Below are 144,179 nucleotides of genomic sequence, written 5' to 3'. Positions count from 1 at the left end.
AACAAAATAAAAAATTTAGCACATAAGGCACATAAGGTGCCTAATCAAGCTATCGTCTATATCTAAGGGTCTAATAACCTAACGTAAATCCCTATAGCAATTGGCTTTGATATCAATCTGTCACACCCTGACCCATGAAGAATTATTAGTCGAAACGAAATGATTGTCCAAAGCTCATGACAACTATTAATGTTTAAATATTTACTCATGTACAAATTAAAAATGTCACATAAATAATAAAATTACAAATAATCCATACTTCCATCACAACATAAAACATTAAACAAAATCTTGTTTATTCAACTAAGGCATTTCCTACATGTCTTCATCCTTGTCTCGTCAAATCCGATTTTATGTATTATGCGTAAAAATAGTTTCTAGGTCAACATAAGTTGGTGAGTAAATATATATTTAAATAAAACAATTTTTGTTCAGTTATCTTACAGATTAAGATGCAAATAATGTGCTAACGAGAGAATCACAAACAATACTCAATCACAACAAAAAACCACAACAATAAATAAAACACTAACCAAATGCGATAAATGTGACACTGCGAGACTCAAGCCTCGAAGAGCGAATCTAAATGATGGTGGTGATACTAGGCTAGCCATGAGGAACCTAGTCAGCCAGTTGGTTCAAATACATGATGCTGAGACACAAAGCAAGTAAACAAACAAGTGACAAATATATGTGATACTAAGACACAAACATGTAAACAAACAAGTAACCATATATACATGTAACGCATAACCACACATTGATTTTGCATATTGAAGATCTATCTATATATGGGGCTATTTACTCCTCTTTGAAGTCTCACATAAACCCTCATAATTAATAGGATGGTTAAATTTCAAGCGAAATTACAAATGTCGTGTAAAAAAATAGACATTTGTAATGTAATGTATACCTTGATTTTGTATAAAAATTGTTAGTGTAATGTGCACCATGATTTTGTATAATTTTTTTAGAGATTTGTAGATGTAATGTGTACTTTGATTTTGTATTATTCGGTTTCACAAAATAAAATAATTCATTTATCTAAATTGGTTTACATATTATAAAATTTATATTATTTTTATCCTAAAATCCCTATAATACATGTTTCTATACACTATTAGCGTAATAAAAATTTGCTTTCATAGAAAATTGAATGAAAACGATTTGATAGTAATTCATTATAAATTGTGGCATCTTTATGTTTTTTTTAATAATCATTTTGACCTAAAGCTTTTTAGATGTCTTAACTCTTATGCGAATTGGATACTATATATTCTGATTTCAATTAAAGTTTAACTAGGTTAGAACCCCGTGTATTACACGAGTTGAATAAATGTTAATTTTATATACTAAATAATAAAATAATATATCTTAAAAAATCGCGTTTATTACACGGGCGGAATATATATAATTTTATATACTAAGTAATAAAAATTATATATGAAAAACCTCGGGTATTGTACGTGTTGAGCAAATGTAACTTTATATAATCAAATAATAAAAAAATATCTTTAAAAACCCTGTGTATTACACACTGGTTGAGTAAATGTAATTTTATATACTAAACAATAAAAAAAATATATCTCTAATATTTCTCGTGTATTGTACAGGTTGAATAAATCTAATTTTATATACAAAATAATAAACAAATTATAATTTTAAAAACTCCGTGTATTATACAGGTTGAATAAATGTAATTTTGTATAGTAATAATAAATAAGTTATATCTTTAAAAACCATGTGTATTATACGGGTTAAATAAATCTAATTTTTATAATCCAAATAATAAAAAATATTTAAAAAAACTAACTGATATACTCAATACACAACGGATATAGACGTTGCGAATATATGTTATTCAAGAAGCGAATTAGCGGTCACTTGAGTGATAAAATGTGGGTACAACTCCGACAATTTGATTTATAAGTTATGTAATAAAATCGATATAATATTTTTTTTATAATAAATATAAAAACAAATAATATATTAATATAAAGTTAGGTTTTCGTTAGATATGATTTGTTTCATTTAAAAGTATCTTAAATTAACTTTTTTAAATTTGAGGATAATATATTATTAGAGAAATATTATTTATTTATATATATTGTTTATGAGCTATATATATGTAGCTCGTTGATTTTTCCATATTCTTTTATTTTCTTTTTAATTTTCACAAATAATATGAATATATAAAAAGAATGAAAAATTAAAAAAAAATCTTTTAAATAGTGGTTTCCTAAAAGCTTTTAAAAAAATTTTTTACTCTTAAGAAAACATGAGAATGATTAATATCGACTTATCCTTTTACATTAACCATTATATAATTATATAAATTAAATACGACAACTAAAAAGAAAAATAATTATTCAAAAGAAATAAAAAGTAATTCGTGAATAAAAAGTAATTCATGTGCATGCATATCCTTCTAAAAATTTATTAACATAATTAATTTCGCAATCACATCTTATATTTGCAATTTACAATTACATGAATTTGAAACTTATCTATCTTATTTTCTTAAAGATATATATCTTTTCTGATGACATTAAAATCAAAATTTTGAATTTATTCATTTTCAATGTGTATCAGAATTTTAAACAGATATCATGCAAAAATATAAAATTAGAATAAAAAGTACAATTGTCGAGATGATCACATTATTATGGATTATGTATTAAGTCTTATAATTTATTAATATTTATTTATATATAAAAAATCTTTAATTATAAAAAATAGATAGCTCTAATGAATGACATGTGTCCTTTTATTGGTTTCTTTTATTATATAGTATAGATTTTTATTTTATCCGAATTGGAGAATGTTTAAAATTTGAAGGTTTTTAAGATATCTTCATTTTTTTAATTTTCGTTAATGACTTTTTAACATATCCGAATTTGAAGGTTTTTAAAGTTCAAATTTTTTATAGATAATCTTCATTTGCCTTTTTTTATATTTAGTTAGACAAATTAATATAAAAATAGGGATTATAAATTCTATATAAACCCCTATAACCCCATTACTAATTTAACTTTCATTTGAGATTTCTCATTACATAATATGCTTCTTTCCTTCTTCATTCTTCAAACCAATGTTAGTATTCTATTATCTTATATATGTTAGTAACTTAGTCGGTTTCAGCAATTTAGATTATTAATATTTGTTTTTAATTCTTCAAAAACATAGTAATGACAAACATGAATGCACTTTTTTAATCAAAAAACATCACCATAAAGGTGAAGATTATCAAGCTTTGGAGGAGACAGATGAAGGATAACAAAAACGAAAAAGGGTCTATCGAAATGATCCTCATGGAAGAACAGGTATATTTTATATGTGTGATTTATTAAAATGTGGCTTTATAATGATCATTTCTAATGCTAAAAATTATATGATATAGGGGACAAAAGTTACGACAGTTGTCTACAAAAGTTTTTTCTCAAATGTTCGAAAAACCTCTGATTCAAGATAATTGCCTCTTCATCCATAGGCCATCACTTGCTGAAAACAAGGTTAAATTCAATTTTGCTGAAAATGAACAAAATATAACTTTTTTCTACAACATTTTTAGTCACGAAATGCAATAGCTGGTCAGGGCCTAAACATGGCTTCGCTTTTGTCGATTTTAAGGCTATTCTTGACAAATCGGAGTAAGACAATTTAATTGTTGTGGTTTCAATTTTAGGTTTGATGTGACACTCGACAAAATATCGGTAATTCCATACAACCTGAAAAGCTATTACATTATTTATTTTCACATATTTGACTTGATTATATTTAATTTAGTCTTAAAAGTCTAGCATTATACAAAAATTATATCGTTAAAAGATAACGAGTTCGCTACATTGCGAAACAATATAAACTATTTCCTAGATAAATTAGTAGGAATGCGAACACACTATTCATGCCAGGACTAGTCGCGGTACAACTCGACATGGCAAAAACGAGAAATGAAGATATGTCTACTTCAAATATTACATAAAAACATTAGTTAGAAGTAACTTATGATTAATACTTCTAAAAATTTTATATAAACATTAAATTGTCCGATCCGCAGATTAACTCCGCGATTCTAAAGTAGTGTACGACACTTTGCAGAACAATACAACAATTGTCCGAAAATCCAAAAATAAATATTATTTATTATAAATAATATTTAGGTTATTAAAATAACACAAAAATCCATATATAAATCTTATTATTTAACGCTACACAACTAGTTCGGTAACTACCCGACAACGGAGTCGATACAGGAACCGTGTCCAAAATAACAAGTTTACTAGTCCGGAAAAACTAGTTAATAAATTTGGTCAATAAAAATATCATAAAAACATTTGTGTGAACAAATTTATATAATTAATTTTATAATACCGGTATTGGACCCGGTATGAAATCTGAACCGAACCTATCACCGGAACAACAAAATAACTAGTCTAGTGAACAAGTTAAACAAATTTTAAAATCACTTTAATGTGTTGGATTGTTGGTTTTTATAAAAAAAAAACTAACCAAGTAAAGTTACAAAGGTTATAAAATATAAGTAACTTTATAAAAAAAAATAAACCAAACCAACCCCCCCCCCCCCCTCCTCCCCCCCCTAAAGCGGTCCTAGTGGGATCTCCACTGACCCACTTTGATGTGTTGTAAGACATGAAAGAATGCTTAGTGGTTTGTGATGTCTAACTCTTTATACACTTCAATTTTGGATCACTTTGAGGTCCAAGACTACATACATACACTTCTCACGTTCATAACTTACAACACCAAAACTCAACTCTTTCACCTCTTTTTCCCTCTCTTAAAATCAGCCTAGACAACCCACTACCATCTTCACTTCTAAAAATCCAAACCACTATAATTTCATACACACATGGAGGTTGATAGATGATTCAAGGCATTTTCAAGAATTGGAAGCACACTTGAAGCATTTTTTTTCAAGCTTTGAAGCTCTTGGATCTTTATCTTTTCATCATCTTTTCTACTTGTACATCCCTAGCCAAGTGCTAGTAGTAAGCTTCAAATCTTGTATCTACATTTCTCATTTTTTTATGATTAAACACAAATGTACAAGTAATCATCTTGAAGCTTATTTAAATATCACAAAAATCACTAACAAAAGTAAACAAACTAATATGATCATGTATCATTTTTGATGATTTTTGATGATCTTGAAGTTGTTTGTGTAGTAAACATGAATCTTGCATCTTCATGTTTGAAAGTATGATCTAAACACATGCATGTTTAGATATAGCAAGATTCATTAACAAAAATAGGGTGTTGCTAAATGTACCCCCCTTTTTCAAATTTTTACTAGCTACACCTCCCCCCTGAAGTTTGTAAATAAAAACAATAAACCCTTGTGTTTTCTACTTTTTTAAAATTACATAAGAAACTATCCCTATTTTTTATAGGGGTTTATCCACTTCCCATAATTTGAATACTTACCTAAACGTGTTTTGCTTTTACATTAGAACGGCTTCATAACAAAATTCCTGCTGATTGAAAGAAGGAGATTAAGAGAGACCTTGAAAAACGATTTAGTGCAACTTTGATTTTCATCAAAAATCTAATTGATTGACCCATTAATGAAGCAACCTATTGTTAAGAAAAAACCTCGTGGACGACCAAGCTTAAAGAAACAACAACAACAACAAAAAGTTATGGCTGATCCACAATATCCTAATAAACGTAGTTGTTCAACCATGTCAAATGTAGTTGAATATAATTTTATGGACTTGAAACCATCGCCACCGAGACAAAGTTCATACGCGAACGATTCAGAGCCATTAAAGAAAGAAATCCCAGAAATCTTTCACCCATACATTTCATGTATAAAAAATGTCGATCCCGATGGTAACTGTGGGTTTCGATCTGTAGTTGTGGGCTTGGAGCTGGATGAAAACCTTTTGGGGTTTTATTCGAAGTGAACTTGTACACGAGATGGACGCTCACCAAAAAATTTGGAGGCAAATTTTTGACACGGTCGTCCCCGGAGAGTATAACCGTCTACGTCGCAACATAGATCATCAAGGAATGGGATATGCAACCGGTGATCATTCGATTATGTTTCGATGAAATTGAATTGATTTTGATTGATATTCGGTTTATTTTGAATCAAGTTTGAACATTTCAGCTGGTTATAGATCATTTACGAACTGAATCGGTTGGTGTATCATTTGTGATTTCGAATAGTTTTTGACTGATTTTGATTTGAGCATCAGTTCGAGATTATTCATTCTGAATATTAAACAACGATTTCAGTTTGTTTAGGAAATCTTGTTCAATATATCTAAAAAAATCAAACAATGTTGATCACTGTTTAGGAGATCTGGATGTTATAAGAAATGTGAGTCATGGATTTTTAAAGGGTGAAATTTGAAAAGTTTTAAAATGTTTTTTATGGAAAGGGGGTGCATTTAGTAAAAAGGGGGATGCATTTAGCCAACCCCAAAAATATTATGAACATCATTTCACACTAGAAATGGTCTTATGCATTATGTAAAGTATAGATTTTAAATAAAATACATGATCTAAGAATTTTGTGAAAAAAGTACCAATAAAGTTTCCATTTTTGAAAAGGTATAGAACATGTTATCATTTTTGTTTTGAAAGATAATGAATATGTCTTCACATTTAAAATGATTTTATAAATTGTATAAAGTATAGACTTTTATATAAAATACATAATTTAGATGTTTTGTTGAAAAGTAATAATAAAGTTTCCATTTTTGGAAGATTTAAAATTACTACAAGTTCATAACATTTCTTGTTAAAACTTTATGATTTAAAAGATTAGTCATTGCTATTTGAATGATTGTTTGGGTTGAAAAATGATTATAATCAAGTTTATAAAACATGGGAAACTCCATAGTTTAAGAGAAAATATGGCAAAATTTTTATAAAATTTAACCATGATAAAGTATGTTAACTAAAGATTATTTTGATTAAAAAGGATTAGAAACTTTAATCATGATTATACAAGTTTTTGGGTGAAAATGTTTAAGTTAAAAATCACTAGATTTTCTTAAACTAAAAATGGTTAAATATATATATTTTAGGATAAAAATATATATACTCAGAATCACCAAACTTGTGTGTGTATATTTTCTTTGTGAGTAGGGTTCCTACGGAAAGTGTGTTTTTCCTAGAAAGTCTAGAAAGCGATCTTGTCCATCCGATTGGTGTGTTTAAGGGTTGAGATTAAATCAATGGCAATCTTGTAATAATTAACTATATTTAATAGATTGTTTTAAATGAGTAGGGGCAATTTCGTCCTTATGTGTGTTTTAAACCAATCAAAAATACACGCCAATTTCCCCCTCTCTCTCTCTCTCTCTTTCTCTCTCTAAACCCAAATTCGGAAACCCCCAAAATCATACCAAAAATACCTAAAATCATGGATGAAGATAAGAGATTTACCTTGTTCCATATACGTAAGATCAAGCTTTCATTGTACTGCGTGTTTTACAAAGCGATTACGGGTGATTCTTGTTTGTAATTGACGGTATTTTGCTGGTTGCAGGGAAGAGATTCAAAAAGCAGGAAACTTTGGAAAGGATAGATAGCAGCGGAACAGTTACCGGAAGCCGATCGAAAGCTGGGCGAAATCTGCTGATGTAAAACACATTTGTATGAATCTGCTTGCTGTTAAAACACAACTGTATGAATCTGAATTGCTGTTAAAACACAGCTGTATGAATCTGAATGATAAAACACATTTGTATGAATCTGCTTGCTGTTAAAACACAGTTGTATGAATCTGAATGATAAAACACATTTGTATGAATCTGCTTGCTGTTAAAACACAGTTGTATGAATCTGAATGCTAAAACACAACTGTATGAATCTACTTGTTGTTAAAACACATTTGTATGAATCTGCTTGCTGTTAAAACACACCTGTATGATTCTGAATGCTAAAACACAACTGTATGAATCTGCTTGCTGTTAAAACACAATTGTATGAATCTGAATGCTAAAACACAACTGTATGCATCTGCTTGCTGTTAAAACACAACTGTTTGAACCTGAATGCTAAAACACAACTGTATGAATCTGCTTGCTGTTAAAACACAGCTGTATGAATCTGAATGCTAAAACACAACTGTATGAATCTGCTTGTTGTTAAACACAACTGTATGAATCTGAATAATAAAACACAGCTATATGAATCTGCTTGCTGTTAAAACACATCAACAAGGACAAACTGTTAAAACACAGTACCAAGAACATGCTGATAGATTCCAGCAAGAAAACGAAGGAATGATTGATATTACGTGAGATCAGAAATCGAAAACAAAAAATTCCGAAATTTATGTATAGTTAGTTATTGAAGATAATTTCCTAAAATAAAAATAGATTGTGAAGTACATAAATGCCCTTTTAGATAAAATCCTCCAATGCCACATGTCGCGTTCTTATTGCTTCCTAGACTTTCTAGGAAAAACACACTTTCCACCCAACTCCTACTCTTTCTTTGTATAAATTATATGTATAGTTAATGTAGGATTACATGCTAAAATACATATTCCCACAAAAATACAAAATATAAAAATACTTGAAAGTTGACAAGTATAAAATTATATATGTTCAAACTTGGACAAAACAAACAAATCAAACAAATCAGACAATTTGGACAATTCGGACAAATTGGACAAAATATACAAAACAAACATACGAATCGTCAGACGATATATATATATATAGGGGAAGGTTCTATGCAGAACACTAAATATTGCGACATGGAGAACACAACGAATCACCCATTTTTTCTATTCTAAAACCTAAAAATTAAATGAAAATGTTACAAATATGAGATTTATTGTTTCTTACATTAGAATTCAAAACAAAATATGAAAAATTTTCACTTTTTGTATAACCTACACATATGTAGGTTATGTATAGGTTAAATTAACAACATGAATGTAGGTTATGTGTAGGTTAAAATATTTGGTTTTTTATGCTCATATAATAAACATATGAATGTAAGAAACATAAATTTTAAAAAATATGTACTTTAAATCCCAAAATTTAGTGTTTTAGAGTTGTTCTTTTTGTTCTCGCAATAGTTAGTGTTCTGTAATGATCCTCATCCTATATATATATATATATATATATATATATATATATATATATATATATATATATATATATTTACTAGAGTTTATATACACTAGAACTTATAAAAATAAGTTATATAAAATATTTAATAGATTTTATAAACTTATAATATTTATATAAAAATTGTAAGTAAACTTTTATATAAAATTTGGGTTAAGCCGATCTATTCATATAAATAGACTAAGCACATTTTATAAAAATTAATTTGGGCTAGGCCCACTTTTATAAATCAATTTGGGCTAGACCCACTTTTTATAAATTAATTTAGGTTAAGCTCCATCCTTATATAACCCATTTGGGCTAGGCCCACTCTTATAAACCAAATTGGGCTAGACCTAGGCCCACTTTTATAAAACCATTTTGGGCTAGGCCCACTCTTACATAATTTAGTTGGGCTTTGTGCTAGTCCAACCATACAAAACATGAAATGATTTTCATACTTAATTTATAGGCTAGGCGCATTCAGATTAAAAGACATAAAATATATATATGAAGTAAATATATATTAAATACAAACAAAGAAAACGAAAGAATACAAGTCTAAGAACAAATTCAAGATGAACGACTTACATGAAAATCAAACATAAACCTAAGTGTCTAACGGAACTAGAACACTTGTAGGTCGAGACTCGAACACAGAACCGAACATCATACAGAGATTTGGACGGAGCGCAAATTTGTGAGTTCATGTTTTCCTCTTTTATTTAAATGTTTATAGTTTTAAACTTTCGTGGATGTATACATGTTACAATTGGTATGATTATAAAAATGAAAATATTTAGATCACATGCGGATGAGAATTAAACGAAGGGGCCATTAATGTATAAACAAGTACCGAGGAATGAAAGTGATAGATCTATTGGGTTTTGGCGAGCCCCACTCTTAACGGCAACAATAACAGATCGTTAAGAGTGCTTTTGTGTCTTAAACAAGTGTCTAAAACACAATTTATCGTCAAGGTTTAGTTGCCTCCTATTCTGCATACAGATTAGTGTCATTGCCAAACATTAATAATCTTACAAGTTTCATTTATACCAATTTAATCTATCAAATATTTTGAAGAATTATTTGACACAAACTTAATACGTGAATTCACGAGCTTTTGTTGACGTTTTTTAAAACTAATATATATTACAAGTAATTAGTGGACGGCTTTGGAAAAACATGTCTGTGTTGTTGTTGTTGAGAAGTCCAGCTTTTAGATGTCATCGTATTTTTAATTATCATGTATTGTAAACTTGTGTTAAACTTTAAACAATGTTGTTAGAGTTGTAGTTTATCTTTGAAACAAGTTGTTGGATTTTAAATTATGGTTTTTAAACAAATGCATGGATGAACATCTTATTATAGTTTAAATGTGTTGTTTACTTGATTGAATGTAACGATTAACGCTCTGGCCAAACCTCGCGACGCTTCCGCAATATTGAAAAATCAGGGTGTGACATTTGAGTTCAATAAGTTTGATATTGTTATATTTTTGTACTTTATTATTACTGATTAAAAGTGAATTTCTTAACCCGTGTATCACCTGGGTAGCTAACCTAGTTAAAATACTATAAATTAAATTTAAAATTAAATTAAAATTAAAATACTATAAATAAGCAACATATTTGTGTTTTTGGTTGTTGTACCCTTAGCTTTGGGAGTTTTAAAAAAACTTCCTTTCTAGCTCTAAAGTTTCATTCTTTGGCAATTTAAGTCTAAAGTTTCAAAATTTGGTAACGTAAACTCTTTGATTAATTTGATTTTTCACTTCTAATTCAAAAGTTCCCATCTGTTGCAATCTAACCCCTTTGATTTTTTTTATTTTTAACCCAAAGCTTTTTTATCTTTTGATTTCATCTTTTACAGTTTAACCCCAACACTTTTTTTATTTTCAACTTTATTCCTTTATACTTTTGATCTTTCACAGGTTTTCTTATTTAACGTTTCGTTCTAATTTTTTTTTGAGTTAACATGTCGCAACGTGCGTGTGGGGTTTGAATGTTTTTTCATCTATTTTTTCCGTTTGACAGGTCCGTCGCAGTGCGTCTATTTTTCCCGGTTTGATAGGTTTGTCGTAACCCGCGGGTCAAAGATCAATTTAGTTATTCTTTTCTATGTTTTACACACATGTTCGCAGTCATGTAAGAAATACATGCCTTTCGTCTAATATGATATATAACTAAGAAACTGGCCGTGCACTGTGGCAGATGATAATTCTATTCTAGTATTTATATAAAAAGCAATTATGACATTGAAGAGGTATGGTCCCAATTCCCTGCCTACATGGCAGGGACCACACCACTTTTGAGCATACAAGGCGTCCGTATCAGCGAAGCAATCCAGAAGCTTCTAGAAACTTCTGGAAGACTCGCGGCTGGCACCAAAGATGCCCTATCCGACATAAAGGACAACACGTATCACCACTCGCAGAACGCCACATAGGCCTGCGACAAATCAGGGAGCAGAGCTGACAACGTCAGTACGAGGTATCCAGCGTGGGCAAATGTAAGAACGCCACGTGTACCACTACACCTGCCGTGATAGAGCAGACCAAGAGGATATTCCCCTTGGTCGGACAGCTGGCACGCGCCCACAGCTGGCACAGCTGCTCCTTCCTTCTTCACCCTCCGGCTATAAATAGGACTCTTCATCATTCAGGTTCAGGATCTTTACTCTCCATACTCACTCTATACACACACTGTTTATTTCTCTCAGAACAGTACTTATTCTCACGCCGGAGCCTGGTTAAGAGGGAAATCCCCTTTCTCCCCCTCTTAACGAGACTAACGGTGTTTACTGTTTTGCAGATCTCAAGCCATTGATACGAGCAAGAAAAGAGGTTGAACCCCATAGACGAAGTAACCCCATCGATAAACCTTGTGTTAATCGGTGTTTCATCTTTCGCGCCATCCGCTTTTTGCAAAGGCAAACTCATCTCTTTTCTCTATTGAAAAACACTCGTCAAAATGGCCGAACAAAATCCCTCACACCCAGTCGACGGAGAAGTTTCTTCCTTCGAACTCGTTTCGGACACAGCACACGTCCAAAGGGGTCAAAGGAACGAAACCATCCAAGAGGGACAACTGAACAACGATTTTCCTCCTATCTTTGGGAGTGTATCCAGGGTTGTTAGCCAAACCACAACTGGACCCACTTTCCAAACTCCACCAACAAGGATCATCACTCAAACCACAAACGGAGCCGCATTCCAAGCTCCGACCGGGGTGTTGCAACAGACACCACCATCAATGCTGACACCAAGCCATGGAGCTGGCCCCTCAGCTCCATCGGAACAAGCACAACTCAATTACTACGCACTTTTAGGGCTACCCGAAGGAAAAACTCTCGCCTCCTGGTATGCCAAACAAATGGCGTCCATAAACCTCGTTTATACGCAACTCAGCGCACAGCAAGCTCTACTCCAGGCACAAGCTAACCAGTCAGCATTTGTAACTCCACCACCAAGGTCTCTGAGTACACATACAACTCAGCAGACTAACGCGTGGAACCTACGTCCGGAGAGAGGACCAGTGCAAAATGTGAGAAGACCAAGCGCGCACGACACACGTGATACCTATGGCGAAACAGAAAGCAACTTTGTGCAAAACCCCAACGTGCAAAAGAAATCGATCCAGGCTCGTTTAGGCGCGCGCAACATGAACACAGAATGGGACGAAGAAGGGGACGACCCAACATACAAAGGGGAAACCACGGTGTTTAGCAGACTTCACCCAGAGCATGAAGCATACAAGCCCGCAAAGCGCGCAGGGTACAACCCAAAGGCAGAGCATGACTATACCCTAAGCTATCGTCCAGACGACATGGCTGAAGATTCGAAATTCATCAGGGAGATTGCCACAGCTGCCATAGACAAAACCAAGCTGCCGCACAACGTTGGCAAATACAATTGTAACACCTCGAAAAATTTCGTCCAATAATGTCTTGACACGTGTCATAAGGTTCTGGAATGTGAAAACAAACTTTAGAGGGACTAAAAGTGACAAACAGTGAAAACTATGGAACGTAAGGGTCCAAAGTGTCAACAATGGATAAATAGACTCTATAATAACCCTACATAATGTTTATAACCTTAAACGGATGGTTCATGGATCATACGACGCGGAAATTGCACAAAAGTGAGGAATTACAAACTATAGGGGCCAAAAGTGTCAACATGTTAAATTTATACCTCTGAGTGAACTTTTGGCAGACCCGAAGCTTTTTAATGCTAAAATATACTCATTAGAATGTGTGGTAAAAATTTCGTGAAGTTTCGTTAACGTATGAGAAAGTTATGGCCAAAACCGTACTTGAAGGACTAAAAGCGTCAACGTCGAATTTCATGGCTTTTCGGTTGAGCGCAAAGTTATCCGAGGACATTACCATGTTGGTAAATGTCCCAAGGTTCTTAAAAACCAAGTTTGGGGGTTTACGAGTCAAAATAACTAGCCGAAACCTCGTATACGAAGACCAAGGACCAAAACTTCAATATTAAAGAGATTTGAGGATCAGATGGGGCTAGGTGTCACACCTAGGACCCTAGGCGTGACGCGAGGCCTGCCCAGGTCCAGAATTCGCGAAAATTGCATTTTGGGTCCGAATTTGAAGTGCATAACAGCTCATGGCACCTCCAAAAGCTCCAATAAACATCCTTGCATGCCTATGGCAACAGTAACCTATCCTCAACCTCTGATTTCCTCTTTAAATCAGATCAAAGATCATTTCTTTGGCATTTCCTTTGTGATCAAGAAGCTCTCAACTCTCAAGAACACTCTCAAGACTTTCTGGAGCAAATCTGAACGACAAGGCCACCTCCAAGCGTTAGCTAAGCTTCATTAGGACCTTGGTAATCCGTTATATCAACCTCTAATTCGTTCTAGCATAGATTAATTGCTAAAAGTCAAACTGTTGTTCTTATACTTTGACTTTTCGATTAAACGAGTTTTACTCAGTCATTTCTCAAATTGAAACCACAAATATGTTGGTATTTATGTGGGAAACAAACCCTCAAAAGGGTATTCTCTGATTCCCACTTTATGCATGCTAATTGTCGAGTCAAACTTGTTTCTAAAAAGTCAACAGAAGTTGTTTTTGCAAAAATAAGCTTAAATGGTAATGTAGATGACATGCAATCCGTTTGATCATCAAAAATAACTTATAATTGATATAAGAATGTGTTTTATCATAATCAACTCGACAATCTATAGTATAAATACGAATCGGAACCGAAAGTCTTGTAAAACGACTTTTTCGTAGACTATCGATTCGGATCCGTACATGCATGTTTGAGATCTGTATTGGAGCTTATTTTGACCATTTTTATTTTGGTTAAACTTTCTGGAATTTTTATTGATTGAGTCTATGTTTAGCCGATTCATTTGCATGTTTCCGATTTATGCTTAAAGTTGACTATTTTGCCCTTTTTGATATAAAACGTGATTTTTGGAAAAGTAAAAGAGTAGAAATCTTTATTTCTAATATATAAACTTGCACCGAAAATTTGAGATCAGTTAGTGGTCCAGATTTTGAGTTATGGCCGATATCGTAAAACTATATCTTAAAGTTACATAAACGGCGCATTTCGCGTATAACCTATTTCAGGCCACGTTTTGAACAAAACTTTTTACCCACTGATGTTATATAATATTTTGGGATTTTTGATGATTTTTATTTAATTTTTGGCTGATCGTATCTTAGATCGCTTAGTCGATTCGGTTAATGCCGGTTTTGACCGTTTAAGCCATAAAATGAGTTTTATACATTCTCTTGACCCGAAACCTTTTTCTACTGATTTTATATGTTAAATAAATTATTTTGAGCATCCTGGAAATATAAAAATCTCAGCTTTCTTTTAAAAACCCGGAAACGGCTCTAAATCGCATTTTAAGCGTTTTTAGCGCATAGTAAGCGTTATACCCGTTTTAAACATATAAGACTCATACCTACTGATGTAATTAGTATATTTTCATATAATAACAGTAAGTATAAGTATATGAACTCAGGTTTCCAGTTTTGGCATTTTTAGCCCTTGTGAAATTACTAAAATACCCCTACGGTGCATAGTTTGATTTTTAAATGTTAAGTTTGGTATATGGGTCATACCCTACTGTTATAATATGTTAAATGAAGTATATTTACTGTATAAACCAGACCCGAAACTCAGATTTCTAATTTGACTCTTTTATAATCTTTTAAATGACCAAAATGCCCTTATAAGGCATAAATTGAGTTTAAAATTATTCCGGGCAATATAGAACATAACTTACTGATGTTATATCATATTTAAAACATATTATCTCAGGGAACTTGCATTTGACTCTTTTGGCTACCCGTAACGCCCTTTTAGCGTTCGGTTCGGTTTGCGTAACTAGTTTGCGTAAATTGACCGAAACGGGTCAAGCGTTATCATTTTTATCTCAAAATCCAGAATGTATTTAGTATACCCATATGATACAAGTATTCAAACTTGTCGGGTCTAAATCACATTCTATCCGGTCTTTCGCTTAATCGTGCGCATGTACCGTATCGTCCTTAAAACTAACCGGTCAAAGCTAAGGCTTAAATAAAAGACCCGTTAGAAATCTAATAGGTTATTATAAACCTTTGTTCCAGATTAGGAGGCCCAGTAAAAGCTACCTACACTTACTGTTTGTGATTCATACTTGCTCAGGTAAATACATTTTTACTTATTTTCCCTATACGGGCTTGGGGTACGGTATTTAAAATACCGCTTGATCGAGCGCACAAATCCTGCACCCTATGGGTGTACAGTCTTGAATAGTTTGTGCGACTCGTTTAAACAGTCTTGTTCTTACTTTAGGCTTTGGGGGGTTATTGACCGTGTCCCGGATATCCTTGGCATTATCTTACGAGATGGCCACGACCAGAGCACGGGGTGTTGGCGTACACCCGGCGTGTATAACTCTTTAATGTGGTGTGTCATTTAATCTTTAGCCCGGACAGCAGATCCCGGGCCACCAAATGTACGAGTAACATGTAATTCGTTCACAAGTTTATATTGCATAATTATCCCAAGTTAATAAAAATATTTATGCCATGTGCATTTAGATCAATTTTCAATCATTTTCAAAATGAGTCAGTCGATTTGTATTTACCAGTGTAAACTGACGTATTTTCCCAAAAGGTTAAGTGCAGGTACTATACGAACTAGGCTGGCTGTTTCCTAAGAGCGTCCACTATAGTCTCGCAAGCTCGGACGACAAAATAAACTGTTGAACAATTTTATCTTATTTTTATTTGATCCGCCTGTGGATTCGTTTCAACTACTTATGATGTTATTATTACATTTAATTAAAGTTGAAATGTATCTATTCTGCTTCCGCTGTGCATTATTATATTGTGTTGTTTGTCTATGACGATGCCAACCACGTCACTGTACCCCACACCGGGCCCACCGGTGACACGTGGAGATCGGGGTGTGACAGGTTGGTATCAGAGCCAACACTGAGTGAATTAAACACTAGTCTTTTGTGTTTAATCTCAGTTACACAATTGCACATTCCTCGATTTTCGAGTCTAGACAAAGAACTTAGGAAATGATCAAATTTCGTTTGTTTTTTTTATTTATATTAGCTTTGTCTTATATATTTTGTTGTGCAACTTGTTTGGTTTTGACAGGTTCATCATGCCGCCACGTATGCGAGGACGAGGAGGATTCGCCACATCACATGACCACGAGGCAGGACCCTCACACAGACGAGCCCCATCAGCTTCGCACAACACTGCAGCCCATGATCTTTGGAGATCATTCGCCGAGCCAGCCAGGCACTCGGTATCTTTGAGCACCTCGCCATCCCTACCTCACTCCTTTGGGCCACATTCTGAAAATGGGCCCCATGACTCCCATGGATCTTTCATTCCACTACACCAGTCACCTCACCACTACCCAGCACCAGTTTATCAGGGCCTGTATAACCCTGATGCCTATTTGGATGAACCAGTGGGTCATAACCCACAAGGACCTGAAGACCACTTCTCTGGTGGTAACGAGATGGAGGTCGACGAGGACACTGACCCTTCCCTGCCACCGTCCGGCACGCATAACCATCCCATTGAGATATCGGATGGGTCACCATACAGGGGATCACCCTTCAATGGTGTTGACAGCTACGAGGAGAGATTTAAACAGCATGATTGGTTTTACACCCCCAGCCATCACAACTCTCCCATGCACCAGTCTTACCACGGTTCTCCCGTGCATTCGCAGCACCACTCTCAGCAGCAGCAGCTTCAGCAGCCGCCTTTGCAGCAGGACCCATCTGAGGCCTTTTGGCGCGACGTGATCACTCCGTCGCCACCACCACCTCCGGTTTTGCCTCCTCCGCCTCAGAGGCCAAGGAGGAGTCAGAGATGGGAGAGTCTCAGCGGCACCTCGACATTCTGGTAGCGGCCGCTACTTGCCGCTCCACGAGGAGTCAGAGATGGGAGAGTCTCAGCATCCCGTCTCAGAGGTTACTTCTGCGACTATTGCGCCACTACCGCCGCAGAACTTTGGAGAGCCCATCCCTGCGTATGCTAGCGCAGCACAGTTCAACCCTTTCGAGCCGACTTTTCCTCCCGGTTATGATTATACGGGAGATCCCTACTGGTTAGCTTCAGGCTACAACCCTCTCAATCAGGAGAGTACATTTGGAGGTCCCTGGGCTACGGGACAATCAGCTTTTGGATTCCCACCACAGGGATACCAGCAGCCGCAGCCTCCACAGCCACAGCAGTATCAGCCACCGCCGCCGGCGCCGATGATGTCGCCACCGCAAGTCCAAGAAATCCTGCAAGAGATACACGACGTGCGACGGGAATTGCAAAATGATCGCCGACACAACCGCGGTATGTTCAAGAAGATGGTTGACTTGATTAAGGGTAAGAGTAAGAAGGATTATTAAATCCTTTGTTGTTAGCTCTTTTACTCATGTCCCTGCGTGGACATTTATTCCTGTATTCTACCCCTGCGTGGGTATATTTCTCTTATTCTACCCCTGCGTGGGTATGTTATTTCTGTTTAACCCCTGCGTGGGTTTGTTTTGTTTTATTTGTTGTTGTTGTTATTGGTTTAGCCCCTGCGCGGGCATGTTATTCATGTTATTTGAATTAAAGTCCCGTTTAGGGCAAAGATGTACTAGTTACTTTATTTAAAATTTGAAATGGTTAATTTGAATTTCTCATTTTATTTATGTGCATGAAAATAATATTAAAATAAATGGAAAATATCAATTTTTATTTGATTTGCCATTTTAATAAGAATCTTATTAAGGTAGAACCTAGCTTGAATGCCTTATTTACAGGCCTAGCCAATATGGTAAAACCTGGTTGAAAAGATTCAAATCTCTGTTAACATCTGAAAACATGTTAACATTCCTGGCCAAGCGTGATCTGTAAAATCACACAAGCCACCCTTTTTAATAAATTATCTACAGATTATATCTGTATACAAGTCTGGTAATAACTTGATACCTACGGGTTATGACTATGTCATATAGTGGCAGTTGTGGTTTATGACTCCCTGCCTAGTAAAGGATCATTTGTTCAATTATACAAGCTAATCCTATAAAAATCTAAATTTATAATTTAGTAAGTTGTCCGAAGTGACTAGGCCTATTGTGCCAATATATATATTTCATTCCATAATATAGTTGCTAATAAAAGCCTTGAATGAAATTAATTAAATTAACTATTATGGTTATTAATACCATGATTAATAAATCGTCTAGAACGATAATACTGTTAGGTTTCTAAATAAGACCTTGTCCTTTTAAGTAGCTTAAAGCTACATGGCCAAATCGGAAGAAACCAACAGTCATTCTGGAGAACACCCAGATAATACCAGGATTCACGTCACTGGTGAAGAATTGCAAGCACTAATAGATAACGCTGTTGCCAAAGCTATGGATAGGCAATTCAGGGAATCTAGCGGTACTCGGAGTAGAACCCGAACCGTGTCGCATGTTAAGCCCAAGACTCATTCTGAGGCTCATAGTAAGCCACCTTCTAAAAAGAGTGAGCCGAAGAAGGATGAGGAGGATAATCACTCCTCCAATCACAGCAGTATTCCTAAGCAAGAAGTCAAGCTGAAGCATGATACGCACAGCAAGTCCTGTACGTACAAGTATTTCGTTTCTTGCAAACCCAGAGATTTTACTGGGGAAAAAGGAGCAGTTGACTGCATGACATGGCTGGATGAGATGGATACTGTTGTTGATATCAGCGGGTGTGCTGATAGGGACGTCGTGAAGTACGCGTCCCAGTCGTTCAAGGGAGATGCGTTAGCATGGTGGAAGTCACTCCTACAAGCTGCCGGTAAGGCCACACTGTACGGTATGTCATGGGAACAGTTTGTGGCCCTGATCAAAGAGAATTTCTGCCCGCAGCATGAGGTCGAAAGGATTGAATCGGATTTCGTATCTCTGGTTATGAAGAACCTCGATTGTCAAGCGTATCTTACTACGTTCAACACTTTATCTCGGTTAGTGCCTTATCTGGTGACCCCGGAGCCGCGAAGGATTGCTCGATTTATTGGGGGCCTGGCACCGGAGATAAAGGCAAGCGTCAAGGCTTCAAGGCCTACGACATTCAGATCCGTAGCTGATCTATCCCTCTCCCTCACTCAAGATGTAGTCAGATTGAGAGCTATGAAGAGCTCAGAGGAAAACAAGAGGAAACGTGAGGATGACACCTCACGAAGATCTGAGAAACGACACAGAGGGAACAATGACCATAAGAAAGGGTCGGGATCTAAGAAAGGAGATCATCAATCGGGTGAGAGACCCAGATGCAAGACCTGCAAGAGACACCATTTTGGGAAATGTCGTTTGGAAGCGAAATCCCAGTCTCAAGAAAGGCGATGTGGAATCTGCAAGTCCACAGACCATAAAGCTCTAGATTGCAAGAAGATGAAGGATGCAACTTGTTTTGGTTGCAACGAGAAAGGGCATATCCGGCCAAATTGCCCAAAGAATGCAAAGAAAGCTGACGACGGGAAGAAGACTAATGCGAGAGTCTTCAGAATGGACGCCAAGGAAGCAGTTCTTGACGACAACGTCATTACAGGTATGTTCCTTGTAAATGATGTTTTTGCTAGAGTCCTATTTGATTCAGGAGCTGATAAGTCGTTTGTAGATGATAAGTTTTGTAAATTGTTGAACCTTCCTGTTGAAACCTTAAGCGTGAAATATGAGGTGGAATTAGCCGATGGAACCATAGAAACCGCCTCGACTGTTCTAGATGGATGTGTAATATCCATTAGGAATCATTCTTTTCCGTTATCCTTGCTCCCTTTAAGCTAGCTGGATTTGATATAGTGATAGGCATGGATTGGTTATCGAGTAACCAAGCCCAGATTCTGTGCAACAGAAAACAAGTAGTAGTGAAGACTCCGTCTGGTGAGTCACTCACTATTCAAGGAGATACCCAGCATGGATTGCCTGAGCAAGTGTCCATGCTCAAGGCATCCAGATGCATGCAGAAGGGATGTGTCATTTATATGGCACAAGTTACCATTGATGAGCCAAAGCCGAAGATTGAGGATATCCCTGTTATCTCGGAATATCCTGAGGTATTCCCAGAAGAACTACCCGGTTTGCCACCAGATAGGCAAGTGGAGTTTCGGATAGACATCATTCCAGGCGCTGCGCCTGTAGCAAGAGCACCATACAGATTGGCACCAACGGAGATGAAGGAGTTGAGGACGCAGTTGGATGATTTGTTAGGTAAAGTCGTGAGGCCTTTGACATCCTTGGGTTGTATGGGTCCCCAACAGCATTTGCAGCCCAAAACTCATCCCTTGCTGCATCAGACGGGAAAGTGAACTGCTCTGTGAAGACACTGGCATCATCCATGTCTTCCCTAGTGTAAATACCGAGTCTCCTTCCCAGACGACCAACCGACCACCGGTGCCATTTACCACACAATCGGAAAGCTATCCGCTCCTTGTGGCGGAATTTGGGTCTACGAGCAGCAACTGGCTTCTCATAAGCATATGACGCAAAGAACTCTATGGTAAGCTCCAAGTACACGGGTCGGTTGCAACCGACCAGATTTATAAGTGGACGACTCATCATATTTTCTAAACGGTCGTATTGATTTAGTTCTTGCATAACTTCCCAATCAAGCCATCTAGGGACTCCGAATTGCCCCCTCCGGGCCCATAACTCGTCTCTTTTTGGAATGCACAAAGCTTCACGCTCGTTGTTAGGATCGAACTGTAGGAAGGGATGATCCATCTGTAATGGGGAACATTGTTAGAAAGACAGAAACAGGAGAAAATGGAATTGAAAACAGCCGAGCAGCAAATTATGAAGCTTCTGTCCAACTGAACTGGGCAAATGGCACGAGCGTGCTTCGATATGCACGGTCGTGCATATCCGAGAACTAACAGTCAAGCCCAGTGATTGTCGGACACACACGCCCGTTCCTTAAGCAGAACGACCGTGCAAAATCGGACAACCAGTTGCACTACCGTGCATCACCGATCAACAACAGAAATTATGAAAAAGTAGGAACTGCACGTCCGTTCCACCAGAGGAACGACCGTGCCGTTCAATTTCTGCAGTTTTCGACCCCTGTACTTAGAACAACCTGATTTCTATAAAATTTTAACAAGCATTGGGTCAACAGGGGTCTGAAAGTCAACCGGGTGTTCACGATACTTCGATTCAACAAGGGTTAGGGTTTCGATTTGTTTATAAAGAGAACCCTAAAAATTTCCTTGAAGAATCGGAATAAATCTAACCTAGAAAGTGGGAAAACAAGAAATCTAACACTAGAGACGTACCGTGCGAAGTTGGGTGCGAGATCGTGCGAAAAATCGTGCGATTTGGTGTAAAAACCGCTCTGGAACGGCTGCAGTTGCTAGGGTTCGCGAATGATAGATTTTTCTGCAGATGAGGGTATATATAATGTGCAGAATGACAAAAATGCCCTCAGCCTGCCGCACGGTCGTTCGCCCGTTGGCACGGTCGTGCGAAACCGGTGATTTCCATTTTCCTCGGTGATGCACCGATGGTGCGACCCACCGTGCCGGAACCTCGAAAACGCACGGTCGTGCGGATTCTGGCACGGGCGTGCATCAGCTGCAGATCAGATTTTTCTGCAGAACCCATTTCCAGCAACTGTTTTGGCCGTTTTTCGCCATTTTTTCGACACACCAACTGTTCTAACAATATTGCAACATAGAACCCTCGCTCGGCACGAATAGAAACTGTACAAACTATCGGAAACTACCTAACTAACCTAAATTACGCTAAAACTATAAAAACATAAAAACGGACAATTTTGCCCCTATAGCGCCAAAGACGCTCCTGCTACATTTTTGTCGGCGAGTCAGTAGCGTAGACTCATGCTAAATTTTTGTCGACGAGTCGATAGCAAGACTCCAAGATAAAACTAGAAAAATAAATTCTAAATGACTAAACTACCCCTAAAGCGCAAAATACGCTCTTGCTGCATTTTTGATCCACGAGTCAGCAGCGTAGACTCTCTCCTCCCCACACTTATGATGTGTGCGGGGTTTGGAGCTCAATGACCTCCATCACCGACTCTGTCGGCCCGGCAACGTATAACTTCAAGCGATGCCCATTTACTTTGAAAATAACGCCGTCCGCGTTCTCTATTGCAACAGTCCCATACGGAAATACCTCTTTTACTGTGTATGGTCCTGTCCAACGTGAATGAAGCTTTTTCGTAAACACGCTTCTTGTCGTTAGCCATGATGATGTGTCCTTCGTCGGCTGGGCCCTCTGTCTCAGCGGATACCACCTGCTCGTCCACAGCTGCTGCGAGTTGCAGCGCAACCGCACGGGATCTCTAATGAAGACGTCTCCTCAGATCACGCTCGGGTTCGTCTGAAGGCTCAGCAGCGTCGGGAGCAGGGGTTGAGGACACGAAAAATTGCTCGACAAGAATATTATATTATTATAATAAGGCTGTTTTCTTTTCTTTTTTTTTTTTTTTTTGCTGAATAGAAACAGAATATGTACAAATATGGGCTGAAAAATTTATAAAAATCCGAAAATGGGCCGAAATTTTTATAAAAATTAAAGCAATGAAAACAATCGAATCGGCTAGTACAAAAAATGATTTTTAAGAGCCGAAAATTCAACGAATAGATGAATAAATAAATCCCGATTTGAACAAATAAATAGAATAAAAAAAAATTTACAAGTGTACAAAAGAATCACGAAAAAGAATAAATTGAATTGAAAAGCAAGAAATATTAACAAATAAATCAACAAATAAATAATCACGAAAATATACACAAATATTAACAAGTATATACACCGATAACACAATGACTCGGGTCGTTCCTAAAACTCGCCATTTCCCCGGCAGCGGCGCCAAAAAACTTGGTACGTGCGTGATTATACATATTTTTACAATGAAATTACACACGAATTGGTTTTAAATTTATAAAAGTGATTATTACTTTTACATCAAAACACACACGAAAGAGGCAAGTGTACCCCGTCATATATGTAGTAAAGTATCGGTAAGAACCAAGTATCGATCCACGGAAATGGGCGGAGAAATAATACTAGACCTTTGTCACTAAATTACCGGTAAAAACATAAATTGTCTTGGTTTTAATTAAACTAAAGTAAGCATAAATAAAAACTTATAAAACATAGTAAAATATATATAAATAGCATTGCTTAATACACAACCACAGCATGTCAACTAAGTCAGTTTTGGCACTAGAAGCATTCGGTCAATTTTCCATTTTGAAACAGTTAGTATCCCTTTCGGGAATCCTAACATGACAATCATTCGGAAAGTTAAAACGATAGACACACTTTAACCACCTAAAATTGTTCTTTAACGTGCGATTGATTAATGTCTACAAAAATCTCCTAAAAATAAGTTAGTCATCCGTTAGGAGTTTTCTAACCTCACTTAATCAAGGAAAGCAACACCGATAAACACAATGCAACCACCGAGACAAGCATAAACTAGATTAAATCACAACCGAGTTCATTTTACAAATCTTGCACATAAATTCACCAAGATAGCAATTTTGGCCGAAACTACTAACTAAGCTAACAAATCATGGCAAGAATTCGTAACAACACCATCTAACCCGTTAGAGTCCTTCCGTGAGGGCAAGCTCTCTTGATTAATAATAATTGCATTTTATTAAACCACTAACCCGTTAGAGTATCATGGTGCCCACATTTTAACCAAGTTAAACTAGTTAACCAAATTAAAAGTTTACTAATACATGATTAAATAAGCTTCATTTTGCAACTATCTTACCTAACCAAGCACCAATCATCCAACACAATTACTTATAATCAAGAAATCAATATCAATAACAAGGTTGCAAACTAATCATCAAAGATAATCATAGAAAACACTTCCAAATTTCATTACAAACATAGATTAACATACTAATGGTTATAATCAAGCAAGGGATTGTTGTGTTTTTGCCCAAAGGCTTACATTAATACATAATAATCAGTCTAGATGCTTGAAACATAACAAAATTATGGAAAGATTTGAGAAACCAAACCATAAACAAGCATAAGAATGAGAATCTGGATAGTAAATGAGCAAAACCGGGCAATGTGGCTTGAATCCGAGTGAAAGCAGCAGCCTTCGGAGCCTCAAAATCGCCTGCAGAGCTCCCAAAATGTCCAGAGTTACTACTAAAATGGTTCCGTTCTATTTAAATGCTTTTTCGAAGTTGCACGGCCGTTCTTCCGATCGCACGACCGTGCACTTTAAGCATTATTGGTGGTGGGCCACCATACTGCATGACGTCACAGATCGTTGACTGGTCTTCGGTCACGCACGGTCGTTCTTGGTTTGGCACGACCGTTCCTTTCCGAGGTTTGAGTTGCACGCTCGGTTCTTTGGTCGTTCTTTTCCGAGTTTATGTTTGACCTCGGATCCGCACGATCGTTCTTGATCGGGAACGGTCGTTCCTTATCGGGCTTGCCTTCAGTGCCTTGCACGGTGAGTTGCACGCCTGGTTCACTGCCGGATCTTCTTGGTTTGTCGGATATGCACGGTCGTGCATATGGCCGCATGACCGTGCCAAACGCCCAGGTCAGTCTTTTTCCACAGAATCTTCGCAGCTTCATCGTTTTGTCCGGAAAGTCCTTGTTTTTGGTATCATATCGTCTGGTATGCTGTTTTAGGCCTGTAAACCAAAATGTAGATAATTAAGTATCCGAATAACGGTTTTACGGCCGAAAACGCATAAAATGGGGGTAAAACGGGGAACTAAAATATGTGTAAATTAGCGAATATCAAATCTCCCCACACTTGAACCTTGCTTGTCCTCAAGCAAGCAGAACTAAAAAGCAATAAAAGACGGAAAGAAACAAGTACGATAATTTACACACTATTTTATTGAAAACTACTATAAACGGTTGGCCGGTTTGTCGAAAGACATCATCAAAAGACTCAAACCCAACAAGCATATGCAATTAACAAGCGACAACCAAAAAGCCGTGACTTCACATTTAATTGACTCACATGCTAATCTTCACACGACTCACAATGTTCACACACTCGGTTTTATTTATGAAACATACATAAAATGTGTATGTGTAAACACTCAACGCCTAGTCAATGAAACATGCAATATCATAAGCTTGTCATAAGATCTCGCCTCCACCAACTAACGTGCAAATAAGTGTAAATCAAGAGGTCTTTACGGGTTGTAACGTTAGGCTTGGGCGAAGGGTATGGAAGTAGACATTTAAAGTGGCAAAAATGGTTAAAACTCAGTTTTGCGTTTAACTAGCAAGAACATAATACAACTATACATACAAACGCCTTAAAAAGGCGACTAAAGCGCAATCGAGCTTATCAACGAAATTTTAACATTTAAGCATTCAAAATTGCTCGATTTCTATCAACTTCACCCTATTTTAGGGTGTTTTATTTTCTGGGTTGTGCTGTTTTTTTTTTATATATAAATAACTATACAATAAACCGAAACAAATGCTAGTTAAACGATTATTTTGTCCGAGTTTCAACACTAAAAAGGGTTTAAAAACATACAAAGGCTAAATTTGGCTAAGTGGGCGATAATGTGGGTAAACAAAGGTAAACGGGAAGGCTCGACATGGTTAATCCTAAAGGGTAATATAAGGTGAACGGGAAGCACAACACAAAGAACAAGGTTTACAACAAAGGAGTAATCTAAGTGCCTCTATCACTTTTACACGAATTCACAAGTTCATGGTCTTAACAAGCATACTAGTGACAAATTCTAAATTACACATAACATCCGGCTCACTCCTATATCCGAAATGAACAAATATATAACAATAGGCTCAAATATGCTCACGTAACGGATGGAATGGGTAAAAGTGTGAAAACTATCATGTAAGTCTTTCTTTGTTTGTCACGCTTTCCGGTTTCCTTTTTCAAAAATATTTTGCTTGTCGAGTTTTTATCAAGTCCGATGCTTTCTAAAACACAATCAACCGGTTTATTTACTAAAATATATCCAAAATACAGGTATTTTTGGATGATTTTTCTGATTTTTTTTTATATAGAGGACAAACAAAGTTAACAAAGTTAACCCCCTCCCCACACTTGAACTTCGCATTGTCCCCAATGCGAAACCCGAAATATAGAGAAAAAGGATAATAGTACTCCCCTCAAGATGATATCAAATGAATCGAGACTTCCAAAGCTACGTCTGGTCATATGCTCCGATCAAAGACTTGATAGCCAGAATCTGCAAGTATGGCATATGGCATAGCAAAACAGAACAGTACTAGATAAACACAAATAAACCATAATGTACATGCATACTAATAGTTCAAATAAAGACATAACAAAAAGTAAAATGTTTTAAAATACAAAACAATCCGAGGGTGTTGGAAATAGTATGCAAAAATAACACCCGAAATAACAAATACTAATATAAAAACCACCCATGATCATCACCGCCAACTCCTACTCGTCATCATCATCATCGTGTCTCGTGAAGGACGGGCCCGCACCACCGTAACCAGGAGGGTTCCACGGTGGGAACTCTGGAGGGTTCTGGAAGTAGTTGGGATATGCATGGTGCATCTCCCCAAATAGGTACGAAAACCCGGCACTCACCCCCTGATACAAGCTCTCCTGGCTCTGCCTCAGCTGATCCTGGCTGGTCCGCAGCTGATCCTGACTGACCCGGATCTGGTCCTGGCTGGTCCTGATCTGATCGATATACGTACCATGTTGTTCCTGCGTGACCCGCATTTGCTGGAACTGCTGATAAAATTCAGGCCAGTCCTGATGCTGGTAGAACTCGTGGTGCTGCGGCTGGTGTGGCGGTGTGTGTGGCTGGTGCTGCTCGTGCATCTCTACATCTTCTTCCTCTTCCTCTGCTGGGAGCGGGGGTAACGGGTCCCAGACCTCGTTATTCAGCCTCCTCAACCTATCCCCGTGATCAGTCTCGACAATAACCCCCATTGCCTTCAGCGACCTGATGTCAACATGCACTCCCTCAGTAATCAGGGTGAGACTCTGAAGTACCTCGTCAGTCATGAGGTGTTCGTTGTATGCAAGTTCGGTCACATATTAACCGCCATGTATCTGACTGTTAGGGGTCCTTCCTGAGCTCTTCACAAAGTATTCAGCCATACGCGCCGCTAAATTAATTGGTGCCTTCTCCACCAATGCATAAAGAAAAATCAGATCAGGTGTTGGACAGTTACCAAGACTGTCCATGCGCCCGCATATGGTGTGGCTAAACACATGGTGCATCACTCGCACCAGAGGGTCTCTAAGTCGTGAGGCCTTTGACATCCTTGGGTTGTATGGGTCCCCAACAGCATTTGCAGCCCAAAACTCATCCCTTGCTGCATCAGACGGGAAAATGAACTGCTCTGTGAAGACACTGGCATCATCCATGTCTTCCCTAGTGTAAATACCGAGTCTCCTTCCCAGACGACCAACCGACCACCGGTGCCATTTACCACACAATCGGAAAGCTATCCGCTCCTTGTGGCGGAATTTGGGTCTACGAGCAGCAACTGGCTTCTCATAAGCATATCATGCAAAGAACTCTATGGTAAGCTCCAAGTACACGGGTCGGTTGCAACCGACCAGATTTATAAGTGGACGACTCATCATATTTTCTAAACGGTCGTATTGATTTAGTTCTTGCATAACTTCCCAATCAAGCCATCTAGGGACTCCGAATTGCCCCCTCCGGGCCCATAACTCGTCTCTTTTTGGAATGCACAAAGCTTCACGCTCGTTGTTAGGATCGAACTGTAGGAAGGGATGATCCATCTGTAATGGGGAACATTGTTAGAAAGACAGAAATAGGAGAAAATGGAATTGAAAACAGCCGAGCAGCAAATTATAAAGCTTCTGTCCAACTGAACTGGGCAAATGGCACGAGCGTGCTTCGATATGCACGGTCGTGCATATCCGAGAACTAACAGTCAAGCCCAGTGATTGTCGGACACACACGCCCGTTCCTTAAGCAGAACGACCGTGCAAAATCGGACAACCAGTTGCACTACCATGCATCACCGATCAACAACAGAAATTATGAAAAAGTAGGAACTGCACGTCCGTTCCACCAGAGGAACGACCGTGCCGTTCAGTTTCTGCAGTTTTCGACCCCTGTACTTAGAACAACCTGATTTCTATAAAATTTTAACAAGCATTGGGTCAACAGGGGTCTGAAAGTCAACCGGGTGTTCACGATACTTCGATTCAACAAGGGTTAGGGTTTCGATTTGTTTATGAAGAGAACCCTAAAAATTTCCTTGAAGAATCGGAATAAATCTAACCTAGAAAGTGGGAAAACAAGAAATCTAACACTAGAGACGTACCGTGCGAAGTTGGGTGCGAGATCGTGCGAAAAATCGTGCGATTTGGTGTAAAAACCGCTCTGGAACGGCTGCAGTTGCTAGGGTTCGCGAATGATAGATTTTTCTGCAGATGAGGGTATATATAATGTGCAGAATGACAAAAATGCCCTCAGCCTGCCGCACGGTCGTTCGCCCGTTGGCACGGTTGTGCGAAACCGGTGATTTCCATTTTCCTCGGTGATGCACCGATGGTGCGACCCACCGTGCCGGAACCTCGAAAACGCACGGTCGTGCGGATTCTGGCACGGGCGTGCATCAGCTGCAGATCAGATTTTTCTGTAGAACCCATTTCCAGCAACTGTTTTGGCCGTTTTTCGCCATTTTTTCGACACACCAACTGTTCTAACAATATTGCAACATAGAACCCTCGCTCGGCACGAATAGAAACTGTACAAACTATCGGAAACTACCTAACTAACCTAAATTACGCTAAAACTATAAAAACGGACAATTTTGCCCCTATAGCGCCAAAGACGCTCCTGCTACATTTTTGTCGGCGAGTCAGTAGCGTAGACTCATGCTAAATTTTTGTCGACGAGTCGATAGCAAGACTCCAAGCTAAAACTAGAAAAATAAATCCTAAATGACTAAACTACCCCTAAAGCGCAAAATACGCTCTTGCTGCATTTTTGATCCACGAGTCAGCAGCGTAGACTCTCTCCTCCCCACACTTATGATGTGTGCGGGGTTTGGAGCTCAATGACCTCCATCACCGACTCTGTCGGCCCGGTAACGTATAACTTCAAGCGATGCCCATTTACTTTGAAAATAACGTCGTCCGCGTTCTCTATTGCAACAGTCCCATACGGAAATACCTCTTTTACTGTGTATGGTCCTGTCCAACGTGAATGAAGCTTTTTCGTAAACACGCTTCTTGTCGTTAGCCATGATGATGTGTCCTTCGTCGGCTGGGCCCTCTGTCTCAGCGGATACCACCTGCTCGTCCACAGCTGCTGCGAGTTGCAGCGCAACCGCACGGGATCTCTAATGAAGACGTCTACTCAGATCACGCTCGGGTTCGTCTGAAGGCTCAGCAGCGTCGGGAGCAGGGGTTGAGGACACGAAAAATTGCTCGACAAGAATATTATATTATTATAATAAGGCTGTTTTCTTTTTTTTTTGCTGAATAAAAACAGAATATGTACAAATATGGGCTGAAAAATTTATAAAAATCCGAAAATGGGCCGAAATTTTTATAAAAGTTAAAGCAATGAAAACAATCGAATCGGCTAGTACAAAAAATGATTTTTAAGAGCCGAAAATTCAACGAATAGATGAATAAATAAATCCCGATTTGAACAAATAAATAGAACAAAAAAAATTTACAAGTGTACAAAAGAATCACGAAAAAGAATAAATTGAATTGAAAAGCAAGAAATATTAACAAATAAATCAACAAATAAATAATCACGAAAATATACACAAATATTAACAAGTATATACACCGATAACACAATGACTCGGGTCGTTCCTAAAACTCGCCATTTCCCCGGCAGCGGCGCCAAAAAACTTGGTACGTGCGTGACTATACATATTTTTACAATGAAATTACACACGAATTGGTTTTAAATTTATAAAAGTGATTATTACTTTTACATCAAAACACACACGAAAGAGGCAAGTGTACCCCGTCATATATGTAGTAAAGTATCGGTAAGAACCAAGTATCGATCCACGGAAATGGGCGGAGAAATAATACTAGACCTTTGTCACTAAATTACCGGTAAAAACATAAATTGTCTTGGTTTTAATTAAACTAAAGTAAGCATAAATAAAAACTTATAAAACATAGTAAAATATATATAAATAGCCTTGCTTAATACACAACCACAGCATGTCAACTAAGTCAGTTTTGGCACTAGAAGCATTCGGTCAATTTTCCATTTTGAAACAGTTAGTATCCCTTTCGGGAATCCTAACATGACAATCATTCGGAAAGTTAAAACGATAGACACACTTTAACCACCTAAAATTGTTCTTTAACGTGCGATTGATTAATGTCTACAAAAATCTCCTAAAAATAAGTTAGTCATCCGTTAGGAGTTTTCTAACCTCACTTAATCAAGGAAAGCAACACCGATAAACACAATGCAACCATCGAGACAAGCATAAACTAGATTAAATCACAACCGAGTTCATTTTACAAATCTTGCACATAAATTCACCAAGATAGCAATTTTGGCCGAAACTACTAACTAAGCTAACAAATCATGGCAAGAATTCGTAACAACACCATCTAACCCGTTAGAGTCCTTCCGTGAGGGCAAGCTCTCTTGATTAATAATAATTGCATTTTATTAAACCACTAACCCGTTAGAGTATCATGGTGCCCACATTTTAACCAAGTTAAACTAGTTAACCAAATTAAAAGTTTACTAATACATGATTAAATAAGCTTCATTTTGCAACTATCTTACCTAACCAAGCACCAATCATCCAACACAATTACTTATAATCAAGAAATCAATATCAATAACAAGGTTGCAAACTAATCATCAAAGATAATCATAGAAAACACTTCCAAATTTCATTACAAATATAGATTAACATACTAATGGTCACTACTAGAAAAGTGCATAATTTCCCACGGAAATTTCCTACACAATTATTTTTGTCACAGATTCAAACACATTTGTGACAAATTTCCTACGATTTTTTTTTCCAAAATTCTATGTCAAATTTTTGACGCAACAATGACAGAAAATAAAAAAACCCTAATTAATTGACGGTTGCGTCACAGATCTGTAAGAAAGAATCTACAAAAGGTTGATTATTAAATCATTTCCTACAAGTTTGTGACAAAATATTTATTCTTTAGTTTAATTAAACATTCCGTCGGAACTGCGTCACAAGTTGCGACACATTTCCGACAACTAAGTCATATTACTTAATTTTATTAAAAATAAATACAAGGATATACACTTCTATATTTACATATAATAGTAAAATTAGTATAATAATTAAAAATTATTATATTTCCTACACATTTGTGACAAAATATTTATTTTTTAGCCGATTTAATCTTTCCGTCAGAATTGTGTCACAACTTGTGACACATTTCCGACAAACAGTTTATTTTTTAGTTGATTTAATCGTTCCGTCAGAATTGTGTCACAACCTGTGACACATTTCCGACAACTAAGTCATATTACTTAATTTTATTAAAAATAAATACAAGGGTATACACTTCTATATTTATATATAATAGTAAAATTAGTATAATAATTAAAAATTATTATATTTCCTACACATATGTGACAAAATATTTATTTTTTAGCTGATTTAATCGTTCCGTCAGACTTGTGTCACAACTTGTGACACATTTCCGACAAACAGTTTATTTTTTAGTTGATTTAATCGTTCCGTCAGAATTGTGTCATAAGCTGTGACACATTTCCGACAACTAAGTCATATTACTTAATTTTATTAAAAATAAATACAAGGGTATACACTTCTATATTTATATATAATAGTAAAATTAGTATAATAATTAAAAATTATTATATTTCCTACACATTTGTGACAAAATATTTATTTTTTAGCTGATTTAATTGTTCCGTCAGAATTGTGTCACAACTTGTGACACATTTCCGACAAACAGTTTATTTTTTAGTTGATTTAATCGTTCCGTCAGAATTGTGTCACAACCTGTGACACATTTCCGACAAAAAGTTATATTCTAGTTAGTATATAAAAGGAATTAAGTTTCATATTCTAACAGCTCCTAGTAGGATGATAAACTGGTTAAGGCGTTGCGGTTCTAAACGATAGGTCAGGAGTTCGATCCTTGCCAAGGGCCGGTTCTTTAAGGAAGAACCCCCTTTTTGACAGATTTTTGAAATATTTACACTTTGGTCCCTAAAGTTTCAGTTTTTACAAAAGTAGTCCCTGTAGTTTCTAAAATTTTTCTGTCGGAAATTTGTCACGAATAATGCTTTTGTCGGAAATTTGTAACAACTATTTTTATATTTCTGTCGGAAATTTGTCACGAATAATGCTTTTGTCGGAAATTTGTAACAACTATTTTTATTTTTCTGTCAGAAATTTGTCACGAATAATGCTGAATGAAATTTTTTAATTTTTTTTGTCGGAAATGTGTAGCTAAAAAAATTCCGAAAATATAATAATTAATATTTATCATAAATAATATATTAAAAATAACTATGAATTGTTGTAGGAGATTTGTAGCAGTTTGTGACACGGCGATTTTGTAGGAAATGGGTAGGAAATTGCGTAGGAAATGCGTTGGAAACAGGTTTCCTACGAGGCATTTTCCTACATCATGTATTTGTCACAAATGTGTGGGAAAGCCTGTTTTGTAACACATTTCCTACGAAAACTGGTGTAAGAAATTTCAGATTTTCTAGTAGTGGGTTATAATCAAGCAAGGGATTGTTGTGTTTTTGCCCAAAGGCTTACATTAATACATAATAATCAGTCTAGATGCTTGAAACATAACAAAATTATGGAAAGATTTGAGAAACCAAACCATAAACAAGCATAAGAATGAGAATCTAGATAGTAAATGAGCAAAACCGGGCAATGTGGCTTGAATCCGAGTGAAAGCAGCAGCCTTCGGAGCCTCAAAATCGCCTGCAGAGCTCCCAAAATGTCCAGAGTTACTACTAAAATGGTTCTGTTCTGTTTAAATGCTTTTTCGAAGTTGCACGGCCGTTCTTCCGATCGCACGACCGTGCACTTTAAGCATTAATGGTGGTGGGCCACCATACTGCATGACGTCACAGATCGTTGACTGGTCTTCGGTCACGCACGGTCGTTCTTGGTTTGGCACGACCGTTCCTTTCCGAGGTTTGAGTTGCACGCTCGGTTCTTTGGTCGTTCTTTTCCGAGTTTATGTTTGACCTCGGATCCGCACGATCGTTCTTGATCGGGAACGGTCGTTCCTTATCGGGCTTGCCTTCAGTGCCTTGCACGGTGAGTTGCACGCCTGGTTCACTGCCGGATCTTCTTGGTTTGTCGGATATGCACGGTCGTGCATATGGCCGCATGACCGTGCCAAACGCCCAGGTCAGTCTTTTTCCACAGAATCTTCGCAGCTTCATCGTTTTGTCCGGAAAGTCCTTGTTTTTGGTATCATCTCGTCTGGTATGCTGTTTTAGGCCTGTAAACCAAAATGTAGATAATTAAGTATCCGAATGACGGTTTTACGGCCGAAAACGCATAAAATGGGGGTAAAACGGGGGACTAAAATATGTGTAAATTAGCGAATATCAGTTATGACTATGTCATATAGTGGCAGTTGTGGTTTATGACTCCCTGCCTAGTAAAGGATTATTTGTTCAATTATACAATGCTAATCCTATAAAAATCTAAATTTATAATTTAGTAAGTTGTCCGAAGTGACTAGGCCTATTGTGCCAATATATATATTTCATTCCATAATATAGTTGCTAATAAAAGCCTTGAATGAAATTAATTAAATTAACTATTATGGTTATTAATACCATGGTTAATAAATCGTCTAGAACGATAATACTGTTAGGTTTCTAAATAAGACCTTGTCCTTTTAAGTAGCTTAAAGCTACATGGCCAAATCGGAAGAAACCAACAGTCATTCTGGAGAACACCCAGATAATACCAGGATTCACGTCACTGGTGAAGAATTGCAAGAACTAATAGATAACGCTGTTGCCAAAGCTATGGATAGGCAATTCAGGGAATCTAGCGGTACTCGGAGTAGAACCCGAACCGTGTCGCATGTTAAGCCCAAGACTCATTCTGAGGCTCATAGTAAGCCACCTTCTAAAAAGAGTGAGCCGAAGAAGGATGAGGAGGATAATCACTCCTCCAATCACAGCAGTATTCCTAAGCAAGAAGTCAAGCTGAAGCATGATACGCACAGCAAGTCCTGTACGTACAAGTATTTCGTTTCTTGCAAACCCAGAGATTTTACTGGGGAAAAAGGAGCAGTTGACTGCATGACATGGCTGGATGAGATGGATATTGTTGTTGACATCAGCGGGTGTGCTGATAGGGACGTCGTGAAGTACGTGTCCCAGTCGTTCAAGGGAGATGCGTTAGCATGGTGGAAGTCACTCCTACAAGCTGCCGGTAAGGCCACACTGTACGGTATGTCATGGGAACAGTTTGTGGCCCTGATCAAAGAGAATTTCTGCCCGCAGCATGAGGTCGAAAGGATTGAATCGGATTTCGTATCTCTGGTTATGAAGAACCTCGATTGTCAAGCGTATCTTACTACGTTCAACACTTTATCTCGGTTAGTGCCTTATCTGGTGACCCCGGAGCCGCGAAGGATTGCTCGATTTATTGGGGGTCTGGCACCGGAGATAAAGGCAAGCGTCAAGGCTTCAAGGCCTACGACATTCGGATCCGTAGCTGATCTATCCCTCTCCCTCACTCAAGATGTAGTCAGATTGAGAGCTATGAAGAGCTCAGAGGAAAACAAGAGGAAACGTGAGGATGACACCTCACGAAGATCTGAGAAACGACACAGAGGGAACAACGACCATAAGAAAGGGTCGGGATCTAAGAAAGGAGATCATCAATCGGGTGAGAGACCCAGATGCAAGACCTGCAAGAGACACCATTTTGGGAAATGTCGTTTGGAAGCGAAATCCCAGTCTCAAGAAAGGCGATGTGGAATCTGCAAGTCCACAGACCATAAAGCTCTAGATTGCAAGAAGATGAAGGATGCAACTTGTTTTGGTTGCAACGAGAAAGGGCATATCCGGCCAAATTGCCCAAAGAATGCAAAGAAAGCTGACGACGGGAAGAAGACTAATGCGAGAGTCTTCAGAATGGACGCCAAGGAAGCAGTTCTTGACGACAACGTCATTACAGGTACGTTCCTTGTAAATGATGTTTTTGCTAGAGTCCTATTTGATTCAGGAGCTGATAAGTCGTTTGTAGATGATAAGTTTTGTAAATTGTTGAACCTTCCTGTTGAAACCTTAAGCGTGAAATATGAGGTGGAATTAGCCGATGGAACCATAGAAACCGCCTCGACTGTTCTAGATGGATGTGTAATATCCATTAGGAATCATTCTTTTCCGTTATCCTTGCTCCCTTTAAGCTAGCTGGATTTGATATAGTGATAGGCATGGATTGGTTATCGAGTAACCAAGCCCAGATTCTGTGCAACAGAAAGCAAGTAGTAGTGAAGACTCCGTCTGGTGAGTCACTCACTATTCAAGGAGATACCCAGCATGGATTGCCTGAGCAAGTGTCCATGCTCAAGGCATCCAGATGCATGCAGAAGGGATGTGTCATTTATATGGCACAAGTTACCATTGATGAGCCAAAGCCGAAGATTGAGGATATCCCTGTTATCTCGGAATATCCTGAGGTATTCCCAGAAGAACTACCCGGTTTGCCACCAGATAGGCAAGTGGAGTTTCGGATAGACATCATTCCAGGCGCTGCGCCTGTAGCAAGAGCACCATACAGATTGGCACCAACGGAGATGAAGGAGTTGAGGACGCAGTTGGATGATTTGTTAGCTAAAGGTTTTATTAGACCTAGCTCGTCTCCTTGGGGAGCACCAATCTTGTTCGTTAAAAAGAAGGATGGATCAATGCGTCTTTGCATCGATTACCGTGAGCTTAACAAGGTCACTATCAAGAATAGATATCCGTTACCCAGGATCGACGATCTGTTCGATCAGTTGCAAGGAGCAAGCTATTTCTCCAAGATTGACCTGAGATCAGGTTATCATCAGTTAAAGGTCAAGGATGAAGATGTGCACAAGACAGCGTTTAGGACTCGTTATGGACATTACGAGTTCCTAGTGATGCCGTTTGGGCTCACCAACGCACCAGCCGCATTCATGGATCTCATGAATCGTGTTTGCAAGCCTTATCTAGATAAATTCGTTATCGTCTTTATTGACGACATCCTTATCTACTCGAAGAACCAAGCTGACCATGAGAAACACCTTCGTTGTATTCTCAAACTTCTGCATCAAGAGAAGCTTTATGCCAAATTTTCGAAGTGTGAATTTTGGCTTCGAGAAGTCCAGTTCCTTGGACATGTAGTAAGCGAGCGTGGTATCCAAGTAGATCCCGCTAAAGTAGAAGCAGTCATGAATTGGCAGGAGCCGAAGACTCCTACCGAGATTCGCAGTTTCCTCGGATTGGCAGGATATTATAGGCGATTTATCGAGAACTTTTCAAGAATTGTTGCGCCCCTAACTTCGTTGACTCGTAAGAAGATTAAGTTCGATTGGGGCCCTAAGCAGCAGGAATCCTTCGATATTTTGAAGAAGAAGTTGAGCAATGCTCCAGTGTTGACATTGCCCGATGGCGTAGAAGAATTTGTGGTGTACTGTGATGCATCACACACTGGCATGGGCTGTGTACTCATGCAGAGAGGCAAAGTCATTGCCTACGCTTCTCGACAGCTCAAGGTGCACGAGAAGAACTACACCACCCACGATTTGGAATTGGGTGCAGTTGTATTTGCTTTGAAACTATGGAGACATTACTTGTATGGAACCAAGTGTATAATATATTCAGATCACAAGAGTCTTCAGCATCTGTTCAATCAGAAGGAATTGAACATGAGTCAAAGGCGATGGATGGAAACTTTAAATGATTATGACTGTGAGATAAGATACCATCCAGGCAAGGCAAATGTGGTTGCCGACGCCTTAAGCAGAAAGGAAAGGGTGAAACCGATCAGAATCAATGCCAAGCGCATTGAAATAAGAAATAATTTGAACGAAAGGGTGTTAGCTGCACAGAAGGAAGCTGTGCTGGAAGCTAACTATCCTGCGGAAAAGTTAGGAGTAACTGAGGAGCAGTTATCCTACGACAAGGATGGAATGCTACGACTAAACGGACGAATATGGGTTCCAGTTTATGGAGGACTTCGGGATGTTATCCTCCAGGAAGCCCACAGCTTTAAATATTCCGTTCATCCTGGAGCTGATAAGATGTACCAGGATTTGAAAGCAAACTACTGGTGGATTGGTTTGAAAAAGTCAGTAGCCGAGCACGTAGCTAAATGTTTGACTTGTGCGCAAGTCAAGGCTGAGCATCAGAAGCCGTCAGGTTTGCTTCAGCAACCTGAAATTCCCAAGTGGAAATGGGAAATGGTGACAATGGATTTCATCACCAAGTTGCCGAAGACGAAAAAGGGAAATGATACCATATGGGTCATAGTAGATAGACTGACTAAGTCAGCTCATTTTCTACCCATCAAGGAGACGTATAGCTCCGATATGTTAGCTCAATTATATGTCGATAAGATTGTAGCGTTGCATGGTATACCTGTATCTATTATCTCCGATAGAGATACTAGATATACGTCACATTTTTGGAAGAGTTTCCAGCAATCGTTGGGCACTCGTTTGAATTTTAGTACGGCCTATCATCCTCAGACTGATGGTCAGAGTGAGCGTACTATTCAAACTTTGGAAGACATGCTTCGTGCATGTGCGATCGACTTGGGTGGTAGTTGGGATAAGAACCTACCACTGATTGAATTCTCCTACAACAATAGCTACCATTCCAGCATAAAGGTTGCGCCTTTTGAGGCCCTATACGGTAGAAAGTGTAGATCGCCCATTTGTTGGGCAGAAGTTGGAGAAGTCCAACTGTCAGGACCAGATATCGTCTTTGAGACGACAGACAAGATCGTTCAGATTCGCGATCGTTTGAAAGCTGCCAGGGATAGGCAGAAAAGTTATGCGGATCCTAAGCGCAAAGATTTTCACTTCGATGTAGGTAATAAGGTATTGCTTAAAGTATCGCCCTGGAAGGGTGTGATGCGATTTGGAAAGAAAGGCAAGCTAAGCCCGAGATATATAGGACCTTTCGAGGTCATAGAACGTGTCGGGTCAGTCGCTTACAAGTTAAACTTGCCTGAAGAGCTTAGCGCTATTCATAATGTGTTCCACATCTGTAATTTGAAGAAGTGTTTCGCGGACGAATCACTGGTTATACCGCATACAGATATATACATTGATGAGAGTTTGAAGTTCGTGGAAAAACCTTTGTCGATTGAGGATCGACAGGTGAAAAAGCTTCGAAGGAAGCACGTGCCTATTGTTAAGGTCAAATGGGATGCCCGTAGAGGTCCCGAATACACGTGGGAAGTGGAATCCACGATGCAAGAGAAATATCCTCATTTGTTTCAGTAAATCTCGAGGTCGAGATTTCTTTTAAGGGGGTGAGGATGTAACACCTCGAAAAATTTCGTCCAATAATGTCTTGACACGTGTCATAAGGTTCCGGAATGTGAAAACAAACTTTAGAGGGACTAAAAGTGACAAACAGTGAAAACTATGGAATGTAAGGGTCCAAAGTGTCAACAATGGATAAATAGACTCTATAATAACCCTACATAATGTTTATAACCTTAAACGGATGGTTCATGGATCATACGACGCGGAAATTGCACAAAAGTGAGGAATTACAAACTATAGGGGCCAAAAGTGTCAACATGTTAAATTTATACCTCTGAGTGAACTTTTGGCAGACCCGAAGCTTTTTAATGCTAAAATATACTCATTAGAATGTGTGGTAAAAATTTCGTGAAGTTTCGTTAACGTATGAGAAAGTTATGGCCAAAACCGTACTTGAAGGACTAAAAGCGTCAACGTCGAATTTCATGGCATTTCGGTTGAGCACAAAGTTATCCGAGGACATTACCATGTTGGTAAATGTCCCAAGGTTCTTAAAAACCAAGTTTGGGGGTTTACGAGTCAAAATAACTAGCCGAAACCTCGTATACGAAGACCAAGGACCAAAACTTCAATATTAAAGAGACTTGAGGATCAGATGGGGCTAGGTGTCACACCTAGGACCCTAGGCGTGACGCGAGGCCTGCCCAGGTCCAGAATTCGCGAAAATTGCATTTTGGGTCCGAATTTGAAGTGCATAACAGCTCATGGCACCTCCAAAAGCTCCAATAAACATCCTTGCATGCCTATGGCAACAGTAACCTATCCTCAACCTCTGATTTCCTCTTTAAATCAGATCAAAGATCATTTCTTTGGCATTTCCTTTGTGATCAAGAAGCTCTCAACTCTCAAGAACACTCTCAAGACTTTCTGGAGCAAATCTGAACGACAAGGCCACCTCCAAGCGTTAGCTAAGCTTCATTAGGACCTTGGTAATCCGTTATATCAACCTCTAATTCGTTCTAGCATAGATTAATTGCTAAAAGTCAAACTGTTGTTCTTATACTTTGACTTTTCAATTAAACGAGTTTTACTCAGTCATTTCTCAAATTGAAACCACAAATATGTTGGTATTTATGTGGGAAACAAACCCTCAAAAGGGTATTCTCTGATTCCCACTTTATGCATGCTAATTGTCGAGTCAAACTTGTTTCTAAAAAGTCAACAGAAGTTGTTTTTGCAAAAATAAGCTTAAATGGTAATGTAGATGACATGCAATCCGTTTGATCATCAAAAATAACTTATAATGGATATAAGAATGTGTTTTATCATAATCAACTCGACAATCTATAGTATAAATACGAATCGGAACCGAAAGTCTTGTAAAACGACTTTTTCGTAGACTATCGAATCGGATCCGTACATGCATGTTTGAGATCTGTATTGGAGCTTATTTTTGACCATTTTTATTTTGGTTAAACTTTCTGGAATTTTTATTGCTTGAGTCTATGTTTAGCCGATTCATTTGCATGTTTCCGATTTATGCTTAAAGTTGACTATTTTGCCCTTTTTGATATAAAACGTGATTTTTGGAAAAGTAAAAGAGTAGAAATCTTTATTTCTAATATATAAACTTGCACCGAAAATTTGAGATCAGTTAGTGGTCCAGATTTTGAGTTATGGCCGATATCGTAAAACTATATCTTAAAGTTACATAAACGGCGCATTTCGCGTATAACCTATTTCAGGCCACGTTTTGAACAAAACTTTTTACCCACTGATGTTATATAATATTTTGGGATTTTTGATGATTTTTATTTAATTTTTGGCTGATCGTATCTTAGATCGCTTAGTCGATTCGGTTAATGCCGGTTTTGACCGTTTAAGCCATAAAATGAGTTTTATACATTCTTTTGACCCGAAACCTTTTTCTACTGATTTTATATGTTAAATAAATTATTTTGAGCATCCTGGAAATATAAAAATCTCAGCTTTCTTTTAAAAACCCGGAAACGGCTCTAAATCGCATTTTAAGCGTTTTTAGCGCATAGTAAGCGTTATACCCGTTTTAAACATATAAGACTCATACCTACTGATGTAATTAGTATATTTTCATATAATAATAGTAAGTATAAGTATATGAACTCAGGTTTCCAGTTTTGGCATTTTTAGCCCTTGTGAAATTACTAAAATACCCCTACGGTGCATAGTTTGATTTTTAAATGTTAAGTTTGGTATATGGGTCATACCCTACTGTTATAATATGTTAAATGAAGTATATTTACTGTATAAACCAGACCCGAAACTCAGATTTCTAATTTGACTCTTTTATAATCTTTTAAATGACCAAAATGCCCTTATAAGGCATAAATTGAGTTTAAAATTATTCCGGGCAATATAGAACATAACTTACTATATCATATTTAAAGCATATTATCTCAGGGAACTTGCATTTGACTCTTTTGGCTACCCGTAACGCCCTTTTAGCGTTCGGTTCGGTTTGCGTAACTAGTTTGCGTAAATTGACCGAAACGGGTCAAGCGTTATCATTTTTATCTCAAAATCCAGAATGTATTTAGTATACCCATATGATACAAGTATTCAAACTTGTCGGGTGTAAATCACATTCTATCCGGTCTTTCGCTTAATCGTGCGCATGTACCGTATCGTCCTTAAAACTAACCGGTCAAAGCTAAGGCTTAAATAAAAGACCCGTTAGAAATCTAATAGGTTATTATAAACCTTTGTTCCAGATTAGGAGGCCCAGTAAAAGCTACCTACACTTACTGTTTGTGATTCATACTTGCTCAGGTAAATACATTTTCACTTATTTTCCCTATACGGGCTTGGGGTACGATATTTAAAATACCGCTTGATCGAGCGCACAAATCCTGCACCCTATGGGTGTACAGTCTTGAATAGTTTGTGCGACTCGTTTAAACAGTCTTGTTCTTACTTTAGGCTTTGGGGGGTTATTGACCGTGTCCCGGATATCCTTGGCATTATCTTACGAGATGGCCACGACCAGAGCACGGGGTGTAGGCGTACACCCGGCGTGTATAACTCTTTAATGTGGTGTGTCATTTAATCTTTAGCCCGGACAGCAGATCCCGGGCCACCAAATGTACGAGTAACATGTAATTCGTTCACAAGTTTATATTGCATAATTATCCCAAGTTAATAAAAATATTTATGCCATGTGCATTTAGATCAATTTTCAATCATTTTCAAAATGAGTCAGTCGATTTGTATTTACCAGTGTAAACTGACGTATTTTCCCAAAAGGTTAAGTGCAGGTACTATACGAACTAGGCTGGCTGTTTCCTAAGAGCGTCCACTATAGTCTCGCAAGCTCGGACGACAAAATAAACTGTTGAACAATTTTATCTTATTTTTATTTGATCCGCCTGTGGATTCGTTTCAACTACTTATGATGTTATTATTACATTTAATTAAAGTTGAAATGTATCTATTCTGCTTCCGCTGTGCATTATTATATTGTGTTGTTTGTCTATGACGATGCCAACCACGTCACTGTACCCCACACCGGGCCCACCGGTGACACGTGGAGATCGGGGTGTGACAACAATGGATTGACAGATCCAGACGATCACCTCCAGGTCTTCAAAGGCGCAGGAGCAACAGGTGGGTGGAACCTACCAACTTGGTGCCACCTGTTCGCACAAACGTTCGTGGGCGCAGCGCGCGTCTGGTTCGACAGCTTACCAGCAGGAAAAATTAAATCATGGGTTGACTTAAGAGAGAAGTTCTTGGCACACTTCTCTCAACAGCGGAGGCACGCCAGAGACCCAGCAGATTGTCTAAACATATGGCGCCGAGACCACGAAAGCTTGGAAGATTTTATCACAAGATATAACAAAGAATGCTTGGAGATTGGGGATGTGGGAGAAAAAATGATGTGCACGCACTTCATGAGGGCAGTCAAGTGTGACGACCTGATCAAGCGCGTGAAAGGTAGAGACGGAGGACCCAAAGATTGGGAAACTTTCATTGAGGCCGCCAAGACAATAGCACAGACAGACAAACAGTTGACCGGTGATGACCACCGTCAACGTGCACATAACTCTAATGACCGACATGGTAGAAAAAGCAGAGGCCAGTCATGGAGGCCTTCCAGTCATAGAGAAAGAAGCCCACCAAGAGAAGATGCGCGACACACAATCAATCAGATAGCACACAGAAAAGAAGTAAAGAGAGAAAACAGAGAGAAACAGTGGACGCCATTAACCAAGACCCCGTCGGAAGTCTTGGCCACTGAAAACCACCAATTCAAACCACCCCTACAGATGCGCAACAAAAGGGGACAAGATCCCAATCTCTACTGTGAATTCCATAAGGATACGGGTCACCTCACCGACGACTGTTTCAGCCTGAAGCAAGAAATTGAAAGAGCCCTAAGGGATGGAAAGCTCACTCACCTGGTCAAAGGCGGAAAGCGCGACTACCGCCAAATCCAAAGAAGAGACGAAGGGCCGGATAACAAAAAACTCAGGAAACTGGAGACCCACATGGTGCAGGGAGGCCTAAGAAGACCAAAGAAAAATTACAACAGGCGTACACAAGATGATTTGTGGCGCGAGAAGCAAGTCATCTTCCCAGTTGTTAGAGGAGGCCCAAGGGAAAAACGACCAATAGTCATCCCAGGAGTGATTGGTTATTACCAGACAGACTACATCTTCATCGATCCGGGGAGCACCGCGGACATCATATACGAACAATGCTTCAATCAATTTGACCAGGAGGACAAGGCGCGCTTGGAGCCAGTAGACTACCCACTAACTGGTTTCTGCAATGAGGCCGTCTTTCCCCTGGGACAGATATCATTCCCGGTGTTACTCTCGGACGGACGAAATTCAAGGACAGAAGAAGTCACTTTCATGGTGCTGCCCGCACACTCGAGACACGACATCCTCCTAGGAAGAGAATCACAGGGAGACTTCAGTATGATTTGCTCTGCACCACATTCGGCCATCGGATTCCCAACGGAAACAGGCATCGCACTAATATACGCAAGCAAAGAAGTCTTAGCAACAGATGAAATGAGGCCTACAAAAGCAAGTAAACCAGCGCCACGCGCAGAGGCAGAAAAATGGGTGTTGAACAACGCTCACCCAGAACAAACAGTCTCCCTGGGACCAGCGATGTCCGATCTAACACGCGCAGCGCTCAAGAAGTTGTTACAAGAGAATATGGACGTGTTCGCCTGGACACCAGCTGACATGGTTGATGTTCCACGGCACATTGCAGAGCACCGTCTGAACGTCTCAGAAGATGCAAAACCAGTGGTGCACGCCAAACGCCACCTGGGTGATATAAAGCATGACGCGATGAAAGAGCAAGTACTAGAACTACTAAATGCAGGCATCATCAGAGAAGTCAGATACCAAACTTGGGTAGCAAGCCCAGTGATGGTAAAGAAACCAAACGGCAGTTGTAGAATGTGCGTCGACTACAAAGACTTAAACAAGGCATGCCCGCGCGACTGCTACGCCTTACCAGACATAGACGAGAAAATCGATTCTTTGGCAACATTCAGGTGGAAATGTTTTCTTGATTGCTACAAGGGGTATCACCAAGTTCAAATGGTCGTCCAGGATGAAGATAAGATGGCATTCCGCACGCCAACAGGGCTGTATTGCTACACCAAGATGCCTTTCGGCTTGAAGAATGCGGGCGCAACCTACCAAAGATTGATGAACGAAACATTCAGTGACACCATTGGCAAGTACATAGAAGTCTACATGGATGACCTGGTGATTATGAGCAAAGAAGAAGGCACGATGCTGGTTAACATCCAAAAGACCTTCAACACGCTACGCAGCGTAAGTATCAAGCTGAACCCAGTAAAGTGCTCATTCGGAATGGAAGAAGGAAAGTTCTTAGGCTTCATCGTCACAAAAGATGGCTTTAAGGTGAATCCGGAAAAAGTCCAAGCTATTGAAAGGATGCCCTCACCATCAAACATCAAAGACATGCAAAAGTTAGCAGGACGACTAGCCACGCTCAACCGTTTCCTAGCTAATCATGCTGCAAAATCCTTTCCGTTCATCAAAACCTTGCGCAATTGTATGAAGAAAAGCCAGTTCCAGTGGACTCCGGAAGCAGAGAATGCGTTCCACGAGATGAAAGATTGCCTCATCAAACTGCCAACCCTAACCGCACCAAACAAGGGAGAACCTTTGGTACTTTACCTTTCAGCTTCCGATAGGGCAGTCGGAGCTGTGCTGCTTGTCGATCGTCAAGGTGTCCAAACACCAGTTTACTACGTGTCACGAACCTTGACCGATCCAGAAACCCGATATGCAATCATGGAAAAGTTAGTCCTTGCACTAATTCATGCTTCAAGGCGGCTGCGCAGATACTTTGCCAATCACGTCATCCACGTGCTAACAAACTACAACATCGGCAACATCCTTGCAAGACCAGAAGTATCCGGAAGACTAGCCAAATGGGCAATAGAACTGGGAGGTCACAACGTGGTTTTCAGACCCCGACCATCAATCAAAGGCCAAGTCTTGGCAGATTTTATGATAGAAGTTCCAGATGACAAAGAAAGAGAGTGCAAAGCCATGGAAAAGGCTGAGAAAAAGCAAACAGAAGAGCCATGGTTGTTATATACCGATGGAGCATCTAACGAAGATGGAGCAGGCGCAGGGCTAAGGCTGGTAAGCCTCGATAAACACGAGTTCACGTACGCCATACGCCTGGATTTTAAAAGCACAAACAACGAAGCAGAGTACGAAGCTTTCCTGGCTGGCTTACGATTGGCAATCAAAATGGGGGTCCGATACATCGAAGCGCATGTGGACTCCATGCTGGTAGCAGGGCAAATAAACGGCCAATACGAAGCCAAGGGGGATGTCATGGCACTCTACCTCAGCCAAGCAAAAACTTTGCTACAAACCTTCTACTCTTACAAAGTGCACCACATAAACAGAAGCGAGAACAAGCCGGCAGACGCGTTGAGCAAGCTTGCATCAACAAGCTTCCAGCACCTATCAAAGGATGTGCGCATAGAGGTTTTGAGCAACCCATCCGTTCCACTGAGAGAAGTAAGTATCATCCAGACAGGAACAACGTCCTGGATAACACCGATAATCATGTACTTGCAGTCAGGGATACTTCCCGAAAACAAAGCCGAGGCGCGGAAGATCCAATACAAATCAGAACACTATCAGATGGCAGATGGGATATTGTACCGAAAGTCGTATCTCGGCCCGCTGCTGAGATGGTTGACTCCGACGACGCAAATTACCTAATCCGGGAAGTGCATGAAGGAATTTGTGGTATTCATGTCGGGCCTCGAATGGTGGTGGCAAAAGTGATGAATGCCGGATACTACTGGCCCGGGATGCATCTCGATGCCGTGAAAGAATTAAGGAAGTGCAGTGGCTGTCAGAGACATGCTCCCAAGACCATGTGCCCCAAAAATGAACTAGTACCAGTCACAACCGCATGGCCTTTTCAACAATGGGGCATAGACATGGTAGGTCCTTTCCCGGAAGCACCAGGGGCGGTCAAGTTCATAATAGTCGCAGTCGACTACTTTACCAAATGGGTATAGGCGAAGGCGCTTGCATCAACCACATCGGCAGTCGTCAAGCGATTCATATGGGAGCAAATCATATGTCGCTTTGGCCTACCTCTCAGAATCATCACCGATAACGGAACTAACTTCGCAGCAGACGACCTCGAACGATGGTTCAAAGAGCTACATATCGAGCATACCTTCTCTTCGGTTGCACACCCGCAAGGGAACGGTCAAGTAGAGGCAGTCAACAAAAGTATCGTTGATGGGATCAAAGCAAGGTTAGGCGAAAAGAGAAGAGAATGGGTAGACGAACTACCCAGCATATTGTGGGCCCATAGGACAATGCCAAAGACAAGCAACGGCGAGACACCGTTCAGCCTAGTCTATGGGTCCTAGGCAGTCATTCCAGCAGAAATCGGGCTACCATCCCCACGAATGCTCTCAATGAACTTAATTAACAACGAAGAGGAAAGGAGGATTGACCTGGACCTCCTAGAAGAACGGAGAGAGATGGCCGCAATCAACGAGGCCAAGTACAAAACAAAGCTGAAAAATACTACAACTCCAGAGTCCGAGTTTGCACTTTTAACCAGGGAGACTATGTCCTAAGGGACAATGAAGCTTCCAATGCAGAAAAGCCCGGAAAACTGGCGCCCAAATGGGAAGGACCATACGTAATTGATGCAGTACTCGGTAAGGGAGCTTACAAACTGCGCACCATCAACGACAAAGAGGTTCCATGAACCTAGAACGCTCAACAACTCCGAAAGTGCTACATGTAAAACAACTATGTAATCGTAAAGGGCGTACTGCCAACACATTTACTATAATACAAGAAGTGTTTGGCTACCTTTATTTCATGCAAATTTCTTGTCACAACTGCATTTATTACTTTGGGCGTACACGAAAACATCAATGGCTCGACCATAGGAAACGTTGTAGACCTCCAAGGCTCGTCACAACCAAGTGCACAGCCGGGTCAGAAACACAACCAAAGCCTACGAAACGCCAAAATAAAACTTCGTGCCCACTTAAACACGAAAAAATCGACAGCAAGGTAACTAAACATTGTAATGCTCCCAAGGCTGAACACAGCTGAGCTCACACAATAACCTGCAACTCGATCACTTCGTAAGTCACACGTAAACGCGCGCATTCAAGCGACAGAATAAAACGTTGTAGAAACACAACATCACCTGTCAGCGCCATAATTCATTCGTGACACCTAATCAAAGTAATTAAACATGCACATATTATGACGATAACAAAATTCGCATAAACACAAGCAAGTGATAAAATACGCATCAAACAAAGAAGATCAAGTGCACATATCCACAAAAGGTAAATAAAAAGAAATTGTCTAAAACAGTCAACATTACAAACCCATCCAGGGCCATACACGGCGCACAGGCCAGAATTCATCTATCAAGTTTGACTAGTGCCAGCACCTCCTGCCGCATCGGCATCGTCTCCAAGGGCTTTCTTCAGAAGAGCAACCCCATCTGGTTTCCGAGACAACTTCTGCGCCGCCCGGACGACGGCAAAGTCAAGGGTTGAAAACGCCTTGCGCTTAGCAGCATAAGCACCGTCACAATCCTCCTTATACAACTCAAAATGGTAGTCTTTCTCTTTGTTGATAGCTGCAGCCTTGCCTTCAGCATATCCAAACTTACGACCGCTATTATAACCCGCTTGGCCCAATTCGAACATGTACGTGGCAAGTTCAGTCGAATTCAGAATACGGTCAGCAAGCTGCATAAAACAAGGCAACCAAAATAAAAAATCACAAAATAAAAGAACACGAAAGAGCAAAAGAAATTACCAAGGGTACACCACGAGAAAGCAACCATCTGGTGTCAGCAGATGTTTCCTCAGCAAGGAGTTCTGTTGCCTGGCTTTCAGCAGTCTTTTCAGCAAGAAGGCGCTGTGCAGCCTCACACTCCGCCACTTTCTGCTGGACAAGAACCTCTAACTTATCGATCCGATCAACATACTCTTTCTCTTTCTTCTCGGACGCAACACGCGCCTGCTGAGCCTCTTCAGCAAGTTCTGCTTTTTCGCCGGATAACCGCACGATCGCATCACGCTGAGATTGCATCTCAACGTTCGTGCGCTCACACGCGGCCTCCCAATCTTTTGTTTCTGAACATTCAACTGTTTTTTCTCTTCAAGCTTCTGTTCAGCATCAGATACCCTCCACTGCAAACCCTTCTTCTCCGCATTAAATCTCTCCCTCTCCTCAGCAAACAACCTCTTAGACTCTTCAAACTCGAGTGTGTCCTCCCCCATCGATCGCCATTCACGAAGAATTTCCTGAGAAGTGGCAAAGAAATTAACCCCGGCACGAACATGGTCGTCCAACAAGGCAAAACGATTGCGGTTTTTCTGGAACATCCTCTCAGCCGGGGGAAGAGACATAGCAAAAAATTCATGGCAGTTGTTCACATCATCCATCCTGGAACCCTGAGTAAGGTTCCAGCGAGGGGCGTGTGGTAAGTCGTCGCAAGCCGGATTACCCCAAGAATCAGCAGGGTTATGCTCAAATTGCGGGCTGCGCGCCACGCCAGAAGTAGCCCCACCTCCACCAGAAGGACGCTTAATGTAAATGGTTTGGTGTGGAGTAGTTTCACTAGATTCCACCTCCACTTCCACACTTTTACCTTTATCAGCTCCACCATCACCACCAACAACCCCAGCATCACCACCACCTTCGCCCACATCTTCAGCAACCCCTTCTCTACCCTTTTTGTCTGCTTCAACATCATCACGAGGAGGGGTCAGACCAACCGTCCTCGACGGAGGGGAAGTAGGCGGCGTGATCTGAGAAATATCAACCATACGAGGTTTCTTGCCAAACTTGACTGCTGTCATGAAACAAGAATTAAAAACAACTCGAAGAAAACGAAAGAAATATACAACTAAAGGTCAATTACCAGTAGGAGGGGCAGACGCAGCATATATCTCCTCCAAAAGATTTCCACGACCTCCACTAAAAACACCAAGATCAACTTCAGATTCAGAAGGTGCCGGGGGGGCCTCCTTATGAAGTTTCGCTTTTTTAGCAGCAAAAAGAGCAGCGGACTGCTCATCAAGCTTACGCTTGTGATCCTCGATGGGTTTTTTCCTCATGTGCTCAGTCAGAGTAGCACTGTCATCATGATCCGATTCTCGACTTCTCTCACCAACCCCTAGGCCAGACAACGTGTCAGAAACTACCACATAATCTAGACAAGGAAGTATAGAGGGTTGCTTACGAGAAGAACCAGCAGCTTTACCCTCGGCCTTCCCCTCTTTACTCCCAGACTTACTAGTTCTCGCCTTCCTCCTCGACTCCAACTGAGCAGACGAATCAACAGGCACCTCTACATCATCATCATCACCGACAACCTCATGCACGGGTTCAGCAGCATCACCCTGCGCGGTACCTGCACACGCGCAACGAAAGGTTAGATCTTCAAGGTTTTGGTCAGAACTTCCACTTGAAAGGACAATGACTCCCTCTCGACCCGGGTCGACAGGGTCATTCCAAACATCTTCACCTAGAACCTCGCTGGCATATCTACTCAAGCTCTCATCAGTTGGGTGCAAAAAACGACCCCGGATTTGGTCTAACCACGTCGGGTTCCCTTCCGCTTGAATAGCTTCAACCATGGCACCCGCCGCCTTAGGGTCCAAGACATTCAACAAGCTGTAACCAACTGCAAAAGGACAAGACGATAAGAACGCATAACGAACATAAGGGAGAATAACTCAGCAGTAACTCATAAAAGAAACATACATTTGCCCTGATAGCTGTATACGGGCTGACCCAATAGATTCTTGGGCACCCACAACAAACTCATCCCAGTACCAACCAAGGCCATCTCCTCCAACTGAGAAATGGCAGTCGCCTTATGGGTTATCTTCTTATACCAATCCTGAGCACCATAATCCTCCATAACATCTACCCTTGGAATCCCTTGGCCCACCTGCCAATAAGGCATATCTATCGGGATTACACCGCGGCGGATGTAGAAAAATTTCTGTTTCCAGTTGATGTGCGTGAAGTGTGTTATATTTTTGATGAGTATTTAAGCCCCTTTTTACACTTTTAGCCAAGTTTTAAATTTATAAAACACGATATTCACTAACACTAAACACACATATGGGCAAGTGCACCCATCGTGGACGTAGTATAGTGTTGGTAAGATACCGAGGTCGTCCAAGGACACAAGAGCTTTTAATACCGGTTTATCCTCAACGTCTAATCAAATCAAAAAGTGAGAAAAATGTTTTAAACTAAGAAAAATAAAAACTAACTAAATGCTGAAAATAAAAATAAAATAAAAACAGATAGACAAGATGAATCACTTGGATCCGACACGTGTATTAGTATAACCTTTGATTATTTTCGCACTTTTGCACTTGTTTAAGAGATTATCTTAGTTATTGTAGTAGGCCCCTCTTTTGAAGGCGACGTTACCCTCAACCCAGTAGTTTGAGTCAGCAAGGATATAATCCTAAAGGGTCGGATTATTGAAAGATAATGAATTAAGTTATTAATGCAAATTGTGGTAGGCCCCGCTTTTGGCGGTGACGTTACCCTCGGCTAAGTAGTCTGAGTCAGCAGGGATACAGTCCTAAATAGCCGGGTTATAGTATTAATAGTAGTTAACTTATGAGGGGGTCAAAGAGTTTGGATCCCCGCCATCCAATACCTATGGGCATTGAAGGAGATCCTACTAAATTTGACCCAGGTCCCAAGCAGGACCTCTAAACGCTGAACAAGGGCAAGACCCTTACCAAACCGTTCCCTTAACCCCCGACCAGGTAGCCAACATACCTCCATATAGACCGTGGAGATATGAATGGTGAAAATCTTTTATTTTATATAGACAGTAAAATAATGCCAAGACACCACGGACAAACGATAAGGAAAGATCACCTTCAACATAAGTAACTAGTTATTAAAGTCATTAATACAAAACCAAATAAAAAGTGCAAAAGATTAAAAATAAAAAGTATTATACTAAACACTTGTCTTCACCAAGTGATGTAAGAGACTTAGGCAAACATGGCCTTGATTGTCAAGAACTCTTACGATCAATCTTGGATCCCGAGACGACTCACACACTCTACGATGGACAATGGATGATGGTGGTGGATGATGGTGTTATGGTGGTGGTGGTGGTGGATGAAGTGTGAGAGAGGTGGTGTGCCAAGGGATGAGAGAGAATGAAGCCAAGCTCCTCTATTTATAGGCTGAACAGAAGGCTGGACACGGCCCCGTGTCCGCTGGACACGGCCCCGTGCCCGTCTGACATTCTCTCACTTCATTAATTGTAATTGCGAATTACAATTAATGCGCCTGCTGTACTTTCACCACGCCCCCGTGCTCGCTGGACACGGCCCCGTGGTGGGCAATGGAAGCTTCTACTGGTTTGTCTTTTCTGCTGCTTCCTGGGCACGCCCCCGTGTTCGCTGGACACGGGGCGTGTTCAGACTCTGTTTCTTCTCCTTTGCCTTGGGAGGTGTCGTTGAGGGTCCGGGCAGTCTACTTTTGTTCCTTTTCTTGTATTTATGGTAGAATTAGCTGTCTTTTTGCTTCTTTTGTGATTTTGAGCTCATTTCATCCTGAAAATACAAAAGGAAGACAAAAACACTCTTTTTCTAACATTAGCACTTAAAAAGGGTTAGTTTTATGCCTTAATTGATGTGATTTATATGTTGCATTTTACACACATCAAATACCCCCACACTTGAACTTTTGCTTGTCCTCAAGCAAAACTCTTTAAATGTGGCTTACACTCCCAAATGGAATAGGTAGAAGAGAAAGTTTTTGGCTTGTCATAGAGTGTCGGGAATCCAAGGTCTTTGTAAGTTTTATTTTTATTTATTTACAATCTTATTCGTTATGATTTATTTTGAAAGTTTCATAAGATAAATTACTTATTTGGGCATAGCATGCCTTATTAAAATTCCATTTATATACAAGTTCACATACCTCACGGGAGATCACTCAACACTCGGCCGAAGGTGTATATTTTAGTGAATCACTCGAGAGCGGTACGGAACTTACGCCTTCCATAGGCTTGCCAAGCAATCAATCCTCCTCCTTTTTAACTTTTTACCTTTGTAAATATCAAGAGGACTTTTGGGGTGAAGGGTTAGGCTTGGGTTAAAGGTGGGTGGTTGGTTAGTGGTTAGTAAAAAGGGCGAAAATCGTAACAAGCGTCGGTTTTCGTGAAGTACCTTGTTTTTAGTGACTTTTTATTTTGAAGTATTTCTCCAAACAAGCTTTTATAGCTTTTGTTTGTTTTTGACTTCATCATCATTTTTTTTTTTTTTGATCGTCACATAAAAAGGTGAGTTTACGAAAAAGCGAGCTTGTTACTAAAATAAAGGGTGAAAAAAATAAAAAGGTTTTTGGTGGGTAAAAAGGGTTTTGGGGTAATGAAATGAAAGGTTTAGGCTCAGAGGGGCTATCTAGGGGGATTTTGGGTAGGTAAAAAAAATGAAAAATAATGGTTTTGAAAGAAAAATGGTTAGTCCTAATGCCTCCATCATTTACTTACTTGGGTTTAAGTTGGTAAGGACCGGGAATGTATCGTCGTGGCAAGTTCTAGATTTGTAAGAACCGAGCGGCTATTCACACAAGAAACGAAAAATGAGCATTTAATCTAAATATGTGTATTTTTATGCTCAATAAAGGCTCAAAACTCACTTTTGTGGGAATGGGTTTTTAATGTGACCAAGTATATATAATCGAATTTTTAACTAGACTTGTTATACCGTTTCATAATTTTCTTATGTTGGTTCTTTTTTTTATCACGACGCTATCGGTTGTAAACTTGTAAAAATATAACCTTTTTAGAACTTGTTATTCCCAACTTAAACTAAGACAAGTAAATAAAAAAATGAAAAAGTTTTTGAAAAAAATTTGGGGTGTTTAGCGGTTCCAATAGAGTTTTGTGTAAGGCTTGTGTTTAGGATTTTGCAAAATTTCAAGGTTTTAGCATCCCCCCCCCCCACACTTAAATTACACATTGTCCTCAATGTGTCCAAAATAAAGTTTTTGGTTGATTAGAATGTATAAAAGTGGGTTAAAAAGCAAAGATTTATGTTACTGGCATCCTGGACACGGCCCCGTGTTGACCGGGCACGGCCCCGTGGTCAAGTGCCAGTAACAAAAATTACAGAATTGAAACAGAAGCCTGGACACGGGGGCGTGTCCGCTGAACACGGCCCGTGTCCAGTTACCTGAACTGGGTGATTTTCTGCGGGGGCTCAGCACGGGGCCGTGTTGGTTGGGCACGGCCCGTGTAGAGCCTTCTGTGATGGAGATTTTTGTCGGGTTGCTCTGTTCTTCGTGCATGGTTCCATTTTTCTCGTTCCCTTTTTCATCCATTACCACCATGAGTGTGTTTTATTCTCCAAAAACTAAAAGATTAAACTAAACTAAGGATAGATCCGCGGAATGCCTCCATGGTGCGCCACGTTTATAAGGGTCCTTGGCTAGACCCGATTCCAGGTTATATATCTTCTGAGTGGAGTGCCTTGCTTCCCAAGTTACACCGTCGGAGAGCGGCATCCAAGCTTGAATCAATAACCTTCATGTAATTGACTGGGTCGTCGTCCTCTATTCTCTTCCCAACTCCGAACTTCACCTCATCATCCCCATACCTCAAAGTCAGTGTCCCGTCATTCATGTCTACCACTGCTTGTGCTGTGGCAAGGAAGGGTCTCCCTAGTATAAGGGGGACCTCGGTGTCTTCCTCCATGTCGAGTATGACAAAGTCAACTGGATAAACGAATCTGCTTACCCTTACCAAGACATTCTCGATGACACCTTGTGGGAACTTGACTGATCGATCAGCGAGTTGTATGCTTATTTTTGTAGGGCTCGTGGTTCCCAAGCCAAGCCTTTTGAACATCGATGAGGGCATGAGGTTAATGCTAGCCCCTAAGTCGGCCAAGGCATTGCGAACGGGTGATTCCCCTATTGAGCATGGAATCGTGAAACTTCCGAGATCGATTTTCTTTTGGGGTAGTTTATTGAGTACGAGGGCAGAGCATTCTTCGCCTAAATTAACTAATTGCAAATTTTCAATTTTCTTTTTATGTGTAAGGAAGTCCCTCATAAATTTAGAGTATTTGGGCATTTGGGTTAGGACTTCAATAAAAGGAATATTGACATGCAATTGTTTTAACAGACTTTCGAATTTTGCGAACTGCTCATTGGTCTTTTGACGAATTAACCTACCGGGGTACGGAACTCGAGGAGCCTTGGTAGGCTCTGGTGATGGGGGAGAGTTCTTTTCCTGCAGATGTGTTGGCATTGTTTCTTCCGCAGGTGGAGGTACTTCTGCAGGCCCTACGGTGCGGTTTTGTAGTGTGATGAGGTGAACTTGCGCCTTTGGGTTTGTTTCGGTATTGCTAGGTAATGCGCCTTGCGGTCTCTCGGAAAAATTTTGTGCTAGTTGATTTATTTGTTTTTCTATGTTTTGAATGCTAGCTTGTTGATTCCTAAAATTAGATTCTAATTGTAGAAATCTTTCCGAGTTTTTCTTATCAGTGTCAGAGACGAGGCGAGATATAGTATCTTCGAGCCTTTCTCGTCCACCTTGTTGTTGAGTGAAATTTTGTGACTCATTTCTTGATTGCTGAAAGTTTGTTCGTTGGGTTTGTTGGTTACTACTATTGCCGGTTTCCCTCCAACCAAGGTTTGGGTGGTTTCGCCATCCTTGGTTGTAAGTTCCCGTTGGAGGACCCGACGGCCTAGGTCTATTATCAATGTAGTTTACCATTTCTTGTTGATCGTCCGTTTCTTTCATGCAACTCCAATTTTCATGTGACCCACCACACCCTTCACAAGCCATAACCGAGACTGTTTTTGTCATTTCTAATTTTTTTATTTTTGAAGAAAGGGCCTCGATTTGGGCTTGTAAAGAAGTGCTTTCGTCGACCTTATGGGCGCCCGGGGCGATAGACTTATTTCCCCGGGGAGTGTGCCATTGAAAATTGGTTTGAGCAATTTCCTCAATCTGATTATATATTTCGTGTGGGCGTCGATTACCTAAAAGTCCCCCGGAGCTAGAATCAAGTGTCTGCCTAGTGTGTGGCAACAATCCATTGTAGAAAGTGGATACTTGTTGCCATATTGCGAGGCCGTGATGGGGACACTTGCGTAATAGCTCCTTGAACCTTTCCCAAGTTTCATATAAGGATTCCCCGTCCTCTTGTGAGTATGTATTAATTTCAGCCATTAATTTAGCAGTTTTAGCAGGAGGGAAATACTTATATAGAAATTTTTGGGCTAGTTCATCCCAAGTGTTTACCGATCCAGCTGGGAGGGTGTTGAGCCAAGCTTTCGCTCGGTCTTTTAGTGAGAATGGAAACATACGGAGGCGGATGGCGTCGTTTGATGCTCCATTGATCCGAAAGGTATCACATATTTCTAAGAAATTAGTTATATGTAGATGAGGATCCTCGTCCGCAAGCCCGTGGAAGGTTGCGGAGTTCTGGAGCATTTGTATCAAATGCGGTCGAAGTTCGAAGTTATTGGCTTCGACATTCGGAGGATTGATAGCGGCGCCGAGATTACCTACGGTGGGCCGTAGATAATCCATAAGGGTACGTTGGTCCGCCATTGGGGGTGGATCACCCGAAACCTTCTCTTGGTTTTTGGCTTTTAACCTTTTTCTGAGAAAGCGTTCGGGTTCTTCTAGTGGTTCCTTTATGTCTTTATTGGAACTGGAGCTCATACACTACGTGAGGATGGCGTCGGGTTCCAAGTCCTGCAGTAAAAACAGAAAAGAATGTTGGTCAGAAGGTTCACCACGGCCCCGTGTTGAGCGAACACGACCCCGTGGTCGGAATTACAGTGATTGTTTTTCAGATCCCAGTTACTGGAAGTTGGACACGGCCCCGTGTTGCACGGGCACGGCCCCGTGGTCAGCCTTCTGTAACTTGAAAAACAAAAACTGCCAGTAACGATGCTGAGCACGGCCCGTGTCCGACCAGGCACGGCCCCGTGCTGAGCTCTGCAGAAGCTGAAAATCTAAGAAAAAAATCCTAAAAATTAAAGAAAAATAAAAATAAGATTAGGCCGTTGATTCCTAACTTTCTTAAAATCCTTGTGTCCCCGGCAGCGGCGCCAAAAACTTGATGTGCGTGAAGTGTGTTATATTTTTGATGAGTATTTAAGCCCCTTTTTACACTTTTAGCCAAGTTTTAAATTTATAAAACACGATATTCACTAACACTAAACACACATATGGGCAAGTGCACCCATCGTGGACGTAGTATAGTGTTGGTAAGATACCGAGGTCATCCAAGGACACAAGAGCTTTTAATACCGGTTTATCCTCAACGTCTAATCAAATCAAAAAGTGAGAAAAATGTTTTAAACTAAGAAAAATAAAAACTAACTAAATGCTGAAAATAAAAATAAAATAAAAACAGATAGACAAGATGAATCACTTGGATCCGACACGTGTATTAGTATAACCTTTGATTATTTTCGCACTTTTGCACTTGTTTAAGAGATTATCTTAGTTATTGTAGTAGGCCCCTCTTTTGAAGGCGACGTTACCCTCAACCCAGTAGTTTGAGTCAGCAAGGATACAATCCTAAAGGGTCGGATTATTGAAAGATAATGAATTAAGTTATTAATGCAAATTGTGGTAGGCCCCGCTTTTGGCGGTGACGTTACCCTCGGCTAAGTAGTCTGAGTCAGCAGGGATGCAGTCCTAAATAGCCGGGTTATAGTATTAATAGTAGTTAACTTATGAGGGGGTCAAAGAGTTTGGATCCCCGCCATCCAATACCTATGGGCATTGAAGGAGATCCTACTAAATTTGACCCAGGTCCCAAGCAGGACCTCTAAACGCTGAACAAGGGCAAGACCCTTACCAAACCGTTCCCTTAACCCCCGACCAGGTAGCCAACATACCTCCATATAGACCGTGGAGATATGAATGGTGAAAATCTTTTATTTTATATAGACAGTAAAATAATGCCAAGACACCACGGACAAACGATAAGGAAAGATCACCTTCAACATAAGTAACTAGTTATTAAAGTCATTAATACAAAACCAAATAAAAAGTGCAAAAGATTAAAAATAAAAAGTATTATACTAAACACTTGTCTTCACCAAGTGATGTAAGAGACTTAGGCAAACATGGCCTTGATTGTCAAGAACTCTTACGATCAATCTTGGATCCCGAGACGACTCACACACTCTACGATGGACAATGGATGATGGTGGTGGATGATGGTGTTATGGTGGTGGTGGGTGGTGGATGAAGTGTGAGAGAGGTGGTGTGCCAAGGGATGAGAGAGAATGAAGCCAAGCTCCTCTATTTATAGGCTGAACAGAAGGCTGGACACGGCCCCGTGTCCGCTGGACACGGTCCCGTGCCCGTCTGACATTCTCTCACTTCATTAATTGTAATTGCGAATTACAATTAATGCGCCTGCTGTACTTTCACCACGCCCCCGTGCTCGCTGGACACGGCCCCGTGGTGGGCAATGGAAGCTTCTACTGGTTTGTCTTTTCTGCTGCTTCCTGGGCACGCCCCCGTGTTCGCTGGACACGGGGCGTGTTCAGACTCTGTTTCTTCTCCTTTGCCTTGGGAGGTGCCGTTGAGGGTCCGGGCAGTCTACTTTTGTTCCTTTTCTTGTATTTATGGTAGAATTAGCTGTCTTTTTGCTTCTTTTGTGATTTTGAGCTCATTTCATCCTGAAAATACAAAAGGAAGACAAAAACACTCTTTTTCTAACATTAGCACTTAAAAAGGGTTAGTTTTATGCCTTAATTGATGTGATTTATATGTTGCATTTTACACACATCACCAGTCATGAAGACTCTTCAAAGGCACGGAGCACACCGGAGCAACACATGATCGTGCTTGAAACGAATAGAAACCGCTAGCATACATAAGACTATAAAACACATTGAACATCTGAAACGTAGGCTCAATACGGTAAGTCCTACAGACATACTCAAAATGAGTAATGCGTGGAATCCCAATAGCATTAAGTTGTGAAATATGAAGCCCATTTTGTAATAGGTAATCTGAAACTACCTTCCCGAAAAAACGCGGCATACAAAGTGATATGGCCCGGAGGGGCGTCCAAAGTAGTAGAACCGACGGGAGGATACTGGGCTCCCCACTCGGGACGGAAACCCATACCCTTCACCAGGTTCATGAACTCCTCCTCTTTCCAACAAATGACCGCCTGGTCAGGACCGGGAGGAGCCCTCCCCTTATATTTTCTCTTCCATTGGGTGGGATTCGTACCAGACATGGTGTAAATACAGAGAAAATGGAAATAAGAACTCAAAGAAAACTATCGAAACAACGAAGAATGAAGGGAGAAGATAGAAGGGAAAAACACTTGAAATTTCAAAAAGTGAAGAAGAATGAGGAACCGCCTCCTATTTATACCCATCGCATTTAATGCGATGGGTAGTGGACCGTCAGAATACAGAAAAAGGAACCAATAAAGGAGTGACACGTCAGAAGAGAGAGAAGACGTCGGCTCTTTTTTCGGGAAACATGGGCAACAGAACTGGCTGACGTGACAGAAAGTAACTGCAAAAGCAACTGTTCACCTCCGATAAGACAGGGATGTCAGACAGTCACACCAAACACTCTCCCATGCCCACCAAGCTTCCATCAGAAGGAAACAACAAAGGGCCAAAACTCATGCGCCGTGCGTCCACTTGTGTAACACCCCAAAAACTCGAATTATTCAGTTACTAGTATGTACCACGTTTAAAAGAAGGAAATGAAATAACTAGGTTATTAAACCTAGTTATATGCTTGGTTAAAACTAATAAGGATAGGAAATTAAGTTAATTATGAACAAATGACAAACTTGAGGGGTTGATTTGGAAAGATGGAAAGATGAAATATAAAGTAAAAATAAAACTCAAAAACACACACTGAGTGGTGGGGGTGCGTACGATCGCACAGGAAGAAAGGGGCACAAACCCTAATTCAAGATAAACCTTCAAATTGAAAGGGGAAACTGGCTCTAATCGGATGCATGAACCTAGATTCTTAATCATCTAGACTTTCTACACATGAGGTAAGTTGTAGAAGTTAATTTTATGATTTGGTATGAAGTGAGACTATGATCACACTACGAAATTGTATGAAATTGTGAATGTAGAGGTGTTAAAATCACCATTTAGGTTATGTTTTATGAATAAGTTCAAGTAATTTGGTGATTTAAGGTGAAACCCATAATGGTGAGTGAAGGTGGCGATTTGGGTGTTCTACCCATGTCCAAATCCTTGTTTGATGTACTTGTTCCTAGCTTGAATCTTGTTAGTTGATGTCAATTGATGATAATAATTACTAGGGTGCTTAGACTTGGTGAAAATCCTAGTGAAAACTACAAGTTTTAAAGGGTTAAGAACCATCTTGACATGTTAAAGAATCATGTGTTAAATGGTTGCACATTAAGTGTTTGATAAAATGCCTACATGAAACTTGAATTGATTCAAGTTTGTGTTAAAAAGTTGGTAAATTCGTCACTTTTGACAGCCCTAGATAGTCATCTTGTAAAGGCCGTATCTCATTCGTTATTAGGAGTTAGACAACGAGCCTTATATCGTTGAAAAGGTTGCTTCGCATATTACATTTCATATTTGGTCATAAGAGGCTGGTTATGAGATTTAGTGGATCAAAACAGCATGAAAAGTTGGTAAATTCGTCACTTTTGACAACCCTAGATAGTCATTTTGTAAAGGCCGTATCTCATTCGTTATTAGGAGTTAGACAACGAGCCTTATATCGTTGAAAAGGTTGCTTCGCATATTACATTTCATATTTGGTCATAAGAGGCTGGTTATGAGATTTAGTGGGTCAAAACAGCATGAAAAGTTGGTAAATCCGTCACTTTTGACAGCCCTAGATAGTCATCTTGTAAAGGCCGTATCTCATTCGTTATTAGGAGTTAGACAACGAGCCTTATATCGTTGAAAAGGTTGTTTCGCATATTACATTTCATATTTGGTCATAAGAGGCTGGTTATGAGAGTTAGTGGGTCAAAACAGCATGAAAAGTTAGTAAATTCGTTTTGACAGCAAGCTGTTTACACATAATTTAGTTTCTGACCTGACCTTTCAAAAATCGTATAAAATCATAGAAAAATCGTATGGAGGTGTTCTTTATATGCCTGGAAAGGTATTTAAATGAAGCACAATTCTTATTTGAAAGTCGAAGTCAGATTATGTGATTAAAAAGGGAGAAAGTGACCCCGAACAGCTGCTGCGTGAAAAATGCAGCAATGAAAATAATGTGTTTTATGAACTTAAAACATATGATTTTCTAGTTACCAATTTATTAAACACTAAATATTGCTTCGGGTGAATGTTTACAGTTGTTAAGGTGTGTTTAAAGCGTTTATATGTAATAGTTGGAAGATATACTTATCTATAAGTGGTTTGACTTCTAAAAGTCAAGCTGACCCAAAACTAGTATCTTGATAAATGTGGTAATAAAATCCATAAGGTCTAATTATTATGATATTGGATGGCTAAACTAATCATCTTATGGATATGATGTAATAGCTTGACTCTTGACAAGCTATATGGGATCTTGGAGAAGAATGGGTTAAACGGATCAAGTACGCAAAGAAGCTCTAAAGGACACAAAGTAAGTAAAGCTTACATCTTTTGTAGAATATGAATTTGTTTTTATGAACTATAAATACGATAAAATCGAAATGTGGTTTCCGACGCGATATGATACATGTCGGAGTAGATATAAACGATAAAAACCATGGTTAATAGTAAAAAGGGGCAAATTGGTAATTTAGTCATGAATGACTAAGATTTAATGAGTTTTCGTTAAGGTTACCTTATAGTGTAACTAATAAAAGAAATAGCGGGGTAAAATCCGAAGTGGGTCGGATGCATGAATTTGAAATTAAAATATCAAGTTTTATAAACATTAATATTTGGTCAGTTAGACCACACGGGTCAAATGGTAGTGATAATACCATTTGACAAATTCAACTAATTTTTGGTTGGCAAGTCACTTGTTCATAGGAGCGAATAGCAATTTGGATACTTGCATCGCCATAAAGTTTCGGTTAATAAAGCGAGGTATAAAAACGGGTCTATGCGTTGACTCGAGCCAGGTACGCGACGAAACATTTTGTTGTTGTTAATTGTTAATACGTAAATCTTATACATTGATGATATATGAAAGTTCGAGATGTAAAAATGTTTGATTTGTCTATAATAAGGATTTATGATAGACAAATCAACGAGTCGAGCAATAATAGGTGCAAACCGGGTAAATGGGTGCACAATTCCATAAGTGCTAAGCCCGGGGTTACGGGTAAAGAAACATTAAACACACAAGCCGGTAGTCGAAGCGAGAATGCGAGTACATTAAAGGATTTGGGGACGGGTTGTCAAATTGAGCATTTAGTCCCATGCATAGGAATGTGATTGAAATAGGATTTATTGCTTATTAGCGAACTAATATTGTGTATGTGTTTATACAGTTTAAATCACTTGAAGTAATAAGTTACTAAACCATTGTCCTGAGTATGAAATAAGAATGCAGGTATTCTTTTAACATCGTTATCGGGGTTAAAGAATTTGGAATGCACGAATGTACACGGAAAGCTTATTAGTGGGGATTAGTATGGGAAGAAGGAACGCAGACTGGCCATTGATTACGTATGTCTAGTTTAGGAATGATGTCATTGTATCTAACCGATGTATATGTATGTGGTGAATGCAGGTGGCGTGGACTTAGCATCATTACGAAGAAAAGAAGGTTTGAAGATCGAGTCAAGAGCGAGGGTTGTACGGGAAGGATCGGTCACATAATTTGACAAAAAAAAATATATAGGTCTTGAAGTATTAATATAACGGGACGTGGTAAATCCTTTTTAATGAGTGTATGAATTTTTTTAGTTGAACCTTCCTGTAAGTGTTATGTCTAGTAAATAACGAAATTTTTGGGCTCTTATTTTCCGCTGTGTCGTAATTTAAGTTATTACACGTTAGTCTTATAGGGAGTTGTTCTTATTACGAACGGGTCATGCCCGAATTTTGTTAAATAATAGTATGATAATAGTCCCTTTTGGAATATGAAATTTGGGCGTTAAAAACTTGGCTCATTTTTTACAAAGCGCCAAGACCCACGCGTTGTGCGTCCACTTGGCTCAATTTTTACAAAGGGCCAAAACTCATGCGCCATGCGTCCATTTGGCTCACTTTTTACAAAGAGCCAAAACCCATGCGCCATGCGTCCATTTGGCTCACTTTTTACAAAGGGCCAAAACTCATGCGCCGTGCGTCCACTTGGCTCATTTTTTACAAAGCGCCAAGACCCACGCGCCGTGCGTCCACTTGGCTCAATTTTTACAAAGGGCCAAAAATCATGCGCCATGCGTCCATTTGGCTCATTTTTTACAAAGTGCCAAGACCCACGCGTCGTGCGTCCACTTGGCTCATTTTTTACAAAGTGCCAAGACCCACGCGCCGTGCGTCCACTTGGCTCAATTTGTACAAAGTGCCAAGACCCATGCGCCGTGCGTCCACTTGGCCCATTTTTTTCAAAATGCCAAGACCCACGCGCCATGCGTCCACTAGGCTCATTTTTTATAGAGGGCCAAAAAACTCCACGCGCCGCAAAAACCCACTACTCTCACAATTCTAGAATCCCTCTTAGACGATCAACTCAACTAGAAGGCACACTGGACTGGGGGGACTTGAAGAGGTATGGTCCCAATTCCCTGCCTACATGGCAGGGACCACACCACTTTTGAGCATACAAGGCGTCCGTATCAGCGAAGCAATCCAGAAGCTTCTAGAAACTTCTGGAAGACTCGCAGCTGGCACCAAAGATGCCCTATCCGACATAAAGGACAACACGTGTCACCAATCGCAGAACGCCACATAGGCCTGCGACAAATCAGGGAGCAGAGCTGAGAACGCCAGTACGAGGTATCCAGCGTGGGCAAATGTAAGAACGCCACGTGTACCACTACACCTGTCGTGACAGAGCAGACCAAGAGGATATTCCCCTTGGTCGGACAGCTGGCACGCGCCCACAGCTGGCACAGCTGCTCCTTCCTTCTTCACCCTCCGGCTATAAATAGGACTCTTCATCATTCAGGTTCAGGATCTTTACTTTCCATACTCACTCTATACACACACTGTTTATTTCTCTCAGAACAGTACTTATTCTCACGCCGGAGCCTGGTTAAGAGGGAAATCCCCTTTCTCCCCCTCTTAACGAGACTGACGGTGTTTACTATTTTGCAGATCTCAAGCCATTGATACGAGCAAGAAAAGAGGTTGAACCCCATAGAATAAGTAACCCCATCGATAAACCTTGTGTTAATCGGAGTTTCATCAGACATAAATGCAGCGTTTGTTTGGTTATACAATGGTGGTCCTTATTTTAGTAAATAACCAAATATGATACTTGGGCTAAGCGTCAAGTTGGTGATTTTTCTTACATCTCCTCCTCCCGGAGCCCAAGTATCATATACGCCCCCAAAATAAAGAGCCTTGAATACTAGAAGAAAAGCACCTAGACCTAACAAGATTAAATGAATACCTAAAATTGTGGTCATTTTATTTCTATCTTTCCATACATAACCGAAGAATGGAAAAGATTCTTCAAGCGTCTCAGGTCCTAAAAGTGCATGATAAATACCGCCAAAGCCCAATACTGCAGAGGAAATTAAATGAAGTACTCCAGATACAAAGTATGGAAAAGTATCTATAACTTCCCCACCAGGACCTACCCCCCAACCTAGAGTAGCTAGGTGAGGAAGTAAAATTAATCCTTGTTCATACATAGGCTTTTCTGGTACGAAATGAGCCACTTCAAATAGATTCATTGCTCCGGCCCAGAATACGATTAATCCGGCATGGGCTACATGAGCCCCTAGTAGTTTACCGGATAAATTGATAAGCCGGGCATTCCCGGCCCACCAAGCGAAACCGGTGGTTTCTTGGTCACGACCAGCTAAAGCTAAAGTTACATATAACAAATAACTAACTTTTAATTTTGAGTTGATATCTCTGGTAATAACAAAAAAAAAGCCAACTTATTGAAAATTTTATTTAGAACTAGTTATAAAAACTGTTGTCGCGTTGCGGCGAACTTATTTTGTTATTTAGTCTGTGTTTATATGTGTTTAAAATCATTACGAGTGCGTTGCACACGGAACCGCTTACAAGAATAAAAAGAAAATGTAGAAAAAAACACTAAAAAATAACCGAAAGAAAATCAACTAAAAACTTGTATGGTAATGATGTTGTTCGGTAGAAAACCGTAGTCAGAGATGTGACAACTCGTAACTTCGAGATATAAATCGTTCGTTTCGCTCTTGCGAATAAACGGTTTTGCTTATCTATTTTCGACAAATTTAATTTATACTCGTTACTCGTTAGTTGTTGTGTGCAAACTTGTAATCGAAACCAAATCCATATCGTATTAAACTAACTTAAACCGTTTGAACCGAAGTATGTGACTCGTCCGTTGAACCAAATCTATTCCATATAATTTGTACGATTTTAAATCGCATATACATACATTTACGTTAAAATCATTTGCTAAAACATGAAACATATGAACTACAATTTATAGATTATTTTATTAAATAGTCTAATTCTATTTGTTAGTTGTGTTACCCTAACAAACCACACCCCAACCGTCAACTGCATGTTTCTTTCTCTTGGTGATGTGCACTCCCAAGTAAACAGCCCAACCCATTAGCCTTTTTATCAATTGTCATCGGCCCTACCCCAAAATCCAGTAACCGCCCCCACCCCACATAAATACATATGCATGTATGTATGATGGTATTAAAAAAAATAAAGAAAAACCCTAAAACATACATCAGCCGCAGACACCCTCCCTCATCTTCCCGGTCACCGGAGTAGAGGTCCGACCAACACTTCTGGCGACGCACCTATACCCACGAAACCCCTTGTGTACCCTCCTCCACACACACATGTATCCCGAACTGTTAAGAGTGAAAGAGAACATAGAGAGAGAGATCAGATGAGAGTGAAGGGAAGCAATAGCGAGAGAGTGTGAGGGCAGAAAGGCGAAGAGGTGCGACGGAAGTTGACGGCAAAGCCGTTTTCCCATTCACCGGTGGCGACGGCAGACCCGAGAGCCGATCCCCGACCAGTTTCATGACGGCAGAGGGAGTGGTGGTCATTGGTGGTGTACGGAACGACGGATGTGACGTCGACAACCAAGAATTTTAACCTCGGTGACGTAGCAGCTACGGTGAGAACGATGCCGATGTCAGACAGCGGTAACAGTCGCCAAAGCTCCGACTCAGGCCTACGACAGTGGCAGCAGACACCTTATTTTTTCATCTTAATGGTCTTGCGGTCAGTATATGTAAATTAGTGTTGACTTGTAACTTTGTAGTTCTTGGTTTGTGCACATTTGTTTATTATTGAATTGAAGGTAGCTGGTAATTCTTGGTTAAATGTATATATATAAACGGTCTGTTGAAAGTGGGGTTAGAAGTATGTGTTGATGCATATGTTGATGATAGGGGTTTATATGAAATGTTGGCAACGAACAGACTAATTTTTGGGAATCATATTATAGATATTTTGTTGTTGATTTAAGATTTATACAAATAACTATTAGTATGAATCTAGGAGAGATGGATCATGATAAACGAAAACTGAATTTTTCATAATATTTTGGTGGATGACTTATGTTCAATTATTTGTTTATCATGATAGTAATAATCAAATAAACTAGGATGTATATGCCTAATAATGATGGTAGTCAGTTTCATTTGAATCAGGAAAAGTGTTTGTTTTTTTTTGGTATGATGTACATGTGATAAATGATGCACATTATGAATGCACCTTGTATGTCCAAACCCGTATAAGAGTACCGCACATTGGGTAATGGGCCACACAATTGATATGTTGGGCTTAGTTAAGTGGGCCGCACACTGATTGCGCCAGGCCCATAGATTGACCGCACACTCCAAGTCTGGACCGCACACTTATTTAGAAACACACACCATGAGTCGCACACTTGCACTGTTTACCAAAACTTATAATCAACTAATGACTGATACGATACCTTGATGATTGTGAATACGTGTATGCTGGTGAAAACTGTTACCTGGTTAAATACGTGTACACTACTTGACAAATATGTGTTAGATACGTGTAACGTATATGTGATTACTTATTTACCGTCCTAACAAATGGTAATCATAATAGGATGGGGTTGACCAAATTAGGACAAATGCATTATCTACCGAGCAACCAAAGGTGAGTTCACACTCTTTACCAAGGCATGGGATTCCCAGGGTGGGAATGGGATTGGATGATTTATTCGTGCAAACTTAGTTAATGGAACCTAATGATATGGTCCTCAGGGTGAGGATGGTAAATGATAAGATACGGCTAGACTAGTATACCAATTGAACTGATCTTCGCATACACGCCAGGGGTTGGCCGCGATATTATGACTGGTCTTCGCACACATGCCTGGGAAAGGCCGCGAACTATACATACTAAAACTTCGCACACATGCCAGGGTGGCCGCGATACAAATATACATAGTCTAGAATACTTGGGAAAATTTCCCCTAATCTTCGCACACATGCCCAGAGGGCCGCGATGGAAACTAATACGATACCTGACATAACGAACGAATATAAGGCTTACTTTCCTATTACTATTACTGAACTGTTTACTGTGAACTCGCTCAACTAGTTGTTGACTCTCTGCTGCATGCCTTGCAGGACCTTAGGTACATATGGAGCTTGCACAGGGAGGAGCAGGTCGTTGTGGGACATGGATCGTGGATGCCATGTTAACATTTAAACCTTGAACTTATGATTTACATTGGATTTACATACTTATGCTTCCGCTACTCAAATTATGTTATGTTTGGTTTGAACATCATTTGTATTGAAATGGGTTTTAGAACTACTTTAATTATTATACACTATGTTCAATATGATTGATGGCTTGATCCTGGTCATGTCACGCCTCCAAGCGGTGGTACTCCGCGGGTGGATTTTGGGGGTGTGACAAGAGATGACCAAATAGTAATGCATACCGAATTTCCTGAACCGAAAGATCCTAAGTACCAGTTCGGTACTGACGTTTGGCGTTCCCAGTACCGGTTTGCTACCGGTATTTACCTTCATATACTGATACTGTAACCGGGGTATCAGTTGGCACCGAGCTCATCCCTACCCCTGAAACTAAAAAAAAAAGTTATACGATACCGTTGTTGTTTGTACGGTACCCGTGATCATGGATGAGCAAATGGTACTAGGTAGCAGTACCAAATTTCTCGAACTAAAAGACTATCAAACTCAATCCGGTACCGACTTTTGGCGTTTTATGTACCAGTCGCTGGTTTTTACCTACATGTACCAATAACAAACCGGTATTTTTGATACAAGTACCGGTTGACACCAAATTAATCAAACATAAAAATAAAGAAAATAACAATTATTATAATATTAGAATAATAAAACTTAAAAAAAAACTATATCTAATATTTTATGATATAATAATATACTAGCTTACGACCCCGTGTATTACACGGGTTAAATGACGAAAAAATGTAAATTATAAATTTGTATATAATCCTTATTAATGAAATGACTTATTTAATTAAAATAGTAAAACAAAATAACAGTTATATTTTCGCTATTCAAAATAATTTTCTAACTTTTCACTTCTCTTTTAGATACTACAATCCATTTTATTATATGTCTTAAAAAGAAGTAACACTAAAAAAAATAATGATCATAAAATTATAAGTATTTTTAAAAATAATTATAAGTTATGAGGTTATAGTAAATGAATTGTAATTAAATTCTACTATGTATATTAATGATATAATAAATACTTTGATATAAATACTATTTTTAGATATATGGATCATGAGATAAGATACGAATATTATCATTGTATAGAAACTATTACATATTAAAAAAACATAGAGCATTTTTAAGATAAAAACATATTGATATTAGCATAATTTTAAAATTGGAAGAAAATATTGAACACGTGTATTACACGGATTAAGTAAATATAATGTTATATACTTAATAGCAAAAAAAAAATGTCTTTTGAAAACCATTTAGTGTTCGCTTTAAAGATAATTTGATACTTTATTTAGATAATCCGCTTGTAATTTTAGTCTTCTAAGTTATATACTAAAAGTACTTGTACATGTGATTTGATACTTTATTAGTAATTATTGTTTATATTCAAATAATATATTTTATCTTAACAAATATATATGGTTAGGGTAAAATGAAAATTTCTACAAGTTGTGAGAACTTAGAAAACTCGGCCTTACAAAAGGTTTTTTGAATTTTTTACAGGGGGTGTGAATGAGTGGTTAGAGACTCAGGGCGTTAAACTTTTTGATTTTGGATTCAAGTGGTTAAAACCACTAAAACATAGGGACTCAAAAAGTAATTTACTATTAAGTAAATTCGAAATTATACGTTTGATCTCTAACTATATTAAATAATATTATACTTATTATATTATTTGATATATTTATATTTATTATAGATAATTATTAATTAAATTTGAATTTATACGTTTATCTCTAACTATATTAATTAATATTATATTATATTATATTTTGTGTATAAAAATTAATATGTAATACTATTATTAAAAGGGATGAGCTACCAGAGAGTGACACGTGTACAAAAAGATTTTCGTTTATTAGGATATGAAGATTAAAAATACTATTCAATGCATTGTGTTTTTAATATGTAGATAATTATGGTTGAAAATATGTATATATTCAAAACTAGGGATGGCAATGGGTCGGGTTTGGGACGGGTTTAGGTAATCCCAAACCCTAACCCGGTTAGATAAGCTTGTCCCAAACCCGTCCCAAAACCCGTCGGGTTTCTAGCGGGTAAATACCCATCGGGTATCGGGTATACCCGCGGGTTTCGGGTAAACCCATTAATTTAAAAAGATTACTCGTTGGGTATACCCATCTCAAAACCCATTGGGTATCAATCGGGTAACTACTAATCGGTTACATTTTGTATTGTCATTATAAAAATATATATCAAATAACTACAATGTATACAGAATATAATACATATATGTGTAAAAAATGGATGTATCATATGTATATGTATTTAATAATATAAAAGAAATTATATCGGGTATACAATCGGGTAAACGGGTACACTTTATCGGGTAATTGGGTCGGGTAAACGGGTATATCACTAAATCCCAAACCCGCGAAAAAAATAAAAACTATTCCCAAACCTGTCCCAAACCTGATTAACCGACCCCAAACTCGTCCCAAATGTGTCGGGTTTCGGGTTTACCCAGCGGGTTCGGGTCTGATTGCCATCCCTATTCAAAACTATATAGCAAATACTAAAGTCTATACTATTTTAGTAATTGAAGATTTTTAACGATTATCAAATATTTTAACAAATATTCAATAGAAAAATGACCATATTGAAGAATTTTTAAGAGATTATTATTGATCAAAGAAAACATAATGATCCAAGCGTCTAACCACGAAAAATATTCAAACAAATATTGATTGCTTTATGCATAGAAGAGCACAATTGCACTTGCAAAGCACATGGAAAGAGGACAAAAGAAGAGCATCTATTTGGACATTTTTTCAACAACAATAATTATAACAAAGCCCATCAAGTCACATTTTAATTGCTTTAAATCCACATAAAAATCTAATTTTATGCAACAATGAAACTCATAACATATAATCTCACAACGAAATTCTATGAGTTCATGTCTTAAATCCCTAATATAACAATGATAGAAGAGGTAGGGAGAACGTAAGGCTCTGGTTTTTATATACAAAGTAATTTGCCCTGATGGTTGGAATGAAACATGAGATATGATCGAGTGTCACGGAAAAGGGTGTTGATAAAACTCAGTGGTCAATCCACCCTGATCCACCACAAAGTCATCAAAAGACGACATACCAAATTCACCATCCAGCATCAACAATGGTGAAGTAGCGGAACAAGAAGCATAAGATGTTCTGGTGGAGCATCGAGCTAGTCGGGCTTTAGCCACGGCCAGGTCATGTTGTAGTTGGAACATCTTATCTTGCAAAGACGTTATTGCGCCAATGCACCCATATACGGGGTCTTTGAGCCGCTCCTCGGCCTCAAACACCAAGGAATCAACCGCATCTTGTCTTTGTGATTTCGGGACCTCGTTTAGGATCTTGGTGACATTGCTTGCACCGAAGACCTTGTGGACCTTGGCGAACCTTTTGGGTTCGTCGGCTTGAAAATAAGGTGCCAGGAGGCAGTCGGAGGTGCACCTCCTTTTCATGAGCTTGCAAGCTGCACAAGAGGAACCTGATCGTGGCTCTTGACTTCTCATGGATAGTTTTGTTTACCTCCTACTTTCTATGACAAATATATATAGCGTTTGATAGGGGCTGAGCTTTGTTTAGTAAACCCTCAACCCTCCCTACCCAAAGAAATATTTTGTGTTGCCTTTATATTATACGTGACTATCAAATTTTTAGTAGTTTTTCTTTTTTCTTAATATAAATTATAACTTCAAATACGTATAAAAATGTATGAAAGATTAAAATGGGATAAATTATAAATGATTTTTGTTATTTATTTATCAACACAAAAAAAAAGTCCATCTTAATATAAACTTGTGGTAAATGCCCATGCTCCGTGACGAGTTGAAACGCAAATACTGTGTGGATATTAAAATTGTAACGCTCAGTTTTGATATTTTTGTATTAGCAATAACCTCATGAACAGTGAAAAGATACTAAAATTATGTATGTTTCAACGTTACATTTGTAACGTAAGTTATAAAGTTCACTATAAAGAACTAAATTATTAAGAAAAAAATGATAAAAGGAAAAAATAAACAAATAAAAGTTACATGACTGATTTTGCAATTTAATGAACTAAAGGGGTTGATCTTGTGTTACAAAAAAGGCCAGATGCCCCGGTCTTGGCCCGAACCTAGCTGGTGGGCAATAAAACCATGGAGCGCGCAGACCACTGGAGCTCAAACGTTTTTGTGTACACAGTGGTTTATGCGTTCCATGGTTTTGTTGCCCACCAGCCAGGTTCCAGCCGAGACCGGAGCATCTGGCCTTTTTTTGTAACCCAAGATCAACTCCTTTAGTTAACTTGTATTGCAAAATCAGTCCCCCACTTTAAATTCATCTGAATTGCAAAATCCGTCATGTAATTTTTTTTGTTTATTTTTTCCTTTTATGTTTTTCTTTCTTAATAATTTAGTTCTTTATAGTTAACTTTGGGTTATAAATTTTTAATTTTTTTAATTTTGTTATGTTACAAATGTAACGTTGAAACATACATAATTTCAGTATTCTTTCGTTGTTCATGAGGTAATTGCTATTAAAAAAATATCAAAACTGCGCGTTACAATTTTAATATCCACACGATATCTGTGTTTCCACTCGTCACCAAGCACAGGCATTTACCACTAGTTTATATTAACATGGACCATTTTTGTGTTAATAAATAAATATGTCATGAAGTTATTTATTTTTGCTTACATGTGACTTGTTTCGTTTTAATTAATTTCATAATTTTTATATAAATCTACTCGTGTGCATGCATAATATACTATATGTTGTTACTATACATATATGTAACCATTTCTGAATATAATGTACAGACGTATAAAAGTTTGTACACATGTGTATAAACTAACAATTTTGTATCTTATATAAACTGATAGTTAGTGAGACTTTACACATGGGTATAAAATAACAGTTGTGTATCTCGTATAGACTGATAGTTTTCGAGACTGTACACATGTGTATAAACTAACATCTGTGTATCTTGTATAAACTGGTACTAGCGAGATTGTACACATATGTATACACTAACAGCTGTGTATCTTGTATATATGGAAACTGACGAGATTTTAGAAATTTTGATTATATTGTTTAATAAATGCAATTTACAAAAGACCCAAATACCCTTATGTCATTTATTTTAAAGGGAAGTTACAACATCATAATTACAATCTTGCCATTGTTTAAAAATCTCTAGATGATGTAATCTAATGGCCCAGATTAGTTTACACAATTCACTCTCAACCTAGTGCTCACTCTAAAACCCTACACTATATATATATATATATATATATATATATATATATATATATATATATATAGGGTAGGGTTCCAGCGTGAACAACCTCCCAAGCGTGAACTGCGTGAACTGATCTGGACCATTCATTTCCTTTTTAGTTGTTAAGGGTATGATTGTAATTATATTAAAAATTAGATTTAAATCATTATTTTAATAAGTGAATTAAGTTACATCTTTCCTATTTTAAATTCATTATCCACAAAATATCATTTATTTCATTTTTATTTTTCACATTTCACCACCAGAATTCGAATTATGATTTTTAAGATCCACGTAACCTTCATATACTTGGGATTTTGAACAGTACACATGTGTACTCAGCATGGTACATATGTGTAATTAGCTACATAATACATACATATAAACAAACAAAACCTGTAAAACTAGTTTATATTAAGCAAATAACAAGTTACATAATGTTTGCCAAACCAAAAAAAACATACAATTACAAGTTCCAGTTTCGTGAAAACAATAAACGCAACATAATCGGAAAAATAAAAAAGACATAGTCTTTTACAACTATTCGCCACGTTGTATGCTGAATCATCCTTATCGACCAAGCAAACAAACATACGTGAATCATCCTTATCGACCTCATACGTGAATCATCCTTATCGACCTTCCATCTCCACTTTTCTCGTTTACGACGTCTCCTATAATAACACCAAAAACGCAGCAATTAATACTTTGCATAATTCACAAGTGTACATCAACAACCTTACACATTCAATACACAAAAAATTCTGAGATATCACAAAAACAGACGCTATACACATGTGTACATCACGTTAAAATCAGAATACACATGTGTACAACGCATTAAAAACAGAGCAAAATCATAATATGTACACATGTGTACATCACGTTAAAATCAGAATACACATGTGTAAATGCCTAAACTAACAGTTTGTTATCAACATGTGCACACTTTCCTTTCACAATCAAAATCACAATGGATTAAAGGCAAACAATCGGCTTCCAGATCAAGCATACTCCAATAACAACCATTTTACTCTATCCCCAATTTTATATTTAAAACAGCTTCTTACTATCACACAAATTATCTGCAAATATGATTTTAACTACGAGCCACAAGATTTCCAAGATATATACTACACAACAATTTAACAATTCTCTATATCTTAACCAAGACTTACAAGCGTAGGCAATTTATACACATTGACCAAGATAGTTAACTACTGTATGTACCCAAACTTTAAGAATGCAAGAAACATCTTATTTCTCTTTTAAAATCATATACATAACAGACACCTTAACAAATATTCACCGATGACAAATACCTCACTAACCGAGGGACTTCGAGACAAGGGGGAAGGTGCCCTGTTGCCACCGTTCATCGCCGCCACGTCCGAAACCCTAACCGCAGCCGCCGTCACTGACGGCTCCACCGCCGTTGTACGCCGTTGAACCACAGTCGATTACTCCTCTAATCTTCGTCTAATCTTCGATCTAATCTTCTTCGTCGCCGGCAGTCCTCTGCTTTCTTCTTTTTTGATAATGAAAACGAATGGAAGAGAGAAGAATGATTTTGAAATAAAGTTGAATATAGGAACCGAAAGTGCGTATATTGAGGTAATTTGATATATTCGAGAGATAATGGAAACTACTCAGTTTCCTTTCTTCCCTCTTTTTATGATGTATATGTACAAAATTACCCTTTTCAGTATAATTAAATATATAAAATTAACCCCATAATTACGATCATGCCATTCACTTAAAATCTCAAAATCATAAAAATCAAGGGCCCAGATTAGTTCACGCAGTTCACGCTGGAGAAATTGTTCACGTTTGAACCTAATCCTATATATATATATATATAGAGAGAGAGAGAGAGGTAAAGGTTAAAATTAGAACAAGATGAGTTGTGAGAATGACGAGAATCAATACTAGCTATTTATCTACAATAATTGAATGGCAGAGATTAAAAGTTGGGGTAATTTGGATTTTAGTTGATTTTTTTGAATTAAAAAATGAGTAAGGGTTGTTTGTTTACCTCTTAATGAGATTTTTAATGGTTTAGACCTCTTACTGGTTCAGCACTTAATGGTTAAGATTTATACAGAGTCTGAATGGTTAAAACCTCTAATCTGAATTGGTCAGACATTTGCCTCTAAAGGGTTAAGCATTATACAGGCTCTTAATTGTTCAGACATCTTACTGGTTCAACACTTAATGGTTCAGATCTTTTACTGGTTTAACACTTAACCATTCAGATGTTGCCAAACAGCCCGTAAGAGTTGCAAGGGGGGGTGGAATTGTAACTTGTCCCTTTTGACATCAAAAGTAAGAGCATTCACATCCTGGGAATCAAAATCTGTGTGTGAGGTTTTTAAAATATAAAGAGTATTAAAAGTGGTTGTGAGTGGAAGAGAGAGACAATGTTACTGTTCATCTGTATATTTAGGGGGACACTGTTCACCCACTATAATTTTTTAATATATTGTGAAAGTGGTTGTGAGTGAAGAAGAAAGAAAAATGTAATGATAAAGGTATAAAAATAATATTTAATTGAGAAGGAGAGGGAAAAATTATTTGTTTTTAATGGAAATATATTGATATAGGAGTTGTTTTTTAGTGGAATATATGTATATTTTTAAAGAGCTGGATGTGAATGCTAAGTATACCCTTATTCTTTCACCTCATCAATAATTTTAATTAAAAATTTTCACATACCATCAACAAAATCCATAAGAAAATCTCATATTTACACAACCGTAAAAGATTTTTACATACCTTTTTGGTAAAAAAAAAAAAAAAAAAAAAAATTACATTACATATATAAAATAAAAAATGTTAAATCCTCTATTTTGATTTTCATCATCATCGTCCAGAAAAAAAAGCCCTGTCAACTTCCAAACTAAAAACCCAATGTAAACTTAAAAAAAAAAAACATATGTAAACCTGACAAAACATTATGGATTTTGTCAGGGGTGGACCTACATAGAGTGGGTCGGGGTCTCCGGACCTCAATGTTTTAAAAAATTTAGTAGATTCGGTATATTAAATTGTATAAGGATCCCATAAATACAATTAGGTGGACATCAAAGAAAAAATGGAAACTTGGTGTAGTGGTAAATCTATATCTTTACCAACAAGAGGTCATGGGTTCAATCCTTGTAGAGCTTGTTTTTCCTGTTTTTATTTTTACATCTAGTTCAAACCTCACCATGACCCGACCCGAACGAGGACCGACCTAAAAATTTTAATATTTTGTTATGAAAATTTTAAACGCCGAAAAAAATGGACCTCAATTAAAAAGAATTCTGGGTCCGCCACTTAATTTTTTTCTCTTAAAACTTTCATCCCTACAACCCATACAAATTACAAGCATCAACGGACCGCAGCCCTTAATAAAAAGTTTATCCCTTCAATTTCAATTTTGTTTAACCCTCTGATGTTTTATGTATAAAAGTAATATTAAAGTTTTTGTATTACTTTGTAGGGTTCAAATGAAAAGAGTATTTTTGTAATAAGAAAAAAAAGTTTCAACCAACAAGAATACTTTATTTTATTTAAGAGTAAACTGTCATTTTAGTCCCTGTGGTTTGGGCACTTTTGTCATTTTAGTCCAAATCTCAAACTTTTTACATTCGGGTTCCTGTGGTTTGCATTTTGTTGCCATTTTAGTCCAAATTTCAAATTTGACTAGATTCCTTAACTTAAACCCCCCCTATTTTGTCTTTATCCTCAGGGGTATTCTGGTCATTTAGATTTATTATAACTCAAATTTATATATATATTCACACACAAACAGACATACAACTCTCTCTCTCTCTCTCTCTCTCTCTCTCTCTCTCTCTCTCTCTCTCTCTCTCTTCTATCTCTGTAATCAAACCCAGATCTCTGTAATCCAAAATCGCTGCCTCCAATCTGAACTAGCACCACCGTGCACCACCACCACCCCGACTACGATTCCCCATATTTACACCCAAACATACAACTCTCTCTCTCTTCTATCTCCGATTCGCGTTTGATGCAGATTTATTGGGGGGTTTCATTTTGATGGAGGTGTTAAATATGGGCTGGAGCAAGAGGAATCGGAACAAAATGGCAGTTTAAATATGGGTTGGAGCAAGAGCAAGCGATGGTTGTCAGGGTGTACGGTGGTGGAGGGTGGTGGTGGGGAGACGGTGGTGGTGGGTGTACGGTGGTGGAGGGTGTACGGTGGTGGAGAGAAGACGTGACGTAGTTGATATCATCATAGTCAAACAACACAATTTAAATGCACAGCGGAAGCAAAAGATAAATATATTACAATCCGATTCAAAAATAATATCAAATATTACAACGGAATGTAAGTTGGATCCACAGGCGGATTTTAAAACAGAAACATAATATTGTTCAACAGACTTTAAGCATCTAGAACTTGCGAGATTCCCTATTGATGCCCTAAGCTCCCAGCCAATTACATGTAGTACCTGTCACTTAATCTTTTTGGGAAAATACGTCAGCTTACATTGGTAAATACAACTTAACTGACTCATTTTGAAAATGTTTAAGAAAATTGATTTGAATGCACATGGCACAAAACTTTTATAACTTGAGACAATTATATAAATATAATCTTGTATACAGATTTACATGTTCGTTATACATTTAGGGCCCGATGTAGAAACCGAGTCAAGATTAACAAACACACCACAAGTATAGACCCACAAGAGAGTGAGATACCGTTTCCCTTAAGCAACTGTCAGGTGTACGCCTACACCTCGTGCTTAAGACGTGGCCATTTTTATTTTATAATGATGTCAAGGATATCCAGGACATGGTCATTAACCCCCAAAGGCTTTTATTTCAAACAATACAGATTAAAGCGGGTTACCATAATAATTTAATCACAATACGATTAAACATTCAATACCCGACCAAGCGGTTTTAGTATAATACCGTATCCCAAGCCCGTATAGGGAAAATAAGTTAAGAGTATTTACCTGAGCTTAAAAATGCAATTTATACTCAGCCGTATATCCTAATCAGCAAGTGCAAGTATCTTTACCGGGGCTCTTAATCCGGAATGGAGGTTTTTAATAACCTATTAGATTCCTAACGGGTCTTAATTAAGCCTATGCTTAGACCGGTTAGTTTTAAAGGAAGATACGGTTCAAAACGCGTGATTAATCGAGAACCGGATTAGAATGTGGTTTAGACCCAACAAGCTTGTACACTTGTGTAATAAGGGTAAACTAAAGACATTCTGGATTTTGAGATAAAGAATGATAATGTTTGACCCGTTTCGGCTAATTTATGCAAACTAGTTACATAAGCTGATCCGAACGCAAAAAGGGCGTAACAGGTAACCACAAGAGTCATGAACAGGTTTCCTAAGTTAATATGCCTTAAATATGTTGTGATATCAGTAGGATACCTTCCATTACGCCCAAAACGGATTTAAAACCAATTTATGCCATGTAGGGGTATTTTGGTCATTTTAAAGGTTATAAAAGAGATTAAATATTATTCTGAGTTACAGGTCTGATTTAATCAGTAAATATACTTAATTTAATAAGTTATAACAGTAGGGTATTACACATATGTGAATTTTATCATTTATAACCAAACTATGCACAGAAGGGGCATTTTGGTAATTTCGTTTAAAGGTCAAATTTAGAAATCTGAGTTTAGAACTTTTGCTTACTGTTAAATTATAAAACTTTACTTAAAATATCAGTAGGTATCAAGTCATATATATATAAAGTAGTTTTAATACATACTACGCGCTTAAAATGCGTAAAAAGGCGGTTTTAAGCGATTTCCGGGTTTTTAAGGAAAAGTTGATATTTTTATCATTCCAGAAAGCTTAAAATGTTTTATGTATTTTATAAAATTAGTAGCAAAACGTTTGGAGTCAAAATGTTTTGTAAAACTCAATTTATAAGCCAAAAGGGCAAAACCGACAATTACCGAATTAATGCTACAACCCTAAGTTATGCTCAGCCTAAAAATTAATAAAAATCTTCAAAAATCCCAAAATATTATTTTATATCAGTGGATGAAAAGTTTGGTATTAAAAACTTGGGTTTAGATAGGCTATACGCTAATTATGTCGTTTAATTAGTAAAAAGTTTTTCATTTACGCTAATGAGCATAACTCCTAATCTAGAGTTCAAACTGATGTCAAATTTTAGGGACAAGTGTATAATTCAGTAGTGAAGGTTTCTATCCTCTCACATTTTCAAAAATATCGTTTTAAGGTCCGAAGGGCATAACGGTCAACATTTAGGCATTTAACGGAAACATGCATGAACTAGGATTTCTATGGAACCAAGTAGTATAACCTCGGAGGATTATACTAACCTATAATATGGTCCTAATGGAATCCTAAGGCATATCTAAACTAAGTCAAATCGGGTCAGAACTGAAAGTCAAAGCAAAAGTTGACTTTTGCGACTTTCGGTTCCGAACCGAACGCATACTTAGAATTGACGGGTGGAACATGCTTAGACATGTTCTTAACTTAATTACAAAGTTATTTTAGTGTTAAAACAGGTTCTATAGCTTCTAAATTGCAATTTATGGGTTTATTTATAAAATAACTTCCTGTTGACTTTTTAATATCAAGTTTGACCCGACATTAGACCAAGTTAGGTTGCTAATCAGTAGGTGCCCTTTAAGGGGGTTTATTACCTACATAATTACCAACTTATATCTACTTCTAATTAGACTAACTACTGGACCATTAGTGATTAATCACTAAGTCAATCCTTAATTACGATAAGGTTGACTTTAGGTCATTAAACTAATCAAAACTAAGATTAGGAGGTTAAGGACACTTACAAATGGTCCTTAGTACTGAAAAGAACTCCAAGGAAGTTCCAAAAGCTCAGGATCCTCCAGAATTGAGAAGATAGCAAGATGGGAATGAAATGGTGAGTTTGAATAAAGAAACCCACCACCTATTTATAGTTTTTGGAGGTTCATAGGATTATGACAAGTGTTATGGAGGGATAACAAGATCATAACAGGTGTATACCATTTTTAGAAACCATCAAATGATCCATAGGATTGCATATGTGAGACAAAAGGCAAAACCAAGGCTGGTTTTCTGCTTTTTGGAGCTGGCACCTGTATACGGACCGTAAGGGTCAGGGTATACGGTCCGTAAGGACCAGTACAGCTCACACATACTTTCATTTGTTGACAGTTTTGGCCCCTGCACTTCCAAATGTCATTTCCGACAAATCTAAGGCTTGTTAAACCATTTTTTAAGGCTCTACAATGATGCCTAAGCATAGGGAACCTGAAACATGCTCAAAATATGCCGGATGTCGGTTCGTTTGGTCGTACGGTCCCGTTGTTCGGCTAATTACGACGAAACACGGACGGACGCTAAAAACGATCCAAATTATGCGACGAATGGAATTTTATCAATCCAAACACTAAAATAAAATATTTTAGTGCTTACACAAATTTTTGGGTGTCCGGGGATATTCAGAATGTAAGATATGCACGAAAATGCAAACTTGTGCACTTTTGACACTTTTAGTCCCTGCATGACTTAAAAGTTTATTTTTGCGCACCAAACACCTCTAAGCCTATATCTAAGCTATATAAAGGATAAATAGCGTATGTTAACTTATGGTCATATTCCGGAAGGTCCGATTCTATACGAATCGACATACTTTTGCAGTTTGACGCAATTAGTACCTTAATTGCGCAAAGTAGCGCGAAATGCCGTTTAATGATATTTAAGCCTTCCATGGCCCATATTAATCATTCCCAAGCATATACTTAAATATTACTATGCTCCTGTTCGCTTAAATGGTCACCGAGAGGGGTATATTCAAAAGTTGATGCTTTAGGTCCCTCTATTGCGCAAACTTGCGCATCTCATCATGTAATAGCATTGAAGCCTTATTTAATCCATATTAAACATTCTTGAAAGTATTATTGAACATCACGATGCTTCGGGCTCGCTAAAAGGTCATTCAGAGGTATAATTAAACATATTGACACTTTTAGTCCCTCTAACTTGCAAAGTTGCGCGTAACTTTACTTATAGGCATAAAAACCTTGGACGGCCATTATTTGGCATTCCTGAGAGTATAATTAAATATTATGAAGCTCCCGATTTGTTAAAAGATCACTCAGAGGTAAGAATTAACATGTTGACGCTTTTAACCCTTTATTGCGCAAACTTTCAATTAATTCCACAAACGGCTACACTCGATCGCCAAGTGGCTCATTTGTGAATATAAATATCGTGAGAGGTTATTTAGAAACTTATTTTAGGTATGCTAACACTTACAGTCTTTCATAATCAAAGTTTTCGATTTTTCGAAAAATTAGTCCCTTAAATTCAATGTTGGACTTTTAGGGTTTATTACACATATCAATATATTATTGGACGTGATTTTACGAGGTGTTACATCCTCACCCCCTTAATAGAAATCTCGACCTTGAGATTTGTTAAAATAATGGAAGTACTTTTTGTCGCATAATGGACTTAACTTCCACAGCCTATTTGGGCCTCTAGAGGCATCCTAAATGACTTTTATAATAGGTTCATGTTTTCTTTCTTAGATTCTAATCCTGACGATCCTTAATCGATACGGGTTTCTTATCATATCATAGATACGCATATCATTATGTGATAATGCTTCTCGACTTATTGATGAAATACATCTTTAAACATTAGTGTGGGTCATATTGCGAGTTCCACCACGTTCCATAAATAGGTGTTAGTTTAAAAACTATTGACCTTTAATGTATTCGATTTCCTTGAATGATCCTATATATAGTCAGAGCTTAACTAGCCTGATAGTTAACAAATTGGCACACCCTTCCAGGGTGATATCTTTTGTTGAACCTTATTCCTTATCAAGAACTTAGGAGGGTCGCTATTTTCATTAATCCTTGATTTTCTGCCAATACTGGCAACTTACAGATGATCATGGATTTGTATGATCTTATTCGTTGTTTCCAAGGCAACTTTCAGATCCTGATAATTGGACTTACCAATCATTTGTCCAACAATAATTGTTTAACGTTCCATCTATACAAGGTCACCAAAGGAGCAGCTTTGATACTTACATAACAACTATATGGAAAAACTTATTTTAAGGTGAGTTGCTTATTCCAACCAATGCTTAGAACTAATCTCAAGGAATAGCTAATCCTCACAGCTAGTCAAACAAATCGACGATCCTGGGCAGCTGATGGTGATTCTTAATTGTTGCCTAATTAGGGTTGCGGTAATCAATGCATACGCAAAATGAACCGTCTTTCTTTATAAAAAAACCGAATTCTTAGAATACTGAGTTAGGCTCGACGAATCTATATATTGAAACTTTACTTAATCAGGGTTTCGATTGTTCCCTAATTGGTGGTACTAATCAACATGGGGATTTCTTAACACTGCAGCCCTAAGCGGGATGTTTAGTCTTAACTCTACTCGCCTCTCAGGAGGTAAACAGGGTACTCTTCGGAGAAGATAATCAAGATACAAGGAGGTTATAGAGATTTTTTTTCCAAATCTCAGGCTCCGGTTCATCCATCATTGCTTGTGTCAAATAAGTGACGCATTTATGTTACAAGTCCACAAATTCCTTAATCGGGAACATTTACTTGGACAATTCCATTCTGGATATCTTCTTTGAATACCATTAGTTGACTTTAGTACCATATGACTATCGGGATATCTTTGTGGTCCCATGCATTAAACCTCCATACTGATCAGGCATGGAAGCAATCTATGGAACTTATTAAGATACACCAATCCCCATATGGCGCTTTTTATCATACCGTCCGGTATTCGCAATCGATAGAGATCAAGGAGATATCAACTATATATGCTGACGCACTTCCTCTAGAGAGGGGATACTTCTAGGATTTTATGATTTGGAAGTTTCTGATAGGAACAGAAGGAATGGTTCTTATGATTTTCGCATGTAAGTTTTACCTTACACTTAATATCTAGGGTTCTCATGGAAGACTTTAAGAGTTTGCTATACTTACCATCTATGAAGGATTGATTGGTATCCAAATCAAAGCAGAACTCTTAGTGTTTATTCTACTTCATATCTTATGCTTAGGGTTCTAACAGGCAGATTTAATAACTTACAAAATCTATTCCACGAACGACTTATCTGCAACTGAATCCAACATTACCTTTGCACATACATCATGGATAAGGACATACCGGTTATAACATTGTCATCCCGTATGGCCTCTTTTGCATCCATCTGAGAGACCTTAGCGTTGGTCTTCTTATCTCCTTCAAGATTCTTAACATACCTTGGGCAATTTGATTTGATATGCCCTTTCTCGTTACAGTTGTAACAAGTCGCATCTCCTATCTTCTAGCATTCCAATGTTTTATGCTCGCTAGATTTGCAGATCCCACAAGCCCTAGGCTGTGATTGGGATTTTGGTTCGTACCTGCATTTCCCATAGTGGCGCTTCTTGCAGGTCTTGCATTTAGGTTTCTGGTTGGACTTTTGTTTGTTCTTCTTTTTTTAGAGCTCTGGGAGTTATCTTCCTCTCTTTTCCTTTTTAGTTCACCCTTTACATTAGAGGCATGAACGAGATCTTCTCGTGAGTAATGAAGGGTGGTCTTGGTTGAGATTTGGAGCAAGTAGCATTGGGCTCCTTGAGCTTTTTCACAGCCTTCTTCAGAGCTTTTCCAACAGCTGCGTCTATCATAGTCTGAAGAACAACTTTGGAAATTCTAAGGTTCACAATTGTAGCATCATTAACATGTGTCGCATCATCCATAACACGATCAACAACTGTTTTATCCGAGTTTGTCATACTCGATATTTGGTTCCTAACACCAAATAAAACAATTATTTAGTTGCAATCCAATAGCTGCTATTCATCATCCTCATGACCCTATATATACTAACCATGGTATCGCTAAACCATTCAGGCTAATATAATACGAGCATTATCAATGAACGTCATTTAGATATATATGTGTATACATATATATATCAATTTTACTTAGTATAGGCCATAAAAGACCATTAATGGCAATTAAGGTTTTGGACCTAGTCCATCACCTTTTTGACAGGGGATCAATTGTCACGTCTGTCTTGATCATATTGATGATTTTAGATAGCTTAAAAGCTTGACATTAGGATATTGGATAAGAGTGTTTCCTAATGGATATAAAGCATCCATCTAAGGTTGCTGAAGCAGTCTTTAAATGTTATCGGCCAATTATACCTCGCGCTATAAGCCTAAGATCCTAATAGGCGGATACAACAGCTTACAATATTTATTGTCCTCAATAGACTTTTCTGCGCCGGAATCAAATAATCCTTATATAAGCATCATTGATAAGGAAAGGTACCTTTTACGATGTCACCTTCCTGTATTGCCTCTTGGTGTTCATCTGGGAGATTCACGAGTTTACTTTCTTGGCCTCTTCAGACTTCTTCTGATTCCTTGGGCAGTTAGTCTTGATGTGCCCCTTCTCGTTGTAACCATAACAGGTCGCATCTTTCAACTTTTTGCAATCCAGGGTCTTATGCTCCTTGGACTTGCAGATTCCACAAGGTAGGGGCTGAGATTCCAATCTGCATTTCCCCAGGTGGTATTTCCTACATGTTTTGCACCAGGTCTTTTCACCCGTCTGCTGGTTACCCTTTTTATTCCCGGAACTCTTCCTATGATCAGAGTTCCCCTTTTTCTTCTTATCGGAGCGATGAGAACCCTCATCCTCCTTTTACGCTTCCCTTCTTCAGAAGCTTTGGTAGCCTTGTTTCTGACTACGTCAAGTGTGAGAGATAGCGACAGATCTGCCGCTGACCTGAATGTAGTAGGTCTCGATGCTTTCATGCTTGCCTTGATTTCTGGGGCTAGGCCTCCAATAAAGCGAGCTATACGCTTTGGTTCTGGTGTGATCAAGTAAGGAACCAATCGAGACATAGTATTGAAATTTGTAAGATATGCCTGGCAATCTAAGTCCTTCATGACCAATGCCAAGAAATCAGTTTCAATTTTCTCAACTTCATGTTGAGGATAGTAATTTTCCTTGATAAGGGCAACAAACTGATCCCATGTTAGATTATACAACGGGATTTTCCCAGTAGCCTGGATTAGTGACCTCTACCAAGCTAGAGCTTCTCCTTTAAAGGATTGTGAAACAAACTTCACAATGTCTTGCTCTGCACATCCGCTAATATCAACAACAGTGTCCATCTCCTCGAGCCACGTCATGCAGTCGATGGCTCCCTTTTCTCCTGTGAAGTCTTTGGGCTTGCAGGAGACAAAATATTTATACGAACAGGTTTTAACATGTGGCTCTTGATTAAGCACAACCTGTCTAGGCGGAACACTCCTCTGATTTGACGAGTTATGAACATCGTCCTCCATTGAATCATGAGATTTAGAAGGGGGGTTACTACGAGCCATAGATAGAGTCTTAGAGTGTGTATCACTTGATTCATTATATTGTCTGTCAAGAGCTCGAGTAACAGCATTATCTATTAATGCCTGCAATTCCGCACCAGTTATATTAACTCTGGTATCATTATTCTCCCTCGGGTGGCTGTTAACCTCCTCTGATCCAGCCATGTAGCTTGATTGCTACATAAATATTAACAATAATTTATTCAGAGGTTATAATGGAATCCTCATTTCTGACGATTCATCAACCATGGTAATATAAACCATATTGGTTAATTTGTTAGTTATATTTAATTAGTATTTTCATTATAATTTATTCTAGTTATAAAACATTAAGGATATTAAAGTGCCGCAAAAGGCCTAGTCACAAAGACAGTTTTTTTAAATTTATAAGCCATGATTTCGGAGAATCGAGGCATTCAGGTTTGAACATATTTCATTACCTTTTCTTGACAGAGTGTCAAAGACTACAACTGTCTTTTGTCCCTTAGGACAATAGGTATGGCCCGTAGGCATTTCATCATTTTAGGGATGATTATATAAATAAGGGAATTTAAAATAACCCATTTAAGAATGACTTATGTGATTTTATCGAATCACATTTTGTCAAGCATGTTAATATGCTTTCAGATGTTATCAAGGTTTTGAATCTTTTGGATAGGTTATACCATCTTGGCCATGTCTGCAATGACATTTAGGCTAGGTTTTACCTTTAAGATTCTTTTTAATATTTAAACGCAGAACAATCCTAATTGAAATGTTAACAAGGATCTGAATCTAATTGAGGAACAACCATCTTGGCCCTGTCTTAGAACGACACTTGAGCTAGGTCTTGTCCTTTTTAGATTTTGCCATTTTATTATAATGGTAGATCTTATAATGGGAATGTTATTTTAAATCCAACTGTTCCCTTAAATTTAAACAAGTACACGGTTGCCCTAAACGGGACTTCTAATAGAAATGACTTGCCCATGCAAGGGCTAATCTGAAAATAACAAAAGAACAAATGAATGACAAAAACGAATCAGGAGTAGTCCTAAGTTCTTTGTCTAGACTCAAGAATGTGCAACTGTGTAACTGAGATTAAACACAAAAGGCTAGTGTTTAATTCACTCAGTGTTGGCTCTGATACCAACTTATCACACCCCGATATTTCCACGTATCACCGGTGGGCCCGGTGGGGAGTATCGTGACGTAGTTGATATCATCATAGTCAAACAACACAATTTAAATGCACAGCGGAAGCAAAAGATAAATATATTACAATCCGATTCAAAAGTAATATCAAATATTACAACGGAATGTTAGTTGGATCCACAGGCGGATCTTAAAACAGAAAGATAATATTGTTCAACAGACTTTAAGCATCTAGAACTTGCGAGATTCCCTATTGACGCCCTGAGCTCCCAGCCAATTACGTTTAGTACCTGTCACTTAATCTTTTTGGGAAAATACGTCAGCTTACACTGGTAAATACAACTTAACTGACTCATTTTGAAAATGTTTTAGAAAATTGATTTGAATGCACATGGCACAAAACTTTTATAACTTGGGACAATTATATAAATATAATCTTGTATACAGATTTACATGTTCGTTATACATTTAGGGACCGATGTAGAAACCGAGTCAAGATTAACAGACACACCACAAGTATAGACCCACAAGAGAGTGAGATACCGTTTCCCTTAAGCAACTGTCAGGTGTACGCCTACACCCCGTGCTTAAGACGTGGCCATTTTTATTTTATAATGATGTCAAGGATATCCGGGACATGGTTATTAACCCCCAATGGCTTTTATTTCAAACAATACAAATTAAAGTGGGTTACCTCAATAATTTAATCACAATACGATTAAACATTCAATACCCGACCAAGCGGTATTATTATAATACCGTATCCCAAGCCTGTATAGGGAAAATAAGTTAAGAGTATTTACCTGAGCTTAAAAATGCAATTTATACTCAGCCGTATATCCTAATCAGCAAGTGCAAGTATCTTTACTGGGGCTCTTAATCTGGAACAGAGGTTTTTAATAACCTATTAGATTCCTAACGGGTCTTAATTAAGCCTATGCTTTGACCGGTTAGTTTTAAAGGAAGATACGGTTCAAAACGCATGATTAAGCGAGAACCGGATTAGAATGTGGCTTAGACCCAATAATCTTGTACACTTGTGTAATAAGGGTAAACTAGACACATTCTGGATTTTGAGATAAAGAATGATAAGGTTTGACCCATTTCGGCTAATTTATGCAAACTAGTTACATAAGCCGATCTGAATGCAAAAAGGGCGTAACGGGTAACCACAAGAGTCATGAACAGGTTTCCTAAGTTAATTTGCCTTAAATATGTTGTGATATCAGTAGGATACCTTCCATTACGCTCAAAACGGATTTAAAACCAATTTATGCACCGTAGGGGTATTTTTGTCATTTTAAAGGTTATAAAAGAGATTAAATATTAATTTAATAAGTTATAACAGTAGGGTATTACACATATATGAATTTTATCATTTATAACCAAACTATGCACTGAAGGGGCATTTTGGTAATTTCACATAAGGTTTAAAGGTCAAATTTGGAAATCTGAGTTTAGAACTTTTGCTTACTATTAAAGTATAAAACTTTACTTAAAATATCAGTAGGTATCAAGTCATGTATATATAAAGTAGTTTTAATACATACTATGCGCTTAAAACGCGTAAAAATGCGGTTTTAAGCGATTTCCGGGTTTTTATGGAAAATCTGATATTTTTATCATTCCAGAAAGCTTAAAATGTTTTATGTATTTTATAAAATCAGTAGCAAAAGGTTTGGAGTCAAAATGTTTTGTAAAACTCATTTATAAGCCAAAAGGGCAAAACCGGCAATTACCGAATTAATGCTATAACCCTAAGTTATGCTCAGCCTAAAAATAAATAAAAATCTCCAAAAATCCCAAAATAATATTTTATATCAGTGGGTGAAAAGTTTGGTAATAAAAATTGGGTTTAGATAGGCTATACGCTAATTATGTCGTTTAATTAGTAAAAGGCTTTTCATTTACGCTAATGAGCATAACTCCTAATCTAGACTTCAAACTGATGTCAAATTTTAGGGAAAAGTTTATAATTCAGTAGTGAAGGTTTCTATCCTCTCACATTTTCATAAATATTGTTTTAAGGTCCAAAGGGCATAACGGTCAACATTTAGGCATTTAACGAAACATGCATGAACTAGGATTTCTATGGAACCAAGTAGTATAACCTCGGAGGATTATACTAACCTATAATATGGTCCTAATGGAATCCTAAGGCATATCTAAACTAAGTCAAATTGGGTCAGAACTTAAAGTCAAAGCAAAAGTCAACTTTTGCGACTTTCGGTTCCAAACCGAGCCCATACTTAGAATTGTCGGGTGGAACATGCTTAGACATGTTATTAACTTAATTACAAAGCTATTTTAGTGTTAAAACAGGTTCTATAGCTTCTAAATTGCAATTTATGGATTTATTTATAAAATAACTTCCTGTTGACTTTTTAATATCAAGTTTGACCCGACATTAGACCAAGTTAGGTTGCTAATCAGTAGGTGCCCTTTAAGGGGGTTTATTACCTACATAATTACCAACTTATATCTACTTCTAATTAGACTAACTACTGGATCATTAGTGATTAATCACTAAGTCAATCCTTAATTACGATAAGGTTGACTTTAGGTCATTAAACTAATCAAAACAAAGATTAGGAGGTTAAGGACATTTACAAATGGTCCTTAGTAAACTAACTGGGGTGTCCCAGTTGGCCAGTCCCACCTCTACTCTTCACAGAGACCCGGGTTCGAGTCCAGGCAGGGGGTATTCTGCCACCTTCTTCCCAGAGGGAAACGGACTCAGCTCGGGATGGGGTATTCACCGCCAGGCAGCATTGGGACGTTGCTAGCTTGTGGAGTGGGATCACTCCAGCGGCCGGGAGGTCCGTGCAATAACCCCCCCCCCCCAAATGGTCCTTAGTACTGAAAAGAACTCCAAGGAAGTTCCAAAAGCTCAGGATCCTCCAGAATTGAGAAGATAGCAAGATGGGAATGAAATGGTGAGTTTGAACAAAGAAACCCACCACCTATTTATAGTTTTTGGAGGTTCATAGGATTATGACAAGTGTTATGGAGGGATAACAAGATCATAACAGGTGTATACCATTTTTAGAAACCATCAAATGATCCATAGGATTGCATATGTGAGAGAAAAGGCAAAACCAATGCTGGTTTTCTGATTTCTGGAGCTGGCACCTGTATACGGACCGTAAGGGTCAGGGTATACGGTCCGTAAGGACCAGTACAGCTCACACATACTTTCATTTGTTGACAGTTTTGGCCCCTGCACTTCCAAATGTCATTTCCGACACATCTAAGGCCTGTTAAACCATTTTTTAAGGCTCTACAATGATGCCTAAGCATAGGGAACATGAAACATGCTCAAAAATATGCCGGATGTCGGTTTGTTTGGTCGTACGGTCCCGTTGTTCGGCTAATTACGACGAAACACGGACGGACGTTAAAAACGATCCAAATTACACGACGAATGGAATTTTATCAAGCCAAACACTAAAATAAAATATTTTAGTGCTTACACAAATTTTTGGGTGTCCGGGGATATTCAGAATGTAAGATATGCGCGAAAATGCAAACTTGTGCACTTTTGACACTTTTAGTCCCTGCATGACTTAAAAGTTTATTTTTGCGCACCAAACACCTCTAAGCCTATATCTAAGATATATAAAGGATAAATAGGGTATGTTAACTTATGGTCATATTCCGGAAGCTCCGATTCTAGACGAATCGACATACTTTTGCAGTTTGACGCAATTAGTCCCTTAATTGCGCAAAGTAGCGCGAAATGCCGTTTAATGATATCTAAGCCTTCCATTACCCATATTAATCATTCCCAAGCATATACTTAAATATTACTACGCTCCTGTTCGCTTAAATGGTCACCGAGAGGGGTATATTCAAAAGTTGACGCTTTAGGTCCCTCTGTTGCATAAACTTGCGCATCTCATCATTTCATAGCATTGAAGCCTTACTAATCCACATTTAACATTCTTGAAAGTATTATTGAATATCAAGATGCTTCGGGCTCACTAAAAGGTCATTCAGAGGTATAATTAAACATATTGACACTTTTAGTCCCTCTAACTTGCAAAGTTGCGCGTAACTTTACTTATAGGCATAAAAACCTTAGACGGCCATTATTTGGCATTCCCGAGAGTATAATTAAATATTATGAAGCTCCCGGTTTGTTAAAAGGTCACTCAGAGGTAAGAATTAACATGTTGACGCTTTTAACCCTTTATTGCGCAAACTTCAATTAATTCCACAAACGGCTACACTCGATCGCCAAGTGGCTCATTTGTGAATATAAATATCATGAGAGGTTATTTAGAAACTTATTTTAGGTATGCTAACACTTATAGTCCTTTCATAATCAAAGTTTTCGATTTTTCGAAAAATTAGTCCCTTAAATTCAATGTTGGACTTTATTAGGGTTTATTACACGTGTCAATATATTATTGGACGTGATTTTACGAGGTGTTTTAGAATCGGTGGAGGGCAAGTGCGCTTGCAACCTCTGTTTGCGGCCATGGATGTTATTCCTCCTTGCTCCCATTGTAAAACAGATCTGAGCCTCGTTTCTTTTTACAAATCGGTTTTTGTTTTGATTTGTTGTTGGAGCCTCGTTTCTTTTTACAGATCTGAGCTTCGTTTCTTTTTACAAATCTTTTTACAGAGAGAGAGAAGGGAGAGATGGGTGTTTGGAGAGAGAAAGAGAGTGTGTGTGTGTGCATGTTTTAGAGTGAGATGGTGGTGTTGGCGGCAGTGGGATGGTGGTGGTGGGGATGATGCGGTGGTGGGGGTGGTGGTGGTGGTGTGGTGGTAGTTCAGAGAACACACAGAGAGAGAGAGCTGAAGTTGTCGATGATGATGATGAAGATGAACTGCTATGTATGTGTGTGTATATATATATATATATTAATTTTTGAATTAAGAAAATGTTAAATGAAAAGCAAAATGACCAAAATGCCCCTGAACTAAAAGACAAAATAGGAGGTTGCAACAGTCAAAAAATAGGGTTTTTAAATTTTGGACTAAAATGGCAACAAAATGCAAACCACAGAGACCCAGATGTAAAAAGTTTGAGATTTGGACTAAAATGGCAAAAGTGCCCAAACCACAGGGACCAAAATGGCAGTTTCTTTATTTAATTTATTATTTTCATTTAATTTTAATATAAGAGTATTTGATAAACTTACATAGATCATTAATTTGTATTATTCCTTTTTAATAACTAAGTAAATTAAATCTGTAACTCCATTTCAAAATATATACCTTTTTAAATTAAAAAACAAATTAATTTAAAATGTAGAATAAATTACTAGGTGTGTAGGATAAAAACGAGTTGTGTAGGTGTATTTCGATGTGTGTAGGGTAAATTTCGACGTGCATAAGATAAAATTCTATAATGTGTAGGGTATATGTAAGAAAATTTTGATATATGTAGGTTTGTAGATTATAAAAAACAAAGTCGGTGGAAACCCACCGACTTTGCCTTCCCTCCCTCATACTTTCATGATGTTGTAATTTTAGCCTTTGACTTTGGTACCTTCAAAATTTTATAAATGGCAAATTTAGTCCTTAAATTACTACTCCATTTTACAAATAGTTTGCTTTTAACACTCCAACTTTGTGGAAGTTTTCTTTTCAGCCCCAACTTTGTTATAGTTTCCTTCTTACCCTAAAACTTTATCAAATTTTATCTTACCCTTTCTTAGCCCTTCAGTTTAGATTTTTAACCACTTAACTTTTTTATGAACTTTGTGAATGTCACTTTGACCCCCTCGAGAGTTTTTGGCTTGACGATATAAATTCGAGTTAGTCGGGTCGTGTATAATACGTTATGATTGTACGATATAAATTCGATTTACGTTACGTTTTGATTCAATCGCAATGCAACTAGGATACATTGAGTTCAATCGGATACGTCAATACGTGTGTTTTCATATGGTTAACACATCACATAGCGGTTGGACTAATCCACTCGATATTTGCGAAGTACCCACCCCGCAACGCGCGCAGATCTTATTACTGGTTTTTCTATAGTGTTGACTTTTCCTAATTTTTCCAAACCACCAACTCCAGTGCCACATTCTTTTTATTTGGCAGTTCAATAGTTTGTTTACATTTGACACTTTCATGCATACTTATCTCTTCCAGGGGGCACAACCTCTCTTGTGGGCTTCATTGCTATCATGACTAACTATTACAGCAATGGAAAGATTTCAACTTGTTTGTTGATCAACGCCATTGAATACTTGCATTTTTCCATTGTCTTTTAAAACTCATATACATCAAGAGCTAAGACAACCCACGTTATTGTGCTTTACATTAATTGATGAATTGTGGTTGTTGGTTCATTATGCCTAATTCATTACGTCTTTGAATTGTGTTTTATAACACAATGAAAAAACATATTTCTTTTTGTTTTACTCCATTATATTTTATAACACAATTAAAAAAACACATTTTTTGGTGTTTTTAGTACTTTGTGTTTTATAACGTATTGACCACACAATAAAAAACATATTTTTTTTTATATTTTTAGTCCATTACGTTTTATAAAAGAATGAAAAACCCATTTTTTATGTTTTTAATTATTGCGTTTACAAAAGAATGAAAAACACATTTTTTGTGTGTTTTTTTAGTCCATTGCATTATATAACGTAGTCATGTGTTGGGTATTCAAACTCACGTAATGTGTATTTAAAATCGTGTAAATGTTATTAAGAAAACTATAGTAATAAGTTACTCGAATTAAAGAAAATGAAATGCTCGTTAATATGTTATAATTTTTTTTTTAAAATATTAACTTATGAAAAAGTTATAGTCGTTTATAAATCAAGGCGGAAGGAGTTCAAATAGGAAATGACCAATATACTATTTCTCTATTTGTTTCTTCAGTTGTTTGAACCTAAAATTTACGAAAATGTCATTGACTAATTTTGAGCCATTGATCTTAAAAGATGAATGACTAAACTTGTCGCCTATGCTTCGTATGATCTTGATGCCTTGTACAAGATCCAGATTCTGTGTGTGTGTGTGTGTTTTAAACAAAACAAAGATTCTATGTGTGTGTGTTTTAAACAAAACAATTAATAATAAACTAGTTGAACTGAGTCAAACCAAACTCGAACCTTAGATGTAAAACTAAGCTCGATTGTTGAAAATAGAACTCAAAACGAAGAGCTCGAACCTATATGAGCTTGGTTCAAATGGTTGTAACATAATTTATTGGTACTGGGCATCATGATGTGCGTATTTATATTACAAATTAAAACCAAAGAATTGATTTAATTTTGTGTCTCTTATATCACTATTGGTGATAGAATAGGTAACCACATCATAAAAGTGATCTATCAAGTCATTAAATGGTTCTTATAGACTGTTGTCTTTTTTTTTCTCTAACTTTTTTATATCGTACTTTGTGATTTTAGCCTAATTCATTACGTCTTTGAATTGTGTTTTATAACACAATAAAAAACATATTTGTTTTTGTTTTACTCCATTATATTTTATAACACAATAAAAAACACATTTTTGGTGTTTTTAGTACTTTGTGTTTTATAACGCATTGACCACACAATAAAAAACATATTTTTTATATTTTTAGTCCATAACGTTTTATAAAAGAATGAAAAACCCATTTTTTATGTTTTTAAGTATTGCGTTTACAAAAGAATAAAAACACATTTTTTGTGTGTTTTTTAGTCCATTGCATTATATAACGTAGTCATGTGTTGGGTATTCAAACTCACGTAATGTGTATTTAAAATCATGTAAATGTTATTAAGAAAACTATAGTAATAAGTTACTCAAATTAAAGAAAATGAAATGCTCGTTAATATGTTATAATTTTTTATAGATATTAACTTATGAAAAAGTTATAGCCGTTTATAAATCAAGGCGGAAGGAGTTCAAACGGGAAATGACCAATATATTATTTCTCTATTTGTTTCTTCAGTTGTTTGAACCTAAAATTTACGAAAATGTCATTGACTAATTTTGAGCCATTGATCTTAAAAGATGAATGACTACACTTGTCGCCTATGCTTCGTATGATCTTGATGCCTTGTACAAGATCCAGATTCTGTGTGTGTGTGTTTTAAACAAAACAAAGATTCTATGTGTGTGTGTTTTAAACAAAACAATTAATAATAAACTAGTTGAACTGAGTCAAACCAAACTCGAACCTTAGATGTAAAACTAAGCTCGATTGTCGAAAATAGAACTCAAAACGAAGAGCTCGAACCTATATGAGCTTGGTTCAAATGGTTGTAACATAATTTATTGGTATTGGGCATCATGATGTGCGTATTTATATTACAAATTAAAACCAAAGAATTGATTTAATTTTGTGTCTCTTATATCACTGTTGGTGATAGAATAGGTAAACACATCATAAAAGTGATCTATCAAGTCATTAAATGATTCTTATAGACTGTTGTCTTTTTTTTTCTCTAACTTTTTTATATCGTACTTTGCGATTTTAGCCTAATTCATTACGTCTTTGAATTGTGTTTTATAACACAATGAAAAAACATATTTGTTTTTGTTTTACTCCATTGTATTTTATAACACAATAAAAAACACATTTTTTGGTGTTTTTAGTACTTTATGTTTTATAACGCATTGACCACACAATAAAAAACATATTTTTTATATTTTTAGTCCATTACGTTTTATAAAAGAATGAAAAATCCATTTTTTATGTTTTTAAGTATTGCGTTTACAAAAGAATGAAAAACACATTTTTTATGTGTTTTTTTAGTCCATTGCATTATATAACGTAGTCATGTGTTGGGTATTCAAACTCACGTAATGTGTATTTAAAATCAAATAAATGTTATTAAGAAAACTATAGTAATAAGTTACTCGAATTAAAGAAAATGAAATGCTCGTTAATATGTTATAATTTTTTTAAATATTAACTTATGAAAAAGTTATAGCCGTTTATAATCAAGGCGGAAGGAGTTCAAATGGGAAATGACCAAAATTTTCTATTTCTCTATTTGTTTCTTCAGTTGTTTGAACCTAAAATATACGAAAATGTTATTGACTAATTTTGAGCCATTGATCTTAAAAGATGAATGACTAAACTTGTCGCCTATGCTTCGTATGATCTTGATGCCTTGTACAAGATCCAGATTCTGTGTGTGTGTGTTTTAAACAAAACAAAGATTCTATGTGTGTGTGTTTTAAACAAAACAATTAATAATAAACTAGTTGAACTGAGTCAAACCAAACTCGAACCTTAGATGTAAAACTAAGCTCGATTGTTGAAAATAGAACTAACGAAGAGCTAAAACCTATATGAGCTTGGTTCAAATGGTTGTAACATAATTTATTGGTATTGGGCATCATGATGTGCGTATTTATATTACAAATTAAAACTAAAGAATTGATTTAATTTTGTGTCTCTTATATCACTTTTGGTGATAGAATAGGTAACCACATCATAAAAGTGATCTATCAAGTCATTAAATGGTTCTTATAGACTGTTGTCTTTTTTTTCTCTAACTTTTTTATATCGTACTTTGCGATTTTAGCCTAATTCATTACGTCTTTGAATTGTGTTTTATAACACAATGAAAAAACAAATTTTTTTTGTTTTACTCCATTATATTTTATAACACAATAAAAAAAACACATTTTTTGGTGTTTTTAGTACTTTGTGTTTTATAACGCATTGACCACACAATAAAAAACATATTTTTATATTTTTAGTCCATTACGTTTTATAAAAGAATGAAAAACCCATTTTTTATGTTTTTAAGTATTGCGTTTACAAAAGAATGAAAAACACATTTTTTGTGTGTTTTTTTAGTCTATTGCGTTATATAACGTAGTCATGTGTTGGGTATTCAAACTCACGTAATGTGTATTTAAAATCATATAAATGTTATTAAGAAAACTATAGTAATAAGTTACTCGAATTAAAGAAAATGAAATGCTCGTTAATATGTTATAATTTTTTTTTAAATATTAACTTATGAAAAAGTTATAGCCGTTTATAAATCAAGGCGGAAGGAGTTCAAATGGGAAATGACCAATATACTATTTCTCTATTTGTTTCTTCAGTAGTTGTTTGAACCTAAAATTTACGAAAATGTCATTGACTAATTTTGAGCCATTGATCTTAAAAGATGAATGACTAAACTTGTCGCCTATGCTTCGTATGATCTTGATGCCTTGTACAAGATCCAGATTCTGTGTGTGTGTGTGTTTTAAACAAAACAAAGATTCTATGTGTGTGTGTTTTAAACAAAACAATTAATAATAAACTAGTTGAACTGAGTCAAACCAAACTCGAACCTTAGATGTAAAACTATGCTCGATTGTTGAAAATAGAACTCAAAACGAAGAGCTCGAACCTATATGAGCTTGGTTCAAATGGTTGTAACATAATTTATTGGTACTGGGCATCATGATGTGCGTATTTATATTACAAATTAAAACCAAAGAATTGATTTAATTTTGTGTCTCTTATATCACTGTTGGTGATAGAATAGGTAACCACATCATAAAAGTGATCTATCAAGTCATTAAATGGTTCTTATAAACTGTTGTCTTTTTTTCTCTAACTTTTTTATATTGTACTTTGCGATTTACAAACTTAATATAATTATAAGAAATAGTAAACTGCAATTTTACCCCCTGGGGTTTAGGCCAATTGACACTCTGACCCCCTAACGAACTAATTGCAATTGTCCCCGCCCCCCCCCCCAACGTTGATATTATGACGCAATTTTACCCCCTGGCCCATGTTTCCATCACATATCAACGTTTTCTTTTAATGGTCAAAGGGCAAAAAGGTAAATTCACCCTAATCTTGACCTGCAACCTCATATAATTCCCATTTCATCACTTTGAAACCCTCAACTTAACCTACCTCTAAAATCAAGAGTTGTTCATTGGCGATCATGCATTCTTGAAGAATTACTGTCGATTGGAACACTATTACGGGCATGGATCTTCGATTATGGAAGGTTAGAGCTGAAGATCAGTATTTCGAACCGGATGAAATGTACCGTAAGTGACATGCAAGCTCACAGGGTCTGAATTAGGTAAAATTTGAACCTTTTTCTGTGTTAATTTGTTATTGATGTTTGTTTACATGTGAAACCCAAACTCAATTTACCATAAAATTTCACCATGGAGGTAATTTTGTGGAAAACCCAAATAGGAAATACTTTGGTGGGAAGATGAACTACATTGATCATGTAGATTTTCGAGTGTTGAATACGGATGTTTTAGAGGAGATGGTTAAAAAATTAGGATACAATGATGGTCTCTTTTTCAGCATTCATTACAAGGAACCCTACTGTTCTTTGGATTTTGGTCTTAGGACATTAAAATGTGATGTTGACTTAGAGCCTATCTTTGATCATGTGCGACAAGGAGTCCACATGATAGACATGTATGTTGAACACCGGAGGTCAACAATCTTGATTGAGTCAAGTGAAGGTCCTGTAGGGCCCTGTAAAGCAATTGTTCCAGCAACATTTCTAATAAATAATCAGAATCATAGTCTGAATGAAGATGAGGAAGAAATTGAAGATCATAATGAAGAGAGTGAAGAAGGTGATCCTAATTATGAGTATATTGAGGAAGATAATTTGGTTTATGAAATAGAGGTATGCAGAAGTTCAGGGCTAATGTTGAATTTACTAGGGAAGAACTGGATGGTTCAAATGATGGGGATCATGATGATGAGACAAGCGAAGAAGGTCATCTGCCTGTAGACCTGGAGGACTTTGAAAGTGGGTCTGATGACAATTCAAGCCTTAGAGATAAGGTTGCCAGGAAGAAAAGGAGGAGAAACAAGGGTGGTTTAAAAGGACCAAATGATCTGCCATTCTTTGTTGGTCAGCTTATTGATGACAAGAATAAGATGAATCAGATGGTGAAAGATTATGCTCTTAAGGCAAGGAGGGATGTGTTTATTCTAAAAAAAATGAATTGTTATAGTATAGGATAGTACGTTTTGGAAGTAATCCACCACTACTTGGTCCTGTAAAAAAAGGGAGATGAGGGGCAAAATAGTAAATGTAGCAAAGTATGGCAAAAATACAAGCACCTTAAAAGGCATACCAAGCCCACCTGCCCTTGGGCAGTTCACATCTCAAGGCATACAGCCAAGGATAAGTGGTGTGTGAAGAACATTCATAATCAACATAATTGTTTGACAACAAGGGCCGTTTCTTTGTACACAATGAGTTCGATTGCCAGAGAGATCCAACCTATGATTGAAAGCAATCCAGACATGCCCATTCATGCAATTCAAAGTCAACTGCTTCGGAAGCATCAGCTAGAAATATCACTACATAAGGTCTTTAGAGCCAAGAGGATAGCAACTACGAGGATTTATGGTGATTACCAAGAACAGTATGGTCTTCTAAGGTCACACTGTGATGAACATCTAAAAGCCAACCCAGGTAGTACAATTAAAATTGATGTGGAGCCATGTGGGAACTCAGGTAGTCCTACAAGGCAGTTTCAAAGGATTTATGTTTGTTTTGCCTCTATGATGAGAGGATTTAAGATGACTGGAAGACCATTGCTGGGTGTCGATGGTTGTTTCATGAAAGGTCCATTTCATGGACAGATCTTGAGTGATGTTGGTATAGATGGGAACAATAGCATATATCCAGTTTGTTATGCCTTTGTTGAGGCAGAAACAACACAAAGCTGGAAATGGTTTTTGCAACTGTTGAGAGATGACCTAAGGTGTACGGCTGAGTTTTGTTGTCACGACCCCCGTCCCGGTTTAACCCGGTCCAGGAGCCGCGGGACAGAAACCCGTGATATTTATTATTTGATTTGACAGCGGAAGTTTAACAGGATCTTTAAACTTGAAAATGCCCAATTATTTTATTTCATAATTTGGGACGAACCCCGTAATTTACAACAGAGGAATTTCACGAGGAAATTCCCTGTTTTACAAAACATGTTTATTTATTTATCTGAGCCACCACTTCAAGCTTTATTAGTGCTCCATAGCACTTTTCCTTGATTCACAGTAGGTCACCTGAAACATGTTTTAAAAAGATTTTTATCAGCGGGGAAATGCTGGCGAGTCACTCAATTTTGCTAAAACGACACATAGCTATAAATTACAGCATAAGAGCGATTACAATGGCTTTTATCTTATTTTTATCTGGCGTCGTGTCACACCCTGGTGACAATGGTCATACCACTATTGGGTCCTTTCACCCAAGTAGTGATGATTATCACTCTTAGGTTTATGAACCTAACCGTGAGAAATTAGTAATGTGCACAATACCCCACTAGCCAGTTATTCAAGATAACCACGACTTAATCCCTGTAATTATAACTTTGAAAATAATTGGAGTATTGTAAAACATTGTTGATAAAAAGAGAATGACTCACTTTGCAAGTTTAGTTGAGCAGAGTTTAGCCTACTGATAAGCATGATAACCTAATTTAAACAACAATGCACACGAAACTAGGTAAGTAACTTAATACAACATTTACGATAAGCTCACGAGATTAAAACCCTCTACGACGAATGACAAGGTATAGCCCAATTATGGGCAGCACTTAAACATCCATCAGATCGGTTTCAATCGATCGGACATTGTATCGTAGTAGTGATCGAGTTAATACCCTGTATCCGCGGCAGCGTTTCCCTAAGTAAAATTATGATTTTGAGCAGTAAACTTCGTTTTCGATTGAAATTTTCAAGCACAGAACAAGTCCCATGCACAAGCAATTTATAGCAGAAAAATGAGTTTTACGCGGCCCGCGTAAAACTTAACAAACACTTACGCGATCCGCGAGGACCTCCTAATCTACGTATAGGGCTTGTGTGTCACGAGTAGGGCTACCACATGTGCGACACGTGGCCCGGCACGCTTATCCGGTCAAATTTAAGTTGACGTGGCCCGCGTAAGACTAAGCTTACTCTTACGCGGCCCGCGTGAAACCCAGAAATCTTGTTTTCTTGGTTTTTCATGCACATTAGGGTTTCAAAGGTCCGGGTTTTCACTTACGGGTCTATTTGGGACATTTTTGCAAGTCCTTACATCCTCCCCACCTTATTTAAAATCTCGTCCTCGAGATTTACTGGAATAAGTGAGGATATTTTCGCTTTATTTCTGATTCCAGCTCCCAAGTGTATTCAGGTCCTCTTTTTGAATCCCACTTGACCTTGACCAGCACTAGTCTTTTGTGCTTGAGAAACTTGACCTTTCTGTTTTCTATTTGGAGTGGTTTCTCAACGACCTTTAGCTTTTCATTCACCTTTATATCCTGAGGAGGTACTACCAGAGATTCATCGGATAGAGATTTCTTGAGGTTAGATACATGAAATACGTCATGTACTCCAGCTAACTCTTCTGGTAGTTGTAGGCGATAGGCAACTGGTCCTATGCGCTGAATTACTGGGAATGGTCCTATGTACCTTGGACTTAACTTTCCTTCTTGCCAAAACGGACTACCCCTTTCCAAGGAGAAACTTTTAAGAGTACCTTGTCTCCGACTTGAAATTCCAGTGGCTTGCGTCGATTGTCTGCATAACTCTTCTGACGATCTCGAGCGATCTTTAGTCTTTCCTTGATTTGAGTTATTTTGTCGGTGGTTTCTTGTACGATTTCAGGACCTGATAATTGGCTTTCTCCTATTTCTGCCCAGCAAACTAGAGTTCTACACTTACGTCCGTACAGTGCTTCGAACGGGGCAGCTTCGATGCTTGAATGATAACTATTGTTATAGGAGAATTCAATTAAGGGTAGGTGATCATCCCAGTTTCCACCAAAATCTATTACACATGCTCTGAGCATGTCTTCCAGGGTTTGGATCGTCCTTTCACTTTGCCCATCTGTTTGGGGATGGTATGCAGTACTTAAGTTCAGTCGGGTCCCCATTGCCTCTTGAAAACTCATTCAGAAATGTGAAGTGAAACGACTATCCCTATCCGATACAATGGAGAGTGGGACTCCATGTAAGGATACTACCTCGTCTACGTATAATTTGGCTAATCTTTCCATGCTAAAGGTTTCTTTCATTGGCAGAAAGTGAGCAAATTTGGTTAATCGATCCACAATTACCCAAATCGCATCGTTACCTTTCCTAGTTTTGGGCAACTTAGTAACGAAATCCATGGTTATTAGTTCCCATTCCAAACAGGCATTTCTAATTGTTGGAGTAACCCTGAAGGTTTCTGGTGTTCTGCCTTCATTTGCGAACAAGTTAGACACTTAGATACATAGCTAACCATGTCCTTTTTCATTCCTATCCACCAGAATTTATTTCTTAAATCTTCTTACGTCTTATTGTTTCCAGGATGCATGGTATATCTAGATTTATGGGCTTCTTCTAAAACTTTATTCCTTAAGTTTCCTTGCTTAGGTACCCAAATCCTTTTCTTGTGGAATCTCCAAATTCCATCAGTGCCTTGCCCTAATTCCTTTATCCTTCCTTTCATTCCTTCGGCATCATCGTTGATTGCTGTTTCCTGAATGTTTTTCAGTTGTTCCATTAAATCTAATTGTAGATTTAACCTAAGAGCACGAACTCGCTTTTGCTTTTCATGATACTTACGACTTAGAGCATCCGCGACTACGTTTGCTTTTCCTTCGTGATATTGAATATCACAGTCGTAGTCACTTAGAATTTCCATCCATCTTCTTTGCCTCATGTTCAATTCTCTTTGCCCAAATATATACTTTAAGCTTTTATGGTCTGTATAAACGGTAAACTTACTTCCATACAGATAGTGTCTCCAAATCTTAAGGGTAAAAATTATTGATCCTAATTCTAAGTCATGTGTTGTATAGTTTTCCTCGTGCTTCTTCAATTGCCTTGAGGCATACGCAATTACCTTCTTGCGTTGCATTAGCACACATCCTAATCCTAACTTAGAAGCATCACAGTAAACTTCAAAATCTTCTGTTCCTTCTGGTAAGGCAAGAATTGGGGTATTTGTTAACTTTTGCTTTAAAACCTTAAAAGCCTCTTCTTGTCTAGGTCCCCATTCAAACTTCACTGCTTTACAGGTTAGCTTAGTCAATGGCACAGTTATCTTAGAAAAATCTTTAATGAATCACCTATAGTATCCAGCTAACCCTAGGAAACTTCTTACTTCCATAGCTGATTGTGGGACCTTCCATTTGGTGATTGCTTCTATCTTGGAGGGGTCTACGTGAATACCTTCATGATTCACCATGTGTCCTAAAAATTGCACCTCCTGGAGCCAAAATTCACACTTGGAGAATTTGGCGTAAAGCTTCTCTTTTCTTAACAAAGTTAAGAGTGCATGTAAATGTTCACAATGCTCGTCCTGGCTTTTGGAATAAATAAGTATGTAGTCGATGAAGACAATTACAAATTTATCCAAGTACGGTTTACAGATTCTGTTCATCATATCCATAAATGTTGCCGGAGCATTTGTTAATCCAAATGGCATAACTGTAAACTCGTAGTGGCCATACCTAGTTCTGAAAGCGGTTTTAGGTATGTCTTCTTCTTGTACCTTTAACTGATGGTATCCGGAGCGTAAATCTATCTTACAGAAATATCTAGCTCCCTGAAGCTGATCAAAGAGATCATCAATCCTAGGTAATGGGTATCGATTCTTAATTGTAACCTTATTCAATTCCCTATAATCGATACACATTCGCATCAAACCATCCTTCTTTTTCAGAAACAACACTGGTGCTCCCCACAGGGATGAACTAGGTTGTATAAATCCTTTGCTTAGTAATTCATCTAACTGCTTTTTCAATTCTAACATTTCGGTGGGTGCTAACCGATAAGGTGCCTTGGCGATCGGTGTAGTTCCAGGAATTAGATGAATCCTAAATTCTACTTCCCTATCGGGTGGTAAGCCTGGTAGTTCTTCTGGGAATATATCCGAGTATTCTGATACTACTGGAATGTTCTTAAGTTCTTTATTTTTGGTATTAATAACTACCGAAACCATATATGCTATTCCTTGTTTTCTTGAATAACTGGCCACTTTCACTACTGAAATGAATTTCATTGGCTTTCGTGGCTTATCTCCTGTAACCATAATTATTCCTCTTGTGGGTGTATGAATTTCTATGGAATTCTTATCACAGAGGATTCGAGCATGGTTGGATACTAACCAATCCATTCCTAACACAACATCGAATCCAGCTAAATTCATAGGTAACAGGTTTGCAGAAAATTTATGACCTGAAAGTTCTATTTTGCCTTCCTACAAGACTCGATCTATGCTAACAGAGTTACCGTCGGCTGTTTCTATTGTATAAATCTGCCTAAGTTTGTTTAAAGGTAGCTTAAGAGCTTGGCAGAACGAAGTATTTATAAAACTTTGGTTTGCACCAGAGTCAAATAATACTTTCGCATAAACGTTGTGAACTAGGAACGTACCCGCTATCACATCCGGAATCAAATCTGCTTCTTGTGTAGTCAACTGGAAGGCTCTTGCATTCTTCTTGGTAGTTCCTTCTGCAGGTTTAGCATTGTTATCAGCTGGTTTGACCAGTTTAGGACAGTCTGGTCTAAAGTGTCCAGCTTCTCCACAGTTGAAGCAGATTGTTGATTTCTTCCTCGTGCAATCTTCTTCTTGATGCCCTGGAATTGTACAGAAATTGCAATACCCTTTGCATTTTCCAAAATGCTTTCTTTTACAGGTACTGCAAAATGGAGCAGTGGAAGATTGTCCGGTTCCCTTTTTCTTGAAATTACTACTATTACCCACACGAGATCCTTGGGTAATCTTTTGGGCCACTTCCTTCTTCTGGTTTTCCTCTCTCGTGCGTACCAGTCCGTCGGTCAAAGTGTTGGCTAACTCCACCGCATCGTCAATCGTGCAGGGTCTTGCAGCTTTGACAATATCACGAATCTCGCTAATCAAACCCCAAATGTAGCGAGAAATAAGTACCGGCTCTGGCGAAGCCAGAGTTGGTACAATTCTGGCATACTCGAAAAATTTCGAAGTATACCCTCGACAGTCAACATCCACCATTCGGTGGCTCAGGAACTTGTTTACCATTTGTTCTTTTTCGTATTCGGGAAAGAATTTTCTTTCTACCAATTGTCTAAATTCTTCCCAATTCATGGCATAAGCCATGTCACTTCCCTTGGCTTGCAGTACCGTATTCCACCACTCTAATGCCTCTTCCTTGAAAAGGTGAGAAGCATACATAACTTTGTCTTCCTCTGCGCATTTACTTATTTTAATTACTGCTTCAATTTTCTCTAACCAACGCAGTGCGGCTGTCGCCCCTTCATTGCCTGCAAATTCAGCTGGTTTACAGGCAAGAAATTCCTTGTAAGTGCAACCAGGTGTTGCAGCTTTCATTCTTTTAAGTATTGGTGCCTGAATTAAGTTGTCGTTATTGCCGCCTCCGTTAACACTATTACTGAAATTATCGTCGCGCGTGCGTTTACTGGGATGAGCTTGTGAAGGCTCAACAGGGCTTTTAACAGCAGCGACGGTTGCCGGGATAACATTGGCTATTCCCTGAGCGACGATGTTTTCTATATCTTGCCGATTTAGGAAATGATCCTCATTATTGTGTTCCGATTGATTAACTTCATTAAATGGTTGGTTTCCCGCGTTTTCCATCTGAATAATAATAATGAACAATATAGTTACAATTTATTGTTACCAAATGATTAATAACCAAACCAAACAGTTAATAATCAAACATAGTAAAGCAATCACACATCTAAACACGTATAGCCAAAATTGTCGACTTTGCGAATTCGATATTTTTATATATTAGTAGGCATCCGTACACACCAATTATATTACAAAAGTTTTATTTTAAATTATTTTACCTGTTTATTTTTTTATTATTTATTGTTATTTTATTATTATTAAACACGTAACCACACAACCACACACAATCCCCGTCAGCTGGTACTTCAGAAACGACGTTCCCTCTCGTCGTACTTACAGGAGATCTGTTCTCCCACTTCCCGGATTCTATTCCCTGCGTCTACCAGCTCCTCGCCATAGTGGCGGAGTTCAGCCAAGTTCTCATTGCTCATTGGTGGGTTTGGTGCAGGCTCCGGGTCGAACTGAGGGAAAAAGGTGTTAGGATTATTCAAGAGGTTTTGAAATTGCCAGTCAGTGGTCCACCATTCTTCCAGCTCTCCTGGTAGAGGTCGGGGGTTGACAATAGGATCTGGGATAGCAGGCTCTAAATTAACTGGAAGTAGTGATTCAATTGGGTAACTGAAGAAGTTTTCATCGGCAGGTCCGATGAGGTCACTAAGTGCCAGTTTACGATCCAGCTCCTCCCATGATGACATTTCATGGGCTTGCCTGGAACTCTCTCCAATCTCTATTCCTTTGCCTTTATCCTTGGGATCCTCAGTCTTTGTAACTTTCTGTACCGCTAGTCTCTTCCTACTCACACGCCTCCAGCCTACAAACCTTCTTCTCTTTTTCGCCTTTGGTTTATCCTGGGGTTGGGCCTGGAATACCATTGGCTTTTCCATATCAGCCTGGTAGCCAGATGGGTTTCCCGTGATATCCATATCGGTGGTATGGATCATAAAGTTTTGGAGTGCTTCTGATAGTTCATTCATGCTGTTAGCATACATGGAGGAACACACAAAATTCTAAGTTAAAATTTTGCAAATTAAAATTTCATAAAATCACAGAATGGCAATCAGAAAAATTAAGTAATTCTAAATACTTAATTGGCTTAAATCAGTGGCTCTGATACCACATTTTTCTGTCACGACCCCCGTCCCGGTTTAACCCGGTCCAGGAGCCGCGGGACAGAAACCCGTGGTATTTATTATTTGATTTGATAGCGAAAGTTTAACAGGATCTTTAAACTTGAAAATGCCCAATTATTTTATTTCATAATTTGGGACGAACCCCGTAATTTACAATAGAGGAATTTCACGAGGAAATTCCCTGTTTTACAAAACATGTTTATTTATTTAACTGAGCCACCACTTCAAGCTTTATTAGTGCTCCGTAGCACTTTTCCTTAATTCACAGCAGGTCACCTGAAACATGTTCTAAAAAGATTTTTATCAGCGGGGAAATATTAGCGAGTCACTCAATTTTGCTAAAACGACACATAGCTATAAATTACAACATAAGAGCGATTACAATGGCTTTTATCTTATTTTTATCTAGCGCCGTGTCACACCCTGATGACGATGGTCATACCACTATTGGGTCCTTTCACCCAAGTAGTAATGATTATCACTGTTATGTTTATGAACCTAACCGTGAGAAATTAGTAATGTGCACAATACCCCACTAGCCAGTGATTCAAGATAACCACGACTTAATCCCTGTAATTATAACTTTGAAAATAATTGGAGTATTGTAAAACATTGTTGATAAAAAGAGAATGACTTACTTTGCAAGTTTAGTTGAGCAGAATTTAGTCTACTGATAAGCCTGATAAACTAATTTAAACAACAATTTACGCGGCCCGCGTAAAACTTAATAAACACTTACGCGGCCCGCGAGGGCCTCACAAGTAGAGCTGCCACATGTGCGACACGTGGCCCGGCATGCTTATCCGGTCAAATTTAAGTTGACGCGGCCCGCGTAAGACTAAGCTTACTCTTACGCGGCCCACATGAAACCCAGAAATCTTGTTTTCTTGGTTTTTCATGCACATTAGGGTTTCAAGGGTCCAGGTTTTCACTTACGGGTCTATTTGGGACATTTTTGCAAGTCCTTACACTTGTTTCACCTTCATCAGCGACAGACAAAAAGTATTGAGTTGTTAAGTGTTAATTCATAACTTTCAAATTCTATTAGGATTAATTGCAATTTGTATCACAGGGTCTGATTCCAGCTATGCTAGCTGTTTTTCCTAATGGTGAGCATAGATTTTGCTTGAGGCACATCCATGAGAACATGAAATCTAAGTGGCATGGATATCTTTACAAGAATTTGCTTGGGTCAGCCGGAAGGAAGACATCTATTCCATATTTTAACAAAGCTATGGAAGAAATTAAGACAACAGAACGAGCTATGTATGACTGGCTGAATGAGATCCCATACACCGCTTGGTCAAGTGCATATTTTTCTGGAAGAGCTAAATGTGATATGTTGCTGAACAACATATGTGAGGTTTTTAACAGACAAATCATAGGAGCAAGGGACAAGCCGATTATCACATGCCTAGAATTCATTAGGGAGTACATGACCAAGAGGATAGTGAATGTCAAGAAATTGCAAGCAAAGTGTATGGGGCCACTAACACCTCATGCCACTGAGGTCTACGATGAGATCAAGAAACAGGCTGCTGAAATGTCTGTTTTAATGGTTGACTCAGACAAGTATCAAGTAACAGGTCCGAGATCACAGTGTGTTGTGAATGTTAAACATAAAACTTGTGCATGCAGGAAGTGGGATTTGACAGGGATGCCTTGCAAACATGCAGTTGCAGCCATATGGGATATGTCAAGGAATAGCATTGATGCTGGCATACCAGAAGAGTGGGTTTCTGATGTGTATTGGCTGTCAACATGGAAGAAAGTTTATGAGAATGTGATAGAGCCAATCAATGGGCTGAATATGTGGACTCCTTCACAGTGTCCAACAACACTCATCCCACCAAAGCATCATACACGAGTTGGAAGGCCAAAGAAGAAACGAAAGGAGGCATTTGGTGAAAAAGAGCTTGAGCAGGAGTTCGACAAAGGAGGTAAAATGACCAGAAAGGGAAGCACCATCAAGTGTGGTAAATGTGGGAACATGGGTCACAATGTCAGGAGCTGCAAAGGACAAGGGGGTGAACAAGCCACTGCTTCACAGGAATTACACACTGCCACTCAAGGTGCACTAGTTGACAATCTTTATGAGTGATGGAAGTTTTTTATGGTTTGTAGTATCTGTAGTTGTTTGGTTGTTTGTCAAGTTTGTTAAAGACAATGTCTGTTTTCATTTCTGCACGTTTGATTATGGTTTGTAACTTTAGACTATGTTTGTAAGTTTATTATGTTGTCATGAAGATGTTTGGTTGTTTGCATATGGCTACTTTATTATGTTCACATTTGTGTTCAAACAGAATTTCGGCGGAAAGTGATTCGATTACATTGCAACATTTAGTACAAATTCCTTAATTAAGTAGTCTAAAATACAACATACAACGTACAACTAAACAAATCTAGATGCTGCTTTCTACCCTATTTCCAGTGACAATCATCCAAACAAGACCAATCCGAATCAGAACCATGCTCCCCTTCATATGGGTCAAAGTACCAATCATCATCTTCATCCCAATATGTGTAATCCCATGCATGTTCCAGCACTTTAGGGTCATAATCCTTTGTCGGGTCTCCGAATATCTTTTCATAATATGTTTCTTGCTCCAAGTAAGGTCTGAGTATCTCAGAGTCTTGATCCTCAAAATATACATAACTGTCTGGTTCTTCGGCTGCAACGACGTCTTCATCCTTAGCAATATCTTTCTCATTCTCAAAAATATCTTTCTCTTTGTCAGCAATACCTACAGAATTACAAACAGGCTACCAAAACAAACGTAAAGTAAGAACTGGAAAAGGACCATTGCATAAACTTGAAAACTCATAACTCAAATACAATTAGAGTCAAAATACACAAACTAATCCAATTTCTCCACATTTAACTACTTAAGCAAAAAAAGTAGAACAATTAAGAACCAAGTAATCCCTAAGTACATCTTCAGTTTGAACACATCTCCATTCTTGTACCGAGCCAACTGGTCTTTGCACCTAGCCAACTCATCCTTATCTTTAATGCTTTTAATTAAAGCTGTTGGATCGTCGTTGACCCTGAATGAGTCGATCAGAAGAGTCGTTTATCTAATTCAAAGGCGGAATCAGTGAATCAGACGCTCAAACTAAATATAATGCTTCTTATATTGATTCTTGACAATGTTTACAACCTGGAAGCAATTTGGCAGCACTTCGTTACACTTTCAGATCCGTGCCAAATGAACTAACCTGTGCACTATATATAGTGTTTGTGGTTCGCTTATGTGACCATGTCATATGAGCGGACCTGTGTGATGTGTGTGGTTCGCTTATATGGACAATGTCCATATAAGCGGACCTACTCGTTAAATCACCACTTTTCGTTTCTCGAACCTCGTGCACTCAATATTCTATCCTATCCTATTACATTACATGATACAAGACGAAGTCAATAGACGTATTGCACTAACAGACTCCCCCTCGGATATTGACGAAGTCTTCAGTGACCATTCTCTGTTATGCCACCTCTTCAGTCTTGATCATCTTACTATCTCGTTCAGATTGTAACAATGTAAGTATCCTTCAATCTTTCTCTTTGATCATCTTTCTCTCTTTGACCTTTTCACCAAGATCTCATCATTAGCTCTATCATCAACTTTTCCTTTGTCAGCTGGCTCCCCCTCTCGTCAAGCTTTCGGGCTTTTAGGGATCGACACCTAGCTTTCCAGCTACAAGCTCTTCCTCACTTTCAGCTTGTCATCAGACTCCCCCTCAGACTTTGCTTTTGGGATCGTAGTCTGGATCTTTCTTATCCTGCAGTCACTCAACCGCTGTATAAGTAACAACATTTTAAAACTATCAATCAAATTCTCTAATACACTTCCCCGATCAACAAACTTTATAGATATGGCAGCATTAAAGAATCCAACTCCCTCACAGTTTATCATCCAAGTCCAAATTAATAACCTTGGAGATATCACAAACTGTTTTTGAACTTTTCTAGAAATTTCCAGTTTCAAATTAATGAACTTATTTTATTTTCAGAAACACAATCAGCTTACTCAGATTTTGAAACTCAGCATTTCAGACATCGGTTTATCAAAAATAAAGCAGAAATCAAAATCTTTTTGTATTTTCTGAAAATATAATGCAGTAAAGAAATATGTACAAACATATTTACAAATAATATTTTTGTTTTGAGTATGCGTCAGAGGATCATATCAGTTTTTGACAAGTCACAAGTACCGTTGAGCTTAGATACACATTAAGAATTAAACAATTCACTTAGATTGTCGATATACTGATCCACTTAAATTTTCATACAAATTTCAACTAATTCAGGATACGATTTAGGTGTTTTTAAGAACTTAAACTCATTCATGTGTCCCACCTCTTGAATATACTCCCGTATCCAGAACCCCAGATATTCAGTCTTACAGGTGAGTATACCACAGATGATATCTGTAAGGGGTTAGATGCGAAACCGTGAGAGCTCAGGTCAGAACTTCCGTTCAACAGAGAGATGACAGCTCGACTTTTGGTGTGTCCCCTTTAGAGGATCTTTTAGTTACAACAGCAGCGACTATCAATTTTATTGTTTCATCAGCTTGCTGAGGGCGATGCTGTGTTTCAAGCATTTGCAGAAAGTATTATTCGGGGACTAGGTCAGTACTTCCATACAGCAGAAGTCCCGGAATAATACCCCAGATATCACTGAGTATAAAGACCTAGTATCTCAGAATATGGGACCTTTCAAACGAGATTTAAGGGGTTACCTATATATTCAAGTAGTGTTCCCCACAAAATAAGCAAAGTATTTGAATTTAGGTTTATATCCCGAAAAAATTTACTAAGTGTATAAAAACCTATCGACATATCATCAGTGAGACTGTTTAACGCTATTTAATCATTACATTTCTTTAGCATACTGTAACTGTCTACTGATGTACTATCATTTCCTCTTTTTACGTAAAACTCAAAATTTTTGAATTTTATCATGTTTTTGGCTTTTTCAAATTTTCTAATGTTTTTGTATTTTCTAACAATTTTTCTCCCCCTAAAATGCAAAATCATTAAAAATTTGACAACCCGATATTGATAGCTTTGTCTCGCCATCCATGTTCTGCTAATCATGCACTGAATCATACTAAAAGCAGTAATTACCCCCATGATTTACAACACATTGATGTTGACAGTTAGAAAACCGTTTCTCAATCTGTGACAGTAATCATGTTTGTTCAGCTGTGAGGGTTTCGGCGTAGTCCCATCAACACTTATTCAAACAAACTTAACAACAAACAATTTCCCCATTATGATTTCAAAACACTTAAGTTTGTTTTAATCAAAATGGTTTTTCCGGAAAATTAGTTTTGTGTGTCATTTCACAAATTCGAGGTTCTTTCATCACATTGTTTTCCTTTAATTACTTGACGGAAAGAGAAATCAAGTACAACTTAATGTCCTTGATTAGTCTTTTGTAACCCGAAATATCACAGTTACCAACCTGTGAATTTCTCAAGAAAGATGCCGATACCTATTCCACACTTACCAACCTGGGAACTCCGGCAAGTCAGAATTTTAACCAACCAATTTTGACACCCAAGCCTGACCAGTCTTAGGCGTATTTTGAGCTTTTCTCTTTTCTTCATAAAATTCTGTTACTCCTTTTTCCTTACCATCAGCCATCTTACTAAAAATATGTTTAACATTACTATTAAACATTTTTCCAGTATCAACACCTTTTGATTTTTGGTTCGCGGCTTGTAATGGTGGAAAATCCTTATCATTCATTAAAGGAATTGTTTCTTCCTTTTTTACCTCAAGTTGTGGCTCTTCTGATTTTGTGGAATCAGATTCATTGCCTGAGTGTGGCTTGTCTGACTTTGATCTGTCAGATTCATCGCCGGCACTTTTCTTTTTCTCCTTTTTCTCCTTTGTCCTCAAATTTGTATCTGATGAAACCGTCTTGCTTGACTGTGCAATCGAGGAAGTCGATTCATCAGAACTCTTATTCTTACCAACCGAAGAACCCGAGGACAAAATCTTCTCCAGATACTCTCTGGCCTTCTTCCTCTTTCTTCGCAGTATGTCTTTTTGCCCCTGAGAAAGTTTTACTTTTGCTTCCTGAACTTTAGGTTCTTGAACCTTCTGTTCTTTGGGCTTGACATTGACTGGTTTCTTCACCATTTTCTGAGATTCAACCCTCGATCTTCTCATCGAACTCCTTGGGCAATCTCTGGCAATATGTCCTCTGATATGACATTCATAGCACCGTCTTGTTTCATAATTCCAATTTTGACAATTAACAGCAATGTGTCCTCTAACACCACAGGTGTAGCACACTCTGTTATCATACCATTCACTTCTTTCAGTCCAAACCTTCATATCATAACATTGTTTGGCTTGGTTATACTCATTTCTCCTCTTCAATGCTGGATTTGTCTTTTGAGCACTGTGGTCAAACCTGCACCACTTATTACCAACATTTTGTGAGTTTTCATTTTTAAATTTTTGTGATTTTTTAAAATGATTGGATGACTTATCTGATGAGCTTTTATTTTCTTTTTTAGAACTTTTCAAATTTTTATCTTTTTGTTTCTGTTCTGCATTCTTCTTAACAGGTTTTTGCGTTGAGCATTCACCTTTCTCAGTAGAATGTAAAACAGTATTTTTAAACATTTCATTTAATTTCAAAAATGTTTTTCTTTTTTCTACCTTTTCTTTTTCATCATCAGATTTGTCATCACAATCTTCAGTTTTGACCTTGTTAAAATTTGTGACATTGTCACTTATTGGAACAGAATTGATTGGTTTTGGACATGAAAACTTCAAACTATCCGATGAAGTCACAAAACCTTTCAATTTCTTTTCAAGTTCCTCAATCTTGTTTCTTGAATTTTCAGCTTCGTTTTCAAGCTGAGATATTCTTTCAAGATGTGACTTGATTAATTTTTCATTTTCAATTTTAACATTTTCAAAAACAGACTTCTCATTTTCCAAAACTCTTATTCGATCTTGAAATTCTGTTTCTTTTTCTTTTAAAATTTTATTTTCTAATTTGATCCAAGAAACCTTTTCATTTTCACTTTTAACTTTTTCTTTCAAAATTTTGTTTTCTGATGATAAACTATTCAAATCATTTAACAGTTTATCATTTTCAGATTTCAGCTTTTCACAACTCAAGCGTGACTCCAGAATCTGTTCATTATCGGCCTTTTTGCTATCATTATCACACTCTTCGTCAGATGAGCATGAATGATCAAAAACTGGAGCTCTTTCTGAAATATCTTCTGAAACTTCTTCATCTTTTTCAGATTTAACTTTCAAACTCTTTTCAATTTTATCTGCATCAGCTTTAACCTTTCCTAAGGCTTCCTTTTTCCAATCTTCAAACATCTTTTTCACCCTTTCATCTGTTCTCTTCTTGAATTCTACCACCTTCGGTAGACTTGCTAAACAAACTTCTCTTATCTTTTTCTCCAAATTTGGCAAATACTGTTTATCAGATAACCTTCTTGTGTTGAAAGTTCCCTCACTTGGAAACAAATTGGTTACAGCATCAAAATCCACTTTTGACGGATCAAGTACTGGATTTCCCAGTGGATCCATGTAACACTCCAACTCTTCATTCCATCTCTTGGCTCTTTGTGCTTCTTGAAATGGTTCATTCAACTTTCTAATTTCCCATCTTGCACTATCTCTTCGCCACCAGGCATCATGATCATCATTAGCCATGTCTTGAAATTCTGGAAATACTTGGGCGAAATCAGATTGCACTAATGAGCGAAACCCAAACTTGGACAAATGAGCGGACCAACAACTTTGACCAAAAGAGCGAACCCTTATTGGACAGATAAGTGAACCTTGTTGAACTGTTCAAGCGGACCTCCTGTTAAGTGTTCGTTCGAGCGAACCTGCACTTGTTTGTTCAAGCGGACCTAGAATGTATGAAAAAGCGGACCTAACTTGTTCTTATGAGCGGATCTACTTGTCCAAATAAGCGAACTGTCCGTAAAAGCGAACTTAACAGGTTATTTCGAGCGAATCTTTTGAGCGAACATAGTCTAAATGTGACACAATAGGCGAACCTTTTGGAGCGAATCTATGTTAACACACGAGCGGACCTATCTACTGTCCAAAAGAGCGGACCTACAATCGAAAGGTATTTTGTCCATTTTGTCCATTTTTAGTTCGAATTTTAGTCTGAAAGTTTCAAGGATTTGTTATTATCCACTATTACACATTCTGTGAAAAATTTGTCCAAATTTAACCGTGGAAACTTGTCCAAATCTAAAAAGAAGGTGTAGAAGACAGAAAACGGATCCAATTTGAGCTAAACTCTTCCTCCTGAGCTCTGATACCACTTGTTGGATCGTCGTTGACCCTGAATGAGTCGATCAGAAGAGTCGTTTATCTAATTCAAATGCGGAATCAGTGAATCAGACGCTCAAACTAAATATAATGCTTCTTATATTGATTCTTGACAATGTTTACAACCTGGAAGCAATTTGGCAGCACTTCGTTACACTTTCAGATCCGTGCCAAATGAACTAACCTGTGCACTATATATAGTGTTTGTGGTTCGCTTATGTGACCATGTCATATGAGCGGACCTGTGTGATGTGTGTGGTTCGCTTATATGGACTATGTCCATATAAGCGGACCTACTCGTTAAATCACCACTTTTCGTTTCTCGAACCTCGTGCACTCAATATTCTATCCTATCCTATTACATTACATGATACAAGACGAAGTCAATAGACGTATTGCACTAACAAAAGCAGCCATTACCTCTCGACAAATCGGACATCACTGTTCTTCACCAACATCAGCCCATTTGAGGAATCCACATCCTCTAACCTATAATCGGACATCATAAGCAACACCACAACTCGTAATAATCACAGAAGTAGTTTCAATAAGCATAAAACAGAATTCACTTGCACATCGAAGATACCATCTTCCAGGATTAGCTTTGGATTCTGATTGTTTGAAAACTGTTTCCCCACCACAAGGACAGATAATGTATGAAGCTTGAGTTTTGCCCATTGTCTCCTTCGATCGAAGCACAAAGGAAGAAGAGGTAGACATGTTCAGCAACAACGATTAATTTAGGGCTTGCAGATTTGGGGGGCGATTGAACTATTGGGTGAGAACGGTTGAACAGCGTTTAGGGCAGAATGAATTTGGGGTATGCTTCTTAAATGAGGAAGACAAAGGGCAGTATGGACATTTCAACATACACTAATGGTAATATTAACGTTGACATGGTCCGGGGGTAAAATTGCGACATAATATCAACGTTGGGGGGGGGGGGGATTGCAATTATTTCGTTAGGGGGGTTAGGGTGCCAATTGGCCTAAACCCCAGGGGGTAAAATTGCAGTTTACTCTATAAAAAATAATTAAAAAAAACTTATTCCTTATCAAAAGAGAGGACGCATCATGAGATGTTTATATTTAAATGATAATTAATCCATATTATTTTTTTTTGAACGCTGACTTTCTTTTTGAGTGACCCAATGTCACACCGCCTAATCGGCGGCCCTAGCCAAGTCTGCCCAGACTTACGTTGTCTTAACCGGGCCCGCGCTGTCAAAGAGTAAGAAATACTAACCGATTTGCTCATTAGCTATTTCGTATTAGCTTAAAAAAAGTCGAATCAATCCGAGCTTAAACTCTTTTAGATAATTTCATAAGATACCTCATAATCTTGAGTTGTTTTGTTATTTTTCTTAGGGATTTTATCTTGTAGCTTGTTTACACAATTTAAATTTATTTACCAAAAAAAAAAATCAGATTCTTCATCAAATGCCTCTTGTGTAGCAACATATCACAAATTCATTTCTAGTCCGAGTCATATCATGTAATATTACACGTGAGTTTTTATATATTTAAATGATAGCCAATATCGTTTGAAAAAATTAAAGGGTTTAGTAGAATTAATAATAAGATGTTCCATGGAGCCAAGTTTAAAAAGCATGAGCCTACGCTTAAAACTAACTTTGACTTTATTCGATAAACAAATTCGAACCCAAGCTTCGTATACCTAATTTGCAATACTAATGAGCCCAAACATGCCTCCTATCTATATAAAGATAGCAAGAATTGTTTGCCGGAGTTTGACTTTTTGTAATGCTATGTTCTTTGCTTCTTTCTGTTTTGTAAGTTTTTTTGCCATCTAGTCGCTTGCTAGTCGGCCGGTTTCAATGATATGTTGTCTTTCAAAGAAAAAAAACAATACAATACCAAGTAAATCCCAGCTATTGGTGGGGTTTGAGGATAGTAGAATGTAGACAAATCTTACCTCTATCCATATGGATAGAGAGACTGCTTCCAAATACACCCCCGGATTGAAACCAAACTGCATGCACACAATCTAAAAGACATATAGCAATATAAATCTACCGGTCACAAAATACGTTGTGGCAGAGTAACATAGTAGAATAGAAACATATACACACATGATAAGAAATCACAATGTAAAGTCCACCTAAAAAGTAGGAAATATTAACCCCTAACCTAAAAAGCTCAGATGGGTGCACACATACACCCACCCACTTCCGTACCCTCTCCTATAAATCGTTAACCCTAATCCTACATCTCCATGAACTCCTATCTTGGACGATGTCCTCAGAAAGGTGCAACTCTAGCAAATCTTGCTTAATCTGCTCATCCCAAGTTAATTTGGGCCTTCTTCTACTCCTCCTACCCTCCACACAAAGGGCCTCCACTACTCTAACTGGTTCTGTCGTCGGCCTCCTCTTCACATGCCCAAACCATCTCAATCTCCCCTCATTAATCTTACCTGATATGCTAGCTACCCCTAGCATTTCCCTAAGAGCCTAATTTCTTATATGGTCTAACTTTGTGTGCCCACACATCCAGCGCAACATCTTCATCTATGCTACCTCCATCTTGCATGCATGTGTCTTTTTAATAGGCCAACAATATATTCCATAATATAATATATTGTTCGGTATATAACCATAAAAATAACTAAATAATGTGTATAATGTTATGTATACAAATCAAATGTAGTTGACCACGGCGCAGCTCAACTCATTTGCACTAATCAACAGAGAGGGGCACAAGAAAACCTGATTCTGACTCAACCTGAAACCGGTTCCTAACTTACGCGACTCGCATGTACAAATGGTTCTAGGCCTGGGTTTAGAAAAAGAACCGCCCCGGAACCACCGAAATCGGTTTCTATCTCCACTCAGTCAAAACTCCGGCCCGGACCAGCCAAAACCCAAAAAAAGTTCAGCCAAACTAGTCAAAACCCAGTCAAAAACTCAAACATGCCCAAAACCCGTTGTTAACATTGTTGACCAAACCGGACCTGATTCCTACCCGGTTCCAATTCTAAAAAAACAGGTTTTGTGCACCTTTAAGGCAACATCTATTTATCAGAAAATTTGGATCCTTTACTACTTAATAATAAAAAAAATTGGAAATTACAAAATAGTTGATTGTGGTGGACATAGAATTAAGAAAAACCGAAAAAGTTTAAAAAAAAAAAGTGAAAAATAAAAATGGTCATTTCAAGGGGGTGGGGATATGAGATGATGGTATATAAAGAAGACAAAGATAATGGGCTTTGGGTTAGATCCTGGGCCCTGTTGGATGCTAATTGCTAAACTTCTCCCATACTGTTTAATCACCACGCGCCACCCATCAAGATTCTAATATCAAATCAACAGATTGTTGTGGCCCACCTTATATTATACCGTATCATCACTTCTCATATCCCATCATCACTGTCTCTCACAGTCTCACGCGCTCATATCAAATGGGCTGAACCCCAAAAGTATAAGCCGTTTAAGCCCACTCAACAAGAGCCCAACTAGTCGACTACCGTAAAAGACTAAAAGTTAATCGAACCGTGCATAATTTGAAGTACTAATTATCGGGTTTTAGTTTGAAAAACACATATCTAAAATGACGTGGTTGTTGGTTTGAAAAATGCAACATTCTACAAGGAACCTAGGATGACAAAAATACCCGAGCCCGACGAGTATACCCGAAACCCGAAGCATTTGGGACGGGTATACCCGATACCCGACGGGTATTAGGCCTGGTATAGGTATGGAAAAAAATAGTTTGTGGGTATTGGATTAAACGATACCCGATCCGATTACCCAAAACTATATACCCCTTTACCAAAAATATATACCAGAAAACTTTTAAGTTTTATATTTATTTTTCTTTAACTATATTTTAGTAATGTTTCATTCTTATAACTTTGTTGTTTGAAAAATACATATCTAAAATGACGTCGTTGTTGGTTTGAAAAATAGAACATTCTACAAGGAACCTAGAATGACAAAAATACCGAGCCCAACGAGTATATCCGAAACCCGAAGCATTTGGAATGGGTATACCCGATACCCGACGGGTACTAGGCCGGGTATGGGTATGGAAAAAAATAGTTTGTGGGTATGTGATTAAATGATACCCGACCCGATTACCCAAAACTACATACCCTTTATCCAAAATATATACCAGAAAACTTTTAAGTTTTATATTTATTTTCCTTTAACTATATTTTAATAATGTTTTATTCTTGTAACTTTATTGTTTGAAAAATAAACTTTTCATTTTAAATATATGTCTTGATGGCATTATTCATATTTATTTGTTATGAAATACAAAATTATTTTTTAAGATTAATATTATAATATATTGTAACACCTCGAATTTTTGTGTCCAATAATGTGTTAACACGTGTCATTTGTTTACACGTGGCACTGATATTAAATAAAGGACTAATTTTGACAAACCTTGAAAGTATATAAATTCGAGGGTTATAAATGTCAACAAGGGTAAATATACGGTATAGTAACCCTAAATAATGCTTGTACCTTCAAACGAATAAATCATAGATCGTACGGAGGCGAAACGCGGAAGAAAGTGAGAGATTACGAGCTACAGGGGTTAACTGTGTCAACATGTTTAATTATACCTCTGAGTGACCCTTTAACGTTCCCAAGGCTTCGTAACAGTATTATACGCTCACTAGAATATACTGTATAAATTCCGCGAAGTTCCGTCTTAAAATGAGAGAGTTATACTCGAATTCGTATGAGAAGGGTTAAAAGCGTCAATAATGAAAGTTAAGGCTTTCTGAATAATTAATAAACTAACCGGGGACTTAACAACGCGGGTAAATAACACGAGGTCCTTAGTTGTAATTAACCAAGGGCCAAACCGCAAAGTTACCCCTTCAAACCCGAAAGGTCAGGTAAATCATTACGAAAGATTTCGTTATTAATTACCAGGATTTCGCAATCATTTCAAAAGATTAAAAATTTCTGGAAACCAAGCCTCTCGCGACCCGCATTAAGTAACAGCCTAAGTGTAGGCGGGCCGCGAGCCTCCTGTTTTACGCGCCTGATATTCAAATCTTAGGTGACCCGCATTATAAACGCATGGAACTCCCATGCGGGCCGCATTAGACGCCCAGATGCAGAAAGTTGTGACATCTTGCCTTTTGGATCCTTTGAACGACCAAACAACCAATTAATGGAGCATGGGTGCCCCCTACTCGACCCATATCACTTAGGGACACCTGCCCATGATCCATGATCAAATGTAGACTAAGTTGTGTTGATCTTGAGGACTTGTGAACACTATAAATAAGCACATTTGGTTCATAAGTTCACCACACTTCAAACTCTTCTATCTGATCATTCCAAGGGCTCTCTAGCATTCTCTACTGCTCTCTAAGCAAGTTACCACTTCTGTAAGTCGTTCATAACCACTTTGGTCATACATTTCCATAGTTATAGCTTATAAACACAACCGTCGTAACTAACGGTTGTCATTACAATAACTTGCAAATGGTTCAGTCTTATGACGGATCAAAAGTAGTTTTGAGTAGGTAATTATGTGGGTAATAAACCTCTAAAAGGGTTCCCCCTGATCACCACTCTAACTATGTCAAATATCGAGTCAAACGTGCGGTTAAAAAGTCAACAGAAAGCTATTTTAGCGATTTATGCATAATCTGTAATGTACATACTAAGAAACCTGTTTTGATAATCATGAAACAGGATAATAAGTATATAAACTTGTTTGCGCTCGTTTGAATCGACCATTTGCTATATTGAACCGGTTCGGAGCCGAATGTCGCAAAAGTTTGACTTTTGCATTGACTTCAGTTCTGACCCGTTTTAGTGAGGTATAGATATACCTTAGGACTCTCTTAGGACCAGGTTACATGATGGTATAAACCTCTGTGATCGGTTCATGAGTTATCCGAGTCTTTTACGCATTTCCGTTAATCGCCTAAAAGTTGGCCGTAACGCCATTTTGAAAATAAAACGAGTATTTCGGACACGTGAACGGACCAGAACCTTGCCTATCAAATTATAAGCATGTCCTTAAAGTTTCACGTCAATCCGAGGTCTAGAATGAGAGTTATGCTAAATGGCGCATTTAAAGTAAACTTTAGTAATTAACGGCGCAATTAGCATAACATCTATCTAAACCAAGATTTCGTCACCAAAACTTTTACCCTCTGTATTAAAATAATATTTTGGGAATTTTAAAGATGTTTAATAATTTTTACCTCGCTCATAACCTGCGGTTATGGCTACGGTTCGGTAAATACCGAATATACCCTTTTTGGCCAAAACATGAGTTCTACAAGGTCTTTTGACCCGATTCCAGTTGCTACTGATTTTAAATAATAAATAAAGTATTTTAAGCTTTATAAGCTGTTCGGGAAACTCAGATTTCCTGTAGAACTCGAAAAGCTCTTTAAAAGTCTTTAAAATGACCGAAAAGCCCCTACGGGGCATAATATTAACTTAAACTCGTTACGGGCATCACGGAAGGTATCCTACTGATACCACAACCTCTTTAAGGCATATTGACTTAGGAAATAAGCGTACGACTCTCATGATTAACCGTTTCGCCTATTGCGCGCACGGTTCGGCTTATGAAACTAGTTTTCATAAATTAGCCGATACGGGTCAAATTATATTATTTGAACCCCAAAATCCAGAGTGTGAACCATAAACCCATATAAAACAAGTCTCTGAACTTGTTGGGTCAGAATCACACTCCATTCTCGGTTTTTCGCCTTTTCGCGCGATTAAACCATATCTATATATATCGGAACCAACCGGTCTAGGCTACGGCCATTATAACGACTCGTTAGGATTCTAAGAGGTTAATTAAAACCTTCGTTCCAGATTAGGAGCCCCAGTAAAAGCTATCGGTGATTTAATCCAAATTAAGGAAATATACTTGCAAAGGTAAATACTTTAACTTATTTCCCCTATATGGGCTTGGGTTACGGTATATTAATACCGCTTGATTGAACATTATATTCTTCCATCGCTTAGGTGGTTAATTAAATAATATGATCGGCTCATTTAAACAGTTTTGTTTCTTAAAAGCCTTTGGGGGGTTTAATGACCGTTGTCCCGGATATCCTTGGCATCATTTTACGAAATGGCCACGGCCATCGACATCCCGGTGTAGGCGTACACCCGGTATATATTGTCGACATTAAATTAAAAGACATAGCCGTTGGTTTTTATACTACGGTTTTACGCAATGTGGTGTGTCTATAAATCTTTAACCCGGCACGACCCGGGCTACTGAACGCATAAAAGAACATGTAAAACGTTCACAAGATTATTATAATTTTCCCAAGTTATAAAAGAGTTTGTGCCTTGTGCATTCAAATCAATTTTAATAAACATTTTCAAATGTGTCAGTTGAATGTATTTACCAGTGTAAACTGACGTATTTTCCCCAAAAAGATTAAGTGCAGGTACTATACGAAATGGGCTGGTATAGGCGTCCTAAGCATCGTACATAGTCTCGCAAACTCGATGCTGCATCTGAATGAACAATATTTATTACTTTTTGATCCGCTGTGGATATATTCAACTTCTGTAATACATTTGATATTACAACCAGAGGTTGAAGTTTATATATTTATCTTAAGCTTCCGCTGTGCATTTATATAATTGTGTGGTTTGACTATATTGTTGCCAACATCGTCACGGTAATCCCCCACCGGGCCCACTGGTGAGACACGTGGAAATCGGGGAGTGACAGGTTGGTATCAGAGCCAACATTGAGTGAATTAAACACTATCCTATTGTGTTTAATCTCAATGACACAATTGCACATACTTGAGTCTAGACAAGAACTTAGGACAAATTCGAATTGTTATTCCAATTTTGTCTTTTCTTTTATTATTGGAATTTAAAGTTTTATAAAGCAGGAAAATGCCACCTGTTATATTCCGAGGAAGAGGAAGGGGAAGAAGAGGCAGAGGAGAAGTCGTGACGCATCACGATAACGAAGCTGGACCATCTGGTACAAGACATCCTTCGATGACACGGAGCGAAGAGCCACAACAACGTAGAGATCTTTACGAACCCGCGAGGCATTCCACCTCGCACAGCTCGACGCCATCCTACCGGCACTCCTTTGGGCCAAACTCAGAGAATGATCCCAACAACCCACAACCTTCCTTCATACCTCTACAACGTTCGGTATCGCACCGAAATTACGACGACCCTACTCCCTACTACATAGGTCAGTTTAATCCAGCTGACTACATACAGGAACCTTCAGGTTTTGTTCCACTAGGGCCACAAGATCATTTCTCCGAGGACCATATGGATGAAGATACTGATCCAACTGAACCTGCGCGTGGTACGCCCACGCATCCGATAGAAGTCTCTGATGGGTCATCCTTCCATGGCACACCCTACCAGGGACCAGACAGTTTCCAAGCGTTGTTCGACCGACATGAGTGGTACTACACGCCACCTCAACAGACATCTCAACAACCACGACATCCACAGGATCCCTCTGAGGATTCACGCTTTGTGGCAGTTACGCCACCACCTCCGCCACCGGCGCAACCAGTAATACCTGATCCGCCAAGGCGTAGGAGGACAAATGCTCGTATGTCTACACGAGGAGGAGGGGGTATCCACTTCAGCACTCCTTGACATTCTAGTAGTAGCCACTATCCGCCACTACAAGAAGAAGGACCTTCAAGTCCTATACATGAGGCGAACTCCGCACCAGCTGCACAAAATTCGCCACCATTTGGGTATGACCAACCCATACCTGCTTACACGGGTCCAACGGCTTACAACCCGTTCGAACCATCACAAGCACAATACAACTACGGCTATGAGCGCGACCCTTATGTGGTGTCGGCAAGATATAATGCGCGCTACCCTGACGGAGCACATGGAAACATGGGACCACCGGACTACTCAGCTCATGGGTATCCAATACCTCCCAGACCTCCAGTTCCGCATCAGGCGCCACAACCACGTTTCTCTCCTCCTGAACACGAAGAAATACTCCATCGACTAGATCGTGTGGATAGGGAGTTCGAGGAAGAGAAGAAAAGCCACCGAGGATTTCTCAAAGGCTTGGCGAACCTACTAAAGGGCAAAAAGAAGAAACGTGACCATTAGCCCTTAATAGTTGTACTAATGTAATTTCTACTTTGAAATAAGTCCCTGCGTGGACACTTATCGTATTTCAGTCCCTACGTGGACTTATCTTTTAAGTCCTTGCATGGACACCTATCTTGTATTAGTCCCTGCGTGGACTTGACACTTATTTTATACCTCTAAGGAGGTATGTACTATTTGAAAGACCCGTTTAGGGCAATATGTAATTGTATTTGAGATTATGGAATGTATGTTATGAGTTTTGTTTTAATATGTATAAAATAAATCAAAACCATTCCTTTTATATTGATCTGCCTAGATAAAGAATCTTAAAAGGTGAAACCTAGCTTGGTGTCTTTTAAGATCCAGTCAAGATGGTACGACCTAATTGAAAAGATTCTGATTCCCTGTTAACCTCTGTACGCATGTTAACAATCATGGCAGATGTGATTCGTTAAAATCACGCACGTCATTCTTACCCAATAATCCTTTAAGGATTTCAAAACCCAACTAAATGATTTATAAATTGTGGGTTAAATCACCAATGAAGGTGATCAGTATTATTAAAACATCCATTAGTGATGTAGTGCCTACGGGCCAACCTTATTAAAACATCCATTAGAGATGTAGTGCCTATGGGCCAACCTTATTAAAACATCCATTAGAGATGTAGTGCCTACGGGCCAACCTTATTAAAACATCCATTAGAGATGTAGTGCCTACGGGCCAACCTTATTAAAACATCCATTAGAGATGTAGTGCCTACGGGCCAACCTTATTAAAACATCCATTAGAGATGTAGTGCCTACGGGCCAACCATATTAAAACATCCATTAGAGATGTAGTGCCTACGGGCCAACCATATTAAAACATCCATTAGAGATGTAGTGCCTACGGGCCAACCATATTAAAACATCCATTAGAGGTGTAGTGCCTATGGGCCGTAATAATTGTCTTATAACGACAAAAGGCAGTGGTGGTCTATGACTCCCTGTCAGAAAGAGATAAAAGAACTACGGTTCAAATCTCTATGCCTTTGATTCTCTGAAATCTCGGCTAAAATTATAAAACATCCTCGTGATTAGGCTTTATGCCGCCAATACTATTTATATAGCTGAAATAGGATATATTCAAATCCTAATATGTAATGAAATAATAAGTTAACCAAATATGGTCTCTGTACCATGGTTGACAAATTGTCATAAAAGACAATTATATAATAATCTCCTGAATAAAATTTTGTTATCTTCTGTAACAGATTCAAGTTACAATGGCGGATCCCAACGGAGAGAATAGCCATACTAATGGAGATGACTACGACAATACGCCAGTGCATTTGACAGGCGCACAACTGAAGGCTCTAATTGACAATGCTGTTCAGGCAGCTCTTGATCGTCAATATACTGAGTCCCAAGGCAGAACCGTGTCAAAACCACCCTCTAAACCAAAGACACACTCCAAACCACGCTCTCAACCCAAGAAAGATGACGACAAACACTCGTCCACTGAGAACAGCGTTCACCGCGATAGAGAATATACTGATGCATCAAATGCCAAGGGTTGCACCTACAAATACTTTGTATCGTGTAAGCCCCGGGAATTTACAGGGGAGAAAGGTGCTGTGGATTGTATCACCTGGCTAGATGAGATGGACACTATTGTGGACATCAGCGGGTGTGCAGAGAGGGATGTGGTGAAGTATGTGTCCCAGTCATTTAAGGGCGAGGCCCTGGCATGGTGGAGGGCGTTGGTGCAGGCATCTGGTAAGTCTGCTTTGTACAAGATGACATGGGAGGAATTTATTGCTCTCATTAAGAAAAACTACTGCCCTCAGCATGAGGTTGAGAAGATCGAGGCTGACTTTGTGTCACTGGTGATGACGAACCTGGACTGCCAGGCATATTTGACGAGTTTCAATACAATGTCTCGTCTGGTCCCATACCTTGTGACACCAGAACCTCGAAGAATCGCCCGTTTCATTGGGGGCTTAGAGCCCGCGATAAAGGCGAGTGTAAAGGCCTCTCGGCCGACGACCTTCAGGTCAGTTACTGACCTCTCCTTGTCTCTCACCTTAGACGCTGTCCGTCTGAGGACTCTAAGGAGCAAGGAGGCTGAGAAGAGGAAACGTGAGGATGATACCTCACGAAAATCTGGAAAGAAGCACCGTGGAAACGGTGACGGCAAGAGAGGGGCTGAGACAAAGAAAGATGGGCAAGCTGGTGAAAGGCCCAACTGCAAAATCTGCAAGAAACCCCACTCTGGGAAATGTAGATTTGCATCGAAGTCACAGTCGCAATCAAAGACTCCTTCCTGTGGACTATGCAAGTCCAAGGATCATAAGACTGTGGAGTGCAAGAAAATCAAGGATGCAACCTGCTATGGTTGTAACGAAAAGGGGCACATCAAGAGTAACTGCCCTAAGTATGCCAAGAAGGCGGAAGAGACCAAGAAGTCAAATGCGAGAGTTTTTCGCATGGATGCAAAGGAAGCGGTCCAGAACGACAACGTGCTTACAGGTACTTTTCTCGTAAATAATATATTTGCAAGAGTACTATTCGATTCTGGCGCTGATAAATCCTTTGTAGACCAGAAATTTTGCCAACTACTAAATATGCCTATCAAAACCCTTGATGCGAAATACGAAGTAGAGTTAGCAGACGGCACGATAGAAACCGTCTCTGCTGTTCTAGAGGGATGTGAAATGTCCATTAAGAACCATTCTTTTCCTCTATCTCTACTTCCCTTCAAACTAGCGGGTTTCGACATAGTCCTAGGCATGGACTGGTTATCCCGTAATCAGGCCCAAATCATTTGCGGCAAGAGGCATATAGTGCTAAAGACTCCGAGTGGTGAATCGCTTACCATTCAAGGAGATACGCAGTACGGATTGCCCGAAGACGTATCTATGCTGAAAGCTTCTAGGTGTTTGAACAGAGGCTGCGTAATTTACATGGCTCAGGTGATAATTGAAGAACCGAAGCCGAAGATCGAGGATCTTCCTGTCATTTCTGAATACCCCGAGGTTTTTCCTGAAGAACTACCTGGTTTGCCACCAGATAGACAAGTGGAGTTCAGAATAGACATCATTCCTGGAGCGGCTCCGATAGCTAGAGCACCTTACAGGCTAGCTCCAACGGAAATGAAAAAACTGAGGACCCAGTTGGATGAACTGCTGGCGAAAGGTTTTATCAGACCTAGTTCATCTCCCTGGGGAGCACCAGTCCTATTTGTAAAGAAGAAGGACGGATCGATGCGGTTGTGCATCGGCTACCGAGAGCTAAATAAAGTTACCATAAAGAACAGATATCCTTTGCCGAGGATCGATGATCTGTTCGATCAGCTGCAAGGAGCGAGCTACTTCTCGAAGATCGACTTGAGGTCGGGTTATCATCAGCTAAGGGTCAGAGATGAAGATGTACATAAGACAGCATTTCGGACTCGCTATGGTCATTACGAGTTCCTAGTGATGCCTTTTGGGCTCACGAATGCACTGGCTGCGTTCATGGATCTCATGAATCGCGTCTGCAAGCCGTATTTAGACAAATTTGTCATAGTCTTCATCGACGATATCCTTATATATTCCAAAAACCAAGCTGACCACGAGAAGCACCTCCGTTGCATTCTCGAATTACTACAGCGTGAGAAACTCTACGCCAAATTCTCGAAATGTGAATTCTGGCTACGAGAGGTTCAGTTTTTAGGTCACGTTGTGAGTGAGCATGGTATCCAAGTGGATCCCGCTAAGGTAGAGGCGGTCATGAACTGGCAAGAGCCAAAGACGCCTACCGAAATTCATAGTTTCTTAGGATTAGCAGGATACTACCGGAGGTTTATTGAAAATTTTTCGAGGATTGCTGCGCCCTTGACTTCCCTAACCAAGAAGAAAGAAAAGTTTATTTGGGGACCAAAGCAGCAAGAGTCCTTCGAAATACTGAAGCAAAAGCTAAGCAACGCACCTGTGTTGACATTACCGGAAGGCACTGATGAATTCGTAGTTTACTGCGATGCATCACACACGGGCATGGGGTGTGTGCTTATGCAGAAGGGCAAGGTGATTGCCTATGCTTCAAGGCAATTAAAAGTGCACGAAAAGAATTACACCACCCATGATTTGGAGTTGGGTGTCGTTGTATTTGCACTGAAATTGTGGAGGCACTACCTTTATGGTATTAAATTTGTGATTTATTCTGATCACAAAAGCCTCCAGCACCTGTTCAACCAAAAGGAGTTGAACATGAGGCAGCGCCGTTGGATGGAAACCTTGAATGACTATGATTGCGAGATCAGGTACCATCCCGGCAAAGCGAATGTGGTCGCTGATGCCTTAAGCAGGAAAGAAAGGGTAAAACCTATTCGAATCAATGCCAAGAGCATTGAAGTCAAGAACAATTTGATTGAGAGGATATTAGCTGCACAGCGAGAGGCTATGTTGGAAGCTAATTATCCTAATGAAAAGCTGGGAGTAACTGAGGAGCAGTTGACTCTTAGCAAGGATGGAATCCTTAGATTGAACTGACGTATATGGGTTTCAATTTATGGAGGACTACGAGATGTTATCCTCCAGGAAGCCCATAGTTCCAAATACTCAGTCCATCCTGGTGCAGACAAAATGTACCAAGACTTAAAGGCAAATTATTGGTGGATAGGCTTGAAAAAGTCTGTAGCCGCCCACGTAGCAAAGTGCTTGACTTGTGCTCAAGTCAAAGCCGAGCACCAAAAGCCGTCTGGCTTGCTACAACAGCCTGAACTTCCCGAGTGGAAGTGGGAATGCGTAACTATGGACTTCATAACCAAGTTACCCAAAACCAGGAAAGGAAACGATACAATATGGGTCATAGTCGATAGGCTGACTAAATCAGCTCATTTTCTACCCATCAAGGAGACGTATAGCTCCGATATGTTAGCCCAACTTTATGTCGATAAGATTGTAGCCTTACACGGCATACCTGTGTCTATTATCTCCAACAGGGATACTAGATACACATCTCACTTCTGGAAGAGTTTCCAGCAATCTTTGGGCACGCGTTTGAACTTCAGTACGGCTTACCATCCACAGACGGACGGTCAAAGTGAGCGTACTATCCAAACGCTTGAAGACATGCTTCGTGCATGTGCGATCGATTTAGGTGGTAACTAGGATAAGAATCTACCCCTGATAGAATTCTCCTACAATAATAGCTACCACACCAGCATAAAGGCTGCGCCTTTCGAGGCATTATACGGTAGGAAATGTAGATCGCCTGTTTGTTGGGCGGAAGTAGGAGAGGTCCAATTATCAGGACCAGAGATAGTTTTCCAGACGACGGACAAATTCTTCTGGTCATGCCTTTTCCTCTTTACTTTCTATATTGCCATATGCAATGATGGAGATGGACTACTTGGGATCAGCTTTGTCCAGATCCGGGAACGTCTCAAGGCTGCCCGCGATAGGCAGAAGAGCTACGCTGATCCAAAGCGTAAGGATTTTCACTTCGAAGTGGGTGAAAAGGTATTACTTAAGGTGTCACCCTGGAAGGGGGTGATGCGTTTCGGCAAGAAGGGCAAGCTGAGTCCGAGATACATAGGACCTTTTGAGGTCATTGAACGTGTCGGATCAGTTGCCTTTAAATTAAACTTGCCTGGAGAGCTCAATGGAATTCACAACGTGTTCCACATCTGCAATCTCAAAAAGTGCTTCGCCGATGAATCATTGGTGATTCCACACACAGATGTGCATATAGATGAGAGCTTAAAGTTCATAGAAAAACCTTTGTCGATTGAAGATCGACAGGTGAAGAAACTTCGAAGAAAGCACGTACCGATTGTAAAGGTCAAATGGGATGCTCGTAGAGGTCCCGAATATACGTGGGAAGTCGAAGACACTATGAAAGAAAAGTACCCCTATTTATTTGAGTAAATCTCGGGTCGAGATTTATTTTAAGGGGGTGAGGATGTAACACCTCGAATTTTTGTGTCCAATAATGTGTTAACACGTGTCATTTGTTTACACGTGGCATTGATATTAAATAAAGGACTAATTTTGACAAACCTTGAAAGTATATAAATTCGAGGGTTATAAATGTCAACAAGGGTAAATATACGGTATAGTAACCCTAAATAATGCTTGTACCTTTAAACGAATAAATCATAGATCGTACGGAGGCGAAACGCGGAAGAAAGTGAGAGATTACGAGCTACAGGGGTTAACTGTGTCAACATGTTTAATTATACCTCTGAGTGACCCTTTAACGTTCCCAAGGCTTCGTAACAGTATTATACGCTCACTAGAATATACTGTATAAATTCCGCGAAGTTCCGTCTTAAAATGAGAGAGTTATACTCGAATTCGTATGAGAAGGGTTAAAAGCGTCAATAATGAAAGTTAAGGCTTTCTGAATAATTAATAAACTAACCGGGGACTTAACAACGCGGGTAAATAACACGAGGTCCTTAGTTGTAATTAACCAAGGGCCAAACCGCAAAGTTACCCCTTCAAACCCGAAAGGTCAGGTAAATCATTACGAAAGATTTCGTTATTAATTACCAGGATTTCGCAATCATTTCAAAAGATTTAAAATTTCTGGAAACCAAGCCTCTCGCGACCCGCATTAAGTAACAGCCTAAGTGTAGGCGGGCCGCGAGCCTCCTGTTTTACGCGCCTGATATTCAAATCTTAGGCGACCCGCATTATAAACGCATGGAACTCCCATGCGGGCCGCATTAGACGCCCAGATGCAGAAAGTTGTGACATCTTGCCTTTTGGAGCCTTTGAACGACCAAACAACCAATTAATGGAGCATGGGTGCCCCCTACTCGACCCATATCACTTAGGGACACCTGCCCATGATCCATGATCAAATGTAGACTGAGTTGTGTTGATCTTGAGGACTTGTGAACACTATAAATAAGCACATTTGGTTCATAAGTTCACCACACTTCAAACTCTTCTATCTGATCATTCCAAGGGCTCTCTAGCATTCTCTACTGCTCTCTAAGCAAGTTACCACTTCTGTAAGTCGTTCATAACCACTTTGGTCATACATTTCCATAGTTATAGCTTATAAACACAACCGTCGTAACTAACGGTTGTCATTACAATAACTTGCAAATGGTTCAGTCTTATGACGGATCAAAAGTAGTTTTGAGTAGGTAATTATGTGGGTAATAAACCTCTAAAAGGGTTCCCCCTGATCACCACTCTAACTATGTCAAATATCGAGTCAAACGTGCGGTTAAAAAGTCAACAGAAAGCTATTTTAGCGATTTATGCATAATCTGTAATGTACATACTAAGAAACCTGTTTTGATAATCATGAAACATGATAATAAGTATATAAACTTGTTTGCGCTCGTTTGAATCGACCATTTGCTATATTGAACCGGTTCGGAGCCGAATGTCGCAAAAGTTTGACTTTTGCATTGACTTCAGTTCTGACCCGTTTTAGTGAGGTATAGATATACCTTAGGACTCTCTTAGGACCAGGTTACATGATGGTATAAACCTCTGTGATCGGTTCATGAGTTATCCGAGTCTTTTACGCATTTCCGTTAATCGCCTAAAAGTTGGCCGTAACGCCATTTTGAAAATAAAACGAGTATTTCGGACACGTGAACAGACCAGAACCTTGCCTATCAAATTATAAGCATGTCCTTAAAGTTTCACGTCAATCCGAGGTCTAGAATGAGAGTTATGCTAAATGGCGCATTTAAAGTAAACTTTAGTAATTAACGGCGCAATTAGCATAACACCTATCTAAACCAAGATTTCGTCACCAAAACTTTTACCCTCTGTATTAAAATAATATTTTGGGAATTTTAAAGATGTTTAATAATTTTTACCTCGCTCATAACCTGCGGTTATGGCTACGGTTCGGTAAATACCGAATATGCCCTTTTTGGCCAAAACATGAGTTCTACAAGGTCTTTTGACCCGATTCCAGTTGCTACTGATTTTAAATAATAAATAAAGTATTTTAAGCTTTATAAGCTGTTCGGGAAACTCAGATTTCCAGTAGAACTCGAAAAGCTCTTTAAAAGTCTTTAAAATGACCGAAAAGCCCCTACGGGGCATAATATTAACTTAAACTCGTTACGGGCATCACGAAAGGTATCCTACTGATACCACAACCTCTTTAAGGCATATTGACTTAGGAAATAAGCGTACGACTCTCATGATTAACCGTTTCGCCTATTGCGCGCACGGTTCGGCTTATGAAACTAGTTTTCATAAATTAACCGATACGGGTCAAATTATATTATTTGAACCCCAAAATCCAGAGTGTGAACCATAAACCCATATAAAACAAGTCTCTGAACTTGTTGGGTCAGAATCACACTCCATTCTCGGTTTTTCACCTTTTCGCGCGATTAAACCATATCTATATATATCGGAACCAACCGGTCTAGGCTACGGCCATTATAACGACTCGTTAGGATTCTAAGAGGTTAATTAAAACCTTCGTTCCAGATTAGGAGCCCCAGTAAAAGCTATCGGTGATTTAATCCAAATTAAGGAAATATACTTGCAAAGGTAAATACTTTAACTTATTTCCCCTATATGGGCTTGGGTTACGGTATATTAATACCGCTTGATTGAGCATTATATTCTTCCATCGCTTAGGTGGTTAATTAAATAATATGATCGGCTCATTTAAACAGTTTTGTTTCTTAAAAGCCTTTGGGGGGTTTAATGACCGTTGTCCCGGATATCCTTGGCATCATTTTACGAAATGGCCACGACCATCGACATCCTGGTGTAGGCGTACACCCGGTATATATTGTCGACATTAAATTAAAAGACGTAGCCGTTGGTTTTTATACTACGGTTTTACGCAATGTGGTGTGTCTATAAATCTTTAACCCGGCACGACCCGGGCTACTGAACGCATAAAAGAACATGTAAAACGTTCACAAGATTATTATAATTTTCCCAAGTTATAAAAGAGTTTGTGCCTTGTGCATTCAAATCAATTTTAATAAACATTTTCAAATGTGTCAGTTGAATGTATTTACCAGTGTAAACTGACGTATTTTCCCCAAAAAGATTAAGTGCAGGTACTATACGAAATGGGCTGGTATAGGCGTCCTAAGCATCGTACATAGTCTCGCAAACTCGATGCTGCATCTGAATGAACAATATTTATTACTTTTTGATCCGCTGTGGATATATTCAACTTCTGTAATACATTTGATATTACAACCAGAGGTTGAAGTTTATATATTTATCTTAAGCTTCCGCTGTGCATTTATATAATTGTGTGGTTTGACTATATTGTTGCCAACATCGTCACGGTAATCCCCCACCAGGCCCACTGGTGAGACACGTGGAAATCGGGGTGTGACATATATTTATATTTTTAAGAGTGAATTGCAAGTTTTGTCCTATATCTATATACCAAATTTCAGACGGTGTCTTTTACTTTTAAAACTGACGAGTTTTGTACTTAATGTTTTAATGTGTTTACTTAGTTATACATTTAAAATTAACTGGATTAGAGATAAAGGATAAATCGTGTAAGATTTTGAAACATTAAGTATAAATCCCGTCAATTTTAAAGACAAATGACACCACCTGAAATTGTGTATATAGATAAAGGACAAAATTTGCAATTCACTCCATTTTTAAATATATCAAATATTATTACGGTGATGATATATGTATGTTATTTATCATAATTTAATATATTATATAGATTTTTTAAAACATAAAATTATAAAGAAAAGTAAAGTATATATATGTATACATATAGGGGCAGGATTTAGGGAAAACGCCTAAAAGTGTAAAAACAGTGAGAACGACCCTCATCCGTTGGATCAAAACAATCTATGGACTAGATTGGCGCGGTGGCATTTTTCATAAATAACATCAACTTTATTCCTTGGAACGTGCTTCATTAAGGTGAAAGAGTCATTTTACTGCTCTAATTCAAAACGCCAAACTAATGAGCAAAACACTATTCAAAACGACTAAAACACCATTAATACAAAAACGCCAAACCTTAGTAATAAAACGCGTTGCAGATTTAGCAGATAGATGGAACAAATAGTAATTGAAAGTTAATTATTAACATTTATTACAAAAAATTCCCTCCTAAACTACGCACCATAAACATCATTATATAAATGACGTCACCATCCCTTCCATCATCACTTCCATTGATCATATTAAAACCCCATCTTTAAACAAAACGCCAATTTAAAAAAACCCTGAAAGGAAGAAAAATGGCAACCATCGTTTCATAGAGATACACCCTCAGAATCAGAAGATTCGTGATCCGTTTTGACAACAGAAGAAGAGTGTTTATTAAAACAATCAAAGCTATACTGAACATGGAAGAAGAAGTACAGAAGGGGATCCTAGCACTTGGCGTCCCTCTTGATAACCACTATGATAAAACACATACGTTTATAAGAAGATTACCTAGAAAATTTGGACCAAACAAGGCAAATGCAAAAATGCACCTAGTCATCAGATCATGGCATTTTGATGAAGACACAGACATGGTCAACGTTATATGTAACAACGGAGACTAGGAAGACTACATGCTTGAAAACATCATGACCAAGCAGGGTCTTGGGTTCCTTGAGGAGCTACACAACGCAACATGTTTTGAAGGGGTATGGTACAAAATCTCGCACCAAGCTTGGGTGCGAGTGACCATCACCCGACTCATTGCCCCTAGTTCGTGCGGGCACGCGTGAACCCGGTTTGCTTTCCCTCACGGGGAAAGATAAGAAGACTCACCTTGTGTATGAAAATGGTTGTTTTCATCAACATACAAGGGTTGCGGTAATTACTCCCAAGAATGATAGTAGTTTACTACATTCACTTTCTGTCAAACACATTTCCAGGTTGCGGTCATGCATGGGCGCGCACAGAGCGGCAATTGGAATGTTTAGTTTGTGCACAGATTACCGCACACAGTGATGCAGTCCAAAACCGCATCCTATTGTCATACACGTGGAACTGATACTTTGACTTCAGTGACCAAACCAGCAAGTGGTATTCCCGAGCACTAACAACAGCGGTCAGTTGACCGCCCAATGCGTAGCTGCCCAACCCATATGCATAAAAGTTGGTAGACAGACTGACAACCCCAGCAGGATGTGGCAGCACCTCCGCGTGCTCGCAACGTTCCCGTGACTGCGCTCCTGATACACCTACAAAAGGCTACACGTTGTTAGTCGGGCCCTAGGCCCATGTAGCTGCCCTTTGGCCTTTCTCATTCACTCTTCAGCTGTAAGTACTCATCCCGGACCAGGTTTGAGGTAACGCTAATCTGCTCTCTCACAATTACTGCTTAAATACTTATCTTGCTCCCAAACAAATACTTATTCTCACGCTGGAGAGTGGTAACAAGAAGCAACCCCCACGCTATCCTCTTGGTTACGAGTCACGGTGTGTTTTCATTGTGCAGGTGTCACACCCCTATATTTCCACATATTACCGGTGGACCCGGCGGGGAGTATCGTGACGTAGTTGATATCATCATTGTCAATACACACAATATAATAGCACAGTGGAAGGCTTGGTAAATAAACTATTACAAACCATAATGTCTAAGTGTCCGAATGAAAGAATATACAGACTGGATTGTAATAAGATCCACAGGCGGATCATAAATAAATACAAAGAGACAAAATAACAGACTTCAAGTATCTTAGGGATTTGCAAGATCCTATTATACGACACCTAATAGCTCCAGCCTATTACGAGATGTACATGTCAATCAATCTTTAGAAAATACCTTAGTTTACACTAGTAAATACAATTAATTGACTCTTTTGAAAACATTTATGAAAATTGATTTAAGTGCACATGGCACAAATCATTTATAACTTGGGACAATTATTTAATGATAATCTTGTATACAGATTTACATGTTTGTCGTACAATTGGGGCCGGTTGGAAGCCGATCATGATTAACCGACTCACCACTTATAGAACCCACAAAGGAGTTATTCCCAACATGTGGGTTTATATATTTTAGCATTTGCATCTGTCAGGTGTATGCCTACACCCCATGCATAGGTCGTGGCCATTTTCAAATGAAATGAGCCGAGGATATCCAGGACACGGTCGAATTAACCCCCAATGTTTATGTTATCAAACAAGACAGATAATAAAACGGGTTATGTAAATTTATTAATCACAATCCAATTAAATGATTTCATACCCGACCAAGTGGTATTATTATAATACCACTAGGTTATATACCCGTGAACTTCACGGGTTATGGGTTTTGTTAAAAAAAATATATTTACAAAAGAAATTTTTTTATATGATTTCTTATAAGTGGATAACCATTCATGTTTGGTAAACATTACCAACAAATCTCGTTTCATCTACCAAATTTCCCATACCGAACCGTACCGTGTATTTTCGGTACCGGTACCCATTTTTATGGATTTTGGAACCGGTATTTTCGTTAACGGTATTGGTTCGGTACTGGTTAGTACCGAGCTCATCCCTATGTTAACGGTATCAGTTCAGTACTGTTTAATAAATAATGAAGTGGAAATCACATATTTGTTAAATTTGCATAGTTGTCTTTATCAATCTACTTCTCTTAAACCAAAAGTTCGTATCTTTCCAAACTTTTTTAAGGACTAAACTCATCATCACCAGGAACATGTTGTTTTTTGTCAAGCATCTTCTGGCAATTTGAAATTGCGTTGAACATCTTGATTAGGGCCGTTCAAATCGTTCGTCGCTCGTCGCTCGCTCGACGCTCGTTCGAAAATTGCTCAGAAAATGCTCGTTCGATTTAACGCTCGGTTGTAAATGAGCCGCTCTGCTCGGTTCGGTTCGGTTTGTAAACGAGCCAAGCATGAGCAAAGGTCCGCTCGGCTCGGTTCGGCTCGAATTATTATTTTTAATTAGTATATATATACATATACATATGCACATACATATATAAACATGTATATACACATATATATGTACACAAATATAAATTATACATATACATACACACACACCTATAGGTAGTGTTCTAGGTGAGGGTTGATTATTATGTTTGCTAGGTAGGTTAATCCTAAATGGCTTTTAAATACCCATTTAGGCAACCCTCATGAAGACTCAAACATTTACCATAGCACTCTTCAACAACATACTTAAACTTTTCAATCTCTCGTGAATATATCAAGTTTTTCAGTCTCATATATAAGAGGGTTTCCATATTATTACTGTTATACAACATAAAAAGAAAAAAAAGAAACAGATGTATTAGGAAAGCTTGTAGATAACAACCGTCCTTAGCTCTTGCACATATTTCCCTTTTGTTCATAAACTATACACAGACAATAGAAAAATAATAGAGTTAGAACAACAATCAATAAATAACTTAGATGTGTTATTCTTGTGTAGTAAAAGAATTAAGAATCTCACTTGAGTCGGAAGAGTTGGATTTAAAGAACAAAACTCTTGTTTAGTCTTGCCTATGCCTGCACAGAAAAGGTCAACCATAGATAATAAAAAGTTCAGGATTATATGAAAAGTTTAATATTAATAAAAGCCATACTAGCAACATGTAACTTAATGTAGGGTCATATGTCTTCAATTCAATGCTCAAATATGATGAGTTAGTTTTAAGATCTAAAATTCGAGTGGGGTTGTTTATATTCCATCTATCAATGAGTAGTAAAATCTTATTGTAGTCCGACTATAGTTTCTTCTAATTTTTATAAAGGGTGCATGAATAAATATTCAAAAATAGTAAATGAAACATAGATAGGACAGTTCTATTGCAAGAAACTTATTCACAATGTAGATGCAATAAATGAGAAATTAAACATACCTTGATGACGACAAATTTTCTTCTTTCGTTTCTTACTTCATTGCCATTAGATCGGACGCTTTGCTTGGATAATGGAGATTGTCCCCAAATTAAAAAAGGAACACATAAAAGTTTTAACCATCAGCAAACTTTAACATGAAAATGTAAACCAAATGGTATATGCAATAACAGTTATGCTTTTAATGGTAACATTCATGAATACACTATCCTTCAGAGCTCAAAATGGTACAACCTAAATAGATATAAAAAAACTTTTCTTAATCACACAATCTAAATGAATAATATAAAAATTCATACAAATCGCTAAAAAATTACAGGTTGTCTCTGGTCCTTTTCAGCGCGATGCGGCGGGATTCATATCACTTAGGTTGGTGAGTTTAGGGCTATGTACGGGGAGGTTCGGCTTTGAGTCATAACCAAAACCAAATTCGCGATGCAACGGAAAACACAACACTTGTTAGTAATTCTAAGGGTGAATTTATGTCACAAATAAAATGACAACGTATATTAGCTAATTCCGTTGAATGTCAACTAAAATTTGGTATGGAGTGGCTTCTTGGTGCAAATGATGTGCGTGAAGTGTGTTATATTTTTAGGTATGTATTTTAAGCCCTTTTACACTTTTTAGCCAAGTTTTAAATTTATAAAACACAATATTTACTAACACTAAACACACATATGGGCAAGTGCACCCATCGTGGACGTAGTATAGTGTTGGTAAGATACCGAGGTCGTCCAAGGACACAAGAGCTTTTTGTACCGGTTTATCCTCAATGTCTAATCAAATCAAAATGTTGGAAAAAGATTTTTAAACTAAGAAAATAAAACTAACTAAAATGCAGAAAATAAATATAAAAGTAAAAATAGATAGACAAGATGAATCACTTGGATCCGACTCGTGTGTTAGTGTAACCTTTGATTATTTTCGCACTTTTGCACTTGTTTAAGAGATTATCTTAGTTATTGTAGCAGGCCCCTCTTTTGAAGGCGACGTTACCCTCAACCCAGCAGTTTTAGTCAGCAAGGATACAATCCTAAAGGGTCGGATTATTGAAAGATAATTAATTAAGTTATTAATGCATAATGTGGTAGGCCCCTCTTTTGAAGGCGACGTTACCCTCAGCTAAGTAGTCTGAGTCAGCAGGGATATAGTCCTAAATAGCTGGGTTAAAGTTTTAGTAGTAGTTTAACTTATGAGGGGATCAAAGAGTTTGGACCCCCGCCATCCACTACCTTTGGGTATTGAAGGAGGTCCTACTAAATTTGACCCAGGTCCGTTGTAGGATCTATACACTGAACAATGGCAAGACTCTTACCAAACCGTTCCCTTAACCCCCGACCAGGTAGCCAACATACCTCCATATAGACCGTGGAGATATGAATGGTGAAAATCTTTTATTTTATATAGACAGTAAAATAATGTCAAGACACCACGGACAAACGATAAGGAAGAATCACCTTCAACATAAGAAACTAGTAATTAAAGTCATTAATACAAAACCAATTAAAAAGTGCAAAAAGATTAAAAATAAAAAGTATTACACTAAACACTTGTCTTCACCAAGTGATGTAAGAGACTTAGGCAAAACATGGCCTTTGATTGTCAAGAACTCTTACGATCAATCTTGGATCCCAAGACAACTCACACGCTCTATGACGGACAATGGATGATGGTGGGGGATGATGGTGTTATGGTGGTGGTGGGTGGTGGGTGAAGTGTGAGAGAGGTGGTGTGCCAAGGGATGAGTTGCAAGAGCTCCAAACACTCCTATTTATAGGCTGAACAGAAGCTCGGGCACGGCCCTGTGTCCATCTGACACTCTCTCTCCTCATTAATTGTAATTCGCAATTACAATAAATGCGCCTGCAGCAAGTTGACCACGCCCCGTGTCCGCTGGGCACGGCCCCGTGGTGGGCAGTAGAAGTTTCTATTGGTTTGTCTTTTCTGCTGCCTCTTGGGCACGGCCCCGTGCTTCCTGAGCACGGGGCGTGTTCAGTCTTCTGCTTTCTTAGTTTTGCTTGGGAAGATGCTGTTGAGGGGTCGGGCATTCCACTTTTATTACTTTTCTTGTACTTATGTTAGATTTAGCTGTCTTTTTGCTTCTTTTGTTAATTTGAGCTCATTTAATCCTGAAAATACAAAAGGAAGACAAAAGCACACTTTTTCCAACATTAGTACTAATAAGGGTTAGTTTTATGCCACAATTGATATAATTTATATGTTGCATTTTGCGCATATCAAATACCCCCACACTTGAATCTTTGCTTGTCCTCAAGCAAAACTCCTTATAATGTGGCTTTATTCACTCCCAAATGAAATGGGTAGAAGAGAAGGTTTTTGGGCTTGTCATAAAGTGTCGGGATTTCCAAGATTCTTTATTGACGTTTTATTTTTATTTATTTACAATCCTATTCGGCATGATTAAGAACATTTCTTAAGATAAATTACTTATTAGGGCATAACATACCTTTTCTAAAATTCTATTTATATACAAGTTCACATACCTCACGGAGGATCACTCAACACTCGGCCGAAGGTGTATTTTTAGTGAATCACTCGAGAGCGGCATGGAACTTACTCCTACCATAAGCTTGCCAAGCAATCAATCCTCCTCCTTTTTAACTATATACCTTTGTAAATATCAAGAGGACTTTATGGGTGAAGGGCTAGGCTTGGGCTAAAGGTGGGTGGTTGGGTTAGTGGTTAGTAAAAAGGGTGAAAGGCGTAACAAACGTCGGTTTGAAAGACTTTTTATTATATTTTTTTTTCATATTTTTATTTTATTTTGATGAATTGTTCAAACAAAGTTATTTTTGATAAACTTTGTTTGTTTATTTGGTTTCATCAAAATGTATAAAAATATAGATTTTTTTTGAAGTCATAAGAGAACCGAACGTTGTTACTAAAAAAAGGGTAAAAATAAAAAGGTTTAGGTGGGTAAAAAGGGTTGTTTTGGGTTAAGAAATGAAAAGGTTTAGGCTCAAAGGGGTTAACTAGGGGGATTTTGGGTAGGTGGTAAAAAAAATGAAAAATAATGGTGTAGAATGAAAAATGGTTAGTCCTAATGCCTCCATCATTTACTTACTCGGGTTTAAGTTGGTAAGGACCGGGAATGTATTGTTGTGGCAAGTTCTAGAGTCGTACGAACCAAGCGGCTATTCACACAAGAAACGAAAAATGAGCATTTAGTGTAAAGATATATATTTGTATGCTCGTTAAAGGCTCAAAACTCACTTTTGTGGGAAAAGGGTTTTTTATGTGATCAAGTATATATAATCGAATTTTAACTAAGTTTGTCATGCCTTTTCATAATTTTCTTATGTTGGTTCTTTTTATCACGACGCTATCAATTGTAAATTTGTAAAAATATAACCTTGTTAAGACTTGAATTCCCAACTTAAACTTAGACAAGTAAAAAAAATGAAATTTTTTTTGGAAAAAATTTGGGGTGATTAGCGGTTCCAATTAGAGTTTTGTGTAAGGCTTGTTATTAGGACTTGTAAAATTCAAGGTTTTAGCATCCCCCCCCCCCCCCAAACTTAAATTTACACATTGTCCTCAATGTGTCCCAAAAATAAGTTTTTAGGTTGATTGAATGTGTAAAATGGTGTTAAAAGCAAAATTTTATGTTACTGACAGTCTGCACACGGCCCCGTGTTGGTTGGACACGGCCTCGTGTTCAGGTGCCAGTAACGAAAACTTACAGAAGTTGAACACGGGGGCGTGTTGGCTGGGCACGACCCCGTGTTTGGTAAAAATCTGCAGAAAACTTAAACAAACAGCAGGCCTGGGAGGTGGGCACGGGGGCGTGTCGGCCAGAGACGACCCCGTGTGGACTGTCTGCAAGGCTGAAAAACAGGTTTCTTTCTCCGGTTTCCCTGTCCTGGCTTTAGTAGTACTAATGTTTAGCACTCTAAGCCTCGTTTGTACCTGTTTTATCAGTAAATACCACACCAAACAATACCAACCGTCCTAAATTACCAAATCAAACATTCAAACCATCAAGTTAAAAACAAAACAAAAGCAGAAAATAAAAATAAGTTAGGAAAAGTAAATTGTTCAACACTTCGGCTCGCAGGCCGGGAATTGTTTAATAGAAAGAGAAATTAACCTGTGGGCTCACCAACCGTCCACTCCTACTCCTACTCCACCCGCCTAGTCCATGTCTTCATCACTGTCATCACCTCCTTCCCCATGACCCGCCATATACTCCCTGATGCTCCCGATGTCGTCTTGGATATCGGTGATGTTTCTTTCAATGGCTCCGACCCTGTGGTATGTGTTTTTGGCAAGGTTGTAGGTGTTCCTGGTGCACATAAGGTTTTCCTGTAAAAGATCATGTAAACTCTGAAAGTTAGGAAAACCACCTCCTTGTGAGGAGGACTGCCCCGGATCACCGTGGGGTTGGTACTGGTATTGGGGAGGTGGAGCGTGAAGGACTAGCGCCTCTTGTGGGTTCCATGCATGGCCTTGCATCCTCTGAAAGCTCACCGATCCATCTTCCGCCTCATAGATTAGGTTCATGGCGCGACAAATGTGCACATCAACCCGTCCTGACCATGGGCTCCTTTCAAAAGACCTAGGAATGCGCGTAAAGTGCTTGAAGAGGCAGTACACCCATCCCCCGTAGAAGATAGGGGTTGGTGCATGAGCAAGCCGGTTCAGATGCATGTTCTGGAGTAGCAGAAATGGAACATCGAGGGGTCTGCGGGTGTGAATGCAGTGAAGGACTACCAAATCTCTCAACCCAACAACGCCGCTGCTGTCATGTCTCTGACTAAGAGAGTAAGTAAGGAGCCTGTGAATGTAGCGATAGAGCGCATCCCTTAGCTTAGTGCTCTTAGTACTGCTCGGATTGTAAAACCCATCACCAATCTGAGCCCATGCGGCTTGGCGGTCGTTTTCGTCCAACTCTCGCATTCCCTCGGTGTTTTCTTCATTTCCCGAATCCTCTTCTGAATATAGCCCCACTACTGCCCCGAAATGCGCCATAGAGATCGAGTACCTAGTCCCACCACATCGAAATGCAACCCCCTCATTGTCGAACGGGTCACACCTTGAAGTGAAGGTGAAGGTACTGTAGAACTCCAAAGTGCACTCGTGTACCGATCGAAGTCGAGTGGTTAGGGCAACCCTTAGTGGTCCGGTAACAAGGTTGTTGAACCGGTCAAGTTGGTTCACCATGGCTAAGAGATCCGTGCATGCTTGCCTTGGGTATTCTTCGGGTCTTGTTTGAAGTATGTCATATCTAGCCCTAGCATTGAGTTCATTGGCGTTGAAGCTTGTGAACTTCTGCGACATCTGAAAGAATACACCAAAAGTTAGCACGAAACAATGAGATTTTCGAAAGAAACTGCAAACAGTGAGCTGTACACGGCCCCGTGCTCAGTGGGCACGACCCCGTGTCCAGGCGTCTGTTACTCAAAAACTTCATTTTTCGTCCCGGTACCGAAAATCTGAAAATTTTTGGCCAAGTAGGTGTGGTTTCCCCCGAAAACGAAACCCCAAGTGTCGTTTTTCCCAAAACAGACCGTTTACCCTTTCAATTTTATCTTTTTCGGTTCAAAAACAAGGGTTTGGGGTTTTTGTGAGAAATCGGGCAAATCTATCAACAATACAAGTGTATTTACTTCCCATTACACTAATCTAAACTAATGCTAACAAATTATAACAAAGATTTGAGGTTTGATCCGGATGAACTTCAAGAACCCTAGATTTTTCCCCAAATTTTTGATGTTTTAACTACATGCAAATAACTAATCTAACTACTAATGATGATAGAATCATACCTTGATGTTGTTAGAATGAGAGGAGACGTCGAAAATCTGTGAAAAATCGCCTGGACCCGAGCGTTTTCCGGGGAAACGGGGCGTGTGGAATGATGAAACTGTTGTGAAAAGAGGGTTTTATCCCGACAGTTGCGCGGACACAGCCCCGTGTCCAGCGGACACGGCCCCGTGCCGAGCAAAGTTTAAAAATTATTTTTTTTTATTTTTTTAGTGCTCGTGTGAGTGCCTCTTTTCCCAAAAACTCGGTTAGAAGACTTACCGATTTTGATGTTTACCCACTTATTCGTAACGTACCAGGTATGATGTGGATTCACTAGTACACAAGTCAACTGTTGGTGCGATGGATTTTTTTTGATGGTGCGGCTCAAGTATACCACCGCATCATCACATCTTCATTTACAAATCAACCACCAAATAAGAAAGGATCTAGCACCATTTAATATAGAATCGCACCTTTTAACAAATATAATAAAATAATCTACTAATATATTTTTCAGCATTTCGATCTCTCCCCCAAAATTGAGCTTCTTCCCCCCAAATTTTTCAGCCAAAATACATCGATCTCTTCCTTACCGCCACTTTTACTCTGTTCTTCATTACTCAATCTTTCTCCTCTCCCCTAGAACCCTAACCAACCGACAGAAACCTCTACCCCAATCGAAAACCCTAATTACTAACCGGCGGCTACAAACCCTAATCGGAGTGTAAGAGGAGGATGTTGTTCTACCTTTTCAGTTGAGCTAGAACCGCCGGTCCACCTCCTCGGCGCCGCCGCACCACCAGGTAATCCTGTTGCCTTTGATTGTCTCTAATTAGTATTATATATTTACAAATTTCTTGAGTTAGAATGTCAAAATTATTGAGTTAAGAGTAGTATAGTAGGTTATTGTGTGAATGTAAAGTAAGAAAGAGCTGAGTTAGAGGTTAATTGTTGCATTTTTTTATAACTAGGTTTGGAGAGTAGTTGAAGTGTGTTGGTGTTTGGGTTTAAAGAGTAGTTGTAGGGATGGATACTTCAAAATTGGAAAATGTTAGAAAATTGATTAATGAGATGAATATAAAATGACCCAAGTACCCAACCATCCGAACACCCTCTTATTCTTGATTGTGGTGATGATATTTTGGTGTGCTTTAGTGGTTGAACACTCTGGTGAGTCTTGTTCTTTCATTCTATATCTTGCCATGGACTCCTGACAATATAGTTTTATCTTTTTTTATTCGGTTCTCTTTTTGGTCACCTGCTA

At 38.4% G+C, this 144,179-nt stretch overlaps 2 protein-coding genes, 2 long non-coding RNA genes and 1 other non-coding gene across 7 annotated transcripts; 4 read left to right on the top strand and 1 right to left on the bottom strand.

Annotated features, from left to right (window-relative positions):
* Positions 1–55,752: 55,752 nt before the first annotated feature.
* Positions 55,753–55,859, top strand: LOC118492854. Its single transcript, XR_004894855.1, has one exon. It is a non-coding gene; the product is annotated as a small nucleolar RNA R71 (small nucleolar RNA).
* Positions 55,860–59,539: 3,680 nt separating this feature from the next.
* Positions 59,540–62,594, top strand: LOC110940845. Of its 3 annotated transcripts, none has more exons than XR_002593576.2 (4): positions 59,540–59,688; positions 61,178–61,262; positions 61,658–61,749; positions 62,364–62,594. It is a non-coding gene; the product is annotated as an uncharacterized LOC110940845 (long non-coding RNA). The 3 variants fall into 3 exon arrangements; XR_002593575.2 differs by having other exon boundaries at positions 61,644–61,749; XR_004892955.1 differs by lacking the exon at positions 61,658–61,749.
* A 2,872-nt stretch (positions 62,595–65,466) lies between these two features.
* LOC110938958 lies at positions 65,467–67,427 on the top strand. Its single transcript, XR_002591848.2, has 3 exons — positions 65,467–65,989; positions 66,851–66,901; positions 67,378–67,427. It is a non-coding gene; the product is annotated as an uncharacterized LOC110938958 (long non-coding RNA).
* Positions 67,428–70,275: 2,848 nt separating this feature from the next.
* LOC110938957 (LOB domain-containing protein 21) lies at positions 70,276–71,060 on the bottom strand. The gene has a single exon (XM_022180908.2). It carries the CDS (start codon positions 71,003–71,005, stop codon positions 70,520–70,522), a length of 486 nt encoding a protein of 161 aa, XP_022036600.1. The 5' UTR covers positions 71,006–71,060; the 3' UTR covers positions 70,276–70,519.
* Positions 71,061–97,448: 26,388 nt separating this feature from the next.
* Positions 97,449–108,052, top strand: LOC110943349. Its single transcript, XM_022185101.1, has 4 exons — positions 97,449–97,827; positions 97,881–98,170; positions 107,024–107,523; positions 107,590–108,052. The coding sequence occupies exons 1-4, from the start codon at positions 97,449–97,451 to the stop codon at positions 108,050–108,052; spliced, it is 1,632 nt and encodes a 543-aa protein (XP_022040793.1).
* Positions 108,053–144,179: the final 36,127 nt, after the last annotated feature.

This window comes from Helianthus annuus, chromosome 5 (genome assembly GCF_002127325.2).
Source record: "Helianthus annuus cultivar XRQ/B chromosome 5, HanXRQr2.0-SUNRISE, whole genome shotgun sequence".
Lineage (NCBI taxonomy): Eukaryota > Viridiplantae > Streptophyta > Magnoliopsida > Asterales > Asteraceae > Helianthus > Helianthus annuus.
This window is presented reverse-complemented; position numbering and strand designations above follow the sequence as displayed.

Bases quoted from the DNA above. Each gene is read 5' to 3' on its own strand.
- LOC110938957 (XM_022180908.2), bottom strand. From the start codon at position 71,005: ATGAGAAGTCAAGAGCCACGATCAGGTTCCTCTTGTGCAGCTTGCAAG.
- LOC110943349 (XM_022185101.1), top strand. From the start codon at position 97,449: ATGAACTACATTGATCATGTAGATTTTCGAGTGTTGAATACGGATGTT. The intron at 97,828-97,880 runs GTGATCCTAATT...TATGAAATAGAG, and splicing joins TAATGAAGAGAGTGAAGAAG to GTATGCAGAAGTTCAGGGCT. The intron at 98,171-107,023 runs GCAAGGAGGGAT...TTTGTATCACAG, and splicing joins TGAAAGATTATGCTCTTAAG to GGTCTGATTCCAGCTATGCT.